Source organism: Globicephala melas, chromosome 8 (assembly GCF_963455315.2).
Source record: "Globicephala melas chromosome 8, mGloMel1.2, whole genome shotgun sequence".
Classification (NCBI taxonomy): Eukaryota; Metazoa; Chordata; class Mammalia; order Artiodactyla; family Delphinidae; genus Globicephala; species Globicephala melas.
Genome location: NC_083321.1, coordinates 84,260,024 through 84,404,202, shown reverse-complemented (window position 1 = coordinate 84,404,202; position 144,179 = coordinate 84,260,024). Strand labels below are relative to the sequence as shown.

The 144,179-nt window shown below is 39.4% G+C and overlaps 2 protein-coding genes across 8 annotated transcripts in view; one reads left to right on the top strand and one right to left on the bottom strand.

The window, feature by feature from the left end:
• Nucleotides 1-12,110, bottom strand: part of DDX10 (DEAD-box helicase 10) — a 296,493-nt gene extending 284,383 nt beyond the window's left edge. Inside the window, exons 1-4 of one of the 2 annotated variants that reach the window (XM_060304012.2) lie at nt 11,784-12,110; nt 3,887-3,947; nt 1,529-1,659; nt 308-466 (exon numbers count right to left, since the gene is read on the bottom strand). In XM_060304012.2, coding sequence (XP_060159995.1) covers nt 308-466; nt 1,529-1,659; nt 3,887-3,947; nt 11,784-11,969 — 537 coding nt within the window. In that variant the 5' untranslated portion in view covers nt 11,970-12,110. The remainder of the gene's footprint in view (nt 1-307; nt 467-1,528; nt 1,660-3,886; nt 3,948-11,783) is intronic. The other variant, XM_030836487.3, reaches the window with a different exon arrangement.
• A 25,270-nt stretch (nt 12,111-37,380) lies between these two features.
• Nucleotides 37,381-143,782, top strand: LOC115841977 (protein O-glucosyltransferase 3). 6 transcript variants are annotated; one of them, XM_060304009.1, is made up of 12 exons: nt 37,381-37,652; nt 84,554-84,714; nt 86,558-86,720; nt 93,875-93,920; nt 102,180-102,315; nt 129,479-129,676; nt 131,910-132,196; nt 134,612-134,828; nt 136,236-136,432; nt 137,711-137,905; nt 140,006-140,110; nt 141,710-143,782. In XM_060304009.1, exons 1-12 carry the CDS (start codon nt 37,534-37,536, stop codon nt 141,833-141,835), a joined length of 1,950 nt encoding a protein of 649 aa, XP_060159992.1. In that variant the 5' UTR covers nt 37,381-37,533; the 3' UTR covers nt 141,836-143,782. The 6 variants fall into 6 exon arrangements, with proteins under 6 accessions (XP_060159992.1, XP_030692193.2, XP_030692245.2 ...); XM_030836447.2 differs by lacking the exons at nt 37,381-37,652; nt 84,554-84,714; nt 86,558-86,720; nt 93,875-93,920; nt 102,180-102,315 and adding an exon at nt 123,919-124,186; XM_060304010.1 differs by lacking the exons at nt 37,381-37,652; nt 84,554-84,714; nt 86,558-86,720; nt 93,875-93,920; nt 102,180-102,315 and adding an exon at nt 124,425-124,476.
• The last annotated feature ends 397 nt before the right edge of the window (nt 143,783-144,179 follow it).

Below are 144,179 nucleotides of genomic sequence, written 5' to 3'. Positions count from 1 at the left end.
GTCTACATACTGAAATGTACCTTTTCCAATGAATATTAACAAATAGATTTACAGGCTAATTAGAATTAATTAGTCTCAGAGAATCTGATCAATCCAGATACCCTGACAAAGCAGACTTTCTGGACCTGCAAAACTGACAAACATATTCTGGATGATAGTGACCACACCAGGATGCTGCCACCTCCTGTCTAAGGGGCCAGCCTCTGTTTAGATGATATCTCTACCTCTTCCCGGTCAACTGCCACAGTGCTCCAACATAAATAAGTTATAGAAGGAAAGAAAGAAGGACAAGGACAAAAAGACAAACCTTTCCGCCAATGATGAGGCCAGCTGAAAAGTCATGATTCTTCCCTACTTTTCGGAGAACCTCAAAGGTCTGATAGGCCAGTTCTCTTGTAGGTGATATAATCAGAGCCCCCAGCCCATCTGCTGAGGTCCACTGCAGACGATACAAGCCTTCCAGCACCTCAAAAAAGAACAAATTCACGTTCAATAAGTCCTTTAGAGAGGCAACTTTTTGACTCCTGAGTTAACCTTGCCCCCCCAAATCAAAGGCACCTTCCAAGCAGAAAGTATACCTGTCATGAGTCTTAATCAGAAAGAAGAAACTGTTTGCTTTGTTTTTTCTTTTTCTTCTATGCACCAGAAGCATCCTCCCCCAATCATAGAGGAAAAGAAGCCCCATGGCAGTGCAGATGCTACCAGAGACATGCCATGAGGAGATGACAATCAGTGAAAGGTCTGTATAGCCCACAGTCCATTAAAACAGATTTCAGAAAAATATTTGTCACAATTTTCTGAACAGAAACCACATTAAAATAAACTCTGTGTAACTGCCGTAGTTATACAGTGACTGAATTTTCTAGTTGTAGAAAGATGTTGTTATAAAAAATAGAATTTAAGAGAAAAATGTTTTTTTAACACTTGGAACAAAAAATCAAATGTGATTTTTCTGAGCTGATTATTTAGCAGGAATTAAAAATTACGAGACCAACTGCATAACAGATATAAGTGAATTCCTAAGAGGCTCTATTGTTCTACTGCTATAAAAGATAGATATCAATGTCCTGGAAAATTCTCAATGAATGACCCAATTTCCTTAAAGTGAGCAATTTTAGCTTTATCCTAAACAGGTGGCAAGTATAAATGCGATTGGCAGGTTTGAAAGGGTGAGTACAGAAACAGCCTTCCCTGCCATGCCACCGGGCTCATTGCAGAGAAGAACCATTCTGACCTGCCACCCTGGAACCTGCCACCCCCACATCCTTCAGGAATTCAGGCTTGTCGGCACACGATAATTCATTCATTCAGTAAGTTATTGAGTGCCCATCCTGTGCAAGGTGCTGTGCTAGGACATGGGGGATACAGTAGAGAACAAGACAGATGTGGCACCAGTCTGATAAAGCTTGCATTCTAGCCAGGGAAACCCAACATGAAAGAACTCTTCACGTAGTTATTTCTATCTAGGCACAGAATGTTTTAAAATCATATAACAAAGGATCTGACCCAACATGAAAAAACTACTTACTGGAACAAGGAAAGCCAAAGTCTTGCCAGATCCAGTTTTGGCAGCTCCAAGGACATCTTTACCTCGCAATGCCAACCCAATGGTCTGCTTCTGTATCTCAGTTACCAAACGGTACTGCGCTTCTTGCAAACCTGCCAGTATGGACAGGAAGAAAATGACACTTTAGAGCATCCCTGTAGAACAGTACTATGGGCTGAATTGGGCACCCCCTCAATCGCAGAATTCATATGTTGAACCCCTAATCCCCAGTACTTAGAATGTGACTGTATTCAGACACAGGTGATTAAAGAGGTGATTAAGTTAAAATGAGTCCATTAGGGTGGGCCCAAATCCAATCTGACTGATGTCTTTATAAGAAGGGAAAATTTGGACACAAAAACCACTAGGGTGAGTACACAGAGGGACAACTACTTTGAGAGGCAGCAGAGGGCAACCATCTGTAAGCCAAGGAGAGAGGCCTGGAACATATCCTTCCATCATGGCCCTCAGAGGAAACCACCCCTGCCAGCACCTTGATCTTAGACTTCTGACCTCCAGAACAATGAGAAAATAAATTTCTGTTGTTTAAGCCACCTAGTCTGTGTTATTTTGTTCTGGTGGCACTAGCAAATCAATACAAAAGGTGACACATTTTTGTTTATTCTCTTGCTTATTTTAAACATCTTAATTATTCAGAGGCCCTGGCACCTTGGTTTTTTACTACTGTTTTTTAACCAGTCCGGAAAGAATGAGAATGACAAATTGGTAAAACTTAAATAAATTAATAATGTTTCTTGTTATAGGTTTTCATGATATCAAAATAAGATTTTTTTAAATTTTATTTTATTTTTTTATATAGCATGATTTTTTTTGTTTTAGTTTTTGTTTTGCAGTTCACGGGCCTCTCACTGTTGTGGCCTCTCCCATTGTGGAGCACAGGCTCCGGACACGCAGGCTCAGCGGCCATGGTTCACGGGCCCAGCCACTCCACGGCACGTGGGATCCTCCTGGACCGGGGCACGAACCTGTGTCCCCTGCATCCGCAGGCAGACCCTCAACCACTGCGCCACCAGAGAAGCCCGCATGTTCTTATTAGTTATCTATGTGATACATATTAGTGTATATATGTCAATCCCAATCTCCCAATTCATCCCACCACTACCACCACCACCACCCCCCGCTTTCCCCCGCTTGGTGTCCATACGTTTGTTCTCTACATCTGTGTCTCTATTTCTGCCTTGCAAACTGGTTTGTCTGTACCATTTTTCTAGGTTCCACATATATGTGTTAATATATGATATTTGTTTTTCTCTTTCTGACTTACTTCACTCTGTATGACAGTCTCTAGGTCCATCCATGTCTCTACCAATGACCCACTTTCTTTCCTTTTTATGGCTGAGTAATATACCATTGTATATATGAACCACATCTTTATCCGTTCGTCTGTCAATGGGCATTCAGGTTGTTTCCATGACCTGGCTATTGTAAACAGTGCTGCAGTGAACACTGGGGTGCATGTGTCTTTTTTTTTTTTTTTTTTTTGCGGTAAGTGGGCCTCTCACTGTTGTGGCCTCTCCCGTTGCGGAGCACAGGCTCCGGACACGCAGGCTCAGCGGCCATGGCTCACGGGCCTAGCCGCTCCACAGCATGTGGGATCTTCCTGGACCGGGGCATGAACCCGTGTCCCCTGCATCGGCAGGCAGACTCTCAACCACTGCGCCACCAGGGAAGCCCCTGCATGTGTCTTTTTGAATTATGGTTTTCTCTGGGTATGTGCCCAGTAGTGGTACTGCTAGGTCATATGGTAATTCCATTTTTAGTTTCTTAGAGAACCTCCATACTGTTCTCTATAGTGGCTGTATCAATTTACATTCCACCAACAGTGAAAGAGGGTTCCCTTTTCTCCACACCCTCTCACATTTGTTGTTTGTAGATTTTCTGATGATGCCCATTCTAACCGGTGTGAAGTGATACCTCACTGTAGTTTTGATTTGCATTTCTCTAATAATTAGTGATGTTGAGCAGCTTTTCATGTGCCCCTTGGCCATCTGTATGTCTTCTTTGGAGAAATGTCTATTTAGGTTTTCTGCCCATATTTTGACTGGGTTGTTTGTTTTTTTAATATTGAGCTGCCTGAGCTGTTTATATATTTTGGAGATTAATCCTTTGTCCGTTGATTCATTTTCAGATATTTTCTCCCATTCTGAGGGTTGTCTTTTCGTCTTGTTTATAGTTTCCTTTGCTGTGCAAAACCTTTTAAATTTCATTAAGTCCAACAAAATAAGACTTTTTTCAGGTTAAACTTTCTCTAAACATTTTTCCATTTAAAAAAACCATCAAGAAATCCAACAATATGTCCCAAGATCACCATGAACCTACCTTTCAGTGTTTTTTTGGACAAGGGGAAATCTGAAAATCTTGTAATTTCATTTACATTTATCTGAAAAGTAAAAGGGGACTATGTGAGATAAGGCAAAATAACATACTGCATAATTCATTTATTTTACAACAAAACTAATTTTTGTCTACATTGTGCTGCCTAGCGCATCCTTGGTACTGCGGTATTGAATTCAATCATCACTTCTAAGTAAAAACTATCATTCCTTCTGAAAAGAAATATGCCTTGAAGAAGCTATCATCAAAAATATAACTCTGTAACCATTTCAACTGGTTAAAAAAAAACTTCATTCACTCAACACACACACACACACACACACACACACACCTATCTTCAATATCTTCGAACACCTCTAAAATGTTAACAATACAATAAGTCATCATCACATCAATTTTAGGAAGAAAATTTCCCTTCATCCCATCCTTCAAAGAATATCAGTCTAGGAAGTCAAGGGCAAAATGACTATAAACCACAGACCATGATGAGAAAACTTCTCTTTACATACTTTGGAGACTAACTTGAAGTTAGGTGCAGAAATATATCTTGCTAGCACAAACCTTTCAAACGCAACCTGACAACTACTCATTTGGGGGTATACTGGAGGAGGGGTATTATTTAACAATAACCAGGGAAAGTGTCTCTGTCATGATCTGAAGTCACAAAAAGTAACATTTTGCCCTTTAACTTTACATTACCTAAATGTTCATCACTGATGTTCTTCATTAGCATAAACCCAATTTTCTGAATTTCATTTCGGATGCTCAGGAGAATTATTTTATCATAGATGCTGAAAGTAGGAACTACTCAGATCTGGGAATGTGCTGCCAAATTATTCATGATTCACAAAAGGGGAAAGCTGCATTTGTAAGGTTCATTTATTAAAATTACACTCCAGGCAGTAAAGGGATGACAGCTTGTATTTCATTTTAGTCTATAGATTCTTAATGTAGTCCAGACAGGGTTATTCTCTGGCCTCAAATGATGAAAACATAATTATTAAAACATTGCCTTAATCCCTACAACTCATTCCAGATAACACTGGAGAGGAGGCAGAATCAGTGTACGAACAGTAGAAGGAGAAAATTTTATTCAAATAATATCCTGTCCTATCAAGGAACCTAAATTAGGAGGTAAGTAATCTCCCAAACCAGACAATAAAATCAGATGCGGTCCACCCTGCACTTGTGGTATTATCAGCTAAAAATCTGTTTTCACAGCAAGTAGAATGCTTACAGGAGCTAGACGGGCAACACACTCTTTAATCCCCATCATAGATACAGCCCACAGGCAAAGGTGGGCTACTCAGACAAAGGACTGCATATCTTTCTAAAGTCTATCAACCTCCTAAAGGGAAAGTCTGGAAGAAACAAACTATTCCAGTACTCTACCAACCATTACAACATAAAACTGCACACCATACGCTTAGAAAGAGGTCACCAAAGAAACAAAAAGGACATTTTTTACTCCACTGATGTCTAGAACAAGGGTCAGCAGACTATGGCCCACAAGCCCAATCTTTTCTTCCCTGTTTTTGTAAATACAGTTTTACTGGAGCACAACTACAACCATTCATTTACATACTGTCTATGTAGTTGTGCCAGAGACCATCTGGCCCACAAAACTTAATATTCACTATCTTAATATTCACAGAAAAATTCTGCCAACCATGTTCTAGAAGACTGTCAATTATAGTCCAAGGAACACTAGGAAGCCACAGCAGAAGATGGCTATGGTTCCTACAAAAAAAATAAAACTCTCTTTCCCCTTCCCTTCATCCTTTTCTTTTCTTAGAAAAAAAATCACTCTTAGAAAAATCATAACATCTCTATCAATCAAAACCTCTAAAAATCTGTATCATCATTCTTCTGAAATCAAAGAACAGATCTTTCAGTGACGGTACTTATTAAGAACGTCCCAGCATTGGTGGAAAAGTTAGAGGGGGCAGAGGAAAGGAGAACAGGGTGGATATTACTTAACCACTCTCTTATACTTCTTCCAACTGTCTTTTTTTCACAAATGTGAATGATGCTTTTACATCCCGAAGCAGGGAGGAAAAAGTATTTAAAACTTCCTAGAATGCTCCACCTATTGCAATCAAGAGAAGAAAAGCAATCTACTTCAAATTATACCAGACCAAATTCTGATTAAGGAAAAAACAAAATCAGATTAGAAAGCAGAGTTCCTATATAGCATAGCTGATTACAATAAAAAATCTAAATGAATCCTAGGTGAGGAGAGCTTGAGTCATTCAGCAAGTGAAAACCATTACTAAACAAATAGTTCAACATTTCTCCATAAGCTTCAATCCCCAGCTCTCCATCAGCCCCTCTAGAACACACACCCTACACAGTGGCCTTAGAAATAAGCCACCCAGAGTTCCCACTTCGGGAAGAGAGCTGACTGATAAATGCCAGCTGTCACCGCTCTAGAGCCACCACTGAAAAAGCCATGCCTGCCTGGCCTGCACCCAGTCAATGACCAAGCACAGCAGCAGTGCCCATTCCCACAGGACAGGGGATTCCTCTATGCGCAACTTTGGTTTGAGGACATCCTGTCAGCTTTCTGAAAACAGTGCTGCAGCCTACGCGCCTCCTACCCCCTCCTCCTGTCCTCTTTCCTTTCCCTCCCTATTCCTGTTCCCTCTCCTTTACCTTTACAGACACTTTCCCCCAATAAATTCCAATTCACTTAACCCCATCTTGGCATCTGCCTCTCAGAGGACCCAAGATCTAGACTATACCAACAGTCTAGCCTCCAGACCCTTTACAGTTTGGATATATTCTCTAATTGTCCCCTGAAACTCACCATTGCTTCTAGATAAAGCTTTTAAAGACAGCCTCTATATAAGTTTCCTACTGTTGCTGTAACAAATTACCAAGAACAGTGGCTTAAACCAATATAAATTTATTACTTACAATTCTGGAAGTCAGAAGTCCAAAACCAGTCTTACTCAACTAAAATCAAGGAGTTGGCAGGGCTGCATTCTTTTGGGTAACTTTAGGAGAGAATCCATTTCCTTGCTTTTTCCAGCTTCTAGAGGCTGCCCACATTCCTTGGCTTATGGCCCCCTCCCATCTTCAAAGCCAGCCAGCATGGACAGTCAAGTCTCTCACTTCACAGTGCTCTGACACTGACTCTTCTGCCTCTCTCCTCCACACTTAAGGGCCATTGGATGATTACACTGAGTCCACTTGGATAATCCAGATCAACCAACATATTTTAAAGTCAGCTGATTAGCAACCTGAATTACCCCTTGCCATGTAACTTATTCACAGGTCTGAGGATTAGGATGCTGACGTCTTTAGGAGGTCATTATTCTACCTACTACAGCCTCCAAAGCCATTCAGTCTACTTTCAATCCTCTTCTTCAACCTCATCTGAAGCCAATTTTGGAACACATATCACACTCCAAGGAGTATGTCCCCCTCAAAGAACACCATGTATTTTCACATCTTTTTGTATCTCCTCCTGTTGCTCCCTCCACCTACAATGTCCTTGCCAATCCTTTCCACCTGGAGAACACATCATTCAAGAACTGGCTCCACTCATGGCTACCACAAACTGCTGTACAGTTCATGTCCTACCCAAAGGCATCTGGTAAGGCTGAGGTGTGGGTGCTGAAATCCAGCCCACTTTCAGCTCCACCAGCCAGGCCTGAGGCTGCAACCACCAGGAAGAAGGGTAGCGTGCCCAGAGGAAAAACCTTTCTCTAAGTCATCTGGCCAGAAAGGGCTCTGCACATAATAACTCAACCTTTTTCCCCGATTACACCATCCTTTAACTCCAGAGCACTGCACATACTTACTAGCATTACATCTGTCAAAATGTATCAACCCCATCCCACCTCCCTTGAGATACAGACAGGTATTTTTTTTCCACCTACTTTTACCTAAGCCTCAACAACAACCTGTCAAAATGTTCCAAAATGTCTCTGAATCAAATTGTTCAGTATTTCACCAGTGAGGCTACTGAGCACCACCTGTGTACTGTCCACTGTAATAAAACTTCTATGCACAAATTCTACCATCTGAGAGCCATATGGTAGGGTCTGCCCCTTTTTACATACAATCTTCTCTGGTTGTATTCTAGTATTGCTAGCCATGGCAACTGATTCCATGCTGCATTTATTTCTTAAGAAAATATTTCTAAAACTTAAAAAAAAAAAAACAGAACAATACTTAGCAGGAAAAAAAATGTTTCTTCAACTTAGTGAAAAGATTGGGATTTAAACATTTGTGCAACACAGTAAAGCATGGTGGTCTGGAGCCCTGGCATCAGACCTATACCCGCTGGATTAGAACTTTTCCCCTTACTATCAATAGCATTTTCACTTCCTGTTTAATGTAGTGCAAATTATTTAGCCTTGCTGTGTCTTAAAGTTTCCTCACTTATATAATGGGGACTATCTCATAGGGTTGTTTGTTTTGAGAATATGGCAAATCAACATGTATAAAAACTGATAAATGTTAATAATTATTATTAAAACAAGAGACCAAAAAGAACGGACCCACGTTACCGAGCAGAATAAAGCCACCTGGAAAAGGTCAGTGTGCACCAAACATCTAAACACTAAAGGTCTTCTCAAGGACAAGCACTGTGGGACCCATCTTTGGGGAGAGCAAAGCAGGTATATCATCAATGACCTAGTGGTAGAGTTGACAAAGAAGTTAAAGCCAGTCATCACAGCCTGCTGATGACTGCTATAATAAAGGCATATACAAAATGCTACGGACACACAGCAGCCCTAACCCTACCTGGGGAGGTCAGGAAGAGAAGCTGGAGGTAAATCTTGGAGGATGAGTAGGTGTCCCTAGGGTTGGGGAAATGGGACTGCTCACTGCAAGCAGTGGAAACATCAAGTACCAGGACAAGAAGCATCAAGGAGCATGGCCAATTCACAAAAGTGCAGGTTGTTCTTTCATGTGTGCCTACCACATACCACTTGGTTTATATACATCACCTCATCTTAGCCTTACAACACTCTGGGTGGTTAATAATCTCTGTTGAATAAAGAAACTGAGACACAGGGACATAAAGAAATTCGGCGAGTCAACACCTGAACTGAGTGAGATTTAAACCAGGTCTGCCTGACCACAAATAACTTACTCTTTCACTGGACTAGAACACGCTGACACATTGAAGTGTTTGACCACTTTCCTGAAAATAACTGTGAGCCAAGGAAGGGTTTTAATCAGGAGTAAAACAATTGGATCTCATCTTGGAAATAAACATTCTAGCAAATATGGAAGATAGATTAGAAGGCAGTAAGGCCTAAGGGACAAATCCCACCACCTGTTTTAGTAACTGAAGTTTTGCTATGCCCATTTAAGTATTTCCATGGCAAGCTTTTGTGTTACAATGGCAGAGTTGAGTAGTTCCACCCTTACAACCTGCAAAGCTAAAACCATTTACTGTCCTGTCCTTTACAGGAAAAGTCTGCTGACCCATGTTACAAGCAATAGCTACTGTAGTAACCCAGGCAAGAGATGATGGAGCCTGAACTAAGGCATGGCACTGGCGATGGAGAAGCATTTGAGAAATTTAAGAAGCAGAGTTAATCACCACTGTGACTAACTGAATGTAAGAGTGGTAAGATGGAGGCCTCTAGGATTACTCCTAGGTTTCTAGCTCATCAGTCTGCTTAAGTGGTGGGGCTAGGATGGGGTAGCCTAAATAATGGTCCCCAAATATGCCCATATCCTAATCTCCGGAACTGTGGATATTATCTTACATGACGAAAGAGACTTTGCACAGTAACTAACGATCTTGAGATGGGGAGATTATCCTCAATTATTTGAGTAAACCCTAAATGTGATCAAAAGTACCCTTACAAAAAAAGGATACAGGTAGATTTGACATAGAACAGGAGAAGGCAGTGTGTCCATGGAGGCAGAGACTGGAGTAATGCAGCCACAGGCCAATGAATACATCCACCAGAAGCTAGAAGCAGCAAGAAACAGAATTTCCCCTAGAGCCTCTAGAGGGAGTGTGTCCCCACTGACACCTTGATTTCAGCCCAGTGAAACTGATTTCAGACTTCTGGCTTCCAGAACTGTAAGAGAATAAATTCCTGTTGTTTTTAGACAACAAATTTGTGGTAATTTGCCATGGTGGCAATACGGAAATAATACACAGGATTGTGAATTTAGAAGAAAAAGATAATGAACTCAGTTTTAGATCTGCAGCATTTAAGGTATCCTATGACACAAATAAAGACATCCAGCACAGTCAGAAAAAAAAAAAAAGGATATGAACTCAGAAGAGCTCTGGGTAGAATGCAAGAAGGAAGAGTCACAAGAATAAACCTTGGGATTACACAAGAGAAGAGAACAGAGTGAGAAGAAGCAAGGGATGAGGCTCTCCTCCTGAAGTAATTCCAGTCAGATGAAGAAGGGCCCAAAATGCAATCTGACAGTAATTTACCTTACAGTGGCTTCTTGAGGTGCTGTGTATACAGCAGCAGTAATAATGTAACAGGTTATATATGGAATATTTATGCGTCAGGCATTGTGCAGAATACTTTACATGCATTCTTACTAACTGCCCATTAACTTATAAGGTAGATATTATTATGCCTTTTAAAGACAAGAGAAGCAAAGTAACTTGCCCAAAGTCACTCATCGGGCAACCAAAAGCCAGAATCAAATCATCATCTTAACTTAAAAGCCCAAAACAAACTCTAAGCTCCATCTAACCTTACTTTTGATCTAATAGTTGTTTAAAGAAAAGCTATACCAGCATGACACATGATGACTTTAATTCCAGATATATTCCATATGTTAAATCCCCGATTACACTGCACTAGAAGGGGGCAATCACTGAAAGGCTACGTGAGGTGGGTGAAGGCCAACAGACGTGGAATTTAGGAGGAAGGAAAAGAAGGGGTAGTGGCAGCCCCAAGAAGCGTGAGCTGGGAAGAGATCTAGAAGTCAAAATGATAACTACAGAGGCTTCCCTGGTGGCGCAGTGGTTGAGAGTCCGCCTGCCGATGCAGGGGACACGGGTTCGTGCCCCGGTCCGGGAAGATCCAACATGCCGCGGAGCGGCTAGGCCCGTGAGCCATGGCTGCTGAGCCTGCGCGTCCGGAGCCTGTGCTCCGCAATGGGACAGGCCTCAACAGTGAGAGGCCCGCATAACGCAAAAAATAAAAAAAAAAAGAAAAAAGAAAATGATAACTACAGGATAACTACTACATTCATCTGGGAACATCAGCTACATTGTGGGATGGCAGGTACCAGAAACAGACCATGAGTCCAGCTTTTCTATAGCAATTATTGGATGGGGACATGAAACAAGTAGAAAAAATAAGCATAGGAAGGATGGTGATGAGAGATGCAAGACTAGCATAACGATTAAAAAGCAAAGGCTTTGGAATCATAAAGACATGAGTCTAGGTTCCAGACAAGTTTCTTACCCTCTTGGAGCCTCAATGTTCTCATCTGTAAAATGGAAATAAGACCCAATGCCTCAGATCAAGTCAAATAATTAATGGGAAGCACATGGTGAGTGGCTTAAAATGTGTCATTATTTACCATTACTGTTGTTAGTATTATGAATATTTCTAATACCTATTATAGCAATTAATCTCCCTATGCTTAAGTACCACTGCATTTCCATCATTTTATCAAGACAAGTGTGGTGAGCAGAAGAGCGGCCTGGACGGTCAGGAGGCCTGGGTTGTGGCACCCAGCAGCCCACCTGTGGCCTCAACAGGGCCCCGGGTGGCACCTCTCACCCCACTCCCTTCTCCGGAACTAACGGCTTGCTCCCCAGGCAGGGTACCAGTGACAGGTCGGCCCCCTCGTCTGTGCAGCCCAGCGCGGCAGGGACATGTAGCCCCGCAGCCGGCCCGCGCCCCCTCCCCGGCGCCGGCCTCACCTTCTCAAAGTTCTGCATGAGGCGGCTGATAACCTCGCGCTCGACCTGCCACTCGGGCTTCTTCAGCTGCTTCCTCAACTGTTTTTTTCGGCTCTGCTCGTGGCTGTGTTTCTTCTTCCAACGATTGAAGCTCCGCACCGGGTCGGGCCGAGCTCCTGGACCCTGAGAGGCGGAAGTTTTACCCATCGCGGCGGTGGCGACAGCACACACGGTGCCCAAACACGAGATCAGGCCAGGAGGACGTACGGCACTAAGACGACGAGGAACCAGCGTGGGGAAAGAGGACGACTACGCATACGCGAAACCACAAGCCCGCCCCCGGGCTTTCGAAACGTGGGCATGCGCGGTGTTCACAGCTAGAAAAAAGTGGGCGGTGATTGGCGACTCGGAATCCACAGAGCGGAGCGGAGCAGGCTCGGGGGAAACGGAAACCGGGCAATCTGAGGAAGAGGGCGGGGCTGAGTGGTTCCTAAAGCACGCCGGCGCTTTAAATACACGCATGCGTGCTAGTTGCTGTTACTATGGTGAGGTCGTACAACTTAATACTTAAAGGCCGTAACTTTGCTCTGGGTTTTCCTCCGCGAACCGGGCGCTAACACCACTGCGCGCCCCTCCACCCCCCGCCACACACACACACAGACACACACCGCCCCACCCCCCGCCACACACACATATACACACACCCATCTGTGAATTATAATTGTGATCCTCGTTTTGCATGTTTCAGCCCAGGGAGCCGAATGGTTTGCCCCAAAATCAAACAGCTAGTTAACAACTTCTGATTTCTGTCCACTGCAGGGTAACTCCGTAGGAATAAAAATGAATATTCTGTATTCTTCTTATGTCCTTCTGTGTTTTCCCCTTTTTCTAGCCCGTCAGACTGTAGCTGCAGCAGTAGGGAACTGGAGCAGGGTCAAATTGAATTGCCTTAAAAGGCTATCATGAAGACAAAATAAGTAAAAATAAAGAATTAAAAGAAAAGTTATTTGCAAGTTGGCCATTTAAGTGAATTGGCTTTCAGTGAATTGGTTTTTCTGGTACATTTACCTAGCGCACAAATATACACTAGAGAGGGGTGAGGGCAGAGTTGTGGCAAGGAAAACAGGGAAATTAAGTTCAAAGTTCCCATGTAGAGTATTTGGACCCTCAAATTCCCCTTCCAACCCCACAAAGCCAGATGAATGCCCAAACCACAAGCCCATTCCCTAAACAGAGGATGGAGGGTGAGGGAGCGGGGGAGCAGGTGAACTGGAAAATCTCCACACTCAAGAATCACTAGATGTGGTAGAGAGTAAAGCTCAATATGGAGAGGTTATATAAAAGAATATATACATCCACTAAAAGTTAAAAATAGAACTACCACAAGATCTAGCAATTCTACTTCTGGATATACACACTAAAGAATTGAAAGCACGGTCTGGAAGAGACCTGCATTCCCATGTTCATAGCAGCATTATTCACAATAGCCAAAAGGTGGAAGCAAGCCAAGTGTCCATCCACAAATGGTAGATAAACAAAATGCGGTATATGCATACAATGGAATATTATTCATCCTTAAGAAGGAAGGAAATTCTGACAATGCTACAACGTAGACGAACCTTGAAGACATGAGGCTAAATGAGATAAGACAGTCACAAAAAGACAAATACCATCTGATTCCACTTATATAAGGTACCTAAAGTAGTCAGATTTATAGAGATGGAAAGTAAAACGGTGGTTGCCAGGGGCTGGGGGGAGGGGAAATGGGGAATTGCTGTTTAGAGGGTAGAGAGTTTCAGTTTTGTAAGATGAAAAGAGTTCTGGAGGTTGGTTGCACAAGGATGTGAATATACTTAATGCCACTGAACTATACACTTTAAACTGGTTTAAATGGCAAATTTTTTGTGTACTTTACCACAATTTTTAAAATTATTTTAATTTTTAAGGGTATATACAGAACAATGAGGTTCTCAACTCTAATTCTCACTTTTCTCCTAAATCTGAAGCAGCCAAACATATACATGCCTCAGGCAAAAAACTGGACCGTTTGTCTCTAAGGAAGCCAACTGGCATAAGAGAAAGACCTGGATATGATGGCATTTAGGCAGCGACCAAATAAATGGCAAGTCACTGACCTCCCCCGGCTCTTCAGTGAAACCTACCAATTAATAAGGCCTTCCAAACACTTGTTTCTGATCAGCCTTACTCATATATGAAATAATAAGCAAAGACCACCAAACATTTGAGGAAATCCTTTAACTAAAAAGTTGGAAGCTAAAACTAACAAATGAATGCAAAGAGCAAAATAAATCTTCAAAAATTAATATTTTTAGAAAGGTTAAGACATGGTATCCATGTGTAAGAACAGAAACTATTCAGAAAATTAAATAGAACTCAATGGAAATTATTTTGTTCATTATATATGTCAAATTTTTGACATAAAATAAGAAAATTCAAAGCTTAATCACAATAAAAAACTCAATATCACATTCCAAAGTCACTAATGGATTTAATGATTTGTAATAACAATAATTCACATCCTGATTGGATAAAATAACATTTTTATGATGGTTTCAATGCTTATTTACTCCAATAACCTGTTTTCTGTAGAAATGACCCTGAGACAGATGTTCAGTGACATTGAGGACATTAAATAGTTGTTAACACATTTTAATTTTCAGACTACATCCTCCACTACCAGCCAATATTCAAAAAGCTCCTGGGAATTCCCTGGTGGTCCAGTGGTTAAGACCCTGCGCTCCCAATGCAGGGGGCCCAAGTTCAATCCCTGGTCAGGGGACTAGATCCCGCATACTGCAACTAAAGATCCCACATGCCGCAAAGAAGATCTCGCACGCAGCAACAAAGTTCCCGCGTGCCACAACGAAGACCCGGCGCAGCCAATAAATAAATAAATACTTTAAAAAAAAAAAAAAGGCCCCAAAGGGCTAAAAAGTATATGGAGATATGCCTGGTAACTACTACTACAAATACAGGCAAAACTTCAGTGGGGGCAGGGGCTTTATTAAAATTTAGGGGGAGAAGGATGTAATATCAGTTCCTCATATATTATAACCCACTTAATATTATTCATCATTAGTCTTTAATTTTTACATAGTTATGGTTGTTCATCATCAAAATTCTTCAAATTACATATGTCTCTAAAATTTGAAAAGACCATTATGTGCTTTCTGTACTTTAAAACTGTTTTTTAAAGATTATCTTATCTGCAAAAGCATAGAAGCAATGATACCCAGTAGTGATGAGCCCAACTGCCGCCCAGATCTTGGTCTGTAAATACCCTTTTTTCCAATCAAATGAACCACAGCTCTTTGGAGAAATAACTAATTCTGGGGATGGGGCAGGAAAAGTACAGGATGAGCCTAGAATGTCTTGAGGTGCCAACAAATTTTTAAAAAGAGTTCAAAGAATGATGGGAATAGAGGGCACAGTTCTATTTATTGACCTAGGTGCTAGTCATAAGAATGTTGGCCTCGTAATGCTTCATAAGTTCTATACTTGTTTTATATCGTTTTCTATAGGTATGTTATATTTTCAATAAAAATGTTTTAAAATATAAAATGTCCACACCAAAAGAGGCATACAAAAATAGTGCTGAGAAAATACATTTAAACATAGGTATTTTCAAAAGTATATCTTTGGCTAGCATTCTAACCTTTATCCAGAAAATTTAGCTTTAAAAATATCAATAATTTATAAAAGAGCATTGTTTATTGCCTCTAATTGAGTTTTAGTGACAGGATGACCTCAACTGGACTTTCACATCATTTATTTTTATAATGATTTCAAAATTAATATTTTAATACCTTTCCATGTTTCAATGAACTAAAAGGTAGATGTATAGTTCTTAGATGATATGAAAATTTCAAATGTATAAAAAAAGATTTTTGCTGTGTTTTTCACCATTAAGTTTGAAGAACGTACAACAGGGATATGGAATTCTCTAGAATTACTTTTTGAGAAACTTCCTGTCAAAATCCATTTGGTTTTTCATTTACAAAATTGTGACACTATCATATCTGTGACTTCCAAGCTATGAATAATAGTAGTAGTAGTATATTAATAATAATATCATTATTACTGCTGAAATTATTATTTGAACCAAATTTTTTTCCAATATCAACCTATGAACCAGAAGTTATGTTTTTTTTCTTAAGGATAGATCATTTTCAATTTGCCGTAACATCTTCACCTCAAAACTATAGCATTTCAGGGCTTCCCTGGTGGCGCAGTGGTTGAGAGAACGCATACCGATGCAGGGGGCACGGGTTCACGGGTTCACGGGTTCACGGGTTCGTGCCCCTGTCCGGGAAGGTCCCACATGCTGCGGAGTGGCTGATCCATGGCCGCTGAGCCTGTGCGTCCGGAGCCTGTGCTCCACAACGGGAGAGGCCACAGCAGTAAGAGGCCCGCGTACCGCAAAAAAGAAAAATGTAGCATTTCAAACTTTAGTCAGGTAACAGTATTTTTTTTCACGGTCACAATTTCTACACTGCTGTCAGAAGCTTTTTTGGCATTTACTTTGAATTCAGCCTTCAGGGAAGCTTTACTTTGGCCAACATGCTCTCATCATGGAGAGAATCATCACAAATCACAAAGATCTCTTCCCTTGACATGATTTTGGTTTCTGTTCTGTGTTTACAAGTAGCCCACTAGATATGTAGATCTGATAATTCTCCAGTTGTGTCATTTGCTGAGCAAAATCTATGTTCATATACAGAAAGAGTGGATTTTAGAAATCCACAAATCTAACAGTAATTGTTATCTCTTTTACATGGGTTCTATGAAGGTTATAACTAAAACAATTGAGCAATATTTAGCATATCTTGCCTTATTCAAATAATCTCATGTAATGAGTCTGCTATTGTGTTAATTATCTGGTTTTATATTTTACCCTCTAAGTATAGTCTCTATTCCACAGCACCAACAGTTGCATATATACTTTTCAAATCCAATTTCAATTTTGAATATTTAACATTTTGCTGATGTGCTTTTTCATTCTCTTTATCATTTCTAGGAACATGTGATAAATGCGAGTCTTTGCATCCATTTGCATTTTTTTTCATTCTTTGATAACTTTTGATAAAAACATTCCTTCAAGGTAAAATAAACAGAATCTAGTAAGTTTTCACTCTTTGAAAGAGTTTGTATTTTTTACAAAGTTTCCAAAACTTCCACGTGTGCTGTTTTTTATTTTTTAATTTTAGATTTCTTGCTTGTCACAGATAATTTCCAAGAAGAATGACCTATTCTTTAATATTCAAATTATATGGCCATGTACCTGAATTGGAAGAAAATACATGGGTACAAATGTATATTTAATTTTTTCTCTTCCAGTTTTTATTTCAATTCATGTGTCTTGATTGACATGGAGGTAAGTAAATTCCCACCCTTCTCTCAGTTCCACAGTCTATGAAAATACTATTTTTTCCAGTACTGTATCCCCCCTATATTTTCTCAATTAACCAAATAATATTATTTCACTTTCCTCTATAATAGCTTCCTCTTTTTGTTTTCTGGTTCTATTAATATTTAAAATTATGTTTCTGATATCTAGTAAGAAATTATATGAGCTTTGTATTTTATCTAAAAATTTGTAAAAATTTAAAACAATATATACCCAAAAAAGCTGCTAAATTTCAACACTGATTATTTTTGCCTAATGACATTTTATAAGAACAAGGAAGCGGGGCTTCCCTGGTGGCACAGTGGTTGAGAGTCTGCCTGCCCATGCAGGAGACACGGGTTCATGCCCTGGTCCGGGAAGATCCCACATGCCGCCGAGCGGCTGGGCCCATGAGCCATGGCCACTAAGCCTGTGCGTCCGGAGCCTGTGCTCCGCAACGGGAGAAGCCACAACAGTGAGAGGCCCGCGTACCACACACACAAAAAAAAGAACAAGGAAGCATGTACCCTTGTATAATCACCTAATGCTTACCTAGGAATTACTAAATTATTGTTATATAACATGTACTTTTGGGATCTTATTTTGACTGCAGAATAAGAGGATCACCCCATTTTCTTAAACAAATCTGATAGTTTTAACAAATAACAAAGGTTGGCAAGGATGTGGGGAAAAGGGAGCCCTTGTACAGCGTTGGTGAGAATGTAAATTGGTGCAGCTGGAAAACATTATGGAGGTTTCTCAAAAAACTAAAAATAGAACTACCATATGACCCAGCAATTCCACTTCTGGGTATACATCTGAAAAAAAAAAAAAAAACACTAATTCAAAAAGATACATGCACCCCAATGTTCATAGCAGCATTATTTACAATTGCCAAGATATGGCAGCAACCTAAGTGTACATCAACAGATGAATGGATAAAGAAGATGTGGCATATATGTACACACACACACAATGGAATACTACTCAGCCATAAAAAGAATGAAATTTTGCCATTTGCAGCAAGATGGATGGACTTGGAGGACATTATGCTAAGTGAAATAAGTCAGACAGAGAAAGACAAATACTGTATGATATAACTTATATGTGGTAACTAAAAAGCACCACAAACCAGTGAATGTAACAAAAAAGAAGCAGACTCACAGATACAGAGAACAAACTAGTGGTTACCAGTGGTGAGAAGGAAGGAGGGAGGGGCAATAAGGGAGAGACAGGCAATTAAGAGGTACGAACTATCAATATTAGGTATAAAATAAACTATAAATACAACATAGGGAATATAGCCAACATTATATAATAACTGTAAATGGAATATAACCGTTAAAAATTGTGACTCATTATATTGTATACCTATAATTTATATAACATTGTACATGAATTATACTTCAATTGAAAAACCCTGATAGGTTTACTATGTTATGTTTTAGAGTTAACTGCTACCGGTCAATTTTTTCCCAGGCACAGAAAGGATCTCTTCAATATTAGTTCTTTGTTTAAGTTTTTCTGCTCCCTATAATGTAACTGCCTCTTACATTGGTACTGAAATTAAATATATTTAAGTTCAAGAGAGTCCCATAGCTGCTGAATAACTTGGCCTAAGAAGCTAAAAGATGATTCATCTAAGTCCTCTTGTCATGTAAAAAGGCAAATAATTTATGGTAAATCAATTCAATTGTATGTCAACTTATTTATTGAAAAGGAAATTAATAACCCTACAACAAAGTATATGCTTATTCAAATAAAGAAATCCCTCTTTGTCTCTTTATGCCTTATAAATATCATCAGTCTGAAGTCATTCTTAGGACACAATACCTCTATGGAATTTTAGAGGTTGCAGCTTAGGTTGGTTCCATCTTCTTTAACTCACATCCTCTAAAACCTGGCACGGCCAACATGCAGCCACTTTAATCCCAGAGAACCAGAGTGTATGTAACATCTCTGAAATTTTCAACAGCAAAAATATATTTGCCTAATTGGCTAGAACACATAAACTAGAAGGCCAAGAGGTTCTGGCCACAGCTGTCGTGTTTCTAACCTCTGCCAGGAGTCATGAATCAATTACTTTGTCTCTGCACACATTTGTTCATTCATTTATCTAATTTTTGTGGGTGCCTACAGTGTACTGGATGGACATTGTTAAGCCTCAAGAATACAAAATGAATAAGAAATTGTCCTTGCCTCAAGGAGTTTATAACCTAGTATGATAATCTCTGAAATTAGCTTGCTGAGAATCACAAAGGGAGTTTTTTTAGAAAATAGTGCTTCCTCAGTTTTACCCAAAAATATTCTGATTCTGCAAGTATGAAATGGAAACTAGGCAATCTGATGTGATCAGCCAGATCAACTGGTCTGCACATTGTTTTTTGGGAACCTCTGGTCTAATAGATTATAATTAATCATAATACTTGAAGCTGATTATAATTAATTATATAATTTGAATCAGTTCAGTTTAATGCCACTAAAATTACACAATAATAAAACTATGAAAGATTAACATATGAAAAGGAAATAGAAATGAATAAATTCTCCATATGCCCTTGAATCACATTTGAACCATAGATAATACGAACAAGCCTAACAAAACCATCTCCACTCATGGAAGTTATCAGTAAAAATTACTGTAGCTCTCACCATAAAGATTCTGATAAAGAGGTCTACTAGTAAAAATATTTGAAAACTCATGCCCTAATCATTTGTCTGAGATAAACTAAACCTCTGCCACTTTTCTCACTTAGTAAGGAATTGAACTTACAGTTAGTTCTTTTTAGTTGGTCATGGCCAGCAGATGGCAGCTCAGGATCACGTACTCTCTTTCCCTTGGGATTAGACCAAATTCAATCTGAGTTTTTATAGCCACCAAGCAGTTGGTTTTCCTTTCAGTTTATCTGCCTTGTAACAATCAGCTTTTAGAACATGGCCTACAATTAGTACTCCTCAAATTCTCTGGAATACTTATGAATTCTTTCTTCCATCACATTACTTTCAATTAAAAGTAACTGCCAGGCTTTCCTGGCGGCGCAGTGGTTGAGAGTCCGCCTGTCGATGCAGGGGACACAGGTTCGTGCCTCGGTCCGGGAGGATCCCACATGCCGCGGAGCGGCTGAGCCCATGAAGTATGGTCGCTGAGCCTGTGCGTCCGGAGCCTGTGCTCCGCAACGGGAGAGGCCACAACAGTGAGAAGCCCGCGTACCGCAAAAAAAAAAAGTAAAGATCTGAGAAAAATGCCCTTGTGGCCACGGTGCGGGGAAGACTACTTATTATGAAATATTCCCAAAGCCTTCTCCATGATAAAGGACTACCCTCCAGGAGAAACAACTTTACCAGAACTTTGTCCCAGATTCATGAGGGAAGGACATTCCTCTCACTCCAGCCCTTCCAGTCTTCCTGTCTTACCTAAAGTGAGGGAAGGACTATCTAAGAATAAATACTTGTGAAAATCACAGGCAAGAGACATAGACCCAATAAAAGATTGACACTGAATTGGAAAATTATAGACCCTCCCCCTCCCCTACACCTTACCACCACTCCAGCAAGGCTCCAATGTAATAGTAGTGGGTTATAACTGAAAAAAACTGCAATACACAGGCTCTCTCTAAGGAGAAGAACTTAGGGAAGCCCAAGGTCAATAGAAAATACAAAACCAAGAACACTAGAGGAATCTGAAGCCTCTGGCACCTATAGCTACAGCAAACATTAAACAAAGTTCAACTCCTAGACAGATTACCATAAACTCTCACACACCTCAATTCCTATTACCTAATACAATGTACCAGGCTTCTGACAAAAAATTGAAAAGATACACCAATATACAAGAAAAAAGTCCAAAGAGGCAAAGCAAGCATCAGAACCAAACTTAGATATGAAGCAGACATTGGAAGTATTAGAAAAGGAATTTAAAATAACTATGGCTTCCTTGACTTCATAGGTTTTTACCTTTCTTGCTTCTGCTAAGCCAGTTAACACTGGTCTGTTTGCTTTCCAGCCTCCAAAATTTTTTGCCCAGTTTTTGTTTCTGGACTTTTTTTGTCCTTGTGGATTTTTGGCTATGTTAAATAGTATTTTAGGAGATAGTAAAGGTAAAGGAGTGTATTCAATCCACTCTCTAATAAAACTATATTGCTGAATATTTTAAATATAATGAGCTGTATCATTTTTATGAAGACAATATGTTTTATGAAGAAAAAGTTATTTAGTTGAAAAGAAAAAATATTCCTTTACATCTTCCTGTAATCCTCTCAGAGTTAAGGTCAAGTTTCTCAGCATGTCATGGGAGACCCCTTCTGAACTGGTCCTCTCTCTACACACCCTCACCTATGACCTCAGCAGGACCACTGGAGGAGAAACCATGGGCCAGGATCTTTCAGGTTACCCATGAGATAGATGAGAATTCACTTTACCAATGCTATTGCTGCCCCTAATTTCTCTGTGCCTGTCTTCTTTTTTGTAAGATAAGAACCATGCATGACATTTATCTCATTGAATATGTTTTATCAGATCAGGCCAGGAAATCTATGCTACATTGTGAAAAGTAGCCTTTTTAGAAAGAGGTTTCTATAGAAACACTAAAGTATTGTCAACTGGGTAGCTTACCTTAAGTCTTACCTAGACGACAGCATTTCCAGTTCTTTATACTGACATAAGTGTTTCACCACTCACTCATTGTGGATTAAGTTGAATTGCCGGTTCCCCACCCACTGTGTCAAAACAAAAGCAACTTAAAAGGAGAAGGCAAGGGACAGAGCATAGATTTTGAAACTGCAGAATCTTAAATGTCATTTAAGTTTCGATCTTTATCCTTTCCTGCTTAATGGAAGCGGAGATTCAGAAGGTGAGGTTCTTCTTCTCAAACATTTCAAATGAATCTAAAAGAACCAGTCAAATGAGAGCTGCTCAATTCTTAAAGGGTAAAAGTTGCTATTTAGCCATAGAACAACTTCACTGCTGTTTGAACATTTGTACTTATAATGTTACTGAACAGGAAGGACATGGAAACTGAGCTCTCCGTGGATTTATATGACAATGTAAACCCTGCACCCAGAAAGCATGCTAGATGCAGTGTGTCGATTCTTGAGGTGTGTCTTTCACAATAATCTCAATTACACCATGAAAATTATCTATAATACCCAAGACCCACCTCAAATGAAAAACTTTCTGATGAGACAATGAACATACATTGGCTTGTTTGCTTGGGACAAGCCTATAAACACAATGAAAATGAGCCTGCTACTAGGAAAAAGTTAGAACACCCATGAGTTAAGAAGGCAAATGTTATCAAGCAGATCTTTCAAGCTGGTGGTCTTGAACCCTTGGGAACCTTGAACACAGGTCTTTAAAATTTCGTGTTTTCATTTCAATGATAGTCTAAAAAAATTAATATAAGCACTATAAGGCTAAGATTTTTAAAATATTAAGCAGGTTATATTTTTCTTTTCCTAATTAATCATGTTCCCCAGTACCCTACTATCTATCATGCATGCTAAGCCAGATGGAAGCCCCAGGGAAGAAGGTACAAACTAGAAGAAAATTCCATAAATGGGGAGGATATGATAAAAGGCAAAGTAATCCTACTTCAAAATTAGGAAGGGAAGCAGAAGCCCTCTGAAAAGGGAAGGAGATGGAAGAAATGGGGCAAGAGGTCAGAAACTATTGTGTCCTCATTTATCTCCCAAACCTCACTCCTCCTTGTTCCTTTCTTCTCCATTCAAATTGCTTCTTCCTGGAGTAAATCCTTTAGGAGCTCTTTTAGCAAGGATCTGTGAGTGGTAAGTTTTCTCACTTTTGTCTTAAAATATATTTATTTTACCTTATTTTAGCCTTCCAACTGAATGATAATTTAGCTGGGTATAGAATTCTAAGTTGACAGATTTGAAACTTCTATTCGATTAACTCTGAACTTGTTCAGTTCTGTTGGAGTCTACTGTCATTTTAACTAATGTTCACTTTTAGTGTAATTTTTTTTTAAATCCCTGGTTGTTTTAATATTTTCTTTTATTTAAGTGTTCTGTAATTCTTTGTCCTGAGCATTCATGTCTTTCATTAATTCAAGAAAATTCTCAGTCATTATCTTTTGAAACACTGCCTCCCTTTCACTGTCCAGTCTCTCCTTGGAAATTCCTATTAGATAGACATTGGACATCTCCCTTTTTCTTCCATGTCTCTTAAACTCTCTTTCATGTTTTCCATTTCTTAAATAAACCCTTTGAGATTCACATACTGTATACGTTTCCTGAGATCTATAACTTAGGTCATGAATTCTCTATTTAGGGAATAAAGGTTTCAAGTTACAACTATATTTTTCAATTTTTATTTTTAAAAGTTCTGTTTTTTAAAGCTTGCCTTTTATAGTATATCATTTTCCTATGCTTTCTATTTTTTCTTATCTCTTAAACTATTTTAAACATTTGTATTTTGTAGTGCTGTAAGCTGAAGTTTGGGGGAGGGACGTTTTGAGAATGTATCAATCTGCTGTTTATTGAATCTGATAACTTTCACACATGGTGAATTGTTTCCTCCTTTGTTTTGTAATTTTAAAAATGTGAGTTTATCTTCAGTGGGAATTTTTTTCAGTGAAGACTTGGATTTGGAAGTACTCTCCAAAGTAGCTTATTTGTTTATTTGATTTTTGTTTTTTCCAGGCTGCTGAGTGGTACCACCAATGGGGACAAGTTTTTACATTAACTTTTTCATTTCAGGAGTGGGGGCAGGGCAGTTTTTCCTGGACCATGCTGGAAGTTCCAAACCTATACATGGAGAAAACTTGGGATTTTTGATTTGTTGTTTTGTTTTGTTTTTCATACCTAAAGACCTAAGCATTGACAAATTCCCTTTGAATCTCCCTGAGACAGTGGGGAGAGTTTTTCTAATCCTTCTTTCACAGAGATACATCCCTTTCAGTGTCCCTGCATAGGTTTAAAATCCATGTCCCTAAATAATAGCATTAATTTCTATGTGTGAAAATTACCTCTGCTCACCAGGGCCACTATATGGTGAGCTATGTGTTCAAAGTAGAACTCATGTTTAACTCTTTTACCAAAGTCAAACTCCTTTTTTTGGAGAGATAGTTCAAAATTAAAAGACATTTCATAGAAAAGTCAATCCATCGAGACTTTCATTTGTTTGTAGAAAGCAATGTGATGCAAGGGAGTTATGAACTACTTTGATTGTTATAGGCCAATGAGAGAAAAAAAAACACAAGAAGCATATATAATACATGAATGATGTGTTCAATCCAAGTGGAGCCTTCATGTATAAATTAGGGAAAGTTTTACAAGTGGTACAAATAAAGACAAGTGGTGGAATAATTGAACTGAGTCATCACACAGCAAGTGCTATAAAGGGCATGTCGTCATAAAAGAGCACTGTGTTATACAGATTCCATCTTTGTACACAGACGCTTTCAAGAGCTCATGACCATTATGTGTAGTGGTAAACATGCAAAGAAAAGTTTCTTTTTTTTCCTTGAATTTTATTTTATTAATTTTTTCACACAGCAGGTTTTATTAGTTATCCATTTTATACATATTAGTGTATATATGTCAATCCCAATCTCCCAATTCTTACACCACCACCACCCCCCTGGCCCCTTTCCCCCTTGGTGTCCATATGTTTGTTCTCTAGATCTGTGTCTCAATTTCTGCCCTGCAAACCGGTTCATCTGGACAATTTTTCTAGGTTCCACATATACGCGTTAATACATGATATTTGTTTTTCTCTTTCTGACTTACTTCACTCTGTATGACAGTCTCTACATCTATCCACATTTCTACAAATGACCCAATTTCGTTCCTTTTTATGGCGAAGTAATATTCCATTGTATATGTGTACCACATCTCCTTTATCCATTCGTCTGTCGATGGGCATTTAGGTTGCTTCCATGACTTGGCTCTTGTAAATAGTGCTGCAATGAACTTTGGAGTACATGACTCTTTTTGAATTATGGTTTCCTCTGGGTATATGCCCAGTAGTGGGATTGCTGGGTCATATGGTAATTCTACTTTTAGTTTTTTTAAGGAACATCCAAACTGTTCTCCATAGTGGTTGTATCAATTTACATTCCCACCAACAGTGCAAGAGGGTTCCCTTTTCTCCACACCCTCTCCAGCATTTGTTGTTTGTAGATTTTCTGATGATGCCCATTCTGACTGGGCTGAGGTGATACCTCATTGTAGTTTTGATTTGCATTTCTCTAATGATTAGTGATGTTGAGCAGCTTTTCACGTGCTTCTTGGCCATCTGTATGTCTTTGGAGAAATGTCTATTTAGGTCTTCTGCCCATTTTTGGATTGGGTTGTTTGTTTTTTTAATATTGAGCTGCATGAACTGGTTATATATTTTGCAGATTAATCCCTTGTCCGTTGATTCGTTTGCAAATGTTTTCTCCTATTCTGAGGGTTGTCTTTTCGTCTTGTTTGTAGTTTCCTTTCCCTTGCAAAAGCTTTTAAGTTTCATTAAGTCCCATTTGCTTATTTTTGTTTTTATTTCCATTACTCTAGGAGGTGGATCAAAAAAGATCTTGCTGTGATTTATGTCAAAGAGTGTTCTTCCAAGAGTTTTATAGTGTTGGTTTTACATATAGGTCTCTAATCGATTTTGAGTTTATTTTTGTGTATGCTGTTAGGGAGTGTTCTAATTTCATTCTTTTACATGTAGCTGTCCAGTTTTCCCAGCACCTTATTGAAGAGACTGTCTTTTCTCCATTGTATATCCTTGCCTCCTTTGTCATAGATTAGTTGACCATAGATGTGTGGGTTTATCTCTGGGCTTTCTGTCCTGTTCCATTGATCTATATTTCTGTTTTTGTGCCAGTACCATTTGTCTTGATTACTGTGGCTTTTCAGTATAGTCTGAAATCAGGGAGTCTGATACCTCCAACTCCATTTTTTGCCCACAAGACTGCTTTGGCTATTTGGGGTCTTTTCTGTCTCCATACAAATTTTAAGATTTTTTGTTCTAGTTCTGTAAAAAAATGACATTGGTAATTTGATAAGGATTGCATTGAATCTGTAGATTGCTTTGGGTAGTAGAGTCATTTTCACATTATTGATTCTTCCAATCTAAGTACATGGTATATCTCTAAATCTGTTTGTATCATCTTTAATTTCTTTCATCAGTGTCTTACAGTTTTCTGCATACAAGTCTTTTGTCTCCCTAGGTAGGTTTCTTCCTAGGTAAATTATTCTTTTTGTTGCCATGGTAAATGGGAGTGTTTCCTTAATTTCTCTTTCAGATTTTTCATCATTAGTATACAGGAATGCAAGAGACTTCTGTGTATTAATTTTGTATCCTGCAACTTTACCAAATTCACTGATTAGCTCTAGTAGTTTTCTGGTGGCATCTTTAGGATTCTCTATGTATAGTATCATGTCATCTGCCAACAGTGACAGTTTTACTTCGTCTTTTCCAATTTGTATTCCTTTTATTTTTTTTTCTTCTCTGATTGCCGTGGCTAGGACTTTCAAAACTATTTTGAATAATAGTGTTGAGAGTGGACATCCTTGTCTTCTCCTGATCTTTGAGGAAATGCTATAAGTTTTTCACCATTGAGAATGATGTTTGCAGTGGGTTTGTCATATATGGCTTTTATTATGTTGAGGTAGTTTCCCTCTATGTCCACTTTCTGGAGAGTTTTTATCATAAATGGGTGTTGAATTTTGTCAAAAGCTTTTTCTGCATCTATTGATATGATCATATGATTATGCTTCTTCAATTTGTTAATATGGTGTATCACATTGATTGATTTGCATATATTGAAGAATCCTTGCGTTCCTGGGATAAATCGCACTTGATCATGGTGTATGATTCTTTTAATGTGTTGTCGGATTCTGTTTGCTAGTATTTTGTTGAGGATTTTTGCATCTATATTCATCAGTGATATTGGTCTGTAATTTTCATTTTTTGTAGCATATTTGTCTGGTTTTGGTATCAGGGTGATGGTGGCCTCATACAATGAGTTTGGGAGTGTTCCTTCCTCTGCAATTTTTTGGAAGAGTTTCAGAAGGATGGGTGTTAGCTCTTCTCTAAATGCTTGTTAGAATTCACCTGTGAAGCCATATGGTCCTGGACTTTTGTTTGTTGGAAGATTTTTAATCACAGTTTCAACTTCATTACTTGTTATTGGTCTGTTCATATGTTCTATTTCTTCCTGGTTCAGTCTTAGAAGGTTATACTTTTCAAAGAATTTGTCCATTTATTTCCAGGTTGTCCATTTTATTGGCATAGAGTTGCTTGTAGTCTCTTAGGATGCTTTGTATTTCTGTGGTTTCTGTTGTAACTTCTCCGTTTTCATTTCTAATTTAATTGATTTGAGTCTTCTCCCTCTTTTTCTAGATGAGTCTGGCTAATGGTTTATCAATTTTGTTTATCTTCTCAAAGAACCACTTTTTAAATTGATCTTTGCTATTGTTTTCTTTGTTTCTATTTCATTTATTTCGCTCTGACCTTGATAAATTCTTTCCTTCTACTAACTTTGGGTTTTGTTTGTTCTTCTTTCTCTAGATCCTTTAAGTGTAAGGTTAAATTGTTTATTTGAGAATTTTCTTGTTTCATGAGGTAGGCTTGTACTGCTATAAACTTCCCTCTTAGGACTGCTTTTGCTGCATCCCATAGGTTTTGGATCATCGTGTTTTTGTTGTAATTTGTCTCTGGTTATTTTTTGATTTCCTCTTTGATTTCCTCAGTGATCTCTTGGTTATTTAGTAACGTATTGTTTAGCCTCCATGTGTTTGTGATTTTTACAGTTTTTTCCCCTGTAATTCATTTCTAATCTCATAGTGTTGTGGTCAGAAAAGATGCTTGATATGATTTCAATTTTCTCTAAATTTACTCAGGCTTGATTTGTGACCCAAGATGTGATCTATCCTGGAAAATATTCCCTGTGCACTTGAGAAGAAAGTGTAATCTGCTGTTTTTGGATGGAATGTCCTATAAATATCAATTAAATCTATCTGGTCTATTGTGTCATTTAAAGCTTGTGTTTCCTTATTAATTTTCTGTTTGGATGATCTGTCCATTGGCGTAAGTGAGGTGTTAAAGTCCCCCACTATTATTGTGTTACTGTCGATTTCCTCTTTTATAGCTGTTAGCAGTTGCCTTATGTTTTGTGATTCTCCTGTGTTGGGTGCATATATATCTACAATTGTTATATCTTCTTCTTGGATCAATCCCTTGATCATTATGTAGTGTCCTTCCTTGTGTCTTGTAACATTCTTTATTTTAAACTCTATTTTATCTGGTATGAGTATTGCTGCTCAAGCTTTCTTTTGATTTCATCTGCATGGAATATCTTTTTCCATCCCCTCACTTTCAGTCTGTATGTGTCCCTAGGTCTGAAGTGGTCTCTTGTAGACAGCATATATATGGGTCTTGTTTTTGTATCCATTCAGTGAGCCTGTGTCTTTTGGTTGGAGCATTTTATCCACTTACATTTAAGGTAATTATCGATATATATATGTTCCTATGACTATTTTCTTAATTGTTATGGGTTTGTTTTTGTAGGTCCTTTTCTTCTCTTGTGTTTTTCACTTAGAGAAGTTCCTTTAGCATTTGTTGTAAAGCTGGCTTGGTGGTGCTGAATTCGCTTAGCTTTTGCTTGTCTGTAAAGCTTTTGATTTCTCCATGGAATCTGAATGAAGTCCTTGTTGGGTAGAGTAATCTTGGTTGTAGGTTCTTCCTTTTCATCACTTTAAATATAGCATGCCACTCCCTTCTGGCTTGTAGAGTTTCTGCTGAGAAATCAGCTGTTCACCTTATGAGAGATCCCTTGTATGTTATTTGTCATTTTTCCCTTGTTGCTTTCAATAATTTTTTTTTGTCTTTAATTTTTGTTAGTTTGATTACTATGTGTCTCAGCGTGTTTCTCCTTGGGTTTATCCTGCCTGGGACTCTCTGCACTTCCTGGACTCGGGTGGCTATTTCCTTTCCCATGTTAGGAACGTTTTCAACTATAACCTCTTCAAATATTTCCTCGGGTCTTTTCTCTCTCTCTTCTCCTTCTGGGATCCCTATAATGTGAATGTTGTTGCATTTAATGTTTTCCCAAGGTCTCTTAGGCTGTCTTCATTTCTTTTCATTCTTTTTTCTTTTTTCTGTTCCGTAGCAGTGAATTTCACCATTCTGTCTTCCAGGTCACTTATCTGTTCTCTGCCTCAGTTATTTTGCTATTGATTCATTCTAGTGTATTTTTCATTTCAGTTATTGTATTGTTCATCTTTGTTTGTTTGTTCTTTAATCCTTCTAGGTGTTTGTTCTTTAATTCTTCTAGGTCTTTGTTAAACATTTCTTGCATCTTCTCAATCTTTGCCTCCATTCTTTTTCTAAGGTCCTGGATCATCTTCACTATCATTATTCTGAATTCTTTTTCTGGAAGGATTCCTATCTCCACTTCATTTAGTTGTTTCTCTTGGGTTTTATTTTGTTCCTTCATCTGGTACATATCCCTCTGCCTTTTCATCTTGTCTATCTTTCTGTGAATGTGTTTTTTGGTCCACAGCCTGTAGGATTGTATTTCTTCTTGCTTCTGCTTCCTGCCCTCTGGTGGATGAGGCTATCTAAGAGGCTTGTTCGAGTTTCCTGATGGGAGGGACAGGTGGTGGGTAGAGGTGGGTATTGCTCTGGTGGGCAGATCTCAGTAAAACTTTAATATGCTTGTCTGCTGAGGGGTGGGGCTGGGTTCCTTCCCTGTTGGTTGTTTGGCCTGAAGCGACCCAACACTGGAGTCTACCCGGCTCTTTGGTGGGGATAACAGTGGACTCTCGGAGGACTCACGCCAAGGAATACTTCTCAGAACTTCTGCTGACAGTGTCCTTGTCCTCACAGTGAGCCACAGCTCCCCAACCCTGCCTCTGCAGGAGACCCTTGCAAACTCATTCTATGAGGCCACCATCACCCTGATACCAAAACCAGACAAAGATGCTACAAAAAATGAAAATTACAGGCCAATATCACTGACGAATATAGTTGCAAAAATCCTCAACAAAATACTAGCAAAAGGAATCCAACAGCACATTAAAAGGATCATACACCATCACCAATTGGGATTTACCCCAGTGATGCAAGGATTCTGCAATATACGCAAATCAATCACTCTGGTACACCCTATTAACAAATTGAAGAAGAACCATATGATCATCTCAATAGATGCAGTAAAAACTTTTGACAAATTTCAACACCCATTTATGCTTAAAAACTCTCCAGAAAGTGGACATAGAGGGAACCTACCTCAACATAACAAAGGCCATATATGACAAACCCACAGCAAAAATCATTCTCAATGGTGAAAAACTTATAGCATTTCCTCAAAGATCAGGAGAAGAAAGGATGTCCACTCTCACCACTATTATTCAACATAGTTTGGGAAGTCCTAGTCACGGCAATCAGAGAAGAAAAAGAAATAAAAGGAATACAAATTAGAAAAGACGAAGTAAAACTGTCACTGTTGGCAGATGACATGATACTATACATAGAGAATCCTAAAGATGCCACCAGAAAACTACTAGAGCTAATCAGTGAATTTGGTAAAGTTGCAGGATACAAAATTAATACACAGAAGTCTCTTGCATTCCTGTATACTAATGATGAAAAATCTGAAAGAGAAATTAAGGAAACACTCTCATTTAGCATGGCAACAAAAAGAATAATTTACCTAGGAAGAAACCTACCTAGGGAGACAAAAGACTTGTATGCAGAAAACTGTAAGACACTGATGAAAGAAATTAAAGATGATGCAAACAGATTTAGAGATATACCATGTACTTAGATTGGAAGAATCAATAATGTGAAAATGACTATACTACCCAAAGTAATGTACAGATTCAATGCAACCCCTGTCAAATAACCAATGTCATTTTTTTACAGAACTAAAACAAAAAATCTTAAAATTTGTATGGAGACAGAAAAGACCCCAAATAGCCAAAGCAGTCTTGTGGGGAAAAAACGGAGCTGGAGGTATCAGACTCCCTGATTTCAGACTATACTGCAAAGCCACAGTAATCAAGACAAATGGTACTGGCACAAAAACAGAAATATAGATCAATGGAACAGGACAGAAAGCCCAGAGATAAACCCACACATCTATGGTCAACTAATCTATGACAAAGGAAGCAAGGATATACAATGGAGAAAAGACAGTCTCTTCAATAAGGTGCTGGGAAAACTGGACAGCTACATGTAAAAGAATGAAATTAGAACACTCCCTAACCGCATACACAAAAATAAACTCAAAATGTTTTAGACACCTAAATGTAAGACCAGACACTATAAAACTCTTAGAAGAAAACCTAGGAAGAACACTCTTTGACATAAATCACAGCAAGATCTTTTTTGATCCACTTCCTAGAGTAATGGAAATAAAAACAAAAATAAGCAAATGGGACTTAATGAAACTTAAAAGCTTTTGCAAAGCAAAGGAAACTACAAATAAGATGAAAAGACAACCCTCAGAATGGGATAAAATATTTACAAACAAATCAACGGACAAAGAATTAATCTGAAAAATATATAAACAGCTCAGGCAGCTCAATATTATAAAAACAAACTACCCAATCCAAAAATGGGCCGAGGACCTAAATAGACATTTCTCCAAAGAAGACATACAGATGGCCAAGAAGCACATGAAAAGCTGCTCAACATCACTAATTATTAGAGAAATGCAAATCAAAACTACAATGAGGTATCACCTCAGCCCAGTCTGAATGGGCATCATCAGAAAATCTACAAACAACAAATGCTGGAGAGGGTGTGGAGAAAAGGGAACCTTCCTGCACTGTTGGTGGGAATGTAAATTGATACAGCTACTATGGAAAGAGTATGGAGGTTCTCTAAAAAACTAAAAATGGAATTACCATATGACCCAGCAATCCCACAACTGGGCATGTACCCAGAGAGAACCATAATTCAAAAAGACACATACACCCCAATGTTCATTGCAGCACTGTTTACTATAGCCAGGTTATGGAAGCAAGTTAATGCCCATCGACAGACAAATGGATAAAGAAAATGTGGTACACTTATAGAATGGAATATTACTCAGCCATAAAAAGGAATGGAACTGGCCCATTTTAGAGATGTGGACGGCTCTACAGACTGTCATACAGAGTGAAGTAAGTCAGAAAGAGAAAAACAAATATCGTATATTAACACATATCTGTGGAACCTAGTAAAATGGTAGAGACGAACCAGTTTGCAGGGCAGAAATTGAGATACAGATGTAGAGAACAAATGTATGGACACCAAGGGGGGAAAGCGGCGGGGGTGGGGGTGGGGTGGTGTGATGAATTGGGAGATTGGGAATGACATATATACACTAATACGTATAAAGTGGATAACTAATAAGAGCCTGCTGTATAAAAAAATAAATAAAATTCCCCCAAAAAAGAATTAGTTCCAGGTGCTATGGTAAAGGTCTGCATGGGTAGAGTGAGGCTTGAGAGAGTGTGTCATCAGGCAGGGATGAATCACATGGAGAGGGTAAGGAAAGTGTTCATCTGCAAAGTGAGCTGAACCTTTAGAATGAAACTCTTGTCTTTAAAAGGTTTAATATCAACAAGTTTACAATCTCATTAGAGAGTCCAAATTTAAAATACATGAAAAAATAGTGAATAATTTGGCATTAAGTTGTGTGGAACTGATTAATAGATCTAAAAGCTTTTGGAGAAGTAGTGTAGGTAAGTTGGAGTAGGTGCATAGGGAAGGTATAAAGGAAGTAAAGTTGAGCCAAGCCTTAAAATGAGCAGGATATAGATAAGTACTGTGGAGTAGATGGGTGAGCACAAGGCAGGGAAAGAGTCTAAGCAGACAGAGACCATAATGAAACCAACTGACTGGGGCAGGTTTGGAGGGATAACACGGTCAAATCAAGATGGGGCTTTAGAAGTAGGCAGTTTGGGGATTGACGTAGAAGGTGATGTCCTTTCTCACATATTCCTGATCCTAGAGGAGTGGGATAGGGAGGGTGGGAGGGAGACGCAAGAGGGAGGGTATATGGGGATATATGTATACGTATAGCTGACTCACTTTGTTATACAGCAGCAACTAACACAACAATGTAAAGCAATTACACTCTAATAAAGATGTTAATAAAAAAGATCATTGCTCTCTATCCAACTGCTACCATTAAAAACCAAACTGATGAGTATCTCTCTAGCTGGGAGACTGGGCAGGAGGTTGTCAGGTTTACCAAATACTAAGGATGAAAATGGCTGCTTGGAGCTGGCTGAAGGAGCCTGTAAAACAACCTGTTGAGAATTATTTTTACTTTAAAAACACTAAGTTTATAGCCCCACAGAAAGTGCCTCTGTGGTTTCCAGGGCAACCCCAATGCCTTATAAATTTCTCAGTATAAAACTTCAATATAAAAATTTCTCAATCATATTCCCCTTTGTGCCATAACCCAGGGCTGAAACATGCCTGGGTGCTGATGTCCCGGGTGGTCATTCAAGGTTCTGAACACAGCCTCTACTTCTATCTCCCCTTTGCTCTGGCCATCTTATCTAGTCTCAGGATTTTGGCAATCATCTTTAAGCAGATGACTTCCTAATCTACTTCTCCATCCATGTGTCAAGAATTTCTGGTCCCACATTTTTCACTTTTGCTCAGTACCTCTATGTGGATAAATTGCAGGTACCTCAAACTCTTTATGTCTAAAACTGAACTCCTAATCTTTTTACAAGCCCTATGCTTCTCCTATAATCAAAAAGACTACACTCCTTTCAGACACTTCTCTTGAAACCTTGCATAATCTTTGTGCCTCTTTCTTTCTTAACTCTCATATCTAATGAGTTACCAAGTCCAGCCAATATCTTTGGACTCCAAGCCTCGTTTCTATTCCCAATTCCACTGCTTTAGTTCTGGTCCTCCTTCCCCTTTCTCCTGCATCAGCTTTCCAACCCAACAGTGCCCCTTGCTACCACCCTCACTCTACTCTTTCTTACCTACTGCTGCCAGAATCGTCATCCCAATATTCAGCTTCAACTTTATCATTGTCATCCTTAAAGCCTGTGTTGACTCCTTACACAGTGGAGTCCACATTCTTACACAGTGGAGTCCACATTCTTCAGCATGGCATTCATAGTCAGGGCTCAGCCTTATTTACTCTTTCCATGTCCTATGCCCTACCTCAGTGGTTTTTCAACCTTTTTAATTATTGTCCCCCAAGGTGTCTTTTAAGGGTTTTATTTTTTTCTTAATCGTCCCTCTCATGAAATTTTAATGCCATAGGTATACTGTCTGTTTATACACTGGGTGTATATCTGTACTTTCCATTTAAAAAGTAAGATGTTTTTACCCTCCAAGAACCAATTTTTGCTCCACCAGGGGCAATATTGCCCCTATTTAGAATTCATACTCTAGCCAAAACACATCTTTTACCAATCCCTGAATATGCCCCTCTATTTCCTAGCTTCCAAGTTTTAACTCACTTTGGCCATTAGCCAGAGGAGTAGAGGAATTATGAGAAGATTCCTAGAGTGTACTTCTGCTACTCAGTGCACTGTTTCCCTTGCCTAGAATAGACTCACACATCTCCTCCCACTACCCTCCATTTCTTCCTATTGAAATATGACTCTTCATGTTGCAACCCAAGTACCATTTCCTCCCCTGAAGCACTCAGCTGGAACTAACTTCTTCCTTCTGTGCTCTAATAGAACTTACTTTATACATCCATTATGTTCTTCTTTGTTATGTAGTCATTTTTCTATTTGTGTTATCTCCTTCACTGTATTATAAACTTCCTAAAGACAAGGACTATCTTCTTCACAGTGTATAGTGCTTTCATATAGTAGGCACCATTACATGTTATTTGAAATCAATTCACTGCTACACCAGGAACAAAATAAGAGCCTACCTGTGCACACATTTAAAAAGTTCCATATGTATGCTGAATAAATGAACACACTAAAGAGTAGAAAAAATGGACATCATAAACAAGACACATTCCTAAACCATCATTAACACAGAGATTATTTATAAAGAAGTTCTGTGTGTTGTACAACATTGGTGAACTGAATTAATTCCTGTTTCATAGAAATAACAGATGCCCACAGAAGTTAGTTAAAGCCTACCTGCCTAGACATGTCTTAAATAAGTATGATCAAGGTGAGTAGAGGATCCAAAGGCCAAAACATAATAGCCATTTTTGACAAATGTTTTTGTTGCAGATAGAAAATCTTTATTGTGCTTATTCACTATGAAAAGAGATGATACATGTGGAAGCACATTTTAACTCTTAGTAACCATCACCACTACATACTATGTGACCACATTAAGGCTATGGGACAATAAAGTTGATCTGATGAAGCTATTTTTGTGTGCAAAGTGAAGCCAAAAGAAGCAAAATGTTTTCTGAAAAAGGCTGGATAATTTTTTTTTCAATCCTATCAATCTTTAATGCATTTAAGTGCTGAGGAATCATTCAGTGGAAATGGACAGAGTTCTGTTATAACAGTTTTACTCAATTTTTTTTTTGGATGACCACAACAAAAGCAACAATGATTGCAATTACCAAACACAAAACACACTCATACTATGTCATAATATTGACATTCAATCCAGTAATCCTCCACTGTAACAGCTCCTTTACTTTGCAGTGAAAATTGATTTGTATATTTTTTGCCTCTGAGTCCTTGTGGGATTTTTTTTTTAATTCAAACAGAAAGTCACAAAAATTATAATCATCTTCATCAGTTCACTCAGTCCCATGTAATTAATTTTTTTTATCTTGATCTTTGGTTAGCACTTTATGAATTCATCAGTTTTCTATTAGAGTTCTGAAAATGCTTATTCATTCAGTTCAGCAGTATAGTCAGTTACCAGAAACCTGTCTTTTCCATGAATTCCTTGAGGATAGAAACCCTTTTATAGGAACATTTTTGCAAAAGCATCAGAGTATACCCAGAACTGTCTGTAAATGACAAAAGACTTTAAAATGACCATGGTTAAAGATTTGATGAAAGTTCATAATAATGCAATTGACAAGAAAATTTAGTTATTTCTGAGTTATACATTTTAAAGTACGGATAATTTTTTAAATGTATATTTATAAATATATTTAGAAATTTCCATCATATCTTGGAATAGTACTTTCTAGGGAAAGCTATTTCTGTGGTTTCATAAGATTACATTCTACCTTAGAGGATTAGGTGTTTTAAAGTGGCACTTTTTTTTTAAAATTTATTTATTTTATTTATTTATTTTTGGCTGTGTTGGGTCTTCGTTGCTGGGCACGGGCTTTCTCTAGTTGCAGCGAGCGGGGTCTACTCTCCATTGTGGTGCACAGGCTTCTCATTGTGGTGGCTTCTCTTGTTGTGGAGCACGGGCTCTAGGCACGCGGGCTTCCGTAGTTGTGGCACGTGGGCTAAGTAGCTGTGGCTCGCGGGATCTAGAGCTCAGGCTCAGTAGTTGTGGCGCACGGGCTTAGTTGCTCCGCGGCATGTGGGATCTTCCCGGACCAGGGCTCGAACTCGCGTCCCCTGCATTGGCAGGCGGACTCCCAACCACTGCACCACCAAGGAAGCCCCTAAAGTGGCACTTTTATTATTTCCCTGAAACAATTTATTAAGAAGATTATCAAATCTTATAGAAAACTACAAACAGGTGCTTTTTACCATCCTTTGGTCATGTCTTCTGTTAAAATACCATAAACGGCTTTGTGTTTGTTTGATTTTTCTAAAGTCCGAGAATGCCTTCTGTGGACAATGAATTGGGGGTATCTGAGGGATGGGAGACTCGACAAATAATTTATTTCCAAGGATACACTAAATTCAGCCTTGGGGCCTGGTCCGCCTACAGCCAGCTGTATAGTAAATTCAATCCTTCCGGGTCTTTCTAATAGGCTAACCCTTTTGCCAGTTCCAAAGCTCCTAAGCGCAATTCTATTTCCTATAAGCTCTTCTTTGGAAAGGAGGATTAGTCGTGAAACTGTCTCCCTTTCACTCCTGCTAGTCAAGTTCAAGTTTTGTGGGCAAACAACAGCCAAAATAAATACGCTAGAGCCAATACTGAAGCCTCTGCCTCACGAGCAAAATTACGTAGGATCGTCAACAAGTCTGATAGCGGGTGGGGTAGGGAAGGGAGGAGCGTGGAAGGGGCCGCCCCTTTGGAATGGGATTGGTTCCCTCTCTCCCTTCAGCCGTTCATTTTGCATCTCGGTTGGATAGGCTGAGAGAAATATGTCATTGAGAGCCCTGTAGGTGTGGGCTGTTCCCTAGGTTTGTGGTTTTAGATTTTCAAACGGGAGGACTTATCATTGGCTATAGGATCAAGTTCCTGAAACTGGTCTTCTATAGCTTGAAAAATGTCATTGTAACAGGAAGCGCCAAGAGCTTAAGTGTTAATTCACACACAGTAGAGGATATGACGAAAGTTCCTCAGGGGTTTGATTTCAGTTTCCTAAATGAAGAAGAAGCCAGGAAGATCCTTCAGGTGCTGGAAAGAAATGAGGAGCTACAGAGGGCAGAGAAGGACAGGATCAGGTACCAAGCTAATTCCTTTTTCCCCTGGGTCTGGGCCACAGTGGGGGGCGTCCGCGGCGTCCCCCGAGCCCGGCGTGAGTGGAGGAAGGGGTCGAGCTTTTGTGGGGCACCTGTCCGAAGCTCGGGGACGCTCAGCGTTCGTCCGGAGCGCGCGGCCCGGCAGGGGGAAATCTGCAGTGAGTCTCTCTTGAGAACGTTGGGAGGCGCTGCTGGTGCAGACACGGCCTTCCGGGCAGGCTGGACTGCGAGCTCAGGTCCCGCAGCGTAGGGCGCGCCCCTGCCCTCGTCGCGCGGGAGCGTGCCTTGGCGCGTTTCTTCTCAGAGTGGATCCTGCGCTGCGGCTACGGCCCCAGACCGGGACACGTGGGCGGCAATCGCCGCAGGGGGTCCAGGCTGGGTGGCGGATCTCTCAGGTGTCTCCTAGGCTGCCACGTGGCGCGGGCCAGGTGGGCCCATGAAACGGGGTGGGGAGCGCAGTCTTGCCCGCGCGTATCCACGTGCTTAAAGAGGCCTCCGGGTCGTCCACTCTCGCCCAACACACTCTTCCTCTGCCCCAGAGAAACCTCCCTCTCCATCCGACGCGGGCCGTCAGCGAGGCCCGGGGGAGCTGGCACCTCACTGGAGGCCAAGTGTTTCCCACCCCAAGGGCTGGAGTTCGAGGAACTTGCCAAATTGTGTGGAGTGAACCCAGCTGGGACTGGGCCGCGTGGGGTGTCTAGAATGGTTCGATCCCCTTGTGTGTGGCGCTTGGGGAAGAAGTTGCTGCGGAATTTCCCCCTTGACCTTACTGTACAGTGTTGGAGGTGAGGGATTAGTTACCAGGAAATGAAATCCAGAGATCATTGCCTGAGATGTAAAGTAACCAGTTTTTCTGCTGGGGAAGTGTGGGATAAGTCTTGGAATGAATTAAAGACTTTCTCACCAATCCTGGAATAAACCCACCCAAGGCCTCCAGTGGACTGTGGAAGAAAATTTAGGGCATCACTCTCAGACCAGAAAGTGTGGCACTGATGGAATTTAGAAAGCCATTTTGTTTGTGAACAACTTCTTGGTGATCTAGGTTCTATGTTTCCACTTCCTTCCAGGCATCCTACTTACCCCTCACCCCCCAAACCCCCAGGGAAAAAACCTCCAAAGATACTCTTCACATAGGGAAACCCTAGCTGGTTTTGTAGAAGCGATTAAAACACACTGGGCCCAAAACCCTGTCTTCTCTCCCCACCCCCTACCCCCCAGATATGACTCTTGTGGGGAGAAGTGAATATTTGAAGTTTGAGGATGTGTATTTCACGCCATCATACTCTGCCTTTAGAAAAATAGGCTCCATAATTTCTTCAAACTATGAAGAAATATGCCCTCGTGAGCACAGTATGTCCACACCCACATACACCCAGGAGCATGTGCCCACACGTATGCACGTGCAGTGTACACAGGCACACCCAATGTTGGGAAGCAGAGCATTAGAACTGCATGCTTGCCTTGTTGTGTTTTCTCTATAGCAGCTCGGTGCCTGTGGCAGCTGACTTTAGGGGGAACTACACTTAGATGGCAAAGGCCATTGGGCTAGGCCTTAGAAGGAAGGCTAAAACACATTTTCTGATTTCATGGCACTCATATCCTAACTGGAGCATCAGCAAAAAAAGCCATAATGCTAAGACAAAAATCAATACTGTTATGATAGGAATATTGGCATTATCAGAGAGGAAATTTAAAATAATTAAGATTATTTACTCAGGCACAACATTTTTTTCTGCTTTGTTTTTTAAAAAATCTGTTTAATAAAGGTCTGAAGCAGAGAAAAAAAATCAATACTGTTAACTATTAAACAAACTTTGAAAAATAATTACCCCAGCAATTTTTTAAATGTCACCACTAAAGTATACAAATAATTTAAGGAAAGCAGACACTTGAGCCAAATGCTCAAGGCAATTATTTCTAGTACTTTATTTTCCCCTGGTTGATTCCTGTGTCTCACTATCAAATACCTGTCCCTGGATAGCAGTCTCCATGGGATTGCTCTGCTCACCAGCTCACATGCATTGGTTTTAGAAGCAGATACTGGCATGCAGAAAAGTCCTGAGATGACATGCCAACTTAGCTCTTCTGTTCATTTTTGATCATCGTATTTTCCTAATCAAGTCAAGACACGTGACTTATAAATCAAGAGTATTATTTGAGAAAAAATACAACAGTGCTAAGAGACTCTCAGAGGTCTTTTTACTATACTGAGAAACAGTCTTCAGATCTCTTAATTAGGACAAAAAGGGAAGGCACTGGCCTCCCTGGTGGCGCAGTGGTTGAGAGTCCACCTGCTGATGCAGGGGACACGGGTTCGTGCCCCGGTCCGGGAAGATCCCACATGCCGCGGAGCAGCTAGGCCGCTGAGCCTGAGCCTCTGGAGCCTGTGCTCCGCAGCGGGAGAGGCCACAAGAGTGAGAGGCCCGTGTACCAAAAAAAAAAAAAAAAAAAAAAGGGAAGGGACTAAATGCAGAAGCTTGGAAGTTTTGCTGGTTAGGGCCTATCTGTGATAGGCTTGAGCTGTCTACAAGACAACTAAGAAGAAGTATCCTACAGTTAGAAATATAGAACTACAGTATCATGCAAGGCCAGAGGTGTCCAGAGGTGGATGTTAATGGCACAGAACTAGTTGAGTTCACCATGCAGGAGACCATAGCCCCACCTGTAGAAATGAGCTTCCCCCGATCTTCCTTCATCAGTACCAGAACTCTTTGGCCCCAGCTTACTGGGAAAGTATTCACATTAAATATTATAATGTTTCCAATATATGAAGAGTTTATTCAGATTTTTAAGAAAAACACCAAGATTCAAACTGATGAATAAGCAAAGATAGAAAGAAATCATTCACACTAGAAGATATCAAAACAGTAAACAAAACATATGGGAAAATGTTCACCCTAACAGTAAAAATAAAAAATAAAAAAGAAAAAATCAAAGTAACCTCAAGATATCATACTGCACCTTTAAAAATAACTAAAAAGACTTGGTGAGGGTTGAAGTGAAATGGATAGATTCTGTATATTGTTAGTGGTATTGTAAGTTGAATATCATCCTTTTGGTGAACAGTACTGCAACACCTGTGAAGATATGACTTGCCCTTGACCCAGTTATCCAATTCTTGAATGTTACTCATTAGTCGGAGATTGAGGTGGAGAAAATGACCACACCAACATTTATTAAGTGCTGCCTTTTTAAGTAATAATAGTAATTACTGTGATAATAATAATTGCTAACATTTATTGGTCCCTTACTGTATACTAGGCACTGTATTAAACATGTTGTATATTTTTAATTAATCCTCTCAATAACCTCGTTAGGTACACACTTTAATTTCCATTCCACAGAGAAGGAAACAGCTTAAAAATGTTGAGTATCTTGTTCAAGTTAAGCAGCAGAGCTAGAATTCAAATCCAGATCCATCTCAAAATTATTTTACCCATCAGCATTGACTAATCCTCACAACCATCCCTTGGGGTGAGTATTATTAATGACTTTGTACAGAAGAGAAACTGAAATTTAGCAAGGTTAAGGAACTTGCCCAAGGTCACACAGCTCGTAAGTGGCAGAACTAGAATTTGAACCCAAATCTATCTGGCTCTAAAAACCTGTATTCTTTCCACTATACCATATTTTTCCCTGAGGAAACAATTTAGTAGAGGAAAAACAAGACATATACTCTCAGATATTGCAGTGTTACCTATAATAGCAAAATAGTGGAAAATTTCAAATCTAAGTAAAAGTCCAGTCATTACAAAGGACAATTATGAAGACATCATTATGTCCCATCCAATATGATATTTTAGTTCTATATTTCTGACTACCTTGGTTTTGTAGACACCTCAAGCTTGTCATGGATGCAGCTGTGGAAAAATGTGTACAAGGCACTGTTCTGTGAAAAAGCAGAACACAAAATAGTGCTTATGTTATTATTTCAGTTTCTTCTGGACATCTGGGCATGTGCATAGCAACTAGAAGAAAATAGCAAAAATCTGTGCTTCTCCTTTCCGTGAATCTCTAGGGCCTGCTGCAGCTCTTGGCCCATGGTGAACAGTCAGTAAATGTTTGCTGAAAGACATGGGCTTGCCCTGACAGCTGGGGGCTGGGCTCTCCTGCCCTCAAACCCAACACTGCCAAGATGGGATATCAGACCTGGGGGTAAGGATGCTTGGTAGTCTGGGCAGGAATGCCGGACACATGCTTCCTCCTAAGGCTCTGGGAAGGCAGATGAGGGGAAAGATGTAGGATTTCATGGCTAAGAGGAGAGGGAGACCTGGGTCACAAAGGTTTCTGTCTGTATAGGCCCCCTATAAATACTTGATGAAGGAATTAATGGTCTGCACTGGCTGGAGTCAGAGGCTTCTGCTGTCCCAACTTCTCTTCCCATTTCTCAGTCTCTGTTTGTTTCACCTTCTTCTCATCCCTCAATACCCTCTGCCCAGTTACATGGGATTTCTCCCTCCTTTAACCCTGTAATGGACTATAATCACTCTGTTACATTTATCCTCTTCTGTCCTGTCAGTCTGGGATCTGAGCTACAGAAATTCTCTGAGAGCCAGTTAAAGAAATGGAAATACTTAAATTATAATCTGTCAGTTACGCTTCTTTTTGGATTGTGGAACAGATTTTGCCTGGAAGTATTCACTTGGTCGTGACTTTTTAAGCCATGTACAGTCTGTGGTTTTAGCTACAGTGAAGAAAAATGGCTGAGAGTTTGAATCACGATTGGCGGGTGAAAAATTTCCCCTTACTACTTCTATCACATCTTGGAGGAAATATATATGTGTGTGTGTATACATATATATACACAAATACTATAGATGATAGATAGATAGATAGATAGATAGATGGAATAAAATCTGAAAAGCATCTTACTTTTTACAAGTCTTTGAAAAACACAACTACCTACCTATAACCCCCACCACCCCCATCTCATAAGTGTGACTGAAATAGAAAGTACCAAGAGATTATATCAACTAGTCAAGCTCACAGAAGAGATATCAATAAATCAAAAATGTTTATTTTTCCTATTGCAGAAAACTTATAAAGTATAAGATGTTACAGCACCAGGTGTACTTAAGTTGAAAAATGGCATGTCTAGATTTAGACTATCTTTGCTCAGTGGCAAGATTGCAGCCCAGGAGAGTTTTCTAGAACTTAGCTGTTTCGATTGATTTACACTAGTGTACTTGAGCTGTGCCTCAGTCCTGAGGGGGACTGTGCATATCAAAGTAGTGAAGTGATCTGTAGCTGGTGGAAACTGCAACATCCTGCGGAGATTAAAAACAAGATACACAAGTCTCCTGTCTCTCATAGGCTTTCTGCCTGCCCTCTCCTCTTCCAGCTGGTGAAATTTGCCTCTGGCTAGGATAGACTTTCAAGAAACTTTGGATGCTTATTTATTGGGCATCTACTCTGTGCCAGACACTGTGTTGGCCCTGAGGATACAGCAAAGAAATTCTGCCCCAAATGGCTTTAGTCTATGAAAGTTTTTGGTTGGTGGTTAAGTCCTCTAAGATGAAGACTTCGTACAACTGTAGCTTGCCCTCATGGAGCCCTGCGTGGCTGGGGAAGGGACTGTGAGAACTGCCTGGAGGTCACAAGAGTGCCCTATAGGCTGGAGTGTTCTGATAATATAACAAGGAATGGGATCAATATCATGGATCTCTGAGGCGTCTGCACTTTTCAGTAACATCCAATTTAGTTAATTCCTTTAAACTGAGGGGAGAGCTTTCTCTCAGACAAATTCTCCCGGCTATTTACTCCTTGGATTGGTCTCCAAGGAGACCAAAAACAGATCAGCACATACACAGTGAGTCAGTACAGCCTTGGCACCTGGGAAGGGAATCATCATCAAAGGAGAACCAGCATTGGTGTCCCAGAAAGGGAGGCACTTAATCTTTACTTTGAACATGGACATTCTTTACTTCTGGTCACTGTGCCCTTTTCTTTAATAATTAAAGCAGATGTACAATGTATGAACACACAGGCTGTTTTAGTTAGCACAAAATTCAAGTTTACTCATGTATAAGCCAGAATGACTTCCCTGTACCTCAATATGTGAAATTTTCTTTTATTGCTGTTTTTTTTTTTTAAAAAAGCGTATATGTATTTTGTAAGGATATACTGTAAACTATTAAGATGGTTATCTCTTGGATGTGATATTTAAAGGAACTCTAACCATTTTACTATTATTTTATTCCTTAAAATTATCACGGATTATTTTTTAATGATTATTTCTTTTGATAATAAAGAAATGCAAAATAACTCTTTTTCCTTCATAAATATAACTTTTAAAATATTTGTCTTAAAAATATCTGAATATTTTTCTGCCCTTTTCTTTATAATGTTTTATACATTTTGTAATGTTAATGTATTTATGGGTAAGTTGGTTTCTCTGCATCAATCTCAAGTTCTTTGTGGTCAAGGATTATCTTAGGGATGGAGAGCCTCACACACCTAGTAGGTACTCAGTTCCTAATTAACTGGACTTTAACTTACTTCTGTGAGGGAGTACAAAGTGAGGGAAGGATAGATCTGGGGAAACCATATGAAGGACAAAGAAGGTCAGATTAAGGTTAATCAGAAAATATTCTTCTTCCTGTTTGCACATTTGGGTTTTAAAACTGAGAACGAGTTGGCTAAGAGCCTTGCTAAAGCAATTCAGGTCCGTTTTTCTGCAGTTAGTTACTGCACAGGCCATAATATTGAGGGTCTAGGTTCACTTCACTCTCCTGCTCAGGAATATTTCCTTATTGGCGTTGCCAATAGCCCTAATTAAAGGCTGTACTCAAAATATCAACTTGGCATACCACAGGAGCCAGCTTCCTCATTCCTCTGTGTGTTAGACTTTCTAATGATGAAAGAGGAAATCAGGGGCTACAGTGACCACCAAACTCCCCACTTCCCAAAGAAAAGTTGTGGTGTTTTATATTTATATCAAGTTTGCCTTTGTTTCAATTTTAAAACAATGCATTTAATGGTAGTTGAAGGAGGGAAGGGTCTGATCTGGTGTGGGGAGAGAGTAATCTGGCAACCACTGCTCTGTTCTTCAGATCTGCTGAAAAGATCTGTCCTCCAGGTATCAAGAAGGGCCATGCTCCCTCTGAAGGCACTTGGGAAGAATCTGTTCCAGGCCTCTCCTAACTTCTGGTAGTTCCTGGGGTGGTGGCAGTGTAACTCCAGTCTTCACATGGCATTCTCCCTGTGTGCATGTCTGCCTCTGCTGTCCAAATTTTGCCCTTTCCATAAGGACACCAATCATACTGAACTAGAGCCCACCCTAATGACCTCATTTTATCTTGATTACCTTTGTAAAGACCCTATCCCCAAAAAAGGTCATGTTCTGAGGTACGAGGGGTTAGGACTCCAACATATCTTTTTTGGAGGACACAATTTAATACATAACAGTAAGGCTGGTTCAATGTTTTTAAATAAATTACTGTAAACCACTATATCAACAGTCTAAAGAAGAAAAACACATGATCATATCAGTTGATGCAGAAAAAGCCAAGATAAAACCTCTTGGCAAGGAAGAAATAGAACCTAATAAAAGGTATCTACAAAAAACTTACAGCTAACATCATATCTAATGGTGAAAGACTGCTTTTCCTTTAAGATTGAGAACAAGACAAGGATGTACAATCAATCCTTCCGTTCCTATTTAACATCATACTTGAGGTCCTAGCAAGGCAAAGAAATGAAAGGTATACATATCAGAAAGGAAGAAATAAAACTATCACTATTTGCAGATGACATGATTGTCTACAAAGAAAATCTCCCCAAAAACCTATCAAAAAAATCCTAGAACTAATAAGTGAATTTAGCAAGGTGGTAGAATACAAGATTAATACACAAAAATCTACTGTGTTTCCATATAATAACAATGAACAGTTAAAAATCTAATTTTTAAAAAATTTTATGAAAAAACAAAGGAACTGAGTAGACAAAACAATTTTGAAAAAAAGAAGAAAATTGAAAGAATCACACTACTTGATTTTAAGACTTACTATGACATCACAGTAATCAAGCTATCATAGTAGTTGTGAAGGGAAAAACATATAGTTTGATGGAACAGAATGTAGTCCAGAAATAGACCCCCAAAATATAGCCAATTGATTTTTTTACAAAGGTATGAAAGCAGTTCAATGAAGGATAGTCTTTTCAACAAAACGTGTTGGGATATTTGGGCACAAGGCTAGAAACATTTTCATCACCCCAAAATTAAACATTAAATAGTTACTCTTCGAAAGACAGATACCATATTATATCACTTATATGTGGAATGTAAAATTTGACACAAATGAACTTATCTACGAAACAGAAACAGACTCACAGACATAGAGAACAGACTTGTGGTTGGTTGCCAAGAGGGAGGGGGTGGGGGAGGGATGGATTGGGAGTTTGATATTAGCAGATGCAAACTATTATATATAGAATGGATAAACAAGGTCCTACTGTATAGCACAGGCAACTATATTCAATATCCTGTGATAAACCATAATGAAAAAATATGAAAAAGAATATATATGTGTGTGTATGTATATATATATATATAACTGAATCACTTTGCTGTACAGCAGAAATTAACCCAACACTGTAAATCTACTCTACTTCAATAAAATAAATTTTTTTAAAAGTTACTCATCATTCCTGCCTCCCTCCAATGCTGGCAACCACCAATCAGCTTTCTGTCTATATGTATCTACCTATTCTGAATATTTCATATAAATGGAACCTTTCACATAATACATAACCTTTTGTGTCTGCTTTACTTAGCATAATGTTTTGAGGTTTATCTACTTTGTAGCATGTGTCTGTACTTCATTCTTTTTTATGACTGAATGATATTGCATTGTATGTACATACCACAATTTGTTTATCCATTCTTCATAAACATTTGGGTTGTTTCCACCTTTTGGCTATTGTGAATAGTGTTGCTATGAATATTTATCTACAAGGGTTTTGAGTACCTGTTCCCAGTTCTTTGGGGTATATACCCAAGAGTGGAATTACTGTGACATTTGGTAATTCTGGGTTTCACTTTCTAGGAATCATCAAAACTGTTTTCATCCACACTCACTTTCATATAATTGTGACTGTACTGTGTATATTTTTGTTTGTGTAATATCTGACATAAAAATAACCCCTTCAAATTAAAGACTCTTAGTCAACATTATTTTTTGTGGCTGCATACTATTCTGCTATATGCATTTTATAATTTAATTAATCATTCCAGTATTTTAGGTTCTTCAGTTTTCTCTTATTCTTTTTGTTTCTCATTGCTATTGTTAACGAGTCCAAGCTCATACTGCTTGCTGCACCACAGGCCAATAAATTGAGAGACAAGTTGTTGGGGCAAGGAATAGTGACTTTATTTGGAAAGCCAGCAGACCAGGAAGAGGTGGACTAGTGTCCCAAAGAACCATCTCACCCAAGTTAGAATTCAGCCTTCTTTTATACTAAAAGGGGAGGGGATGTGGCTGGTTGTTGCAAACTTCTTGGTGCCAGAATTCTTTGTTCTTGCAACTGTCCATTTAGGTCTGGTCACGATGTTCTTGAGAATGGGCTATCCTGTATATTTCAGGCTCTAGGCAACATTCTTGTACAAAAGGTTCAGAACCAGCATGACTAAGCACTGGCAACAGAGCACACAGGTTAGAGCTAAAGGAATAGATTCAATATGGAGTCAGGTTTGTTCTTCTCTGTTACACTATGTTAAATAACACCAGGACAAACATTTGTGCTTACATCCTTAATTCAATTTAAACTGTGTCCCTAAGGTAAATTCCACAATGTAGAATCATTATTTTATAATATAAATACTTGCTAAATTCATGATACCTGTTACCAACTTGCTCTTCAAAAATGTTCTACCGAACACTGACTTGACTTGCAGCGGAAAGCCTCCTATTTTACCATAACCTTCCCAGCCCTGGATCGTATTATTATTATTATTATGTTTAATCTTTGCTAATTTTGTAGGCTAAAATATTCTTATAATAGATTTATCAATAATTTCTGACACTGTGGTTATAATAAATTTGAACTTTTTTCATATGTTTACTATTTATTTACATTTCATGATTTATGAATTCTCTCTTTATACCTTTGCCCATTTATATTTCAGAATTTATATTCAGAATGCTTGTTGTCACAAATAACAGATCTAATCATGGCTTTAATGACTTGGGAATAAAGTTTTCTGACATAAACAAGATATCTAGAAGTAGGCGACTGCTAGCTGGTTTAGTGGTTTAGGATGTCAGGTTGGTGTCTTTGCAATGAAAAATGGCTGCAACTGCTCCAAACATTACATCCATGTTCAAGGCAGGGAGAGAGGGGATAGGGTGGAGCCAACTGCATCTGTCCCCTTTATTATGAAAGTAAAAGCTTTGCCAAATGCTATCCCAGCACACTTCCCCTTATGTCTCATTGACCAGAACCAGGTCATAAAGCCACCCTTTGCTGCAAGGGAATTGAGAAATCAAGTAATAGGATTTAAATGTTAGGCTTAAATCATTCGTGATCCATCCCCTGGGGCTGCACACTTTGCTGCCCACAGCAAAACCAAAAAGGAGGGGAACTAGGGGGAACGGATTCTAGAAGGCAAAGAGCACTATCTGACACAGAGTCTCAGTGTGTTTTGGGTTTTTTATTGCTTTATATATTTCTCTATACATTAAGGAAATTGACTTTTATCCTACTTATTACAAATATATTTCCCAGATTTCAGTTTGCACTTAACTGCTATTTATCTGAGAAAAGGCTTTTTTTTTTCCTATTTATATAATGTACTAAGTTTAAATTTTTTTGTTTGTTTTTTAGATTAAAAAGTTCTTCCATTTAGAAATTAGATCGACATTTACCTCTAGTTTTTAAAATCTTTTTGAAAATTTAACTTTTTAATTGATCAGATATGTATTTTACCTATAAGGTAGGTTAATTATATAAATTGATTTTTTTCCCAAATAACTAGAAAATTGTCCTGGTACCACTTATTTCCATCTACTTCTAGGGCCCATGGTTATTCCTTTTAGAGAAAGGACTATGGGACAAAAAAACAATATCAACAACAGCAAAGAATTGATGAGGCAAATGCTGCAACATCAGCTTTCATGAAACCTAAGAAGGAAATTGCAGGGAAAAGGCTTTAGTACTGAGAAGTGTGATTGTTTGTTATACGTTTATCAGTGCACATAGTTAATGGATCGTGTTTCAGTTTCCTTCCTCTTTCCATTTTCTATGACAGATAGCAAACCTAATTGAGAGTAGACCTCAATTATCTCATCCTGAGATATCCATCAAGTGACCTGGTTGTCATTTAGATCTGGTTCTTTTCCTAGTCAAACAAATACCTTATTAGGGGGGTATAAGTTTTTAACTTACAACAAAATTAATTTGCTTTAAAAGGATAAGTGATTAACAGGATTACTAGACAAACAAGCAAACAAAATTAAAATCACATATGTTTTGAGTTTAATGTTTACCATTCACAGGGGAACAGGTAAAACTCTTCAGGAGATCATTGCTTATCACTCAGGGTCACACCAGGAAAACAGAAACTACTGGGTATTTAAAACAGAGTGTAGTGCCGTGAATTGGTTAGTTACATGGTGATAAAAAAAGGGAGAGAAACCAATCAGGGGACAGTGAGGCTGACCAGAGATTGGCAGCTGCAGGGAGCCTGGAGGCAGTGGTGCACTGATAACTGGTACTCCTAGAGAAAAAGCCTTGATTTGTAGCATTGGCTAATTTCAAGCTAGAAACAGTTGAACAAACAGCTTGTAAAATTCCTGAATATTTACAATCTGCTCTTGTAAACCAGTACAAGCCAGCTGTAGCACACCACTGGTTAGAGAGGAAAAGGGAGCAGGTGGTGTTAGCCAAGCCCTACAGGCTAGGGTCCCCCATGAGAAACTGGGACCATGGCAGGCCTGTCTGGGGATTTGGAGACGTGGGAGAGACAGTCACTGCCAGAAGTTCTGCATGAGGCAGAGAGAGGGAAGAGGAGAAATACCCTGACTTTTCCCTTCCAGCCCTCCAGTCTTTTGCCAGTGTCTGGCTGAAGCCAGCTGGAAGCATCTAACTGGTAGTGAGAGCCTGGGAAATGCAGCTTACAGGGGTCATCTCCCAGCAGCACAGAGCAGAGCGGGGAAGGGACAGTTTCTTGTCCTCTTTTCCCTTCCATCCTTGTTGTTTTCTTCTGTCGTCCTTTAGATTCTACTTTTTCTCACTGCCCAGTCTTACATTGCTAAGGCTTTGCTTCCCTGCCAGAAAATTGTCTTGAGTTTTCTTTCCAGTTATCCTATACTTATTGTTCCTGCTCACTCTGCTCTTTTACAGTTTCTGTCTCTTGCTTCAGCACCTTTTGGGAGTGGCCCTATTCTGCTCTTGCTTCTCTGTGCTGCTGCTTCTCCCCACCTTTCTGGATATTCTTCCTATGCCATGGTCAGCCTCCAACATGCTCAGGTTAGTCAGGGTCTTTGGGTGGAGAGGAAGAGTCTCACTCAGGACACTTTAGATGGAGAGGGCTTTGCAGAAAGGTTACCTGTGGACTGAATCTGGAATTTGAAAGACTTGGGAAACCAAGACAACTCTAGGGACCAGCTACTCTGCTTGCCTGGCACAGCCCACACTGTTCTTCTCCTAGGATGCCTTTGATTCCCTCACTTCATGCTGCGGCATATTTCAACTGGCTGACTCTTTATACATTCTCTGGTCTGATTCTGGTGCTCATGGCCATTATGCCAGGTCACCTGATGCCTCTCTAGCCAGCCTGTGAATGGGCTGCCCTAGGATAAGGCATCCAATCTGTAGCACCTCCTAGGGAAAACTTATTGCTGGATATTCTAAGTGGGGGCCGTAGACCATCCAGTTCAGCTCAAGATGATATAATATTGACTTGGCAGGCACTGAGATTCACCTGTCCAGGAGGGGGTTGCACTTGGGTTCTTTGTACTCACACTGTCTCTCCTTTCTGTATGCCTACCTGTGCACTAAGATACATTTGATGTGTCTGCTTGGCTTCTGTGATGACAAGTCTTGGACTGCAGGCTCTGCAAAGACAGAGATTCTCAACCCTGGTTGAAATGACAACTACCTGAGGAACTCTCAAAATGCCCGATTCCATGCCCCACCCTGACACTCCAGCCAAATTGGTCTGTGATCAGGTTGGGCATGGGTGTTTTTTTAAAGCTCCCAGATGACCTAATATGCAGTAAGGGATCCCATCTTGGTTGCCTGGACATTGGATTGTGACTTCGCCTGTCATATCTTTCCTATAGGCCACTCCTTTACATGAGTTGAGGGACTGTTGATTTCTCAGGAAACCCTGTGGTTTGGGAAGGGAAAGCCTAGAGTGCTAGTGAAGGACAGTCTGAGAGGAATATGCCTGACACAAATGTAGAAAGCCTTGTTTCTAGTACTTTCCCACTTCAGAATTTCTTGGCAGGATCAAAAAAACCTTCTGCCCCTGGAGCTGTGTAGTCTGACAACTGTAAAAATTGCTTTTCACTTTTTGTTGCTTTTATTTTGTTTTACTGCCCTCTTAGTGTGGTTACACATAAACACAAATGCTGTAATATCCAGGAGCTTATTACATCCTGGCTGTGAACTCGCTTCCTTGAACCAAATTCTAGTCATAGGTTCTTCACATTGGCTGTTGAGTGGTTATGTTCAACGTGAGGAAACAGGACATAGCTAAAGAAGGACAACATGGAAGCCCAAAGAGTTTCTGAAAGGGTAAAGCAGCCTGGTTTCACTACAAGTTGGTCAAAAGAAAGAGAAAGGAATTAGATGTCTTTCTTTGATGATTCTGTGATTATTCAGGAATATGTGATTGGTGACTTTTTAAATATATGCAGTACTTTAAAGCTTACCATGTTCACTGGATCCTCTCAAATATCCTTTAAAGTAGAAACAGCAGATATTATTTTCTTATTTTCCCAGATGAGATATTATTATCCTTATTTTTCTCTTTTCTCAAAATGCCTCAAGACCATAGTAACGCCCAAGGGTGGATGTGAGACTAGAACACAGGACTCTGGGCCCTGTGGCACTTGTGCAGCATGTCCTGTTGCTGTACGGGTGAACCGATCCAGACACTAAGCGATGGAGGTGTGTGGAAATGTGTGGATTCAAAGGGAAGTTAATACCTGAGCTTTAAGGGAGTTAAATAACAGTTGAGAGAATGTGTGAATTGTGATCATAGATTGCTATGATGTGTGTGGGTCAGCTTGGGACCCCTGTGATCTCCGTCAGCCTCACCCCTACAGCCACACCAGATAAACTCACAGTCTAGGTGAGACTCAAGTGCTGTCCATGTGACACAGCTTCACAACAAGATCCCCTTTTTCTGAGGCCGACCACTTGCTGTTCTGCAGCCCCTCAGTGAGCTTCCCTGAGGTGCTGCTGTGATACAGGCAGGAGTGACCATGGGGCCAAGGAGTGGTGCAGATAGAATCCTCAAAGGCTCCCGGGGAGCCTGAGGAAAGTCCTAGGGGTCTTAAATAAATCCCCTAAAAAGGCAGCATTCTGATTTAAAATGCATCAGAGCCCAGATGGCAACAAAGGTTTTTCTTTTCTTTTCTTTTTTTTTTACATCTTTATTGGAGTATAATTGCTTTACAATGGTGTGTTAGTTTCTGCTTTATAACAAATTGAATCAGTTATACATATACATATGTTCCTATATCTCTTCCCTCTTGCGTCTCCCTCGCTCCCACCTTCCCTATCCCACCCCTCCAGGCGGTCACAAAGCACCGAGCTGATCTCCCTGTGCTGTGCGGCTGCTTCCCACTAGCTATCTACCTTACATTTGGTAGTGTATATATGTCCATGCCTCTCTCTCGCTTTGTCACAGCTTACCCTTCCCCCTCCCCATGTCCTCAAGTCCATTCTCTAGTAGGTCTGTGTCCTTATTCCTGTCTTACCCCTAGGTTCTTCATGACATTTTTTTTTCTTAACTTCCATATATATGTGCTAGCATACAGTATTTATCTTTCTCTTTCTGACTTACTTCACTCTGTATGACAGACTCTAGGTCTATCCACCTCACTACAAATAGCTCAGTTTCGTTTCTTTTTATGGCTGACTAATATTCCATTATATATATATGTGCCACATCTTCTTTATCCATTCATCCGATGATGGACACTTAGGTTGTTTCCATCTCCGGGCTATTGTAAATAGAGCTGCAATGAACATTTTGGTACATGACTCTTTTTGAATTATGGTTTTCTCAGGGTATATGCCCAGTAGTGGGATTGCTGGGTCATATGGTAGTTCTATTTGTAGTTTTGTAAGGAACCTCCATACTGTTCTCCATAGTGGCTGTACCAATTCACATTCCCACCAGCAGTGCAAGAGTGTTCCCTTTTCTCCACACCTTCTCCAGCATTTATTGTTTCTAGATTTTTTGATGATGGCCATTCTAACTGGTGTGAGATGATATCTCATTGTAGTTTTGATTTGCATTTCTCTAATGATTAATGATGTTGAGCATTCTTTCATGTGTTTGTTGGCAGTCTGTATATCTTCTTTGGAGAAATGTCTATTTAGGTCCTCTGCCCCTTTTTAGATTGGGTTGTTTGTTTTCTTGTTATTGAGCTGCATGAGCTGCTTCTAAATTTTGGAGATTAATCCTTTGTCGGTTGCTTCATTTGCAAATATTTTCTCCCATTCTGAGGTTCTCTTTTGGTCTTGTTTATGTTTTCCTTTGCTGTGCAAAAGCTTTGAAGTTTCATTAGGTCCCATTTGTTTATTTTTGTTTTTATTTCCATTTCTCTAGGAGGTGGGTCAAAAAGGAGCTTGCTGTGATTTATGTATGTCATAGAGTGTTCTGCCTGTGTTTTCCTCTAAGAGTTTGATAGTTTCTGGCCTTACATTTAGGTCTTTAATCCATTTTGAGCTTATTTTTGTGTATGGTGTTAGGGAGTGATCTAATCTCATACTTTTACATGTACCTGTCCAGTTTTCCCAGCACCACTTATTGAAGAGGCTGTTCTTTCTCCACTGTACATTCCTGCCTCCCTTATCAAAGATAAGGTGACCATATGTGCGTGGGTTTATCTCTGGGTTTTCTATCCTGTTCCATTGATCTATTTTTCTGTTATTGTGCCAGTACTATACTGTCTTGATTACTGTAGCTTTGTAGTATAGTCTGAAGCCAGGGAGCCTGATTCCTCCAGCTCCGTTTTTCGTTCTCAAGATTGCTTTGGCTATTCGGGGTCTTTTGTGTTTCCATGCAAATTGTGAAATTTTTTGCTCTAGTTCTGTGAAAAATGCCAGTGGTAGTTTGATAGGGATCACATTGAATCTGTAGATTGCTTTGGGTAGTAGAGTCATTTTCACAATGTTGATTCTTCCAATCCAAGAATATGGTATATCTCTCCATCTATTTGTATCATTTTTAATTTCTTTCATCAGTGTCTTATAATTTTCTGCATACAGGTCTTTTATCTGCTAAGGTAGGTTTATTCCTAGATATTTTATTCTTTTTGTTGCAGTGGTAAATAGGAGTGTTTTCTTGATTTCACTTTCATAATTTTCATCATTAGTGTATAGGAATGCCAGAGATTTCTATGCATTAATTTTGTATCCTGCTACTTTACCAAATTCATTGATTAACTCTAGTAGTTTTCTGGTAGCATCTTTAGGATTCTCTATGTATAGTATCATGTCATCTGCAAACAGTGACAGCTTTACTTCTTCTTTTCCAATTTGGATTCCTTTTATTTCCTTTTCTTCTCTGATTGCTGTGGCTAAAACTTCCAAAACTATGTTGAATAAGAGTGGTGAGAGTGGGCAACCTTGTCTTCTTCCTGATCTTAGTGGGAATGGTTTCAGTTTTTCACCATTGAGGATGATGTTGGCTGTGGGTTTGTCATATATGACCTTTATTATGTTGAGGAAAGTTCCTTCTATGCCTACTTTCTGCAGGGTTTTTATCATAAATGGGTGTTGAATTTTGTTGAAAGCTTTCTCTGCATCTATTCAGATGATCATATGGTTTTTCTCCTTCAATTTGTTGATATCGTTTATCATGTTGATTGATTTGCGTATATTAAAGAATCCTTGCATTCCTGGAATAAACCCCACTTGATCATGGTGTATGATCCTTTTCATGTGCTGTTGGATTCTGTTTGCTAGTATTTTGTTGAGGATTTTTGCATCTATGTTCATCAGTGATATTGGTCTGTAGTTTTATTTCTTTGTGACATCCTTCTCTGGTTTTGGTATCAAGGTGATGGTGGCCTCGTAGAATGAGTTTGGGAGTGTTCCTCCCTCTGCTATATTTTGGAAGAGTTTGAGACGGAGAGGTGTTAGCTCTTCTCTAAACGTTTGATAGAATTCGCCTGTGAAACCATCTGGTCCTGGGCTTTTGTTTGTTGGAAGATTCTTCATCACAGTTTCAATTTCAGTGCTTGTGATTGGTATGTTGATTTTTTTCTATTTCTTCCTGATTCAGTCTTGGCACGTTGTGCATTTCTAAGAATTTTTCCATTTATTCCAGGTTGTCCATTTTATTGGCATAGAGTTGCTTGTAGTAATCTCTCATGATCTTTTGTATTTCTGCAGTGTCAGTTGTTACTTCTCCTTTTTCATATCTAATTCTATTGATTTGAGTCTCCTCCCTTTTTTTCTTGATGAGTCTGGCTAATGGTTTATCAATTTTGTTTATCTTCTCAAAGAACCAGCTTTTAGTTTTATGGATCTTTGCTATCATTTCCTTCATTTCTTTTTCATTTATTTCTGATCTGATTTTTATGATTTCTTTCCTTCTGCTAAATTTGGGGGTTTTTGTTCTTCTTTCTCTAATTGGTTTAGGTGCAAGGTTAGGTTGTTTATTCGAGATGTTTCCTGTTCCTTAAGGTAGGATTGTATTGCTATAAACTTCCCGCTTAGAACTGTTTTTGCCGCATCCCATAGGTTTTGGGCCGTCTTGTCTCCACTGTCATTTGTTTCTAGGTATTTTTTAATTTCCTCTTTGATTTCTTCAGTGATCACTTCGTTATTAAGTAGGGTCTTGTTTAGCCTCCATGTGTTTGTGTTTTTTACAGATCTTTTCCTGTAATTGATATCTAGTCTCATAGCATTGTGGTCGGAAAAGATACTTGATACAATTTCATTTCTTAAATTTACCAAGGCTTGACTTGTGACCCAAGTTATGATCTATCCTGGGGAATGTTCCACGAGCACTTGAGAAAAATGTGTCTTCTGTTGTTTTTAGATGGAATGTCCTCTAAATATCAATTAAGTCCATTTTGTTTAATGTATCATTTAAAGTTTGTGTATCCTTATTTATTTTCATTTTGGATGATCTGTCCATTGTTGAAAGTGGGGTGCTAAAGTCCCCTACTATGAATGTGTTACTGTCGATTTCCCCTTTACTGGCTGTTAGTATTTGCCTTATGTATTGAGGTGCTCCTATGTTGGGTGCATAAATATTTACAATTGTTATATCTTCTTCTTGGATCGATCCCTTGATCATTATGTAGTGTCATTCTTTGTCTCTTCTAATAGTCTTTATTTTAAAGTCTATTTTGTCTGATATGAGAATTGCTACTCCAGCTTTCTTTTGGTTTCCATTTGCATGGAATATCTTTTTCCATCCCCTCACTTTCAGTCTGTATGTGTCTCTAGGTCTGAAGTGGGTCTCTTGTAGACAGCATATATATGGATCTTGTTTTTGTATCCATTCAGCCAGTCTGTGTCTTTTGGTTGGAGCATTTAATTCATTTACATTTAAGGTAGTTATCGATATGTACGTTCCTATTCCCATTTTCTTAATTGTTTTGGGTTTGTTATTATAGGTCTTTTCCTTCGCTTGTGTTTCTTGCCTAGAGAAGATCCTTTAGCATTTGTTGTAAAGCTGGTTTGGTGGTGCTGACGTCTCTCAGCTTTTGCTTGTCTGTAAAGCTTTTAATTTCTCCATCAAATCTGAATGAGATCCTTGCTGGGTAGAGTAATCTTGGTTGCAGGTTTTTCTCCTTCATCACTTTAAATATGTCCTGCCGTTTCCTTCTGCCTTGCAGATTTTCTGCTGAAAGATCAGCTGTTAACCTTATGGGGATTCCCTTGTGTGTTATTTGTTGTTTTTCCCTTCCTGCTTTTAATATGTTTTATTTAATTTTTGACAGCTTGATTAATATGTGTCTTGGTGTATTTCCTGTATGGGGCTCTCTGTGCTCCCTGGACTTGATTAACTATTTCCTTTCCCATATTAGGGATGTTTTCAACTATAATCTTTTCAAATATTTTCACAGTCCCTTTCTTTTTCTCTTCTTCTTCTGGAACCCCTATAATTCGAATGTTGGTGCATTTAATGTTGTCTCACAGGTCTCTGAGACTGTCCTCAGTTCTTTTCATTCTTTTTTCTTTGTTCTGCTCTGCAGTAGTTATTTCCACTATTTTATCTTCCAGGTCACTTATCCGTTCTTCTGCCTCAGTTATTCTGCTATTGTTCCCATCTAGAGTATTTTTAATTTCATTTATTGTGTTGTTCATTGTTGTTTGTTTCATCTTTAGTTCTTCTAGGTCCTTGTTAAATATTTCTTGCATTTTCTCTATTCTATTTCCAAGATTTTGGATATCTTTACTATCAGTATTCTGAATTCTTTTTCGGGTAGACTGCCTATTTCCTCTTCATTTGTTAGGTCTGGTGGGTTTTTGTCTTGCTCCTTCATCTGCTGTGTGTTTTTCTGTCTTCTCATTTTGCTTATCTTACTGTGTTTGGGGTCTCCTTTTTGCAGGCTGCAGGTTCGTAGTTCCCGTTGTTTTTGGTGTCTGTCCCCAGTGGCTAAGTTTGGTTCAGTGGGTTGTGTAGGCTTCCTGGTGAAGGGGACTAGTGCCTGTGTTCTGGTGGATGATGCTGGATCTTGTCTTTCTGGTGGGCAGGTCCACGTCTGCTGGTGTGTTTTGGGGTGTCTGTGGACTTAATATGATTTTAGGCAGCCTCTCTTCTAATGGGTGGGGTTGTGTTCCTGTCTTGCTAGTTGTTTGGCATAGTGTGTCCAGCACTGTAGCTTGCTGGTTGTTGAGTGAAGCTGGGTACTGGTGTTGAGATGGAGATCTCTGGGAGATTTTCGCCGTTTGATATTATGTGGAGCTGGGAGGTCTCTTGTGGACCAATGTCCTGAAGTTGGCTCTCCCACCTCAGAGGCACAGCACTGAGTCCTGGCTGCAGCACCAAGAGCCTTTCATCCACACGGTTCAGAATAAAAGGGAGAAAAAGTAGAAAGATAGAATTAGTAGAAGTAGAAAGAAAGAAAGAAAGAAAGAAAGAAAGAAAGAAAGAAAGAAAGAAAGAAAGAAAAAGGAAGAAAGAAGGGAGGGAGGGAGGAAGGAAGGAGGGAAGGAGGGAAGGAAGGAAAAAAAGAAAGAAGATAAAGTAAAATAAAATAAAGTAAGATAAAATATAATAAGGTTATTAAACTAAAAAATAGTTATTAAGAAAAAAATTAACAACCAAAAAAAAAGCGGACGGCTGGAACCCTAGGACAAATGGTGGAAGCAAAGCTATACAGACAAAATCTCACACAGAAGCATACACATACACACTCACAAAAAGAGGAAATGGGGAAAAAATCATAAATCTTGCTTGCAAAGTCCACCTCCTCAATTTGGGATGATTCGTTGTCTAAAGGAGGGAAGGAAGGAAGGAAAGAAAGAAGATAAAGTAAAATAAAATAAAGTTATTAAAATAAATAATTATTAAGAAAAAAATTTAAAAAAAAAAACGGACAGATAGAACCCTAGGACAAACGGTGAAAGCAAAGCTATACAGACAAAATCTCACACAGAATCATACACATACATACTCACAAAAAGAGGAAAAGGGAAAGAAAGAATCCATCTTACTCCCAAAGTCCACCTCCTCAATTTGGGATGATTCGTTGTCTATTCATGTATTCCACAGATGCAGCGTACATCAAGTTGATTGTGGAGCTTTAATCCGCTGCTTCTGAGGCTGCTGGGAGAGATTTCTCTTTCTCTTCTTTGTTCTCACAGCTCCCAGGGGCTCAGCTTTGGATTTGGCCCCGCCTCTGCGTGTAGGTCGCTGGAGGGGGTCTGTTCTTTGCTCAGACAGGACAGGGTTAAAGGAGCAGCTGCTTCAGGGACTCTGGGTCACTCAGGCCGGGGGGAGGGAGGGGTGCAGCAGAGGCCGCCGTGACATTGCACCAGCCTGAGGCGCGCCGTGCGTTCTTCCGGGGAAGCTGTCCTTGGATCCCGGGACCCTGGCAGTGGCGGGCTGCACAGGCTCCCCAGAAGGGAGGTGTGGAGAGTGACCTGTGCTCGCACATAGGCTTCTTGGTGGCGGCAGCAGCAGCCTTAGCGTCTCATGCCCGTCTCTGGGGTCCGCGCTTTTAGCCGTGGCTCGCGCACGTCTCTGGAGCTCCTTTAAGCAGCACGCGCGCAGCAGGAAACAAAGAGGGAAGAAAAAGTCTCTTGCCTCTTCGGCAGCTCCAGACTTTTCCCCGGACTCCCTCCCGGCTAGCCGAGCTTCACTAACCCCCTGCAGGCTGTGTTCACACCGCCAACCCCAGTCCTCTCCCTGCGCTCCAACCGAAGCACAAGCCTCACTTCCCAGCCCCGCCCGCCCCGGCGGGTGAGCAGTCAAGTCTCTCGGGCTGGTGAGTGCCGGTCGGCAGCGATCCTCTGTGCGGGAACCTCTCCGCTTTGCCCTCCGCACCCCTGTTGCTGTGGTCTCCTCCGCGGCTTCGAAGCTTCCCCCTCCGCCACCCACAGTCTCTGCCCGCGAAGGGGCTTCCTAGTGTGTGGAAACCTTTCCTCCTTCACAGCTCCCTCCCACTGGTGCGGGTCCCGTCCCTATTCTTTTGTCTCTGTTTATTCTTTTTTCATTTGCCCTACCCAGGTACGTGGGCACTTTCTTGCCTTTTGGGAGGTCTGAGGTCTTCTGCCAGCGTTCAGTAGCTGTTCTGTAGGAGTTGTTCCACGTGTAGATGTATTTCTGGTGTATCTGTGGGGAAGAAGGTGATCTCCACGTCTTACTCTTCCGCCATCTTCCCCTCGTCCCCCTCTTTTCATTATTAAGTGTTTAAACTGCAGAACCTTTTTGTGGCCTATTTTTAAAATATCTATCATGTATTTTATGTGTGGTCCTCTTCCTTTCTTCCAGATGCCATAAAGTAGATAAGCATGACTTTTGGATCATGCACACTTGAGGGCAGGTGTGAGTTGCTGAATCTCTGTGTTTGTACTTGAGCCTACACTTTGCAGTCCCCTTCAGGATCACCGAAGGCCAGAGGAGAACTCTGTCTGCTGAAAGTTGTCCCCGAAGTAGCTGGTGTTGGGTACTTCACTCCTCAGAGTAGAAAAATCACTGGGGCTTGCTGAGGGGACTGCTAACAATGGCCTTCCCTCTAGGGGAGTATGTCAGGAGGGTCTGGCCATCCCTCCACCTGGCCTGCTTGCTAGTGCCTCTTCTTCCTCAAGGACATCAGTTTCTTCCCTATTCTCAGCAACCCCCAACCTCACACCCCACCAAACATTCTTAGTTGTAGGTTAGGCTATAGCACCGCCTCCACCAAAGACAACAGGAAAGGCCAGTAAAGTAGGTCATGTCTGTCCACAGCTGTTTAATTACTTTGTCGCTGTCATCCAGGCAAAACTTTAAAAGGTTTATGAGTAACATATTCCCTCCAGGGTAGTTGTCTCCACCTTCAAAGTCACATGCACCACCCCTCACCTAGCTCTGCCTCACACCTCGTACGCCCAGTTCCCCTGAGCTCTGGCTCCAGCTGCTTCCCCAGCTTTTTTCACTTCCTCCATGTGTCAGCATGTAACCACTTGTTCCGGGCCTCCCAGATCCTTAAGCAGAGTTCAAGGGGAACAAAATGATATGTAAATGTGATTTTTTTTATTATAAACAATCTTCATGTGTCTAAAAGCCAACTAAGTGTTGTAAGTGTCACAGTTTCCAAACAGTGCTGCAAAATAATTACAGTTTTATCATCAAAGTGATTAAAATGTTTTTCTCTTCTTAGCTCATCTGAGCTTCATCTCTGAGGTACTATAGGCACTCCTAGGTGGCAACTCCTAAAGATGGAAGATTCTACACCTCCAGGGGCCTGGGTCTCTTCGGGAGGTAAGCCAGGTCCTCACTACTCCTTTGGCTTCCTTCCTGGGAGGTAGGTCATCATCAGGAGTTTTTTTTATTGTAGGTCAATCAACCGTCAAAGTTACGTGTTGGGGGTAGCATTGCAATTTCACCTCTTTCTCTTGGACCTGCCAGATATGACAAGCTTCTCCATTTGCAGCATTAAGGCAACTGTCTTGGGAACCTGTCACTGCCTCAGGACCCTCCTCACATCACCTCACAGCATCAGGGGTCAGAGTCGGGTACCTCTGTGTTCCTCTTGAGCATGAAAGCCCCATAGGGTAGATTTTTTTCCCAGTATATTGACTCAACAACACTTCTGTTAGGTATCAAACACTCATTTATTCACAGATGAGATCCTACCATGATCTTAGTACCAGAGATACTAAAATGCTCTCCACAATCTCTCAGTGTAGTGAAGGAGATGGATTTGAAAACAGTATATTCACTATAATGTGGCAGGTGATAAGGTAGTTGCACACAGGGACACAGAGATCATTTAACCCCATGTGTGGTCTCAGGGAAGACTTGCAGGAGGAGATAAGTCACAAAGATGTGAAAGACCCTGATGGAGTTGCAGCACCATTAGCAGTGGCTAGCACTGGAATACAGAGTGAGAGCCAATGACCTGCAAGAGACGGCTTGGTACAAACTGGGGGTGAGGAGGTGCCATTGAAATGCTTAGCAACAGAGTGACAGTGTCACATGTGCCTCTTAGGTAGATGGCTCTGTATGAAGGGTGAAGCCCAGATTAGAAGACAGATATGTTTAGGGGCCTTGACTAGGGATAAAGAGAAGGGGAAAGGTTCAAGAAATATTTGCACAGTTAAATTAGCAGGACTTAGTGGCTGATTGGCTGGAGGAGGAGGGGGAAGGAGTGTTCATATGAACTTAGGTTTCTGGCTTTGATGAGTTTTTGGTATTTGACCTACTGTTTACACTGAAACTGGTAGATGCAAGTGGACTCTACACTTTGTGAGTCCCGGGTGAGGTAATATATATGAATATTAAAGGACATCAATTCCTCCATCCATCAACTTCTAAACATTTAAAAATTACGTTATCTCTTGATGAATGTTATCTCTTAGCAGTTAAGTTCGTTTTAGGCCTGACACTGGGATTGGGGGTGAAGGGAGGAGTAAGCAGATTTCAAAGCAGAATTCTGACTAGGGAGATTGAAGCTTGTTCCCCAGCTCCAGGCGGCCTGGTAAAGGACATCTGGGGAGAAGCGGAAAGCAGCCACCTGACAGGAGAGGAGGGGACTGATTGGCCCACAGGAACCGCCTGCCAGAGGAAACTGCAGCGGGTTTCATTTCCTCCCTTTCAGCTCTGGACTTCTATCAGGAGCTTTATCTCTCTCCTATTATAAGCAAAAATAATTAAGACCAACTGATCATTAAAACACCTTTTCCCCCCTTCCAAAGAAAAAGCAAGACATTTCATTTCAAGTGGCTGTTTCCCTCTGAAGTGGCAGTGCAGCAGTACCCTTCTCTTCATTCCGGGCTCAGCAGAAGTGTATTTCACCTTCAGCAAGTGGGAGAATCCCCTCTTCTGTGTGCCCTGCCCACCAGCCTAGGGCATTGGGGATCTTGTCCAGAAGCTTGTCCAGAGTCACTGAAGAGAGAGGCAAAGCCATCATTCTACCTTGTGCTACTCAGCACCCATCAGGTAAGATGCTGTGCACCAGGATGAAGCCCCCGGCAAACCACTGGCCCTGGTATTTCAGAATTTGCCTGAATATGTTGAACGCATACCTCTAGGTTCAAAGCAGCAAGGCTGAGAATGGTATCTTCAGTAGGAACGATGATAAAGGAAAAAGGTACACCTTTCCAAGTTTAACATGATGGTAGAGTACTTAAATCCCAACATGTTTGGAGATCAAGATTAGTGATATTTTCATCTTTATTAAAATAAGAAATCATTGACAAATATTTTGAGGACCTACTATTTTTTTTATGGGCTATGCAAACTTCTTTGGTATATGCAAACTTCCATGGTAAATACAAAGTGCAGAACCGAAGAAATTTATAATCTATTTGGGTGGACAATTGAAAATTTAAATAATATTATAAGGTTACACATGACTAAGTACCTAATGGGTAGTACAGACAGTAGGATATTGGAATGAGAGTAAGATGGATGGTAGCTGAAATTATTAGGAAAGACTTCATAAAGAAACTGGCCTTGAAGGGTGGTTGGTTGTAGATAAGTGGAAGGTGGATAAGGGGAGAATGACTTCCAAGTATGGCTTGTTAACACTTCCATCGAATCAAGTTTATATAACACACTTATTGAATTTTAATTTCTAGTTAGAATATGTAAATCTTCAATTCAGGAAGGCTATTCATGTCAATACTGGGAACTAAAGTCCTAAGGAAAAGAGCTAGTGTTTATTTATTGTAGGAAAACTGCTGGCTTGCTGGAGCATTCCATCAACTGAATTGTTTCCCTCATCCTCCCCAGAGATCTATTCACCCTCGGTAACTTCTGCTAAATGTTCACTAATTTTTAGCAATCTTTCACATAGAGAATGAGATTTAGGCTAGCTGTTTATATTTTTTTCTGCAAATGATAAATAGCAGAGCAGCACAAAATCATTTTGATAAATAGAAATTCACTGTGTCTTAAAGTGTTATGTTGCACTTTTCTCCATATCTCAGGCTTTCAGTTGAATCTGCTGAGTCAGGGAGCAGTCACCAGCTGTGTGAGTGATAGGCATGAGGCCACAAAAAGAAATCTTTGGCTTCCCCTCCAAGCCCTGTTCTTTACATAAGAGCATAGGAGCCTCCAGAAGACTTGCATGATCTTAGTGTTGAAATTTCTGTGTATATTTCTGTGTACCAAAGAATTGAGAGAATTTCAGAGTTTCTGGGATTCTTATTTATAACCCAATGACCAGGACAGTATTGAAAATATTAATGGATAATGGTTGACCTCCACGAGTAAATTTGGACGATTTCCCTTGATGCAAGGCCAGCAAATACAAACTTCCTATGACCATTTAAAATAAAACAAGAACAAAATGAAGTTCTTCACTCTCCTACTTCGCTTCCTTTGCTCAGATTACTCTCTGCCAATGATGGCCTGCATGCATCCCCCCTCTGTGCACGCATGCGCGCGCGCGCGCGCGCACACACACACACACACACACACACACACACACCCTGTACCTAGTTTCCAAACCATTCCACCATTCACTGGGGATAAGCATCACTAGTGAGGAACAATGGTGGATTCAGACTCTGAGCTAACAAGGCTTATCTCCCTGTCTTTAAGACCCATCTTCAGGAATGTTTTCCCAGCCCGTAGCCAGAATTAATCTTAAAGCAGGAGTCTCGGTTTTCTTTTCTTTCTTTTTTTTTTTTTTTCAACAGGAAAGCCTGTTTTTATTTTTACTGGAGGCTCAGGTGGCACATGACAGTTCATAAAATGGCTTCAGAGGTAGGGGGTAGTGGGGAAACAAAAATTAAACTGGGATGGGAAAGAAAAACAACCAGGAGGAGATAAGAGCTGGCTGTTTCCTTCTCAGCCTGATTTAGCGGAGGGAGTTAGTGCCTCTGAACAATAAGAATGGATCCCTTCCTTTAATCCTTGGTAAGGGAGAGAAAAAAAGCAAAAGGCTGTTGCTTTGGCCCTCCTGAGTCTCAAGGAAAAAGGGGAAAAGCCGGTGTTTTGATGTCATGAATTGTGGGAAAGGGGGAAGGGAGGTGCTGGGTAGGATACAGGTCAGTTGGAAAAACTGGCAGATACCAGATGGTGGCTCTGGGTGTCCTTTGAGTTGGAATCACTCCAGTATGGTGGTTGGAGGGTCCCCACTGTTGATGGGGGCTGAGGTCTCCGGGGCTGTGGGCTGCCTGGGTCCAAGGGGCTGCTGCCGTCTCTGCTGGATGTAGGGGCAGTTTTGTGGGCGCTGGGGCTCAGGCCGGGAACAGTCAGTGGGGCCTTGGCTGGGCTTGGTAAGAGTCTCGTTCTTCTATTATGTGATTGATATAGTAAGAAATATATATAGTTTAGGTATTCATCCGAGGTTCCTGGCACAGAACGTCTAAAGCCCTTAATATATCCTGAGTGGGAGGGGTAAGAGGAGTATCTTTTGTTATTCATTATAAGCCCCTTTCAACCACCTGAGTTTACATTAATGCGGTGACTCTTGGAGGATGGGGGCTGGTTGCCAGAGGAACCAATCATGTGATTAGAGGGCTGGAAATTTTAGCCACCCCCTAACTTCACCCCCGCCTTAATCACCAATGGCTGGTTATTTAATTAGTTATGCCTACATAATGAAGCCTCCATAAAAACAATAAACAACAAAGTTCAGAGAGCTTTTGAGTTGGTGAACAAGAATGCCTCTACGTGCCAAGAGGGTGGCATATCCTAAACTCCATGGGGACAGAAGCTCCTGTGCTCAGGACCCTTCTGGATCTTGTCATACATATCTCTTCATCTAGCTATTTATTTGTATCCTTTAAAATATCCTTTGTAATAAATTGGTAATAGTAAGTAAACTATTTACCTGCGTTCTGTGAACGGTTCTAATAAGTTGTCAACCCTGAAGAGGGGGTCATGGAAACCCCCAATTTACAGCCCGTCAGTCGAAGTCCTAGAAGTCTGGACTTGAGGTTGGTGTCTGAAGTGGAGTTAGTTTTGTGGGACTCAGCCCTTAACCTGCGGGGTCTGCACTAACTCAGAAGTGTTGTGAATAGAGAATCTGTTTTTCTTTTAAAGGTCTATCATGTCCTGTGTTATATCACAGCTATTTTGTACGTATCTTTTCCTACTGTTAGATCTTAAATTTCCTAGTGCTTTCAAGTCATTCTTACAAATTTAAATTCTCATTATAGTTTAATTGAATCTTTTTTTTTTTTCACTCAAAGAACATTTTTCAAACCTTTAGTTGTGTCAGCCCTGAGTTAATCATGGGACCAAAAACTGTTTAAGGAAGGGCATTGCAAACCAAAGAGAAACTTGGAAAAAGGCCCAGAGAGCATGCAAAGAGTTTGGAATGGTTGGTACATAGGGTTTAAATGAGAGGGTAATGGGAAACAAGTCCAGACAGGTAAGTGTGGGGTCTGGTCATGAAGTTTTACATATGAGGAAAATGAGACACATAGATGTTATTTGATCAGCCACAGTAAAAAAGGGATTAGAACCCATCTGATTGTTCCCACCATCCAGGCCCAGCAACTTTACATAAGCTCAGACAGTGATGTTATGCAACCATGCCAGTCTGAGGCAACTGGGTGGGAAAAGATGAAGATAATGCAGAGAGCATCTGTGACAATCGTGTCTGTGTGGTCGGGCCACACGATGCCTCTCTTTGTACTTCCATAGAGGCAAGAGCAATAGGAGGCAAACAACCAAGAAAACTAGGTGCTCTGAAGACAACATCTAGCACTGCTCTGTGGCAAGTCGTAGTGGCCAACATGAGCCCCCACTTAGTAACCCACAGACTGGTCTGTGAGCTACACTTCGAAGCAAATACCAAGAATTGCCAGCTCTGCCATTCTTTTGGCCTTTGCCTTGAGATTCAAAGAACTAATATTTTCAGTGATACCTGAGTTACAATAATAAGCAAAGGTGTTGAGCAGGTAAGTCATTAAAAAAATGACACATAGCCTATAAACATATGAAATAATGTTCAACCTCTCCAGTAATAAAAGAAAATTTTTTATGAAAAAATTATTTTTCTCTTATTAGATATCAGATTATCAAGATTAATAATAACAATAATAACTACTGTTGGCAAGGATATGGGAAAATTGGCACACATGTAGAATCTGCTGGTTGGAGAAAAATTTGATGTAAGCTTTCCACAGAGCAATTTGTCAAGGTATTTCATCAGTCATTAAAACATGGTCATTCTTTCTGGCAATTCTACTTCAAGTCCGAAGAAGCTAATTAGAGAGGTGTGCAATGCTAGGCTGGAACTATGTTCATTTCAACATTATGGCTGTGAAAAATGAGAAATGACTCATGTATCTAATGTTAGGGGAGTAGGTACATATCCTATGGCACAAAGACACAATGGTAAAAGGATATTGATGTAGTGCAGCATTCTTAATATAATGCTAAGTGGGAAATGTTGGCTGCAAAACAGTATTTATAGTTTAAAAACATTTTGAAAAATGTATACATGTATAACTGGCATGTTGAGAAATCAGGACTCATGGGATATAATCAGAAAGCACCTTTAGTTTTGCCTTTAAATGCCACTGGATAAAAACATGGGCTGTCCCATGACTTTTCTGCTCACTCTCAGGTAGTAAACATCCTTTGGGCACTTGAAGACACAAAACCACTGTCTCAATTCAATACAATAATTAGATTGTCCAGTCCCTGATTAATTCCAGTGTTATTCAGAGCAGCAGCCATTTCCCCTCACACAGCCACAGCTTGCGGCAGTGAGAAGCCTTTAACAGTAAGGAGGGGTTTGAGCCTACCTTTTCCCTGTCAGCCTCTACTCTCCATCCCCTCGAAGGTAGTTCTTGACCATTCCAGAGTTGAAGTGGAGGATGGAGGGGAGGAGAGGTACATGTTTGGGTGGGGGTGGGGGTATATGTTAGGAAGCTCTTTCTTGACTGGGGTGGCTTCACGGTCTCTGAGGCCAGGCAGATGTTTAAATATGCCTCTTGTGTGCTCAGGTGGGGTTTTCAGGCTCTGTTTTGCAGCTCTCTTGATACCATGATGTGCCCTCCCCTGCTCTCTGCCAACCCCTCCATGTCCCTAGGAATCTTGTGATTCGCTCACAGCCTTTCTATTAAGGTTTCTTCGCCTCTTGAGCCAGCTATCGTGGACATGAACTAAGAGAACCTCAGCCCCCCCTCAGCCTCTTCTGTGGCCCATGTCTTGTCCATGAGAAATGCGTAGAACTGTTCATGCATGAGAAACTCTGGAAGTGAGGACTGACTGCCAGCTGAACAATCTCCCTTCAGTCTCCCCTTACTTCCCTCGCTCTAGGCTGGCTGGCCCCAGTTTCTCAAACTTATGCTTCTTAGGCAGGAGTTAGACACCAGTTGTCCTTTCCCCAAAACTCTAAAGGACATATATTAAGCTCTTTCAGTGGTACTGTTGAAGCCCCTCTGTAAAAAAAGACTCTGTGTCTCTGCTCTTCTGAACAAATGTGGGTAAGGGGACTTGTTACCCTACCATGAGATCCACCCTCTTAACAGATTTTTCAGTGCACAGGACAGTATTGTTATCTACAGGCACAGTGTTGTACAGCAGATCTCTAGAATTTATTCATTCATGAATAAATGAAACTTTATACCTGTTAATTAGCAACTCCTCATTTCCCCCTCCCCCAACCTCTGGCAACCATCAATATATTCTTTGCTTTTATGAGTTTGACTATTTTAGAAACCTCATATAAGTGGAATCATGTATTATTTGTCCTTCTGTGATTGGCTTCTTTCATTTGTCATAATGTCCTCAAGGTTCATCCATGTTGCATATTGCAGGATTGCCTTCTTTTTTACAGCTGAATAATATTCTATTATATGTATATACCACATTTTCTTTTACCAGTTCATCTACTGATGGGCATTTAGATTGTTTCTACATCTTGGCCATTATTCATAATGGTGCAGTGAACAAGGGAGTGCTAATATCTTTTCTAGACGCTGATTTCAATTACTTAGGATAAATACCCAGAAATGGGATTGCTATATCATATGGTAATTCTATTTTTAATTTTTTGAGGAACCTCCATGCTGTTTTCCATAATAACTGCACCATTTTGGATTCCCATCAACAGTGCACAAGGGTTCCAATTTCTCTACATCCTTGCCAACACTTGTTGTCTATTATTATTATTATTATTATTATTATTACTACTACAATGGCCATCCCAACAGGTGTGAGGCGATATCTCATTGTGGTTTTAATTTGCATTTGCCTGATGATTGCTGACATTGAGCATCTTTTTATATCTATAGGTCATTTGTATGCCTTCTTTGGAGAAATGTCTATTCAAGTGCTTAGCCCATCTTTAAATTAGGTTATTAGGGTTTTTCCTATTGAGTTGTAGGAGTTCCTCGTATATCTTAGAAATTAACCTTTTATCAGAAATATAGTTTGCACATATTTTCTCCTATTCCATAGTTAGCTGTTACACCCTACTGGTTGTTTCCTTTGCTGTGCAGAAGCTTTTTAGTTTGATATAGTCCCTCTTGTCTACTTTTGCTTTTGTTGCCTATGCTTTTGATGTCATATCCATGAAATCACATCACACGTCCTGATGTCAAAATATATTACAAAGCTACAGTAACTAAAACAGTATGATACTGGTGTAAAGATAGATATATAGACCAATGGAACAGAACAGAGAGCCCAGAAATAAATCCATACATATATGTCAACTGATCTTTTTTTTTTAATATTTATTTATGTATTTATTTTGGCTGCACCAGGCTCCAGGTTGCGGCATGTGGGCTTCTTAGTTGCAGCATGCAGACTCCTTAGTTGTGGCACGCGGACTCCTTAGTTGCAGCATGCATGCGGCATTTAGTTCCCCAACCAGGGATCGAACCTGGGCCACCTGCACTGGGAGCATGGAGTCTTACGCACTGGACCACCAGGGAAGTCCTAATGTCAACTGATCTTTGACAAGGGTGCCAAGAATACACGAAGTACAAAGGATAACCTGTTCAACAAATGATGTTGGGAAACCTGGATATCCACATACAAAAGAATGATATTGGACCCTTGCCTTACCGCATACACAAATATCAACTCAAAAGGCTTACACATAAGACTGGAAACTGTAAAAGAAGAAGAAAACATAGGATAAAGTCTTTGACTTTCTTTCTTTTTTTTTTTTTTGGTTTGTTTTTATAAATCCTACCAAACAAATTCTCCTACTGGTCTTTTCACAATTCAATTGAGTATGTGGAATCACTTGCTTTCATGCCTCAGCTAAAACTGAGACAGGCTGGGTCTCAGTATAACATCCTGTTACCCCTGCTTTAAAATGCTCTGTGGACATAGGCACACACAGCAGTATCTCTGGTTGTGGGGATTATGAGTGACTTTTTTTTTCAAGCTTTTCTGCAATTTTCAAGTCTTCTGTACTGAGTGTAACTTCACTTTAGTAATTAGAAAAACAATGAACTTAAAAATTGTACAATAGCAATCAAAGTCAGTTTTGTTGACATTAGAAATTTCCTGTCCCAACCCTGAAGAATTCCCTTGTAAAAAGATTTCTACATGTAGCTATGGCTGGCTGTTTTCATTATGCCCTTTCAGATGACAAGGAACACGCTCTAGTTTACCTCAAGTGATGGGTGGCACTCTATTGTAAGTCTGCAGTGGGGAATTAAGGAAACAACGGCCTCAGCTTGCACAACCAGTCCTTGGGAACAAGAACAGTGATCACAACATAGCAACATTCTGGTGCCAATCAACCAGGCTGGTAATCTACCAGACTTGTGGCTCAACTACTTTGCTCTGCTTTTCCCTGTTCACTTCCATGGCCATGGTTGATTTTCTTCTTGCAACTTTCCTTTCTGCTTCAGGGCTTCTGCCTATTCCAGACTCTGTTGCCTCATGGCTTCTACTTCTGGTACTGCTTAATGCCTTCTCAATGTCTCTCTCAGCCACTGTGTCACTTTAGTGTGTCTTACTTGTCATAATGATTTCAAGACATCTCAAGAGGAAGGATATGAATAAGTTGTTAATTACTCTCCAAAATAGAGCACATCAGTTAGGCAGCATTCTTTTTTTTTTTTTTGAATATTATTTTATTTTTTGTTTTATTTTTTTTTATACAGCAGTTTCTTATTAGTTATCTATTTTATACATATTAGTGTATATATGTCAATCCCAATCTCCCAATTCATCCCACCACCACTGTCCCCACCCACCCCTTGGTGTCCATACGTTTGTTCTCTACATCTGTGTCTCTATTTCTGCCTTGCAAACCAGTTCATCTGTACCATTTTTCTAGATTCCACATATATGCGTTAATATACGATATTTGTTTTTCTCTTTCTGACTTACTTCACTCTGTATGACAGTCTCTAGGTCCATCCACATCTCCACAAATGACCCAATTTCGTTCCTTTTTATGGCTGAGTAATATTCCATTGTATATATGTGCCACATCTTCTTTACCCATTCATCTGTCAATGGCATTTAGGTTGCTTCCATGACCTGACTATTGTAAATAGTGCTGCAATGAACATTGGGGTGTATGTGTCTTTTTGAATTATGGTTTTCTCTGGGTATGTACCCAGTAGTGGGATTGCTGGGTCATATGGTAATCCTACTTTTAGTTTTTTAAGGAACCTCCATACTGTTCTCCATGGTGGCTGTATCAATTTACATTCCCACCAACAGTGCAAGGGGGTTCCCTTTTCTCCATACCCTCTCCAACATTTGTTGTTTGTAGATTTTCTGATGGTGTCCATTCTAACTGGTGTGAGGTGATACCTCATTGTAGTCTTGGTTTACATTTCTCTAATAATTAGTGATGTTGAGTAGGCAGCATTCTTGCTCATGTTTAGCTTTTGGGTCAATCGTGAATCCCTGGTTCAGTTGATTAGGGTCAGGAATGTGAAAAATTTTGGATCACATAACCCAAAGCATAGCAACTACCCATGACAATTTTGCTAGTGAAATAGGCTCCCAACGTATCATGGACTGCCCGTATGCTAGAAAAGCGGTCCATGTCTTTCAGACAGACCTACCACCATGCTTAATTCATTACCTCTATGGTTTAATTGAGTCCTATTTTTGGATATCAGTAAAGGGGCCAGAATTTACAAAACAAAACAAGATGGAGAGAATCAGATATCCAGATTTATTTTTCTATGCTATACATTACTTCATCACATCCTACCTGAAAGAAAACAAATTTTTGCAAACAAATCCAAAGTGATTCAGAACCAAATAATGACTTTTAAAATTTAATGTCATTGTTAATAAAGAATAGACCACACCCATCTACAATACCAAGTAAACAGTTCTTTTCATTTCCACTTTTCTTCTGTAAAATACACCGGGCATTACTACTTCATTACAACTGACATTTCTTCTCATTTTTGAGAAATTGTTGACTGTTTACAGATTAAGTACAATTCCGTACCTCTTCTTGATGCACTGAGACATATTCATGTAAAGTACATAATAGCTTCTGATGTTACATTATCATTTTTATTGTGTAACAAAGCTTCATTTAGGACTTTTTTCCAAAGAGCCATTGAGATTTTATGATAAAGCATTTAATACATTATAAAGAATGATCACAATTTTTTTTTGTTATTGAGAAAGAAAAATTAGGTACTAGAATCTGAAAGTTAAAATGATAGTAATAATGCATAACAACAGTATTGCCAGTAAAATATCTTTTATATGTGTTAAGTTTCCATAAGTAAGTTACATAATTTGGAGTAGAGACAAGCATTTGTACTGCTGGCATTACTTCATTTCACCCCAGGTACTGATTTTGTTATAGAATTATTCTAGGAGTGCTTAAGAGTATGTTTGGGTAAATAAATGTAACTACATCTAGAGACAAAACTTAATAAGCTCTTCTGGATGAGATAATACCATAGATGAGATAAGCAGTTTGGAATAACTGATCAGAAGAGTAATAATTATCATTAATACCATTTAGCAGAGGGATTCAAGGGGAAATGTTCAAAGCAAGCCCTTTGGGATATGATTCTGCAGTAATTTCTGATGAGGTGGAATGTTGGCTTGTCAGGTCAGCAAGAAGCCCTTTAAAAAAAACCCAAGCTGATCATTGTGAGGCAAGTTTGCTAGAGAGCACTTGGAAAAGCAGCAGCCCTTTGGATAAGGATTACTTCAAGGGTTAACTCCTTTTGAAAATGTATTGCAAATTGTAATCCAAACCAGTGAGCTTTAATTGATGTCCACGTCAAACTTTCTTTGAATCGTGAAGTGGGTAATGGTTTGCAAGCCATGGACTTTCTGAACCTCCATTATCCCTGATGGGAACCCAGAGGTTCCCATGGTGGTGGCATTTAGGAAACCTCAAGCATTTTCTCAGAGTTCTGTGTCCCAAAGCAAAGACTAAATAGCCATTTGAGAACTATCTTTCTTTCCCCCTCGGCTTACATATTTGGTCAGTGTGTAGGTAGGGGTGTGGCGGAGGGAGTCTCATATTACAACATTAAGTTCCTTAAAGTTAAAGCTACTTCCAAAATGTTGGATTTGAGTTGATTTTCTAACATCTTTAAGTTTTCATGATACAGAGAATGAATTAGTTAAGTACGATAATTGTGGGTATTGAGACAGTGAAGGCACTTTCTGCCTTCACTGCCTGGACCTGGAATGAAACTATGGGGGCATCACTTTCTTTCAACCTTGTAGAATTGCCTAGGCTCCTCTGAGAACGTTTCTCTTTCTGTATTTTTTTCCTGTCAGGACACATTATAAGAATTAACATTAAATTGCCTGAATATGTGAAAAAAAAAAAAACATGCTCTGCATTCTTATTCATGAAAATGAAAGGATGCACCAGATTTGCACGAGAACAGTTGTCTTGCTACCTAACTCTATATAACTAACAGTGTAGAGAGTGTGGTCAAAATTTTGGATGTAGTTGTCTTTGAGAAGAAGCCATGAATAATATAATAAACAAAGCCAAGATGTTGAGGTAATATACTTTATCTATTGATCAAAACTTATTGGCTCTAACCTGCCTTGCAGTTGTCCTAGTAATATAACAGCCTTACCAGAGGCATTCATATCCAATTCTGTAGCTCTGAGCAGCTTCCCTAACATTCAACTTGAATTAACTAACCCTTGCCTTACAAGTTTCAGTGGAAGATGTCTAACCATCTGTGTAAAGAGAATAAGTGAGAAGCAAAGGCTAAAAACTCTAGTTTTTAATTTTCTTGTATTCCTTTGTTGGGTTATTCAACAAATATTTAGTCACTGTTTGCTGTATGTTCAGAATGTCTGGCACTCTGCTTAAGGAGATGGCAATCCAGTGATGAGACACCCAGTGTGAAAAAAGTTCAGAGACAAGTGAGCATTGAATAATTCAGGCTCTGGAAAACAATCTGGAAATAACTGTACTCACTCAACACATGTTATCATGCTGGGTAGTGGGATCTGAGGCTAGGTAGAAGCCTAACTCTTTCACTTACCACTGTATAACCACAGGCAAGATTTTTCACACTTCATGGTTTCAACTCCTTTTACTGTAAAATGAATATAATAATACCTACCTCGCTGGGCACCCATAGTGATTAAATGAGATAGTGCATGTGGAAGCACCTAACAGAGTGGCTGTCGCACAACACATGCTTAACATTTAATTCCAGGTACACATCCCTCTGCAGGGAATGATGTGCTGTGACAGGGTGCAAGGTTCCCATAACATTCAGCAGCATCATGAAGGTCCTAGATATAACATGAAATATTGTCTTCATCTTCCATAAAGTTATTGTCAGTTTGACAATAAATTCTCTTCTAGTTGTTTTATTTTAATCATGTGATGGATCCAGAGTGAAGAAGCAGAAAGAAAGAGTGAAGGGAGTGAAAGGGCAATTGACATATGAGTACAATATGAATAATTGGGACTCTTCAGGCTGAAATACAGAGGCCCAAGGGAGACAGAGTTGGAATCTTATGAACTCTCAGACAGAGCTAAATATGGATTTGTTCACCATGTCTTGAAATATTAGGGTATACCCCTTGAAATATTAGCAAAAGCAATCTTAGCATGATAAAATGCAGGAAACCACCCTTGAGAACATCTAGTTCAAATCCTTCATATTATAGATGAAGAAATTCTGGTCCATAGAGAAGAGTTTCCCAAATTCTTACTCATTTGTTCATCAAGGGCTTACTGATCCCCTACTCTATATCAGACATCATTCCAGAAGACAGTGTAGGCAAGGTCTTTGCTCTTATGGATTATATTTTAATCAATAAAAAAGTAAATAAATGAAGAAGATGATGTGATGATAAATGAGATAAAGACAAGTAAACCAATTAATTTGATAGAAAGTGACTGTAGTTTTGGAGGGTCATGGAAGACCTTTCTAAGGATGTGACGTTTTAGCTAAGGCATAAATGATACAAAGGAATGGCCGTGAGACAAATAGGGAAGAGCATTCCAGGTGGAGAAAACAGCAAGTGCAAAGCCCAGTGGAACCAGCTTGGCTTGCTGGAGGAACAGAAAGAAGGCCAAGTGCTGAGTGGTGAGGAGAAGAGTATGAGAAAAGTGACAGATAAGGTAGAGAGCCAGATTCTGTACAGACTTGAAGACCAATGGAGTTTGGACTTCTAAGCATGATTGGAAGCTCCTGGAGAGATTTAAGCAGGGGAATGGAATGCATAATGTAACTAACTTTTTAAAAATGTCACTCTGGCTGCTGTGTGGAGCCTGGATGGAAGGGAGGTCAGAGTGGAAGTAGGCAGAGAAGTAGGGAGTTCTGGTGTTTGTCCAGGTGAGAGATGGTGGTGGCTTGGGCCATGGAGGTGGCCATGGAAATACTGCTACTAGCTAGACTACAAATTCCAGGAAGGCTTGGAGCTGTCTCTTTTGTGCACTTTTATATTCCAAGCTTCCAGAACAGTGCCTGGAACGTAATACCTACTCAAAAAATATTAGTTGAATAAATGAGTGAATAGTTACTTTCTGAAGTTAGACTTGAATCAGGTTTAAGATAAGTAAAAGTGTAAGTTCTTCTCAGTTCATGTATGTTTGCCTTAATAGAGTTTAAAACAGTAAATGTTCTTTAGACCTTCTACTAAAATCAGTGCAATGTTCTTAGCAAATCATGGCCCAAACCCTGGCATCAGCCAGTGCATTCAGTGAAGTGTGAGGTCCAGTCCAGTGACGTCAATAAGTCTTACCCAGCGCCCCCCCAACCCCCAGCCCCCCACCGCTGTCTTGAGCATGGCATTTAGGCTGTGTTTGTGGAATCTGCAATGCAAGGTTTGGTTTTCTCACACTCCTGCTATTAATTTAAGTGCAACTTGGAGATCCAAGAGGGGTAGGTGGCCCATGATAAGTAATTGATGCTTTTGAGTTTCTCTACAGGAAAAGGAAAAGCCTAAGGGTAATTCTCTTTACTGCCTGCTATCTACCTCTGTTGAGGAAGGTGATACACAAATTCCATTCCCCACTCTCCATCCATCCACCCCTTTACTGCCTGTTCTGTCATTTTGCAGATCGCACTCACTTAGTATTTCATTTGTGCCAGAACAGGTATATGGGCCTTACATGTATTAACTCACTTAATCCTCACAAAAACCCCATGAGGTATTGTTATTACGCTTATCCCTACTTTACAGATGAGAAAACAGAGACACAGAGAGGTTTAAATCACACAGTTAATAAAGATCAGGGACAGCATTCAAACCAGTCAGTCTGACATTAATTTACCCTCTCGGTATTTTAATTTCCTCATTGGTAGAATGAAATAAAAGTATCTACCTCACAGAGTTCTTGTAAAGATTAAATTAATTAATATAAGTAATCATGCCTGGTCTAGAATTAGCATCATATAAATCTTAGTTATGACTAGCTTTCCAGTATTATTCCTATGGAGAAATTACGTTTCACATACATGATTTTTTGTATGTGCAGGGTCACCTCTCTCACTTATGTCAAATACTGACTGAGTTGCTTCACAGCGATGAATGTAGAACTCATTCATTACCCCAGAAGTTGAGCAAATATGTATTGATTGATCCTGGGTCAGAGACCGTGCTAGGCCCTGGGGCACGAAGAGAAATGAGACACAATACCTGTCCTCAAGGAGCTGACAGAGAGTGAAACCAACAGGAGCATGACAAGCAATTCAATACAGTTTGGCAAATATAGAGGTGACAATGGATGTTTTCCCAGGTGGTTTGGGTAAAAGGTATAAATAGATTAAGAAAGAAATAAGACAAACCTAAGAAGACAGAAAGCCCTGAGGCCAGATGAGGGGCTGGCACTTAAACTCTTAGTTTGGCCTTGGTGTGTACAGCTCGTCTTTTCTGTGGCACCTTCCTTAGAGTGATTAATCAGTAAGAAATGACTCTCTGTGATCTGAACCAGTACAGGAAGTATACATCCTTCATGTTACTTAGATTATTTTTTCCTTTTGTTGTGACTTTGTGTCACATGAGAATAAGCATTCAAGAAGATTGCACAGGTCAATTTTTTTTATATATATATTTATTTTTGGCTGTGTTGGGTCTTCGTTTCTGTGCGAGGGCTTTCTCTAGTTGTGGCAAGCGGGGACCACTCTTCATCACCGGTGCGCAGGCCTCTCACTATCGCGGCCTCTCTTGTTGCGGAGCACAGGCTCTAGACGCGCAGGCTCAATAGTTGCGGCCCACAGGCTTAGTTGCTCCGCGGCATGTGGGATCTTCCCGGACCAGGGCTCGAACCCGTGTTCCCTGCATTGGCAGGCAGATTCTCAACCACTGCGCCACCAGGGAAGCCCAGGTCAATTTTTTAAATATAGAAAAGGTTGTCTTTTATTTTAGGTTGGTTCAATGACAGCCATTCAGGGAGATTAAATGGGCTTTATTATCTAGCTTGGCTTGAATGCTGGTGCCATTATTTCCTGCCACTCTTTGTTTTTGTTGTCTCCTGCTTGCATCACTTTTCCTTATCTGAGCTTCCCTTCCTCTAGACTTCCTTCTATGTTTTAACTTTTCTATGATCAAAAGAACACATTTTTTCAATACACCTGCTTGCTTTTTTCTAATCTCTGCCCTTTCTGAGTCTTGGCTATGGGCTGAGCCAAAAAATAGCCTCTGATATCGGGGCCATGGCTGTCAAAAAACAATTCTTTTCAGCAAACAGGGAGAGGAGAGGCCAGGACCTGGATTGTAAAGCTGCTGTTACAACCACTGAACAAGGGCTTTTGCATTCTTTACTTTTCCTCTTCCTGGCTGAGAACTCATAGTAGTTGTCCTAAAGCTTTCCCTAGATCATGAGTGATAAGAAATCTGGACCTGGAAGTATCACCTTTCTGGAGCAGGAAAACAAAAGGGCAACACTTTCCCAAGATGGTGAGTTTCCTTGGGGTTTCAGGGTTTGAAAGGTCCTTGCTTGGACAGACTGATCCTGTGTCTGCTATGACACTAACTCAGTGTTTATGCTGCGACTTGGACACAGTTCCCACCCCGTGCACTCATTTGTGCTTTTCTGTGTGTTGTGGTTGCTGGGCAATATAAAACAAAAATGTGTTTGAATTCCTGTGTGGGAAGCAAACTTTAATGCTGCTTTGATCTCCTACAATTCAAATGACAAATCCACTTTTACAGGATTCGGTGTAATTGAACAATTCGTTCTAGGATTTACTGATGACTGAACCTGTGAGACTAGGATAGGGTGAGGGATTTGGGGAATATTTGGGAAGCGGTCCTCTAAGGCAAGAGCAGATGGTTGATAGAGATAAGGATGCTTAGCTGCCTGGAAGGCAGAATAAGGTGTAATAAGATGGGTCATGTACCCGGAAGGTCAGCGAAGCAAACTGATAAGTGTATAGAAACCAAGGAAATAAGAAAAGTGGAGAAAAAAATGTGAATTGAGGAGATGAAAGGAAGGTGAGAACAGCCAAAAGTGGAATTGATGCCCTTGGCAAGAGGAGATGATAAGGGAACAATTTTGAGAAATTTGAGATTTTTCTGACAAGAAAATAGAAGCTGTAATTCCTATTTTCTGGTCTGGGGAATTTGTTTGCTTTCAACATTTGTCTGACTGTTCTCAATCACATTTGAATACTCATTGTCACCTTTTTAATTGGGAAAAATCACTTTGAGCTGATATCAATTGCATTGTTTATTAATGGGGTTAATAGTACCCAGAGACAGTGAGATAGGTCATGAGGCCATGGACTTGCAAATGAGGCATGAGTACCCATCCCAGTTCTCCAGCTCCAGCCTGCTGGCCTCTGTAAATGAGGACAGCAATACCTGTGCAGCATTGTGAGGATTATGACTGCAGAATCCTGGGAGAGGGTGGGTGCTCAATATATAGCATCTTCCCTTATTATCTGTTATTGCTATTATTTCATCTGAAGACAGGGAGATTGACCTGATTATGCTTTAAACCCCTTTTCAGTTTTTATAAGATTTCTCAATGATTTAATTCTGATGTGAGAATGATGAGTCTTTTGACCATACATTTTGTTTATTTATTTATTTTTGGCTGTGTTGGGTCTTCGTTGCTGCATGTGGGCTTTCTCTCTAGTTGCAGCGAGCAGGGGCTACTCTTCGTTGTGGTGCACAGGCTTCTCATTGCAGTGGCTTCTCTTGTTGCGGAGCACGGGCTCTAGGCGCGCGGGCTTCAGTAGTTGTGGCATGCAGGCTCAGTAGCTCTGGATCGCAGGCTCTAGAGTGCAGGCTCAGTAGTTGTGGCACACAGGCTTAGTTGCTCCACGGCATGTGGGATCTTCCCAGACCAGGGATCAAACCCATGTCCCCTGCATTGGCAGGTGGATTCTTTAATCACTGCACCACCAGGGAAGTCCTGACCATACATTTTGGTCAGGACTTCTCATCATTTCCTGAGAAGATTTACTGAGAAGATATCTTCCAGATAATCTCATCTGTGTCCATTTTTAAAAATTGTGCATAACAAACCATCCCAAAGCCTAAAGGCTTAAAATGACTTCAGTTTATTAGCTCACAATTCTAAGGGACAGCCGTTTGTTCTGGGCTCAGCTGGGTGGTTCTCCTAGTCTTGCCTGGGATCACTCCCTTGGCTCCAGTCGTCTGGCAGCTGGATGGCATCTGGATGGTCTAAGAAAGCTTCACTCACATCTCTGGCAATTGGTGATAGCACTCTGCTGGGTCCTCCTCTGCACATGAACACATCCTCCAGGAGGCTAGCCCCCGCTTCTTCAGACCAGAGAATCAAGATTCCAAGAGGGAGAGGGCAGAAGCTGCAAGGCTTCTTGAGGCCTAGGCTCAGAAGCCTCACAATTTCACTTTATCATTTTCAATTGGTCTAAGCAAGCACAAGGCCAGCCCAGATTCAAGGGGGCAGAGGAGGGACAAAGTCACTCCACGAAGGAGTATACCTTCTGCCATGAAAGGAACCATGGACGCCTGCTTTGTAAACAACCTACCGTGCCTTTAACTCTCTTTCACAGGTGACAAAGGCAAGAGAGTTAAATATTTGGCCAAGATCACCAGCTAGAACCTGACCCTCATTCAGTGCTCTTTCTACTATTTGATGGCAGCTCAAGAACAGGCCAGAGTTTGGTTCTCAGGGAGCAGACAAGTGGGGCAAAAGACTGGAAGATAAAGAGACAACTGTGTATCATTTACTGAGCACATTCTCAATGGTTAGTACATAATTAGTCATCAAAATAGAGATGAGGACAGAGACCTGCTCAGAAAAAGGTGGACAAAGAAAAGTGAGTAGCAAAGGTCGGCAAGGGCACAGTGGGGGAGTACAAGGAAGATGGGGAGATGGGTTCATTACTCAAGGATGGAAAACAAAGGAAAAGAAATTTAACATAGAAGGAGGAACCTCAGAGGACAGACTCATTCAGCAGGTGCTAGAATGGAAAAAGACAGCACACAGCAGACTAAGATTCCTGTGAATGAAGAAAGAGCATTTTGACTTGGAGCAGAGGGCTGGGACTACGGCCCAGCAAGAAAAGACCTGATTTAGTTTAGTCAAGTTAATCAGCCTAGGGGGTAGAACAAATTACATGTATAGACAGCAGTCCCTTGTGATATGTTGAGTCAAGCTGCACTAATGAAGCAAATAATCTGTGTACTGGTGATTTATCTATATGTATGTTGTATGTCCTTTGTAACCTTGAGGTTATTCTCTTGGGTATAAAGTGGCCCGTGTGCTCTAAATGACTGGCTGAATATATAACAAACCAAAATAGATGAGGAAGAGCCCTGTACAGGCTGGCCATGAACTTGGTTCAACTCCATTTGCAAGCAACTGTTACCTCTCTCAGACTAAGGCTAGCTGAAACTTAAAATATTGTCTTTTTAAGTTTCATACATGAAGATACCCCTGCTTTGTGTTCAGGTTTTTTTTTTCTTTTTTGCTAATGTTGAGCTAATTTGATGTTTTATTTTTTAAGTAAATAAATGACTCTAAACCACTGGTTTTACAGTTGGTGTGCTCCTTTTAGTACAAGAAGCTCAGTCAACCATTGCAAGTGTACAGACTGTATTTTATAGTGCACAGGGCTTGTGGGAATATAAAGCTTAAGGCGGTAAATTACTGATGCCTAGAGTAATACCTAGAGTAGACTTTTATGTCATTCATAGTTTCCCTTCCTGGGTTATCCTTACTTCAAGGGCCAGAACTATTTATGTTTACTTATTTAGTAACACGTAAACACAATGCCAGTTTTTACTACCTTACCCTTGAATCTTCTCACTCTTGGCTGTACATGTTCACCCACTTCCCTGACAACCTTGGAATACTTCTGCTTTAAAAGCCACTGGATTTCTTCAAAATCTTGCCCTTTCATGTATCTACATATAACCACTATATGGTTTTATATATAGTGACAGTAGTTAATAACACTGTATTGAATATTTCAAAGTTGCTAAGAGAATAGAGATCTTAAAAGTCCTCATCACAAGAAAAAAGTTTGTAACTATATGTGGTGACAGATGTTAACTAGACATCTGTTGTGGTGATCATTTCACAGTATATACAAATATTGAATCATTATGTTGTACCCCTGAAACTAATGTTGTAAAATAAAGTTTTTAAAATTAAATAATAATGTCAATTATACCTCAATAAATTTGAGATACATCCTTCAGGCCGTATGTCATCTTCTTAGGGAAATATTTGCTTCTGCCTCATATAAGCAGGGCCCCTTGTTATATGCTCTCATAACACCTGTTTAATTTTTTATTGTTTGTCCCCACTCCTACCCCAACAGAATGTAAATTCCATGAGGGCAAGGACTTGACTTGTTCACCGCTCTTTGCCCAGAGTTCAAACATGTGTTGAATGAAGAAATCATACTTACCACTCTTTGTTATCTTATATTTGTATAATTATTGGACTCATATCTGTCTCTCTCATTAGGCGGTAAGCTCTCTAGGATAGTAGCTATATCAGCTCTGCTTGCCATTGTATCCCTGCATCTTCTCTGCAGGAGGCTTTCCACAAATATATATTTAATACATTTTATTACAACCATGTGAAACGTGCAGAGGAAAAGATCACATCAAAAGGGCAATACCGATTGCATTAGGATTGTGAAAATATGACTGATATTTTTCTCTATCTACAAGAAACATTATAATGTAAAATGATAATATAAATAAAAACTCACATTAAAAAGAAACATATATTGTACTTATCGAATAAACATAATTTTACAAAAATTAAAAGTGGAATTGATACCTGTAATTACTGTATTCTAAGAGACCGGGTGTTTGATTTTTTTCCCTAGTGTGTCTAAATGGGTGCATCATTTTCACATAGATATAAGCACAGATAAAATGTTGTACTTTGTTTTTTCTGCTTCATGTTATGTCACATGCTACATTGCCTGAGTAATTATTTTTAGCAACTGCATAATGTTCAGTTAAATTAATGTACTTTGCGGGGGGTGGGGAGTGGGAGGGTATTTCTTTAAGATACATGTCCTGGAGTAGAATTCACACTGTCTGAGTATTCACATAGAGGTACAGATTTCTGACGTCATTGGCCAAATGTTAACAAGAAACAGTCAGTGATGGATTTGAGTGCAAGTGTGGAATGAGTGCTTGAGATGAAATTAAATGAAGTGTGATTATTTTAAAAGAGACTCAATGTTATATGGGGGCTTTAGAAAAAAATAATAAAGTTACGTTTATTAGAGAGTTCCTAAGTCGGGTAGCTTGACTGTCCTCTGAAATGAGAAGGATGTGTTGAGAAGGGGGCAGGGATGCTGCTGAATGTTGGGGTCTGATAATTTGGAAGGGTTTTTGAGGAACTAGAGGTCATGTACAAATGTGGGACATTAGGGAATTTCCTGGACATCCAGTGGTTAGGGCTCAGCACTTTCACTGCCTGGGGCCCAGGTTCGATCCCTGGTTGGGAAACTAAGATCCTGCAAACTGTGAGGTGTGGCCAAAAAAAAAAAAAATATATATATATATATATATGTATGTATGTATGTGTGTGTGTATATATATATATATATGACATTAATAAATGAGGTAGTAACAAGTTGGAGGCAGCCAGTACTGGTTAGAAGCTGGTACTTGTGGTCTCTTAGTCTGTTAGTAAGAATAGTAGCAATAGAGACAGGAGTGACCAGGTGTCAGAGGGATGGCAATGGCAAAATGGGAGGCACCAATGCAAATTATGCGGATTAGACATGATGACTGTTGCGTAATGCTTTTCAAAATGCAAGTCTGGGCAGGATGGCCTCTGGCTTCCCTCTTGATTATTTTATAAAATGACAGTATCATAGCCCCAAGCAGGAGCCTGACTTGCAACCATCACAGTTCATTGCCTTTAACCCCAAATTAGCCATTCTGCAGCTGTCTTGCTCACCACTTTCTTAGGAATACAAACTCTCTAACACTTGTACTTCACAGAGGACCCTGGATAAAAGGCAACTGCGGAGTCACATGAACTTCTTTCCAAAACAGCAGAACTGGGGCTTCCCTGGTGGCGCAATGGCTAAGAGTCCCCCTGCCGATGCAGGGGACACGGGTTCGTGCCCCGGTCCGGGAAGATCCCACATGCCGTGGAGCGGCTGGGCCCGTGAGCCATGGCCGCTGAGCCTGCATGTCCAGAGCCTGTGCTCCGCAACGGGAGAGACCACAACAGTGAGAGGCCCGCGTACCGCAAAATAAATAAATAAATAACAGCAGAACTTCTCGAGCTTGGGGCCCAACAACAAGCCTGGCTTTTTCATCAGAGGTTTGTCAAACTGACCACTTGATGAAATTTGTCATTATGTTCTTCAGACTCCCCTTTCTGCTTTATTTGCCTCAGTCCAGGGCAGTCTCCCTCTGGATTGAATATTCTCTCATTTCCAAACAGTTCTAGGGTCCTCCTGAAATGAAGCAAATGATCTGCTTTAAAAAAAAAAAAAAATCACAACTCATGATTTAACTAAGGACTTAGAGCAGCATTTTCATTTGAAAGAAGACTAAGCAGGTAAGGGCAGGGGAGAAGGAAAAATAAATAATGGCAGAATTTCAGTTCTGGCACTCTGGAAGTGTGCATCAGACACATCTGTGCTTTGGATGACCTTTCCTATCCATCTCAAATCGCACTGCCCTTACTACTGAGCATTAGCCATGTCCTCATTCATGGGCTTTTGTGTCTGTGTGTTTAAAGAATTCCATTATCTAAGACCATTACATTCAACAATTTCTTTTCTGCATGTAAGCTTTTCTCTTTGACCACTGAATGGGCAAGTAAGGACACTATCTGTTATATTCACCATTGAATCCCCATTGCCTACATTGCTCAATAAACATCTAATCATTACCGAATGAATGAATGCGTAATCAGAACTGGAATATTCTAGTTTCCCCATGTCATTAAAATATCTATCATTCAGTTGCATTATTAGGTCAGGTTTGCACAATGCTCAACCCACATTGTCCTCAGCAACTTGATTATTTCAACTACTAGCAGACACTTTTAGATTGTCATCGAATTTATATGATTACAGCCAAAATACATCCATGGTGGTGAAGAGGAAACTCCGACTAGAGCCAATTTTTTCCCTGGACTTATAGTTTATGCAACGCCTCCACTAGGTAAAGTTTGACCCACCACGAGTTCGCACTTCATGCAAAGAAATTTAAAGCATGCATTGATATTTTTGTTTTATTTCAGCAAACTCCAGAAGACAAAGAGGGATATCAGATGGCTTCAAGGAGTAACTGGTGAATGGTTTGAAGAAGTTCAAAGGAAAAAGTTTTGCAATGAAACAGATGTTAGCCAAATGTTAAAACAACCAGTTACATACAGACTGAGAAAGGGGATGGCAGAAAATGGTGAGATCTTAGGACACCTCATTGTAGATAAAGGCTCAGTGGGATCTCCAATTTAACCAATCATGTTCAGGATTATTTTTAAATCATAAGGGGCAAAATTCACAATAAAAAGAGTGAACTGAAAATGGACTGTACTGTCTTGAGGGTATGTTTAGAGTCAGGCAAGATAGCACAATGGTTAAGAACACAGGCATCAGTATCAAAAAGGGCCTGGATTCAAATCTCCACTCTGTCTGTCTCTGTATTCTCTATTCTATCAGAATTCATGTGACTCTGTTCAAATTACTTATTCTTATTCTCTATAAGCCTCAATTCTCTCATCTTTAAATGGGTATGATAATACCTACTTCACAGGGTGGTTGTGAGAATTAAATAAAATAATACATATAAAGTACTGAACTCTAACACAGTAAGCATGTAAATAAATGGGATGATGATGCACAAGGAGGGGGAGACAGAGGAAGGGAGGGAAAGGAGAACAGGACAGGAGGGGGGTTAGGAGGGGGAAGGTGGTAGAGAAACTGCCACCCTTCTGGTACTTTGGTAACTTAAACCCCAAAAATGAGCTCAAACAAATGCCTTCCTTGGACATTCTAACTTTGTGACTACCAGCATGTCTCTCACCTTCACCAATCACTTATTTTTTAGTCTGTAAATGAGGATAATAAAAACTGCTTTCTCAGGACTGTTTGAGAATAACAAAGTGCATTTAGAAATTTTAAGTAGTAAAACAGTGTAAAGTATAGAGTCACATTGACTGCTTTTGTTATATGTTACTAACATTAGTAACATTGAGAAATATGTAACAATATATCTAAACTTATATATTGGAAATATTTTGCAACTCCCATAAAAAAGAAATTTATCTAAAAAGTTCACAATTCAGATTTTTAGATTAACCCCATATATACCATGATGAATTTCCCCTTACCTTGAATTCCTCATTTAAAAATTCAGCATGTCCAAAAGTATTACAGTATGATGGAACTGGTATATGTTGAGCATGGCTTAGAATTTTTAATACTCATATATAATATCATATTATCTATACATATATATTATACATATTTATATTACATGCATACCCACATATAAACCGTATATGTAGCAAATACATATGCACAGAGATTTTAATGGGAATAAGGAGCACTCTAAAGGGCTTAATTTCCTTTTCCTTTACTTTCTTTGATATGAAAAGTCACATAGTCTATCACTGTGTTTTTTTTTTTAATTTTTTTTAATTTTTATTTATTTATTTATTTATTTTTGCGGTTCGCGGGCCTCTCACTGTTGTGGCCTCTCCCGTTGCGGAGCACAGGCTCCGGACGCGCAGGCTCAGCGGCCATGGCTCACGGGCCCAGCCGCTCCGCGGCATGTGGGATCCTCCCAGACCGGGGCACGAACCCGTGTCCCCTGCATCGGCAGGCAGACTCTCAACCACTGTGCCACCAGGGAGGCCCTATCACTATGTTTTTAAAGCACCAAAATAAAAATTTCTGAAGGATGGGGTAGTTAAGACCAGCACAAGAACCGGATGAGGTCCCTAACACACTACCTTTGGCCTTGGATTGCCATGGGGAAAGCGCATTGAGAAAGTGTCCCAGCTGGTATGAGAGGAAGGATGTCCTGCGGAGCTGCAGGCCCCAGCACCTACTGAAAGATGCCCCACTCTTAGTGAGGCTCCTCCGCTCAGCAGAACCAAGAGGCACAGGGCCCCACCTAGTCCCAAGGTCTTCATGTGGGGATGCCTGCGTTCCTAGACTGCATGGGTGGGGGTGTTAGTTCTCCAAGAGTATTTACCTGGAAATATTAATCATGCAAAATTTTTACAATTTTCTTTTAGATCCTATGGAATTACAAACATCAAGATCTAAAAATATACCTAATCAAAGAAACCCAACATCCGTTCCTTCTCAGCTGAGCTTCAGATCATCATTTGCTTCTCTATTCTCATTCAGAAAATCCAGAAAGGAGACTTTAAAGCTTCAACCACTGGGAGAGAAAGGGTGAGTTAAACTCAGCTCCTGTGACAGTTCATTAGTTATCTGATACCAGAGCCCACCAGCCTGTTTTGTGTTCAGAATGTTTAATGTTCTTAGAATTTAATTTCAGATAGTAACAAAGGAAACAGGGCTGAGCCCTCAAAGGGACAAAGTTCTTATGAAACTTTGGGCTCATCTGAAATCTAACTTCTAACCAACTGCACAGGGCTCAGGAGGTGGACATAGTGAATGATGGATTAAATGTTGAGAAATAATTATTGGCAGTTTCTCCACTGCTCCAAGAGCCTGGTCTTTGCCCTGGTCAAGTAGTTACATTTAAATTGAAACTACTCCTTACTTGGGGAGTATGTGTGTCAGGAGAATTGCAGTTTAAAGAGTAAATGAGCATAAATGAGATGAGCAAAGAGTAGAGAAAAACTGAATTATGAAATGGAGAAAAAATATATTACCATCATTAAGAATATTGAGGACAGCCATTCCTCTGTAGTTGCTTGGAATTTAAACTTAAGGTGAAGGAGGGGAAGCTCTGAGAGCAGTGGAGGTATTGTTCCAGATGGTTCCCAGTTGAGAACTGTGTAAATCAGTTCATCTTGACTCATTACGTTGTTGGATTGTTTTGTGAAAAACAAGCAAGGCTTTGCTTACATGCAATTTGCTGACTGCTAAATATTTTCAGCATGTCTTCCTGGTTGAAAAGCTTCCCACCCTCTTAAGGTGTTGGCTTGGCACATGATGTGTTCCATGTATGCCTTTAAGAGTGCATTGCAGCTCTAAATAAAAGGTGTTGGAGGTCACTCTTGCTGAAAAACAACAGGCAGCAAGCAGCTTGGTGAAGCATGCAATGAGGCTCCTGACTCGTAGAGGAGCTCTTGGGGGAATGGAAGGGTTTTGCTTCCAGCTTTCACTTGAGGCTGTTTTTGTCTTTGATGAAATAGTGAAGAGCTGAACAAAATGTAGATTTATGTGATCGTTTCCACCAGAGTCACTTACGAGGAAGTACTCTTCAAATAGTGAGTTGCTTTTCTTTGTAAAAAATGTTTTAAACTCTAGTAATTCTCTCATTTGGGAATTAAAAATTGAGGAGTATTTCCTTTATAGGAAATATTATTTTTAAGGAGAAAAGAAATATTCCTAATGTGTAGTGTGGCTGAGACTTATGATGTAATTTGTGTTTTAGGTAATTTTCTTCAAGGCAGAGTTTTATTGTAGCTGAACAATCTAACATTAGTAAACTAGGAAAAGTTGAGGAAACTGTTAACTCTATTGACAAGTTATTTCCAAGCTCATATTATAAGTTGCTGCCAAAGTGGATCAAAGAAGATGAAAGTTCTATAATCTTCATTTTGGGTATCATGTATTTTAGTTATAGACCAAATTGAAAAAAACGAAACTCTTGCAAAATTCTGTTTAGCGATTGTTCTTCTTAAATATCACAATGACTTGTAGCTGTCTTTTAGCCAAACACAGGATACAAAAATGAAACAAATTTTATCCTTTAAGCATGTGTGTGTGTTACAGTTTTCAGAATTTGCCATCTTTAAATACATTTTATGTTCAAACCGTAAGTGGGAATAATTGTGCTGGTGCAGAATGTAATGAAGGCACTGTTTTATGTTCCTAATAGGTTTCAGAAGATAAAACATGAAAATATGCCCTTTTTATTTTTAAATATGAATGTGACCTAAATATCTGGATCTAAATCCTGAATGTGTATGTGTGTGCTGGGGGAAGGGTGTTTTTAAGGGAGCATAGTACTATGGTAGGACTATAAATTGTGTGTCATACATTCGGAGGGGCCCTTTATTCTTAAGTAGAGTTTTTTTCCTTAGGCAGTTCTGATTTTTTTCAAAATACAGAATCAAGCTTCAGCATACAGACTCTGGTTCAGGAGCTCCTCCTTGCCTATAAGCGCAGTGGGAGGAACTGACAAAGAGCCCCAGAGGGCCCCAGAGGGGAGCACAGTCATCCTGTGCGAGGCAGGTTTCTACTTGCTGAAGCCATCAAGACTCGACTTTGTCACACACTGTCTTCTGGAGAACAAGTCAGCAAAGCAGTTTAAGAGGATCTTCTGCAAATCACAGAGAGAAAGCCAACCCCTAGAAAGCCATGGGAACATAGTGACTTTATTAATTAATGAAAAGGCAAAAAGTTTTGCTATTTCTGATTCAAATATGACTACTGAAGTTTCCCCTCCCAAATTTATGTACTTCCCAAATTATCCCCTTATTATTTTAATCCTATTTGTAAATGATTGAACTGTACTCTCTATGACTCTACCACAACCCAGGAACAAAGAAAATTTTCCATTAATGTTTTAATTAATTTATTGCTAGCCAAAAATTCAAGAAAACATACATATACAATTGTACCTTGGTATCTGCGGGGGATTGGTTCTGGGAACCTCCTGCGGATACCAAAACCCACAGGTGCTCAAGTATCTTATACAAAATGTACAGTTAGCCCTCCATAGCCACAAATTCAGCCAACCAGGGTTCCATCTGTGGTTAGTTGAATCCGCAGAACCTGTGGACACTGAGGGCTGACTGGATTGTGTATCTTTCTCCTAATATTTCCCTGTAAGTTATGTTTCCTTGTGTCTTGTTTTGGGGTATTTATTGCCTGAGATATGGAGCTCAGTCCCTGCCACAGAATTTCAGTAACTCCATCACCTCCACATAGTTCAGCAAGTACCTAATAGTGTATATCATGGGCTTGTAAATGCAGCCTTCCTGGCTGCCCAGCAATATCTGCAGTTACTTTTTCTTATTCCAGACCCCGAGTTATTCCATTGATGTACGCCTCACTGTGAATAGGTGATGTGCCACCCTCTGTTCCATGCACCAACACACTCCACAATGAAGTCGTCCCTGCAAAGGGGCCCCTTCATGTCTACACACATTCTTAAAGCTATGAAGCCATGTGCCACCAGTTCATGATGGTGATTTTAGAGATGTTGATTGTTTTCCCCTCTACACTTTCCTTTGTTGTAGTCCCAAGGACTAGGGCAAAGTGGAAGTACAAGAGAACTAGTTCATAAGACTCATGAGTAACATGTACAGTTAAATTTAAGTTGGCTTCTTTCCTTTGAGGACCATCACAGTGTATAGCATACAGTAAGCACTCACCACACAGCTGTGATTATAGCGTGACAACTGCTCTCCTGGAGTGAGAGTATGCCTGCCCACTACCCTGTTCCTTTCAGATGATTTTTTACCTGAGGATGCAGAGTTTTTGGTGGGTGCCCAAATTTACCTGATCTATCATAGGATGTACACAGCCTAGGCACTCCAGTTTACATAAGCAAAAGATCAAATGCTATTTTGGAAAGTTTAAAAGGCAGATTATTGTTTTCCCTGGATTCTGTTTTCTCTCTGTCTATCTGTCTCTCTCACTCTTCCTTTTTCTCTCTTTCCAAATGTCCTACTATGCTGCCTTCCTTTTTCCTGCTAAGTGACTAGGCTTCAGTTGGAGGACACAGGCATGTAAGACACCTAGATCAAAGGAGAGATCAGAGTAAGCAAAATCCTTCTCTGGAAATTCTCCTTCAGTGATCCCAAGTGTGGTGTCCACAGATAAACAGTAGGATTGTGGTGACAGGAGGGAGAAGCATGACAAAGGGAGTGGTTCCCAGATGATCTGGTTGATCATTATTAGAATTTCATCAGCATTTTAAAATAACGACAGATAACCAGGCCCTTAGCCTTGAGATTCTGATTCAGGTCTGAAGTGGAACACTTTATTTATTTTTAATTCCCTAGGATATTTGGATGCTCATCCAGGTTTAGGAGCCATGGTTACAGAGCTTTCTACCCTCATTATGGCAAGGGCCATCAGAATTCCTGGCATGGTACTAATAGCTGAGGTGATAGCTTCTCTTTCATTTGTTTATCAAAGTCCTACTCTGGATCGGATACTGTGTTTAGTGCTGGAGGTAAAATCGTGAAAATAAGGCAAAGTCCCCACCTGGAGGACTTTAGAATCTAGTAGGGAACACCAGATGACTGCATATGGTTGGGCAGAACTCTAGGAAGTGCTGATCACATCACAATCATCATGGATTTATTCGTATATTCATTATGGCAGTTTCCTGGCAAATGACAGTAAGGATCTTGAGGAAGGGATGCTCTTTAGAAAACACACAGGGGTGACCTCTGAGTGACAGCCTGGATGACAGCCGAGTACACTGATGATTATGGTATCATATGGTGAGTGCTGTGGTGGATGCATGGTATTCCTGCCATGAGAACATTATAGGAGAAGCAGTTAATTCAGACTGGAGGATACAGAAGCATTCCTGGAAAAAGAGAGCCAATTTCTGAAGGACACATAGGACTGAGCTAGGCAATTAAGAGTTAGGAGGTTGCGCTGGGCAGAAAGAATGATACAGCAAAGATGCAGAGACTGGAAAAAAGTAAGAACTCATCTAGGTCATTGAGGTTCAGTGACCAAGTATAAGGTGAGACTGATAAGAGGTGGGGTGGGATCAGCTGGCAAAGGCCAGAACATAGGAACCTTATACATGCAATGCTAAGGAGCTTGGACTTGATCCTGTAGACAGCAGGGAGCCCTTAATCACTTTTTCTCCTTATTATATATATTATATATGTATATGCATTCCTTTATATATATATATATATATATATATATATATATATATATATATATAAACAGATGAAATCACCCCCCACCCACTGACCTGGACAAACACTAATTATTTTGGTGTATTTCATGCGTGTGTGCATATTGTATATATATTTTTTCATTAAATAGAGAAGTGACATAATGAGATTTTCATTTTAGAAAAATCACTTTAGCACAGTGGTTCTCAAGCAGGGGAAATTTTGCACCCCGAAAGCCACTTGACAATGTCTAAAGACATTTCTGGTTTTCATAACTGAAGGGTGGGTGCTATTGGCATCTAGTGGGTAGGGGTCAGAGATGTTGCTAAACATCATATAACGCATGTGACAAACCACTACACAGAAGAAATGCCAGTAGTACCAAGGCTGAGAAACTGCTCTACCTATAGCTGGTGAAGTGGGAATATATGTGAGAGATCTTTAAGGTATGGCTCAGTAGGACTTGTAAGCAAATGCAGGTGAGATAGCTTTCAATCTCTTGAAATCACCCAGTCCAGAGGACTTTAACCAGCATAGCTTTTGTGATTACACTGTTGTTTTTATTCACTCTACAAGCGGAAGCATACTTATGTTTCTTCAGTGGAAGAAACATAAATTAACTTGAAGGTGGGCCTGGAAGTGACCATGGAGACTCTGGGCCTCCAAGCCTCCTGAGTCCTATACCCTGCCTGCAACCTAAATCCACACGGCCTTGCACACTGTCAGGGAACATGCATCCTCCCACTCACAGCACACCCTCCCACTCGGTGACACTCTGTCCCAATTGTGCCACCTGCTACCCTCAGAAACTGATTGTTGCCCCTGCTCCCTTCACTCCAAATCAGACCAGGGGCCTGACTGAGCTGATGAGAGTGTTGAGCTGCGCAGCGACACCATGAAGCCGGCAGCTCCACAGGGCTCCGGAAAGAATCTTCACAATCTGGACAGTTTGGCTCCGGGCAAATTGAATTACTTGCCAGTTCCCGGCCTCCCTTACTCTCTTACACCTCAGGCTTGTGCTCCTGCTGTTCTTTTCCTCTCATACCTGTTCAACCACCACCTTCTCTCCCTGTTGCCTTCCCATTTATCTCGGCAAGTGCTCACCGGCCCCTCTGCATTTTCAGCATATTATACTTAAGCCTCTGTATTGTCTGTATTGTCCTTTTCACATTGTGGCTTGCACTTTGGCTCTTTATGTATCTAATCTTTCCTATCATAAAGCGTCTCAGAGAACAGGGTCTCTATCTCAGGCATATTTATTTCCTCCAAAGCACTCAAAATAGTGCGTAGCATGTAGAAGGCTTGCAGGCTCAATAAAGCTGTATGAAAAGGAAGCATATGAATAAAAACAGTATTTTAACTTCTAAATATTATTAGTGTAGAGCTGGTATTTCAAAATAATATGAAAAAAATCCATATTAATTTTAATTTCTGTTTAAATTTTGAGCTAAACTATAAAATACATGTTGGTATCTTTTAAATATAAAATTGCTTGGCTTCCCAGGTTTTATGCTCAACTTTCAAGAACCATGAAGCAACTAGGAGTTTGAATGAAGGAAAACTGCATCTTGCCACTTTCAATTGATCTGACCTAGAGTCTCAGTTTGTTTAATTCTTGATTCCATTTTGCTGTTCTCTTAGCGAAGGAGAGGACTTGATTTCATACAAGAGCTCTGAGTCACTATGGTCTATTAACTCTTAAGCTGCAATTCAGGCAGCATACCCTGGCATAGGATTATAGATTTAAAAAAATCAAAATTTATCTCAATTTTGGACCTATGTCTTTAAAATTTTTCACCTTCTACTGAATTTTAGAGGAGCAACATAAATAGTAAAAGCATAATTGTTCTCCTTCAAGATGATTTCATAATAAATAAGACATATGTATAAAAATAAGCATCGTGAAGTCATCTTTATAAGGTTTGCTTTTCAAAAAATTCCCTTAAGAATTGTTGAGTCTGGTTCTGACTTACTCTCTCTTTAAAATAAAAATGTACAGAAGCAGAAAATCTGTTTCCCATTTACAAGAAAATTCTGTGTGCCATACTGATCAAGAATGAGAGCTCTAGATTCAGTCAGCCTGTGGCCGGCTCTGAACTCAGCCACTATGTACCTTGTACAGTGTCTTCTAACTTCTCTAATCTGTAAAATGAGAGTTGTCATAGTATCCACCTGACAAGAGTGATGTATTTAAATGAGATAACATGCCTATAGAGCATGAGAATACTGCCTGATACACAGTAAACACTCAACAAATATAACTGTTTTTGTAATTGTCTTCATGCTATGTTCAAGTACAAATCCACTATTATGTAATTTTTCTTGGCTACCTGAGTGACAAAGATGTAAAACATTGATCCTAAGCAAGAATAGGAAAATGTTTCTGAAAGATTTTTCAACAGTACACTAAGAAATGTCTCCCTACTAAGCATCAGAAATATATCTTCTCAAGATATCAAGATATAATAGCAAACATGCTATTGATTTTCCAAAAGTTAGGCACTTCTTCAAAGAAGTTATTTCAAATTCTTTTCACAGATGTGACGACCACATACCTCCTGTGTCTGTGAGGGGAACTGCTTTGGTAAGTAACCGAAGAACTAAAGGTTATGCTGAAGAACTCAGAATTAATGTAATTCCTGATTGGCTACCTACTTAAATAGAATTCTCATTGGCACAGTTTGAAATTTCCTTGAGAAGCTTAGATTTCTCCTACAGAGTTCAAAGTTTCCCAGCTGTGATCTGTTTCCAGTTGGCTGTGGTACTAAAATACTCAAACAGCAGGCTCTGCCAGGAGGAGTGAAGCCATTGTGTGTCCACAGAGACTAGCGTTAGTATCTCTGATATTTTACCACGTGTCAGTCCTGTACAGCCCTAAAATGTTGGACAGAGGAAGAATTTATTTGGGGATAGCAGAGGAATCGCAATTTGGGGCATGCAAACTGTAGCAAGCTGCAGGCAAGTCTGCTGAGGATTTGGGGTAGGCTGTATTTGGGCAGGGAATGTAAAGAGGGGAGAGTTCCGTTTGAGTCTGTCAAAATCAATGGAGACCAGCTTTGAAAATTTCCAAATAAACTTCAAACCAGTGTGGGTCTGTGCTAGACCTATTCTGGGCAAGATCATCATTTGTATTCAAAGAGGAAGCCACTGATAGGTGAGATGCATTTGGACAGAACAGGTTCACATGAGGGGGCTGACCCAACAGGACCTCCACTTAAAGGGCTTAAATTTAAATTTATCTCTGTGTTCACATGCTTATAAGATTGAGAAGCTTTAAGTTTTCTGTTTCTTACTTTTTTGCTGTCATGACTTTTGATCTACACACACTTGTGTCTTCGTGTGTAACTCATATGGTTTGGAGATGAAAGAAAGACGGAGTTTTGGAAGGTACCTAAGAGTGCAGGAGGAAGGTAGAGGCATTTCTCAATTGATGGCCCTTAGTACTAATATCTACCTTTCTCTTCTTTTTTCAAAAAGCATGAGATAGAATTCTGGTGAGGAGTGCATATAAACAGAGGTTCTTTACCTCACAAACAAAAGTGAGCCTCCTTTCTTCTTCAGAGTAATGCTACTTTCTCTCCTTTATATGCTTGAGCCCCAACCATGACGCCAGCAGCAACAACAGCTACATTCTGATGGAGAACTTGCTATCATTCAGGTACTTGACATGGGTCACTTCATTTGATCCCCAGAGGTAATCTATGAAGTAGGTACTATTATTATTCCCATTTAAAGATGAAGAAACTAAGGTTCAGAGAATTTAAAGATCATGCTCAAGGTCACACTGAAAAATGGTATATTCAGGATTGAAACACCCGGGTCTCTGTTAACTTGGTAGCCAGAAGTCAAAAATGCCTACAGCTTCAACAGCCCCAAAGCCCTGTTTGTTTATGAGCCCCAGTTGCTCGCTACATGCAGACTCTCCTTTAACTGAGCAGTAGACTGAACTGGCACACATGCAGTTTTGTTCTCTAAAAGGACAGAGCCCTACTTCAGGATGCTTCTGTACTCTTGCTTTTCCTCGGAGAAGTGCTCAGAGCTAACCTTCCTTTCCCATTTAAGAGCCATGGGGTCTGAAACAAATGAGGAACATAAAAAGAAATGCGAGCACCTAGAAGTTATAAAACAGGGAGCTAATCTGGAGTTCTTGGGATTTGAAAGTCCAGTCTGAGGATTAGTAGATATCCTTCTTTGGCACTCTTAATTGCTGCTTGCCTTAAACCATTTTTCTGCTCAGAGCATGTCAATCTAAAAAAGTAAGAACTGGGAATATAAATGAAACTCAAGCCGATGATTGCAGCTCCCAGTTAATAACTATTATAAAAAGTAGGAGAGAGAAAATAATGAAACGATTGTTGAAGACAAGAGTTTTGTATAACATGTAGATCTCCATTATTTATCCATGAAAGTCCTATCCCCTTAACCTGCAGAGAGCTGGAATTTGGCCTTTGATGCCACAGGGATTCTTGCCAAGATTTAAGATAATGAACTTCCTCTCACTTGGTTGGTAGCCTAGCAGGAATTGTACAAGGGGGATTCCAACATTTTGTAGGAGGTTGTACTACATTCTTGGATGACCTTCCATTCAAAGAGAAGGAAGCTGGGACTTCCCTGGGGTCCAGTGGTTAAGACCCCGTGCTCCCAATGCAGGGGGCCCGGGTTTGATCCCTGGTCAGGGAACTACATCCCATATGCATGTGCAACTAAGAGTTTGCATGCCACAACTAAGAGCCTGCATGCCACAACTAAAAGATCCTACATACCGCCATTAAGACCCAGCTGAGCCAAATAAATAAATAAATATTTTTTTAAAAAGAGAGAGAAGGAAGCTGCTATTTATACATATACATCAGGGACTTCCCTGGTGGCGCAGTGGTTAGGAATCTGCCTGCTATTGCAGGAGACATGGATTTGATCCCTGGTCCACGAAGATCCCACATGCTGCGGAGCAACTAAGCCCGTGCGCCATAACTATTGAGCCTGTGCTCTAGAGCCCGCATGCCACAACTACCGAAGCCCGCGCGCCTAGAGCACCGTGCTCTGCAACAAAGAGAAGCCACCACAATGAGAAACCCGTGCACCACAACGAAGAGTAGCCCCCACTCGCCGCAACTAGAGGAAGCCCGCGCACAGCAACGAAGACTCAATGCAGCCAAAAATAAATAAATAAATAAACATTTACATCAGCTTAAAAGAAGCAAAGGGTTTCAGAAAACAGAATTTTTAGAGCTAGAATGTGTGAAAGAATTTCAGTCTAAAATGGAAGCAGGGCTTCCCTGGTGGCACAGTGGTTGAGAGTCCGCCTGCCAATGCAGGCGACACGGGTTTGTGCCGCGGTCCGGGAAGATCCCACGTGCCGCGGAGCGGCTAGGCCCGTGAGCCATGGCCGCTGAGCCTGCGCGTCCGGAACCTGTGCTCCGCAACGGCAGAGGCCACAACAGTGAGAGGCCCGTGTACCGCAAAAAAAATTAAAATAAAAATAATAAATAAAATGGAACCAGAGGATACATTGCATAAAATGGAAAATCTGACACATGTTCCCTGAGGAAGACAAAACTTAAGGACCGAGAAACTGATTTCCCATAAATGCCTGATTTACAGAAAACTGATAATAATATTGGAATTTTCTTAAATGACAGGGAATTGGTCAGGGATTGCCTCCTATCAACCTTGCAAAGTTTTGCTTATGGTTTCCAGAGGCATGAACAAAAATGATCCGGGTCAGGTTGGCCTCACAAAATAAGCTAACTGAGCTTTGTTTGTATGACTGGACTGGTTTTGTCTGCTCAGGAAATTTTCAAAGCTGGTCTCCATTTGTGTGGTTTTTTTAAACATCTTTATTGGAGTATAATTGCTTTACAATGGTGTGTTAGTTTCTGCTTTATAACAAAGTGAATCAGCTATACATACATATATTTCCCCATATCTCCTCCCTGTTGCGTCTCCCTCCCACCCTCCCTATCCCTCCCTCAGGTGGTCGCAAAGCTCCGAGCTGATCTCCCTGTGCTATGCGGCTGCTTCCCACTAGCTATCTATTTTCCATTTGGTAGTGTATATAAGTCTGTTTTAACAGACTCGAATTGAACTTTCCCCTCTTTACATTCCCTGCCCAAATACAGCCTATCTCAAACCCTCAGCAGACTTGCCTGCAGCTCGCTACAGCTTGTGTGTCCCAAATTGCAAGTCCTCTGCTATTGCTAAATAAACTCATCTCTCGATCTTGCCTCAGTTTACCCTTTTATTTAGGTTGACAAGAGAAACTTAGAGATCTTCTAGCTCAGAGTTTCTCTCTACTTCAACACTTCTGACATCTTGGGCTGAATAATTCTTTGCTGTGGGGCCTCTCCTGTGAACTGTAGGATGTTTAGTGGCATCCTACTAGATGCCAGTATTTCTCCTCCACTAAACTGTGACAATCAAAACTATCTCCAGAAATTGCCAAATGTTCCATGAGGAGCAAATTGACCTCAGCTGAGAACCATCTCCTTAAAGGCGAGGAATCCAAAATCAAAGTAGCCGCCATCTCCGAGAATAGACAAACTGTATGGCCTTGGCCACTTGGTCACTCCTTATTTCTGAACAAATTCAGCCTGGGTCTGTTCTTAGCTGATATGCCAGCTCTGTACCCCTAGAAACATACCTCCAATGTGGCATAACCAGACTAGGCTGGTGTGAGCTCCCTGAGACTGGGACCATACCTGCTCACCTGTGTATCCCCACTTCCTGGCACAACGTGAGTACTCAGAAACTGAAAGAAGAAATGAATGTGTGGTTTTAAGCCACAAGATGCAATGCTGGATTTGACCTTTGCAGGAAAACAGATGCAGAATAAATTCAAGAACACCTTGAAAAATTAACTTGTTGACTTTATCAAGGCATTTGATAACATCCATGAGCTCCAGCTTCAGTTCCAACAGCTGTTCTACAGGTTTGGCTGCCCTAGAAGTTCTCAGATAGTCTGAGGTTACTCTATGACAGAGGTTTGTTTGACTCATCATGTCAGAATTGCAGATGTTATCAGTAGAGTGAATTGGGGTTGGAAAAATGGCCTTATTTTGCTCAGCATATTCTGTGTACCATGTTTAAGAATGTAACTGAGACCCTAAAGCCAGCATTTTGAGACTCTGGCCTCTAATCCTGTAGGACACTTTTCTAACTCATTACACTACGAGTACCTGCAGGAGTCCTCCAGGAAATTCTCTGTAACCACAGAAGACTAGTAATGGCTAACGATGAGGAATTACTAAGTGCTAAGCACCATTCTAAAGTGTTTTACAACTATTAATTCATTTAATCCTCGCAGCACCACTATCAGATGAGGAGTGTTGTTGTTGCGTTTTTGTCTTTTTTTTCATTATTCCAAGAAAGAAACTAAGGTACAGAACAGAAACGTTAAGCAACTTGCCCAAAGTTGTACAGCTTTTAAGAGAGAGAACCAGAATTTGGACTTGTTTAGTATTCATGTGCTTAACCATTATGCTTTGCTACCTCAGACATGCTATATTGAGTCAATATTGTAAATATTCAGTGTCTCAATTTCTGTAATAATCTTCACTAAAAATCCTATATATGTAATTTTCTACCTTGGTATATTGAAAATCAATCCATAACTGTGTGCATGGAGGGTATGGAATGTTTAAAGCAAGGTTCCTGTCTTCAGAGAGTTTACCACCTAATTGAAGAAATGTACATTAGTAAAATAAAAATACAAAGCAATGTAGTGGAGAAAATAGGATTAGAGATCAGACCATATGAGTGTCAGTAGCCAGTGTCACCTTTTATTATTCCTGTGACTTGAGTAAGGTACTTAACTGAGACTCAGTTTTTTCATCTGCAAAGTGGGAATGAAAATCCCTACCTATTTCACAAGTTTGTTCTAAGGATCAAATGAGAGAAGATATTTTTAAAGTATATTGAAAACTGAATAAATGAGTAATTTTGTTCAAATATAAAATAGTATCAAAAGAGTGTACAAAAATGTATTGGAGAAGTTCAGAAGTGGGAAATATTATTGTGGGAAGCATCGTCTTTGAATTCAGTTCAGTAAATATGAGTCAATCTCTTATATGCTGATGCTATGCAAGGTGCTCAGGATACAAAGTAGAATACTTTGCTTTCTTAGTTATTTTAGAATTTGGTCCACTTCCAGGGTTTTATTCATGTGTCTGTGAATCCCTGGTTTCCTAGATCAGAGTGGGGATTAGAATGTGTGAGAGGGTAGGGGAGGAAGTGTAGAAGTCGAGTGATAAAGTAAAAGTGGAGAGAATGTAAACAACTTTGATATGAAATAAAATGTATAATACCAGAGGTGCATAAAAAATACTGTGGTAATTAACTATTCCTGCAAGAATTGGAGAAGGACTAACAGAGAGGTTGATATAGGAACTGGACTCCGAAGGATGAGCTGACATTTTCCAGAAGAAGAGGAGAAAGGGCAAAGATCAGGAGCAGAGACACAGAGTCCTCAGAAGTGCACAGCATTTTAAAGGACTGTGTGTAGGGAGCTTGGAGCATGGGGATTAAAGCTAGTTGGGGAAAAAAGGCTTAAATCAAAAATTGGAAAAGGATTTTGACACTATTTTGCTGCACGGAGGTGTTTGGGCCTCATCCTCTAGGCCAGGTATGGGAAATAGGCTTCATCTGTTATGATGACGTTATGGCACAGAATATTCTTTGGAGGAAGATTCGGAGTCCAAGATTGACACCTGACTGAGGATCTGTGTGTGCTCTGAGCCGCAGAAGGATTTACCTCTCTTAGCCATATAATATCTCCATGTGTTGGAAACATCCTTAATATGTTAGGTGAATAGGGGTGGCCTTGAAGCAGAAGATCTGTGCAGAAATATAACCAAAGGATGTTATATTCATGGTCTCTTGGTAGAAACCCTTCCCGCCTAGAGAGGTTCTTCTCTTCACCTGAGTGTTCAGTTCATGTACTTTGCATTTCATTATAAATTCATTATAAAGGAATGTGATCCAGGAGGCCAAAAAGAATGTACTCTGGTCTACATAGAGGAAATCTGAAGTTTATTTGAATGTTAAAATGGTTGGGAGACAATGATGCTTACTATTCTCTTAAATGTATCTACTCTGCACCAACTACCAAAACTGCAGGTTTGGGAAGAATGGGCTTATAAGGTTCATGGCTAATTGTTATTAGCACAAATAAAGACTTGGAGAGACAGTAGGTAGGACACAAAAGAGAACACCTCGATGCACTGTAGAGAGAAAAGTGTAACTGTAACTGATCTGATCTTTCAAATGATTAGTTTCTAGTTTTATTACCTCCAATTGGTATATCCCTATAGTTATATCGTGCTTCTAATATTTGTTTACTTCTGAATTTAACATAAGTGTGTTAAATTATATCCAATAACCAATAAATTATCATTGGATTATTTTTCTTATTACTAAATCTCCTCTGTATGTATTCAATTACAGCTTACCCATAGAACTGAAAATGACAAGTCAATGAAATTTGGGCAGGGCTTCTGTAAGAAATAACTGACCTAGATCTTGAGAAAGAAAACAAACAGGTATAAAAATACTAGATTATGACGAATGCAAGGATTAAGAGAACCTAGGCTTTAGAATTGGACACACCTGTGTTGAGGAAATTAAAAAGCTGGAGCTTTAGAAATATTAGAGATTTGGCCTTAAGCATTCAAGATGAGATTAAATGTGATAGTGAACATCAAATAAAAGAGAAAAATTGGGGAAGAGAAGGATTCAAGCGGCAAGGACTGGGTAGAAAGTGAACTGAAAATAAAGCAATTGGAATGGGAAGAGGCCTTGTGCAGGGATGCAGGCAGGATGAGTTAAAGTGGAGTCATGAGTGGCAGACCCAGTTTGCCAGAGGAAATGCAAATGGAGTTTTGGCAAAAGGAAGTGGAGGTGTGGGAGTGGATAATTCCCCAAGGTTATAAAGACAAATTAAAACTTAAAAGTAGAGCAGTGATGGATTTAATGAAATCAAGATATAATTTGCTAGTAAAGAACTCTACATCATTCTCCTAAATCCTATAAAACTAGCAAAGGTTTAAAAAAAAATTATAAGGTCATGCTTTTCAGTGCCTTTTTTTCAGAATGATTAATCAGTTCCTTATGTGTATCTGGGAGGTTCTACCATGCTACATGATTTCCGTGGATAGAAATACTTTTTTTTCCTAAATCCATCAAGTTTACAAATCTTAAGATCCACCGCAAGTTTCAGCTAACCGCCCCTTGAGAGAAAATAGGTACAGTGTTAAGAAATCTAAAATTACAGCCACTGGGGCCAGAGAGACAACATTCCCCACTCAAGAGAGGTCAATTTTTTTCCTATTTTCCAGGAACCTCCTTAAGATTTTTGTAGTGCTATGTAAATTTGTAGGAATCTTTTGCAGGGAGAGGCTCATACTGAAAGGAATTAATGTAGGTATGGAGAAGTTTGTGATCAGTTGCAAATTGCAAAAGCAACAAAACATTACAACTAGAGAAATAAATGTTAGGAAAATTTATTTGCTGTCCTTAGACTAGGACTTTTTTTTTTTTTTTTTTTTTTTTTTTTTTTTTTTTTGCGGCACGCGGGCCTCTCACTGCTGTGGCATCTCCTGCTGCGGAGCACAGGCTCCGGACGCGCAGGCTCAGCGGCCACGGCTCACGGGCCCAGCCGCTCCGCGGCACGTGGGGTCCTCCCGGGCCGGGGCACGAACCCGTGTCCCCTGCATCGGCAGGTGGACTCTCAACCACTGCGCCACCAGGGAAGCCCTAGACTAGGACTTTTAAGCTTGGGACATTTTCGTGGGAACATGTTGGCTGGGGAAGTCCAGAAATAATATTACATTTTCTATTTTAAAATTAGCAGGCAAAAATATACAATTCACCTCTGGAAAATCAACCCATTGGCAGTGCATTTGTCCCCAAGCCAGCAGGCATGAGGGAGGGAAGTAGCATGCCTCCGTGGGATGCTTCACTGCTAGAGGATGAGTTTTTCCAAGGTAAGTCTATGCATTGAATTGCTTTGGAATTCCCAGTACTAAAGGAAAGCAAATAATAATTACAGTCTGTATTAAAGTGCTCAAAATGTATCAAACCCTGTACCTCATTTCTGAAGTCCCTCTTGTTTACCTTACCTGAAGAAGATGTGGTTACATGCTATTAACACAAATATTAAAGAATCATTTTCTTAAATTAATTTATTAATTAATTTATTTTTTGCTGTGTTGGGTCTTTGTTGCTCTGTGCAGGCTTTCTCTAGTTGTGGTGAGCGGGGGCTACTCTTCGTTGCGGTGCGCGGGCTTCTCATCGCGGTGGCTTCTCTTGTTGCGGAGAATGGGCTCTTAGGCGTGCGGGCTTCAGTAGTTGTAGCACATGGGCTCAGTAGTTGTGGTTCGCGGGCTCTAGAACACAGGCTCAGTAGTTGTAGCGCACAGACTTAGTTGCTCCGCGGCATGTGGGATCTTCTCAGACCAGAGCTCGAACCCATGTCCCCTGCATTGGCGGGTGGATTCGTAACCACTGCGCCACCAGGGAAGTCCCTAAAGAATCTTATATTTAAATATAATCTAAGCAAATATTCTTGGATCAAGGCCTGATAAATCTATGGAATGGTAATAATGTTTAATATTTAAACCCAGGTAAAAAGGAAAAGATATGTCTTTAGGAAATATATCTATAAAGTTTACTGTCCTTAATAGACTTTTATTGTTCCTGATTAGGACCTAAATGCACTGTGATGAAATCTGATCGTTGTTAAACAATTAACCTTGTACAATAGATAACAATAAAGACTAAAACAGGTTCCAAAAGTACTATATACACATGGACCTTATTATACAAGTATAGCTCACCTTGACATAGTTTATTCTATATAAAATAAGCCTAGCCATTTGAAAAGTGAAGTCTGAAATCATTCACTAGCTTCACCTTGAGGAACTAAATTCAATTTCCAAGGGCAATGATGTCACCTCAGCCCTATAGTTAGGACAGGTGGTGTGATCATTGAGAGACATCCAGCTGGTTGGTTAACTCCTTTCAGTAAGATGGTTACTGGCAGAGAACTTGCTTCAGAGAAAAGAGACCCAGAGGAAAACTTCTGTTCCGAAACAAAGGTTTTGCTAGTAGAGGAGAGCTACTTTTTATGAAATGAAAAAAAAAAAAAATGACTTGACCTCTCTGAAAATAAAAAGGAGAAGCAGAACAGGAATTTTTTTGACCTCAAGAGTAGTGAGTCAAATAGCAGTATTAATTTCGGAATCAAAGTAACTTTGAATAATTTAAAGTCCCATGATACTGATGTTAAGAGTGGTTATCTCTGGGAAGAAGGACTCCAGGTGATTTTACCTCTTTTGTTATATTTTCCTGTATTTACCATATATTGCTTTTGTAGTCAGCAAAAGACTTTATTTAAGGAGGAAGAAAAAACTATGAACAGCTTGAAAGGGAAAACAGAAATCAAAGAGATTTCATTATAATTTGCTTTAAAGACAGATTTATGTAGTTTTCTTTTCTTTTTGCCCTGCCTTATATTTTGGCATTGCTTGATTATTTTATTTGTGGATGTAGGAAATAAATTATTTCAGGGACAGGAGGAAAATAATTTTTTTCACTAAAACATTGACGAATGTTTTCCCTGAAGAATTCCTTAGTTACAGATCTTTCATGCTCAAGACTAGTTCTTTTGCTGGCTATGCGAACTTAATAGCACCAACTTACAAATAAAAGAGAGTAGAGAAAATTCAGAGCAGATATCAAAAACCCCTTCAGCACCTGTCCTAACATAATTGGTATATTATAAGTACGTCTCACTTACATTCACTCAGATACCGATATACCTCACTTTCCCTGTCATTGAAGAGTTAAAATTACAATTTTTTTTTTTTTTTTTTTTTTTTTTTTTGCTGTATGTGGCCTCTCCCGTTGCGGAGCACAGGCTCCGGACGCACAGGCTCAGCGGCCATGGCTCACGGGCCTAGCCGCTCCGCGGCATGTGGGATCTTCCCGGACCGGGGCACGAACCCGTGTCCCCTGCATCGGCAGGCGGACTCTCAACCACTGTGCCACCAGGGAAACCCCTAAAATTACAATTTTTAATGACAAATAATTTTAATTAACCAAAGAAAGTGCACCATTTTATGTAACTCAGAAGGATAGATTTCTGTAAACCAAAAAGTTCTTCAGCAATTTAAATAATCCCATAACTTATTTCTCATGTCAGATTTTATTTTTTTAATGAACATTTCTTAAAAAAATACACAATCTACTCATATTTATTGTAACATGAATATGATAAAATATATCTGTTACCATCCAAATAGGTATGTTAATAAATTGGATGCTAAACTTTTGGCAGTAATGTGCAACTAAGTACAACTAAGAACTCACATGTTATTTACAGACTTTCATATCTTTTACAATCCCCTGAGGTAAACATAATTGGAAACATTATAGCTACCTAGTGACACAAAAGATTCACTAGAAACCATGATTAAAATTTACTGTTAGGGGGGAAAATGTGCTTTTATGTTCTTAAGACATTTTGGAAGGTCAACTTTGAAAATGTGTGATTTGAAAAAGTGTGAAAATGAAAAAGAAACTTCCATTACAGGCTTGTAAAAGTCAAACTATCTTAAAGACATAATCAAAGTTAATGTCATAACATTTATGGTGATATGATCTAAAAATTATAAGGGATTATGTTTCTTCAAGCGGAGCCTTCAACAACTCAAAATATTATTAGACTGTAAAATCTTATGCAAAAAAATGACGTATATTCTCCTTTTAGTTTTAGATGATTTGGATGGAAAACTGGCTCAGGAACAGTCTCCAAGCTCATTGGATGCCAGAACACCTCTCAACTATGGATCAAGAACACAGTTCAGTCGTTTTTACTCCAGTGGGAATAAACACCGTAATATCACAGCAAGGCACAAAAATTGCTGTAATGAAACTTCTAATATGTCTATCTATGACATCCTAAGACCAGGAACCCCTAAGGAAGGTTTTAAAACCTTTTCTCCTAGAACAAGGACAATCTGTGATATGTACAAGACAAGGGAACCCAGAGTCTTAAAAGAAGATTATGTGCAAAAGAATATTTTTGGTAGTATTTCTCTGTATTTTGACAGCAGACAACAATCAGCCTCACCAGCTACAGGGTATTTCACAGCAAGAAGCTTACCTTTTTCAGCCACAACTCAGATCAAGACTGGGTTTATACCACCAAGCCACCAACAGAGCCCAAAGAGAACTCCTTTATCATCTATCATATGGAATAGATCAGATTCCTCTAGTGATAGGCAGAACGAGGAAGAGTTCCTGAGGGCACCATCACCAATGGAAATTGACCTTGCTGACCAGTATATGTATCCCAGGTGTTTTCAGGAGGATAGGAGATATGAATTTTACCATCCACAGAGTGTTCACCGAAGTGCCCCCATGAATAATGCAATGAGTGCTGACCCATTTGAGAACTCAGAGAATATGCTGTTCTACCATGAAGATAACCCATTTACTGGGTCTTTCCTTAGCAATACCTTTGGATGGAGCAGGGAACAGAGATTTAGACCAAGTCCTTTTGGGGGCCAACAGGAAAAACATTCTTCCTGGTCTGACTTTCATCAAAGCAGGAAACCATTCACTTCTTCTGACAGAGACTTTGAAATGATCTCCATTGAAGCAAATAGTGCATTTTTAGCTGGTCATTGTCATAGTGTTCCTTCTCAACACTGGGGGTCATTTTCTCCTAGGTACAGGACAAATATTTCCAGAAACCAAGAGAAGCCACATCCCTCACAGTTTGATTCTCAAGCATCCACACTGGAGAGCATGGAGGTGTCACAAGTTAAAAGGAACCAGTCTACTTATTTTAGTGCACCAAATGTTTGCCCCATGCCTGGTTCAAGCTATCACATCAAATCTGATGGGTTAGAATGTCAACAGGACAGTTCTCCTATGGAACTACATATAAACAAAGAACCTTACTCATTTGAAATTGCTCAAACTCTAGCATCCTCATTCAAAACTACCTTCCCACAGATTCCTGATGACAGAGGGAATCCTCAGAGTCCCAACTTTCAGAATCCCACAGTCACTTTGCAGAAAATTAAGCCTGCTTCTCTTCCAATCAGAAACTATACAGAAGTCACTGGGACCAACAGTGATTCAGTTGATTCTCCACCTCTGACTGAAAACCAACCCAATATCTTGGTCACGGAAGTGAATAATGAGAAAGACTTGAATGGATCTGTTTTGGAAAAAGACAAACAACTAAACAAGATAGACCAGACAACCATGACAGGTGAAATACCCCAACTTGTTTCACAGACAGTAATTTCTAACCCTTTACCTGATTTTCAAAATTTCCTCTCTCAGGACTCAGCCAAGAGCAACAGATTTGTTTTTAATGCATCTACGACGATAAGTTCAAAAAGTTTGCCTGGAGAGATTTCCAGGAGAGATATCTCCAAAATTCATAAAGCCAATGAACTAAAAAAAGATAAGAGTTATACTGGGAACAGAAAACTTGGCTCAGCAACTTCCCTTCCTTTCATTCAGGAAAGCAAAACAACATCACCTTCTCTCAGCCCAAATCAAGGTTTTCACCAGGAATTAACAGTAAGAAATAAAGATATTTCAAACATTATTAAAAATAACCACGGGAGTCCTGAATGTACTGATAATCAAAATGCACAGTCTTCAGAAAAGCCTGCTGTTTTAGATACCAAGGAAGAACAATGTACCACAACTTATTCTACCAACTGTAGCAAGTCACCTGCCGACCACAATGTGCCATGTGATTCTTTAGATCTGTCATCAGGTACACTACCAGATTCCTTACCATCAAATGATTCTTGCCTTGATGCTCTGGTGATTCCTTCTACTGCAGGGTTCTCCTGGAAATGTCCTTCAAGCAAAGATCTGTCTCTGGGAGAAAGAGAAGAAAAAGACAATGATTGCAAGAACCAAAATAGTCAATTTTCCCTAAGCTTCTCAGAAAACCAAAAGAGTAATGTTAATTGTATGCCTGTACATAATGAAGTGGTTGATGTTGTCAAATGCCATTCACATCCTCCTTTCAGGGATGGAAAGGGAAAAGGAAAAATAAGACGACGTATATCCTATACCGAAAAATTAAGCAAAACGGAAAGTAGATCAATACCCACAAGTGACAGCAGTAACCTCATTGAGGGAACTGAAAGCAATTCCAAGCCTCCTGAGCTTCACACAATTTATTGTACCTTACCAAGAAAATCAGCCAGTTTTCTCATCAATAACAGGAAGTCTGAAAGTAAGAAAATGCCTTCTTCGTTTAGGAATGAGCAACTTGCATTCCAAATCAAAACTGATGTGGAAGATCCAGTAGGGAAGTACACATCAAACAAATTCAGTCCCAGTTCTTGTGAGTCAGAGAGCAAATATTCCGGAGTAGTTTCAGACTCAGTCTCAATACCACCTGAAGCCACAGAGGAGATGACAAATATGACAAACATTGGATCTGCTTCTGTTAGAAAAGGACCACTTCAAGTCCTCATCAAGAGGGCTGTGTCATGTCCCTCAGGGGTGCCATATGCCTCAACTGGAAGAGATGAAAGAAAAGAAGGTTTAGTCTCAGATACAGATGCTTCTATTACAACACTAAAGCCTTGGGAGAGACTCATTAACCCTCTGGGAAGTGACTCATCTGTTCGGGAGTGTTCTTTAAGCAAAAGACACCACCAGAAGGAATACTTTCAGGAATGCACTGAAAAGAATGGTAGAATTTCTGCCTCCAGGACAGGTATATTTTCCCATCCAAATGAACACCCTTTACCTTTTTCTGCAGATTTGTCAGGCAAAGAAAGTGGGAAAACATTACATAAATTTAAGACTACTAGCATGTTTTCTGTTTCTGGTGATGAAGATAATGTGAAATGTCTTGAGGTGATTTCAATATACTATACTCTACCAAGGAAACACAGAAAAAAGTTCTGTAACCTTCTTCAAAAGTATACACAAAATATCGATTCACTTACAGAATCAACTAAAGTGGGGACTGAAATATCTCCTAATGCTTTAGAAAAAGACAAACTAAATTGTTCTACACACGAGCAGTCAGGAACACCTTCCTCTAAAGATCTAAAGATGCAGGTCAGCTCTGCTCAGGAGAACAGCCATCTTTCTTACACCACTGAAAATATGACTGGTTTACAATTACCAAGTTTTAGGTCCTCAGAGCCTACATTACAGGAAATTGCTTCTATTGAAGCAGATGTTTCTCTTCATAAAGGAGAACCTAAATCTAGAGAGGTTTCCCCACACAACTTAGCTAAAACACCTTTATGTGATTCACAAAGCAAGAAAGAGAAAGGGGGAAAATTGCGAAGTGAAACCCTGTATACTTCACTAATGCTTCAGGGAAAAAAAGTTACAAGAGAGAAATCTGAAAATTGTCAGCAATCCATTAAATCAGGTAACAGTGATTTTTCTAACCTCCCAGCCCATTCAGAAGAGAATGTTGAAAATTCACAAATTATTAGAAGTTCTGGGGAGTGTACAAGTAGTGCTATAACCATTACAGCTACTGGAAGTCTTCAGAAAGATATAACAGGTATAGCTATAGATGATAGCTCCAATGGATTGCAGCCTGGGGAAGTAAGAGGGGGAATTAGAAAAGATTTCCCAAAAAACCCTGATAAACCACTTTCTGACTCAGAAAGCCAAGCCTTTGCTCTTACTCCAGCCTTGCATAAACTACAGCTTGATGAGAAGACTTGTTCAAGTGAACAAGATTTAGACAGTTTACAGTCTGAACCCAGAGAACTACCTCAAAGAAGTCAGGAGGTAAATATGACAGAGAGCAAGGCTAAAGATGAAATGCAGGAGTTGGCATGGAATCAACCTTCACTTCTTGAAGGAAGTAATAAAAGTAAAAAAAGCTTGGATGACCTAGAAAAAGGGGAAAACAGATCTTCAGTTAAACACAGATTGGCAGTTATGTCCAAAGCAAGCAGAAAATTTCCAGCTGAAGATTTATACCCCAGAAGACATGTAACTACTATCTTTCCTCAAAGTGGGAACAATTCTGGCTTTAGCACCTTATCCCCTGGCACACCAGAGTGCAACCCACACTCCCCTGTGCCTACGTTAAAGTCCACAGAATCCACAGATGAAAGCAGGTTAAGTAATGATGGAGTAAATGTGGAGAAATCCGAGGACCCTCTCCAGGTTACTGCAATAACCAACAGAGAAACTTCTACACACTTAAGCAATCAGAAGTCTAACAATATTTCACAGCCACATCAAAATGAGTTTAAAAAAATCTCAGAATCACAACTAAAGTATGAGAATTCTAAGGATGTAACAGTAGCTCAGATTTTGGAAGGAGAGTCAGAAGCCCTGGCCCAACCCTCATTGATCAGCCTCAGGGAAGCAGATTTCCCTGACCATCAGAGGGGGCTGAACCCTCCTTTTCAATTGGAGCCTGCAGAGAAATCTACAGTAAGCATGCCACTGGCCAGTTTTCAGCAACAACAAAGGAGTGCTTCATCTCTGGAGTGGGAACCTGAGCCACACCCCTATCATTCAAAGAGTTTAAAAAGCATCAATGTGCACGGTGCTCTACTACGAAAAAGTCATCCTCCAAAATTCAGAGAGCGTCATTTTTCTGAAAGTACTTCTATTGACAATGCCCTGAGTCAACTGACCCTTGGGAATGAATTCTCTAACAACAGTGGGTACAGTCGAAGATTCAAATCTTTTTCTGAACTACCCTCCTGTGATGAAAATGAAAGTTGGGCTTTGTACAACAGCGGGCCAAAAATGGGTCCTAGGTCTGCAACATCTATATCCAGACCTATTGACTATGGGATATTTGGGAAAGAACAACAACTGGCTTTCTTGGAGAATGTAAAGAGGTCACTCACACAAGGAAGATTATGGAAACCAAGTTTTCTTAAGAACCCTGGCTTCCTGAAAGATGATGTAGTTAACCCTCCTAACCCAACAGAGTCATCAAGTTCTAATTCTCCTAGTAATCAGATGCCAAAAGATGGCTTATCTCTAAGTGCACCACTTAATATCTATGAAGATGATCCAGTAGACTCAGATTGTGACACAGACACAACCACGGATGACGAATACTACCTGGATGAAAATGACAAAGAGTCAGAACTGTGAAGCTTTTTCTATAAAATGTATAACCTTTTCACCAAAAGTTTGTAATGTAGGGCTTCCCTGGTGGCTCAGTGGTTGAGAGTCCGCCTGCCGATGCAGGGGACACGGGTTCGTGCCCCGGTCCGGGAAGATCCCACATGCCGCGGAGTGGCTGGGCCTGTGAGCCATGGCCGCTGAGCCTGCGCGTCCAGAGCCTGTGCTCCGCGACGGGAGAGGCCACAACAGTGAGAGGCCCGCGAACTGCAAAAAAAAAAAAAAAAAAAAAAAAAAGTTTGTAATGTAAATAAAGTGCAAATATGTATGTCTACGGAAAGGACAGACATTAGAAAAAAAAAATATCTAGTCTGGGCAGTTCCTGCTCTGAAACAATCCAAATTCTCTTTTTTTCCCCCTCCACACCCTATATATAGACTTCCTGAATTCTAGAGCAATGAATTCTTGTTTAGAGGGATTCTCTGCTGTTTTCTTCCCCTGTATATATCCTTGGCCTTCTGCCACTCAGCCCAAACTTAATCTCTAATTCACTGTCCAGTTTTGGTTTTCTGCTCTATTTTCCCCCTAACTTTCTTATACCTTTCATGGTGATTTACAACTTTAATATCCCAGCACAACAGCAAAACTCTGTCTTGCCTCTTCCATACCTTATATTCATGGCATTTAATAAAATATAGGGTGATAACAATGGAGTAAGTATTATTATCCTGTCTGACTCATCAACATTTAGGAGGTTTAGAGTTTGGGTTTTTTGGGGTTTTTTTCTTTTGAGCAAAGATAAGGCCATATCTATAAGGACATCCTGTTTTATCCATAGCGGAGCCAGGGAAACACATATTTGAAGTGCTTGAGATAGTAGGTGAAGAGGTAAATCCCTAGTAAGCCAAAGAACATTAGTACTTCTAGGAATTCCTTTGAAATAGTTTCTAGGATGGTATAGAAGGTGGCTTTGCCACAGAATTTCTGCTTAGGAAGGGAACATAACTGAGGGGTAGAGATAAGCAGACATCCCTTCATGAGACTGACATCCTTACTGCAGCTCTCTCTGCAACTGTTCCTTTTTTCTTCCATTTCTCCAGAACCATCCATTTAAATTTTTTCTTTATTTGCAGGATAGAACACTTTTTTCCATGTGAGACATTTTAGTTGCAAATGGTAGCCTTGGTCAAGTCCCTAAAGTACTACCAAGTCAGATCTGACACCTTGGGGTTCACAGGCTTCTTTGCCAGATCATTTACCAGACCCTTGGAAATTAGAAGGCAGAACTTCTAAGGGCTCGTCACTATGATTCCTTCAATAATTTATCTAGACTAAATAACTTGTCACACCCACTGATAACTTGGCTTTCCTAACTCTTTATTTGCCATGCGGAATTTTTGGGGTTTTCTCTCCTCCTAATCAGCATAAAGACCAATAAACAGGTGGCAGTGAAGCTAATCTGCTAGAACTACAGAAATCATGCCATCCTGGATCTTAGTACTGTGAGGGTCAGCATGAATGGATTTCATCTTGTTTGGTTTATATTTGCTTCCTGGCCTCATTTTAGTTTCCATTTTTCTCACCTAGTTTGTTTCATCCATATAAATTAAGGATAATGATAGGTGTTGGGGAAGTATGCAGAAATTTGGAACTGATAGAAATGCAAGAAAGGACTATATTATTATTATCCTCCTAACCATTGCCTTGCCTAGAAGCAAAATGCCAGAGCTAGTTTGCATTGTTCCCATGAAACTCAAAACTAAGGAAAATGAGGTAATTACATGAAAGCTATTTCTTCAATCTATAAATTGTCTTAAACTTCAAGCTCTGGCCAATCCTGACCTCAAAGAGACTGACAGTAGAATTCTAAATCAACTGTTCTAAACGTTTCCATTTAAATTTGTATGGTGAAGAATAAATAACAGTTTATTCTTTGTTTCATGTATGTTTGTAAATTCTACCTTCCTTTTTCTATTTATCTGATAATTTAAATAAAATTCATAAACCATGACCTATGTTTTCTATTTAATTTTAAAATATTCGAAGTTAATATTTTAATATTAAGATTCTTGGTTTTTTAAATGATCATTTACCAATCTATTTCAGTAAATATTCTGAGTCTACATGTATGTTACAAAAGGTGAGATGAAGTTAGCTTATTTTTCACTGAATTTAGCCTATATCAACAATTAGGTAAATTAAAGTCAGGCTAAACAACTACTTTGGGACCCTGCTTCTCTGTACTAGAATCTACCATCTGAATTCAAAGGTCATTGATGGCCAATGCTCATTGCACTATTTGTAATATTTGCTTGTTGGTCTGGCTCAAAAGTCAAGCAAACAGAAAAATTCATGAAAATAGCACCTTCTATAATTTTATACCTTTATAAAACACTTCATTAAAGAAGTATAGCAAATGTCTATGTATTTTAACATACAAACTGCTGCTTTTTAATATTCATTTTTGGTATAGCTATAATAATTTATAGTAGTCATTTTTATACTCATAACTCGTTTTCTAAAATATATAATCATCATTAAAGTAAATAGTCGCATAAATGGAGTAAATAATGAAGAAATCAATATTAATAAGTACCTGGTAAATTATTAACTTGTTTAAATGATAGACTTCTATAGCCATAAATTTTACATGTAAAGTCCATTTAAAATAGGGCTTAGGGGCTTCCCTGGTGGCGCAGTGGTTAAGAGTCCGCCTGCCGATGCAGGGGAAGTGGGTTCGTGCCCCGGTCTGGGAGGATCCCACATGCCGCGGAGCGGCTGGGCCCGTGAGCCATGGCCGCTGAGTCTGCGCGTCCGGAGCCTGTGCTCCGCAACGAGAGAGGCCACAACGGTGAGAGGCCCGCGTAACGCAAAAATAAATAAATAAATAAAATTAAAAATAAAATAATAAAATAAAATAGGACTTAATGAGATTATTTTAATTTTTAGAGACTTCCCTCTAAATAATTTACTCCCTTATATTGTAAATACATCGCTGTTAATAAAACTCCAACTGCTGCTAACAAGGTTTTGGCTGATGATAGGCTAATAAAATCTGCTTTGTGTAGGAGGTACATGTGTGCCTGTACTTGAGGTGGTGAAAGAAAGTCCACTTACGTTATGGTAAAGCTAGGTGTCAAACTGGAATATCCACATGTCCATAAAAGTAATATACTCCATTGAATACCAGAGGGTTAAAGAGGCCTTTTTGCTAAGAGTTTATTGTTAATAATAGTAATAATGCTTCAGAATAACCCATTTAAATGTACAGTGTAGATATGTAAATATTTTACTTTGAGTCTCTTTGTGACTGGCACTTCTGTGTTTCTGAAACATGTAATAAGCCTTAAGCACTTTTGTTTAAAATGTTGTCAAATAATCCTTTTATGTACTTGTTCTCAAACCTGTTCCCTAGATATGAAATGTGTTACAAGACAAGGTACAAATTTGAAACAATGCCTGTGTTGAAATAAATGATTTAAATAGATGCATTATTTGACTTGGTTTTTATTCCCATCCTCAAATGATTATTTTTAAGTGTGAAAGTTTCAGGAAGAATACAAAAAAGAAAACGGGGGGTGGAGTGTGGTGGACGAAAGTATTCAAATAAATCTTACTGGTGGCTGTTGAATAAGATCAGCCATATGAGTGGTTTTAGAAAACAATGACTCCTTCTCTCTTCTCCTTCCATTTGTACCAAAAAGCAACCAACCATAAGTGGAGATCAATGTACTTGGCTGCAAAAGAGAGGAGGAATGAGGAGGGTCTGGCATTTCTCTCTGAGAGTTCTCACACTTATAAAGGAAGAGGAAGCCCCGTGGAGTTGGGCCATCTACTGCCCAGTAGCACTTATGAAAGATAAGCAGACCTTTCCAGTTGAAATGTAAGACATGCAATGTTAATTCCTGCTAAACAAATTAGTAGATTTGTACTAATCTTTTATCTTTTCTAGAAGAGGAACCCAAAGCCATCTCTCTACCAAGGACAGGAGAGTGTCATCATCTTGAATATGAGCAGTATTTTATTCAAAATATTTTTACTGTCCTTTATTAAAATTTAAAATACATTAGATCAGCTAGGATTTTTAGTTGTAGACAATATAATCCTCTCTAGGTGGTTCAAATAGAAAAGGATTTATTAAAGCATATATACTTTGCTCAGAAACACATTGGTAGGGCTCAGGGGATAAACATTACGCTGAAATTCTAGGTCCAATTCCTAAAACCATGCCATAGATTATTGGACTGCCATGGGAGCTTCTGTCCTTGTTATGACCAGGAAGATGCAGAATCAGGATGCTGGCTGAATCATATTTATTTGCCCCAGAAACCACTCCAATAGAAATAAAAAGCACTAATATGCATAGAGTTACACATAATCATTTGTATTGCTACAATGTATTTTGTGGCAAAAACCAGAAACAAAGTGAATACCTAATAAGAAGTGACAATATATTATGAACACCCACATATGTAATATGATGAAACCATTAAAAAAAAATAAGGTATAACTATACAAGTTGACTTAGAAGAATTTGCGTGAGGTACTATTGACTGAGAAATACAAAATCTCATTTTTGTAAAGCATTAACCAAGAAACCTGCATATGCATGTGTATGTTATGGAGGGCTACATACTAGGCTATTAATGTTGGTTGTTTTGTGGCCAGACTGGGGGGGTGAGGTGGGGATGTATGTTCAAGAACAGCAGAAAAGAGAGAGAAGAGGTAGCCAAGACCCCTCCAAAAAAGAAACTATAAATATATACACACATGGGTATACATAGGTATCTATGTGTGTGTGTAATTATGATTGTATTTATGCACTTAGAATATTTTATCAGTGGGTATACAGATAAAAAATGAGAGACAATTTTTTAAAAAGATTTACTATCCAGGAGAATATTTAATAAGTTATTTTCTTTTAGAAAATTAATATTTGTAATACAGTCTGTGAAAAATTGTGGGGTTTTTTTTTCAGTTGTATTGAGATATAATTGAGATACAGCACTGTATAAGTTTAAAGTGTACAGCATAATGACATGACTTACCTATATTGCCAAATGATTGTCACAATAAGTTTAATTAACATTCATCATCTCATACAGATACAAAAAGAACGGGGGTAGAAGAAGAAGAAAATTGTGTTTTTCCTTGTGTTGAGAACTTTTAGGAAACATTGTGTTTTAATAAAATAAATGCTAGCACTAATTTTCCCTCTGAGCCCATGCTTTCTATCCCATCTATCCTTTCCAGATTATGCTGTCATTGCAGTCTAGAGTAAACTCAGAAGTACTTCTAGAAATGCTTTGGAGGTATGCAGTGGTTGTTGATATGATTGTCTTCTCAGTAGACACTTCTTTCTTTTCTTTGGCAATTCCATTCTCCAACTGACACCCCATCACCACCACCACCACCACCACCACCACATCTTCACTGTGGAAGAATCAATGTTCTTACAAGACCCTAAGAGTCTGAGCACAATTGATTGGTTCAGGAATGAGTGCCTGATTCAGACTGAACCAATAAGTAGTGTGTTTTAGGAGGAAATACACCTGTATTCTGATTCTAAATGCAAGTTAATATTTAAACCAGTTGTCTCATAATCTAAAATCCACCCTTGGAACTGTAATGTATGGAAAGGCAGCCACTGAGTTTATATCCCCAGCACCTTGCAGAATGCATGACAAAAAGTGGGTGCTGAATAAATATTACTGAAATAATCAAAAATAAATTTTTATGAATTTTTATGAGATCTAAGCTTGTCTAAGCCCAAGTAAGGTTTTTATTAATAACATTGAAAATTAGACAATTCTCTAATGTTAAAAGATGAATTTATTATAATGACACAGGGATATCCCAGAAACCAAGGGCAAAGATGCTGCTTATGAACTGTACCAAGCCTCTATAGTGCACTGTATAGAAAACCCAGAGAGTTTTCTATATTTCACCTCCATTTTCAGTTTAAAAGGCAAAAAACATGACGTTTACGTTGCCTCTGTTTAAGAGAATAGTTACAAATTGAAATCTCTTAACCCTGATTTTAAACTCCCAAGGAAAAGATTCCGACTGGTTCAGTATGAGGCAGGTCCTAAACTATGGACCAATCAACTATGGCCATGGGTTAAGGTCATGTTTCGCAAAGCCTCACTGTTAACTCTGGATTGTGTAGTATATTAAAAAAAAAAAAAAAAAAAAAAGAGGAACAGTTTCTAGAAAATGATGAACTGAGTGAATAATCAATAGCTGTGAATTTTACATAGCTTTAATGTGAAGACTCCAGGGGCCAGTGCAATTCATAAAAGCATACATATTGAACGTTGACCTTCCAGAGTCACACACAGACTGTAATTCTAGGTGTCTGAGATTGGAACTCAATATATAGATGAATGTGAAAGGGAACAGAAAACTTCTTGAAGTGTGTCATTTATTTCAACTTTTGTGCATGACTTTTCTCCTGCCTGGAATGCCCTTCTCCCCCTCTTCCTGCAGCAAATTTTTATTTGACCTTCATGAGTCAGCATAGATGTCATCTCTTTCAGAAAGCATCTCAGTTCTCCCAAGTTTGGGTTAACTGGGCCTCATCTGATGTACTTATGTTGGTAGAGGCAATCTGCCATGGGCCCTGGACATATCTGAACATTTTTGCTGGGAATGCCAAGAATGTAAGTTCTTGACTATTCTTTACCCATAGTGTAAAGGTACAGGATGTGTTTGCAGCAAGCATCCTAGAGGGATGAGAAAACATCTCCCCACTGACAAAGAACAGACTTAATTCCCCTTACTCTAAAAATGGTAAGCCCCTGAATTTAGAGTGTATCTCTTGTAATGCAACTCACTTCAGGCATCCAGGACAGGTCTTTTGCATTGTCCCCACAGGACTTTTGTTGGGGGGGAGGTGGGTGGAGAGAGTGTATTCGTTTGCTAGGGCCACCATAACAAAATTCCACAGACTGATTGGCTTAAATGGCAAGATTTATTTTCTCACAGTTCTGGAGGTTAGAAGTCCAAGATCAAATTTGATTTCTCCTGACTCCTCTCTCCTTGGATTGCAGATGGCTACCTTCTCACTGCATCCTCACATGGTCTGTCTCCTGTAACCAAGAACTCCTGGTGTCTCTCTGTGTGCCCAAATTTCCTCTTCTTACTAGGACACCAGTTAGATTGGATTAGGGCCCACCCTAATGACTTGCTTTTGACTTAATCATCTCTTTAAAGGTACTGTCTCCAAATACAGTGATGTTCTGAGGTACTAGTGTTAACACCTCTACATATGAATTATCGAGGAACTCATTTCAGCATATAACAAGAGACATGGGGATCCAACACAAACCAAAACAAGCTCTGGTTACTGCTTTTACAATGAATAATATTGTTCTTTGTCTCTGACCCAGGAGTCTTGTGTCTTTTGACAGCATCCATGAAACAGTAACAGACTAACTTATTAGCTTGTAAATAGGGTAAAATCTCAGACACTATACAGTTCTTGACACCCATGTTTTAGCACCTATAACACTATTTACATTTCCTCTTTGTCTTTCTTCTCCACTAAACCATAGGAGCTGTGAAGTTAAAGTATAATGTGTAAAACATAGTAGGCATGGAATAAATGTTTGTTGAGTGAATGATATTTGATTTATTATAAAGAATCTAGTCAAGGCATTGGTTGATTTGAAGAGATATACTTTTTAAGATATGGATTAGGATGAGAAAGAAAACAGGTTGCTATAGACTCAGTACAGCTAAACAAGTGTTCAGATACAATTATATGGCTTCCTTGATCTGTTCTCAAAAATAGTGTTACCACGTGTTATCTAATTTATTAGGCCATATTTTTTAACATCTTTATTGGAGGATAATTGCTTTACAATGGTTTTTCTGCTTTATAAAAAAGTGAATCAGGTATACATATACATATATCCCCATATCTCCTCCCTCTTGCACCTCCCTCCCACCCTCCTTATCCCAGCTCTGTAGGTGGTCACAAAGCACCAAGATGATCTACCTGTGCTATGCGGCTGTTTCCCACTAGCTATCTATTTTACATTTGGTAACGTATATATGCCCATTCCACTCTCTCACTTCGTCCCAGCTTACCCTTCCCCCTCTCCATGTCCTCAAGTCCATTCTCAACGTCTGCGTCTTTATTCCTGTCCTGCCGCCAGTTCTTCAGAACCATTTTTTTTTTTTAGATTCCATATATATGTGTTAGCATACGGTATTTGTTTTTCTCTTTCTGACTTACTTCACTCTGTATGACAGACTCTAGGTCCATCCACCTCACTACAAATAACTCAATTTCGTTTCTATTTATGGCTGAGTAATATTCCATTGTATATATGTGCCACATCTTCTTTATCCATTCATCTGTTGATGGACACTTAGGTGGCTTCCATACCTGGCTATTGTAAATAGAACTGCAATGAATATTGTGGTACATGGCTCTTTTTGAATTATTATTTTTTCAGGGTATATGCCCAGCGGTGGGATTGCTGGGTCATATGGTACTTCTATTTTTCGTTTTTTAAGGAACCTCTATACTGTTCTCCATAGTGGTTGTTTCAACTTACATTCCCACCAACAGTGCAAGAGGGTTCCCTTTTCTCCACACCCTCTCTAGCATTTATTTTTTGTAGATTTTTTGATGATGGCCATTCTGACTGGTGTGAGGTGATACCTCATTGTGGTTTTGATTTGCATTTCTCTAATGATTTGTGATATTGAGCATCCTTTCATGTGTTTGTTGCCAATCTGTATATCTTCTTTGGAGAAATATCTATTTAGGTCTTCTTCCCATTTTTGGATTGGGTTGCTTGTTTTTTTGATATCGAGCTGCATGAGCTGCTTGCAAATTTTGGAGATTAATCCTTTGTCAGTTGCTTCATTTGCACATATTTTCTCCCATTCTGAGGGTTGTCTTTTCATTTGTTTATGGTTTCCTTTGGTGTGCAAAAGCTTTTAAGTTTCATTAGGTCCCATTTGTTTATTTTTGGTTTTATTTCCATTACTCTAGGAGGTGGGTCAAAAAGGATCTTGCTGTGATTTATGTCAAAGAGTGTTCTTCCTATGTTTTCCTCTAAGAGTTTTATAGTGTCCGGTCTTACATTTAGGTGTCTAATCCATTTAGAGTTTATTTTTGTGTATAGTGTTAGGGAGTGTTCTAATTTCATCATTTTACATGTAGCTGTCTAGTTTTCCCAGCACCACTTATTGAAGAGGCTGTCTTTTCTCCATTGTATATTCTTCCCTCCTTTATCAAAAATAAGGTGACATATGTGCATGGGTTTATCTCTGGGTTTTCTATCCTGTTCCATTGATCTATATTTCTGTTTTTGTGCCAGTAGCATACTGTCTTGATTACTGTAGCTTTGTAGTACAGGTTGAAGTCAGGAGCCTGATTCCTCCAGCTCCATTTTTCTTTCTTAATATTGCTTTGGCTACTCAGGGTCTTTTGTGTTTCCACACAAATTGTGAAATGTTTTGTTCTAGTTCTGTGAAAAATGCCATTGGTAGTTTGATAGGGATTGCATTGAATCTGTAGATTGCTTTGGGTAGTATAGTCATTTTCATAATGTTGATTCTTCCAATCCAAGAACATGGTATATCTCTCCATCTGTATCATCTTTAATTTCTTTCACCAGTGTCTTATAGTTTTCTGCATACAGGTCTTTTGTCTCCTTAGGTAGGTTTATTGCTGGGTATTTTACTCTTTTTGTTGCAATGGTAAATGGGAGTGTTTCCTTAATTTCTCTTTCAGATTTTTCATCATTAGTATATAGGAATGTAAGAGATTTCTGTGCATTAATTTTGTATCCTGCAACTTTACCAAATTCATTGATTAGCCGCAGTAGTTTTCTGGGAGCATCTTTAGGATTCTCTTTGTATAGTATCATGTCATCTGCAAACAGTGACATCTTTACCTCTTTTCTGATTTGGATTCCTTATATTTCTTCTTCTTCTCTGATTGCTGTGGCTAAAACTTCCAAAACTATGTTGAATAATAGTGGTGAGAGTGGACAACCTTGTCTTTTTCCTGATCTTAGAGGAAACGGTTTCAGTTTTTCACCATTGAGAACAATGTTGGCTGTAGGTTTGTCATATATGGCCTTTATTATGTTGAGGTAGGTTCCCTCTATGCCTACTTTCTGGAGGATTTTTATCATAAATCGGTACTGCATTTAGTCAAAAGCTTTTTCTGCATCTATTGAGATGATCATATGGTTTTTCTCCTTCAATTTGTTAATATGGCGTATCACATTGATTGATTTGCGTATATTGAAGAATCCTTGCATTCCTGGGATAAATCCCATTCGATCGTGTTGTATGATCCTTTTAATGTACTGTTGCATTCTGTTTGCTAATATTTTGTTGAGGATTTTTGCATCTATGTTCATCAGTGATATTGGCCTGTAGTTTTCTTTACTTGTGACATTTTTGTCTGGTTTTGGTATCAGGGTGATGGTGGTCTTGTAGAATGAGTTTGGGAGTGTTCCTCCCTCTGCTATATTTTGGAAGAGTGTGAGAAGGATAGGTGTTAGCTCTTCTCTAAATATTTGACAGAATTCCCCTGTGAAGCCATCTGGTCCTGGGTTTTTGTTGGAAGATTTTTAATCACAGTCTCAATTTCAGTGCTTGTGATTGGTCTGTTTATATTTTCTATTTCTTCCTGCTTCAGTCTCAGAATGTTGTGCTTTTCTAAGAATTTGTCCATTTCTTCCAGGTTGTCTATTTTATTGGCATATAGTTGCTTGTAGTAATCTCTCATGATACTTTGTATTTCTACAGTGTCAGCTGTTACTTCTCCTTTTTCATTTCTAATTCTATTGATTTGAGTCTCCTCCCTTTTTTTCTTGATGAGTCTGGCTGATGGTTTATCAATTTTTTTTTTTATCCTCTCAAAGAAACAGCTTTTAGTTTTATTGAAATTTGCTATTGTTTCCTTCATTTCTTTTTCATTCATTTCTGCTCTGATCTTTATGATTTCTTTCCTTCTGCTAACTTTGGGGTTTTTTGTTCTTCTTTCTCTAATTGCTTTGGGTGTAAGTTTAGGTTGTTTATTTGAGATGTCTCTTGTTTCTTAAGGTAGGATTGTATTGCTATAAACTTCCTTCTTAGAACTGCTTTTGCTGCAACCCATAGGTTTTGGTCATCGTGTTTTCATTGTCATTTGTTTCTAGGTATTTTCTGATTTCCTCTTTGATTTCTTCAGTGATCTCTTGGCTATTTAGTACTGTATTGTTTAGCCTCCATGTGTTTGTATTTTTTACAGATTTTTTCCTGTAATTGATATCTAGTCTCATAGCGTTGTGGTCAGAAAAGATACTTGATACGATTTCAATTTTCTCTAATTTACCAAGGCTTGATTTGTGACCCAAGATATGATCTATCCTGGAGAATGTTCCATGAGCACTTGAGAAGAAACTGTATTCTGTTGTTTTTGGATGGAATGTTATTAGGCCATATTCTACTATCATCCAGTACCAGCTAAACCTCAGATTATTTCTCTGAATAAAAAATTTAATATTTATTTTGAAAGAATGCAAACACAATTGTGTTCCAAACAACCTTTTAAGCGATAAAAGCGATGTTGTGTTCCAAACAACCTTTTAAGCGATAGCTAGAGCAGAGCAAATTTTTCAATTTAAAGTATGCAGACACTCCCAGAAAATAAAATTTAGCAGTGAAAGTAATGCCAAGTAATGCTACACTTTAGCCCTGCAATTTATCAGTGCTTTACTATTGGTTTCTGAAAATTTTTCCGAAGTACAAAGAACACTATCTACAAACTCTGCTCAGCATTATTAAAATAGGTCAAGAGAAGTGGGGAAAATATGGTAAAGATTTTGCCCTGGTAAACCTTGGTCATAGCGGGAATGCTGAGCAGCCCAAGGGCCTGATTTTGGTGACTCTGGATTAAGAAACTATCGGGAGGATGCAGTCTCTGTTCCAGAGACTTCCCTGGTGGCGCAGTGGTTAAGAACCCACTGCCGGGCTTCCCTGGTGGCGCAGTGGTTGGGAGTCCGCCTGCCGATGCAGGGGACACGGGTTCGTGCCCCGGTCCGGGAAGATCCCACATGCCGCAGAGCGGCTGGGCCCGTGAGCCATGGCCGCTGAGCCTGCACGTCCAGAGCCTGTGCTCCGCAACGGGAGAGGCCACAACAGTGAGAGGCCCGCGTACCAGAAAAAAAAAAAAAACGAATCCACTGCCAATGTAGGGGACAAGGGTTCGATCCCTGGTCTGGGAAGATCCCACATGCCATGGAGCAGCTAAGCCTGTGCACCACAACTACTGAGCCTGGGCTCTAGAGCCCGGCAGCAACAACTACTGAGCCTGTGTGCTGCAACTACTGAAGCCTGCGTGCCTGGAGCCCATGCTCCACAACAAGAGAAGTCACTACAATGAGAAGCCCGCACACTGCAACGAAGAGTAGCCCCCGCTCGCCACAACTAGAGAAAGCCTACGTGCAGCAATGAAGACCCAACGCAGCCATAAATAAATTTTTAAAAAAGAAAGAAATCCTGTGTCCATACTGGTACGTGAATTTTCCCTGGCTCACCCAGCCTGCGAAGAACTTTTATTTCCTTTGAATAGATTAAAACCATAAACAGATAAAAGAAGGAAAAATAATTAACTAATATAGATAAGATGGTTCGAAAAGAGAGGCAGACAGTGGCTTCCCGCTAATAGGGCCCTTGCCAGTCTCTTCCCAGATCCAACTTTCAGCATCTGAGGAGTAATCAAGACCAATCATTCCTCATCAATTACAGGAGACAGCAGCTTCTGACTTTGAGGTGACGCTCACCCACCAGCCTCAACCGTGACTTCTGCTACTCCAGTGCCCAGCTCCTGGCTCCTGGCTTGAGGCTTGGCCCAAACTCAGTGGATGCTCAGCAAACACTTGTTGAAAGAAGGGAAGTTAGGGTTAGGGGATTAGGGAGAATGGAGAGAGTCACAGTCCAGTGAGGGAGACTGCTGAGCAGAAAACAAACAGGAGCTAGGTAATAAAATTTGGTGCTGATGTGAACAAAAGGGCTGGGAGATTTGGCCTTGTAGGGGATCAGGGGAGTGATATTTGCTCAGCGTCTCGTAAACCCAGTGAAATTCCTTGTTTGAAGGCATTTCCCTAAACTCTTCAAAGCTGTTCGCCGCTGGGCCTTTTCTCTGGTCCCCTAGCAATCACCATTGTGTTTGCGTCCTTCAAAAGACGGTTTCCACTAAACAGGTGCCAAACTCCAGCAACCAGAGGTGGGGGCCGGGTGCAGCCTCAAGCACCCTGGTCTCAGTGTCCGCCTCTCGACCCTGGTCCTCAACCCTGCGCGGCTGGGGGTGGGGGAGTGGGGGAAGTGACGAGTCCATCGCGGACCCCCGGCAGCGCCTGACGCAGTCGCCTGTGGCGCGCCCTCGCGTTCCGGCCGGAAGGGGGCCGGAGGCGGGACGGCGGGCGGCGGCGCACAGCCCGCCCCGGGGTGGGCCCAGCTCTGGCCCGCCGCGCTCCCGTCCCCTCCCCGCCGCAGCCGAGCTGGACCGCAGCGGCCTGGAGACCATGCGCCGCCTCCCGCTGGTTCCGCTGCTACCGCTGCAGCTCGCCCTGCTCGCGGCCGCGGGGGCCCCCGAGGCTCCGGTCAGCGCGCCGCAGAGCCTGGTGTGGGGGCCCGGGCTGCGGGCGGGCGTCGTTTTGCCCGTCCGCTATTTCTACCTGCAGGCCGTCAACTCGGAGGGCCAAAACCTCACTCGCTCGCCCCCAGGTAGCGTTCGGCCGCGGGCCTCCCTCGCTCAGCTGCCCGCTCCCCTCCGTCCCCGCCGCGCGTCCCCGCCGCGACCGCGCCTCTCGGGAATCCGCCCGCCACCTGCGTGGCGTCCTTCCCCCGAGTCCGGTCACTTCCTCTTCTCTCCCCGTTCCCTGGACCCGAAGGCGGGAGGCAGTTGCAACAAGAGTCTGCTGAATGAATAAATGAACTCCGAGGGCCCTTCCTTAGTTAACGTGCAAGGACTGACATTCCGAATGGATGGCGCCCAGGGTGTTAATGAATGCAGTGTGAGTCTCAAGTTGGAGATGGTCTTTCCACCCCTGACTAGTTGTCTGATCTGTCACAGCTTGCAGGGAGTGCCTTCACGTGTTGAGTCATCAAGCCCAAGAATCGGATGGGGTTACACTGCTTAGGCCTAATGGGTTTGAAACAGCTCCCTCCTACACAAAGGAAATATCAGAGCAGTAGGCAGAAAGGAGGCAGTTTTGCAGACTAGGTTATTTTCTTAGAGTTTTGAGTTCTTGAAAGCAGATTGCAGGAATTAGCGAAACTCAGAACGCATTAGGTTTTACCTCTACCGAGGGTGGATATCGTCCTGAATCCCTTCTGCGCAATCATCCTCCCACGTTCTCTTTAATATCTTACCTTTGCAACGTCTTACAACTTGTCCCGCTAGTTTCAAGTTGTTGCCAGTCAGGATTTGATAATTTATGTCTAAATTATGTCTTGCTAACTGGCACCCTGTTTTATCAACAAAGAGACAATCAGAATACCCAGTGCCCCTTCCGCTGCCGGTGGAAAACTGAGTACTTTTTTTTTTCAGTTTTAGAAAGACTCTCCTTGGCCCTAAGGATCAGAAAAAAAGATTCTTAAACCCAGATTCAGTCTTTCACCATGAGGTGTATTTTCTTCTTTATAGTTTTCTTTGTTTTCTAAAATTAATTTTATAATGTTATAAATGGGGGAGGACTTTAGAAAGAAGATGGAAAACTAAGGAAAAAATTAATTTATACATGAAAAAGGAAAGTTACATGATCCAAAAGGAAATACTGTTAATCTTACTTTTAATGAAAGAACTATAAATTCAAATAAAATTCCATTTTTTTAATCTAAAAATAATGGCAAAAAAATTTTAAGTGGTAATACTCAAAGCTGCTAATGAGATACTCTCAGACAATGACCTACATCCTCCGCTGGTGGGAGCACAATTGGTCAAATGGTTCTGGAAAGTAATTTTCCCAACATATGAAGAGTCTTAAACATTTACAAATCTAATGTGCAAAAATGAGTTTCAACAGTTAGAAAATGTAATTTTTAAAAAATATATCATTTATGAAAAATGTCCATGCCCTTTTGAAACTGATAGGTGTTGTTTCAGGGGGCTCCAAGGAGGCCGGTCCTTTATGTCTCAACACAGAAAGAATTCAGCAAAGGCAAAGTGATAGATAAGAAGTGATTAATTAGAATAGAACACTTGTGAGGCTTACAAGTGGGCAGGCAAGTTGCTCTCCCCTGAGTGCTTAATGGGTTACAGTTTTATAATCAAAGGAAGACAGGGGACGGGGAGAAGACCTTCTTTGTCTCTCTTGGGTAGATGTCACATTTCCATAAATGATTGTTTTTTTGTGTGTGCACAGAGCATGTGCTGGGGGTCATTAACTTGATGACACCACTAGGCAGGTTGTAGGCCTTATTCTCCACTATTGTTTTATTGTTTTTAGGGCATCAGGCAAAAAGCATGTTTTGGGGGTCATTAACTTACTGAGCTCACTGGACAGGATGTAGGTCTCATGCTACTATTGTTTTATTGTTTTGGGGCATGTCTCGTGCTTCTGTTGCATGATTTTGTAGCTAATCAAGTTAGCTTGATTTTGTTGTTAAGCAAGCCAATCTGGCTTTGATGCTAAGCAACTTGTTCTGCTTTATGAGTCAAGCAAGCCCACATTGTTTCAGGATTTTCCCATTACTTTCTTGAGTGATCATTAATCTTACTGTGGTCTCCCAAAGCCCCCTAAATTTCCCTCTCTATCTACAATTCCCTAATGGGGTTTCTATGCTAACTATTTGACTATCCTACTCAATCCCTTGTGACCTTGAATGAGGAAAAAAACCAATTTATATCTTTATTTTCACTAATGTCTGACTTAGATTATTTCCTTCTATTATGAATGTAGGCAGAACCTGTTGCCACTGTTATATTCCCAGCATCTAACATAATACCCGGCAAAGTTGCTCAGTAACTATTGTAGAAGAAAAGAAAGAAGGGGTGGAGAGAGGGTGGTTGGAGTATGTCAGGATGGCAGGATACAAGTACTCATTTTCTCCTCAGTCATCCTCTACCTTCATCAGTAATGATATCTTCATAAACTTATCTTACCTCCTAGTTGTGTAGCACTTCAGTGTTTTGAACTGTGCCGTGTTTAATTTGCTCTCCTTAAGCATCCTGTGAGGTAGGAAGGGTAGATACTATTCTCTTCACTTTTTCTATAAGAAACCAGGTTAGTGAAAATAAATGTCTTTCCTGTGGTCCTACAGTGGATAAGGATCAGAGTCAAAACCAGATACCCAACCCTTTCAATATCTAGTTCAATGGTCTTTCCCTTTTATCAAATCACTGGTAATATGATCACTGTGAACCAGTTTTCACTAAGATCCTATAGAGTATGCATGGTAAGCAGGCAGCCAGACATTTGGGAGGATTTCCATTTAGCCTCAAGGTGTAACAAGTTGGCCTTCAGGGACTCTGTTCCCTTGGCCAGATGGAGTCAACACTTTTGTTGCAGCTGTAGAGAGCCTTAATAAAATTCCTAAACAACAAGGGAGGTGCTGACTCCATTGTACCAGGAATGTCAGAGGTTATTTCTCCAACTATGAATTTTGGGAACCTGTATGTTAACATTACACAATGTGACAAGTTGGATTCAGAATGGGCTTTGAAAGAAGAAAGATTCAAGCTGTGTGCAAATTTTGGCTCTGCTACTCATAGGTATGAGACCTTGGGCAAGGTATATACTTAAATTCTTCAAGGGAGCCTTGGCTTCCTGATCTGTAAAATGGGGTGGCAAATACCTTCCTCACAAGTTCTTGGAGGAAATAAATAAGAAAATGCATATGAAAATTTCAAGCTCAGGGACTGGCCCAGTCCCCCTGGCTAAGTAAGTGAATTTTTTAAAAATGTGTTCTTTCCATATCAAAAGTCTGCAAAATTTCTGATTCTAATGATGTAAGGCTTTGATACTGCCAACCTCCTTTTGTCTCCTTTAGTCACTGCATTCTCATTCAATTAGCTATCTTTCCTAAACAAGTGTGGATCTGTGGAATAGAAAAGCTCAAGCTGAGCTTGATTCTGTTCCATTATATTAGCCCCCAGGGCAAATGAGAATTCACGTACCTTCTATCTGAAGCAATTTGAAATGGCATTCTTCTCATTTTCTCTTTTATGATGTTGGAATTGCTTATTTCTATTTTAGTGTGATCAATTTAAAAATAATAAAGTGTTTTGGAGATAGTTTTCTTTTGTAAATCCAGCTCCTTCCAAAATATCACATAGTCATTAATATGCTTGTCTTATATCTGTTTTATTTAAAAATCATAAACTTATGGAGAATAGCACTATTTGATAGGAGATAAGAAGACTTTTCTGTCCTGTTTCCAGTCTGGGGAGAGAATGGTGGCTTTTTAGTCTCCAGGCTCTGCCTTCCTGATTTTCAGTCTACCATACCACATTGCCTTTCTGAAACTTAAGCGGGAAATAACGTAAAGCAATAACTTACATGTTTCATTAAGCATTTCAGGTAATTGGCCAACATTTATAATAATTTCACATTAAGTTATTACTCTTTTTTTAATAAATCCCTTACATTTATCTGTTATAGTTCATTTTTTTTAGCAGATGTCTTTCATAATTTTATCACACTTCTTTCAAGAATCCTAAAATGCATGTGTTTGGTACTTAATTATGTAGTAGCAATATGTCAGATACTACATTACTATTACTAAATTGAAGAGACTGAGAAACATTTTTTTCTGACCCACAAGAAAAAATGATACCCTTGAAGATCAAAAAAAGTAGAAACATCACTCACTAGATTTAGAAACTAAGAATAGGAGGAACAAACTTTTTTCTTTAGTAATTTCAAAAATATGTTAAATATGCTTAATACAATAAAATTAAAAAATAAAGCAACTATATTCCGATAAAAATTAATTTTAAAAAACAAAAAATATGCTTAATATTTGAATATTATGAAATATGATAGTGTGAGATGAAAGACTGTTTGATCACAAATTATTGTGTACCAGGACTGTGTATTTCAGAGGATTCACCCCTTTTTTTTTAACAATTCCTTTGATAGGTGATTAACTGTGGTTAAGACATTAACTGATCTTTATTCTTAAAGCTCCTGAGGATCACATCTGTACTGAGTGCAGGTATGTCCACTGTACTCTCTGAAGAAAGAAGTCCCAACATTTATTCCTGCAACAATATTGTTTCAAAGCCTGAAAAGTCAGCTAATATACTGCAAAAAGAGAAGGGAAAGTTTGCTAAGTAGGTATTGTCTATCCTGGAAAAGAAAACCCACAGAACTCTGGGTTTGAAAAGGTTGTTAGATCATCCTAGTAGATCATCCTAGTATAACTGTTTCATTTCAACTTGAGGAAACAAATTTAGAGAAGTAAACTCTAGTATTTACAAAGGTATGTGAGTTTGTGTGTACGTATGAGTGTGTTGCATTTGTGCAGAGTCTAGTAACTAGCTATAATCTCTCTCTACTTAAGGAAATGGGCTTGGAAGTATAGCTTGAAATTTGGGTTAATAAAAAGGAAATTTCTTCAGAATTGAGGTTTATTAGGTATTAAAATGGTTTACAAAGAAAGCTTGTGCATACTTTATAAGGAGTAAGTTAGATTGCCTTAGAGCTATGTCATCCTAAAAGTTTATGGATTTTTAACTACCTGGGCTTTTAAACCTACACAAAGGAGAAAAGATCAAATAGGCAAAAAATTAATCTCTTCCTTGTTTTTTTAAGAATTATTTTATTCAATGATTTTGTTCACTCAATCAATCTTATTGAATGACTAAGGAATCAAATGTTGAATCAGATCCTTGGTTTTGAGACATAAATCAAACGTAGTTCCTGGCCTCAAGGATCTTCCAAACTAAAATAATTTTGTTTACCATTGATAGTACTGAAAAAATAACTTCTGCATAAGGACACTTACCCAATAATTAGTAAAACAAAATAATCATGAAATAGTAGAATTACTTATATATTTTTTTTCTTTCAGGCCAAACACTATTCAAAGTAGTAATCAAATCTCTCTCACCTAAAGAGTTAGTTCGGATTCACATCCCTAAACCTTTGGACAGGAATGATGGGACATTTTTGATGCGATATAGGATGTATGAAACTGTCAGTGAAGGGCTGAAGATAGAGGTCCTTTATGGTGATGAACATGTCGCTCAGTCTCCTTATATTTTGAAAGGTAAGTAATTATTACATAAACCAGAGCCAGCCTTATGAGTAGACTCCATGGCTTTCAGAATGCGTTATGATGACCTTAAAGTATGTGCAACAGGGTAAACATTATATATGTATCTTCTGGAGCTCAATTTAACTAGATATTTTAAGGGAGAGAAAAACTAAGTAATTTAAAGCAATTTAAATGACAAGCAAAAAAATCTTGTGTGTTTACCGGGGTAGTTACCATTTTTAGTACTCTTCATTCTTTTGCATACATACATATTTTCATCTAGTACCATTTGCCTTCTACCTGAAGGATTCCCATTAGCTTTTCTTTTAATGTGAGAACGCTGATGATTAGTTCTTCTAGCTTTTGGATATCTGAAAAAGTCTTTATTTTGCCTTTATTTTTGAAAGACAGATGTCTTTCAAAAATTATAGGTTGACAGTTTTTTTTTTCTTTTAGTACTTGAAATATACTGTTCCACTGTCTTCTCAATTGCATTATTTCCCATGATAAATCTTCCATCATCTATATCTTTGATCCTCTGCTAAAGGTTTTCTCTTTATCAGTTTTTTTTGAGCAATTTGATTATTATGTGCTTTGGTGTAGGTTTCTTCATGTTTCTTGTGCTTAGGGTTTGTGGATCTTTGGGTTTATAGCTTTCATTAAATCCAGAAAAAATTTGGCCATTATTTCTTCAAATATTTTTTCTGTTCTACCCCAGCTCCCCTCCAAGAATTCTAATTTCCCATACATTAAACTTGAAATTATCCCATGATTCAATTATGCTCTTTTCATTTAAAAATATGTTTTTTCTCCATTTCGTTTTGTATAGTTTCTATTGTTATATCTTTAAGTTCACTAATCTTTTCTTCTATAACGCCCAATTTGTCATTAATTCCATCCAGTGTATTCTTCATTGCTTGATGCTTTCTCATCTTCTTGAGCTTTTCTCTAGGATGCAGTTAAGTTATTTGGAATTAGTTTGATGCTTCAAATTTTCTTTTACAATTTATTAGGCATGCCTAGAGCCATGTTTAGTCTAGGGCTAATTATTCCTTACTACTCAGGCAATACATCTCTGCATACTCTATCCAACCTCTGTGAATTAGAATGCTTTCCAGTCTGGCTTGTATGAATAGGCACTATTCCCAGCCCTGTATGAACAATGGGTATTGTTGCCTCTAATCCTTATGGATGGTCCTTTCTCTGCCTTGGATAGTTTCCTCAAACATATATATTGGTCAGTATGCCTTAAATATTTGAAGGGAACCTGTACAGATCTCTGGAGTCCTCTCTGTGCAGTGAGTATGTCCTACAACTTTTAGCTGCCTTGATCTCACTGGACTTTCAGCTCTTGTCTCCTCAGCTCAGTGAGACTGCTGGGGTCTACCTGGATTCCTCCTCGTTCCACAACCTAGAAACTCCCTTAGGCAGTAAGCTTTAGGAACTGTAGGGTTTACCTCATTTGTTTCTCATCTCTCAAACTCATTGTCCATTGCCTGATGTCCAATGTCTTAAAAAAAATGTTATTTCATATATTTTATCTGTTTTTTGGTAGTTTCAGGTAGGAGGGTAAATTGGTCCCTATTACTTGTCTGAAGTAGAAATTCTCATGAAAATTGAATAACTTTAAAAAATTATTTTTATATTAAAATAAATATGGATATATTTTGAAATAATATATAAATTCTGCATAAATTCTTTTTTAAATGAGTCTTCAGAATAGTTTTATACTTATGTCTGGCCACTTTAAAATTACACTGCAAGATGCCCTTAGGTTTCATATTTCCTCTTTGAGATGTGCTGATGGAGGTAGTTTTAGGGACTCAGAGGAAGAGACCTCATCTTGTCTTAAAAAATCACCACCCCTACTACATTATCATGCCTGAAAAGTAATACATTCTCTTTTTCCTTGTTAAAAGGTAAGTTGTTTTATGCTCATCAGCCATTTATAACTCATTAGAAATAAATTTTTCAATAAATTGACTGAGAGTAGGTTATATTGGGAGAGAGCATATGCTATACTAGTTTATCTAGGGTGGGATGAAAGGGGGATAGAAGGTGAGAGCACAAGACTCTGACATTACTACTTTTACCACTGATTTGTTTAGGGCAGATTATCCCTGTCTGGATAATCTTACAATTTACCAAGAAGTCATCCCATGCTCACAGCAGGGGCAGAAACAACTTCCTGTGTTGCAGTGCATGTTAATGAAACTTGGCATTGTATGTGTTTTGCTTTCCTTAGGACCAGTGTACCATGAGTACTGTGAGTGTCCAGAAGAGGATCCTCAGGCCTGGCAGAAAACTCTGTCTTGTCCAGCCAAGGAGCCACAGATTGCAAAAGATTTTTCTTCTTTTCCCAGCATCAATCTCCAGCAGATGCTAAACGAAGTTCCAAAAAGGTTTGGGGATGAGAGGGGTGCTATTGTTCATTACACGATTCTCAGTAACCTAATCTACCGGAGATCTTTAGGGAAATACACAGACTTCAAAATGTTCTCAGATGAGATTTTGCTGTCACTGGCAAGAAAGGTATGAGAATGAATTCACTGATTCTAAAAATAGTTTAATTATTTATTTGTAACCTTTAATTCTTAGAATAATAATGGTAAAGAATGGAAATGGATTCCAGGCTTGAAAATGTGCATCTGTCTGCCACCTGAGTACTCATAAGTTCTTCACCTTTATGGATATCTCTTTCCTTTAATATTTAAGTTAAATGGCTTGAGCCCCCATCCCAGGTAAGTAGGCCATATAGTGCTCTCCCAAGGTTTCTGTGAACTCCCAGACATTTACAGCTGCAAGGTGACTTCTTCAAGTTCCCCAATCCTGCTGAATACTCCTTCCATTCAGATTTCACTTTCTTCTTGTCACCTCAGAATAAGTTGAACTGAGGACACATTTTCCTTGTTTTATCCTAAGTGCATACATTTTCCTTGTTTTATCCTAAGTGCATTGCACACTTCATTGAATGTTGGGGTAACTGAGAGAGGTTATTTTGTGCCAATGCAGAGTAAGCAAAACAAAACAAAAATCCTAACATTTAAAAATAGACATCCCTGTGTTAATCAGACTCTCAGTCATCCTTGCCTCTGGGAATTTCTCACTGGCTGTCCTTGATTTTCAAGTCTTGGCTTCTTACTAAATATGACTGGGGCTTCTGTCTTTCAAAAGACTTCTCCACATCCCCAGCAACTCCTCCCCCAATCCCTCTATTCAGCCCCTCTTTCCACATTTGCCAAATTCCTATAAATTCCTCTTAAGCAGAGCAATTCAAACCGCCTTTTGTTCTTTCTTGTTCCTGATTATGCAGAGTAAAAGATGAGGATGGGCATTTTTTACCTTTTTCACCCAGAAAGACCATCAAGGTAGTTTTCTAAATCAAAAGCCAGCTTTCCTGATGTGAGTTATACAATTTCCCAAGCACATGGAATGTAGGGCTGCAATCAATTCTTATTTTAAATAGCAGTTGCCTCCTATCTCCCCATCAGCCCACCGTATGAGCATATTATGGGCATCTGATCCTAAAGGCGGTTCTTTCTTCCTGGGCTACCATCAAACCACTCTGCCCTGTATTTCTGTATCTTGTACTCATGTGGTTTTTAACTAGGAATGATTTTGCCCCTTAGAGGAATTTGGCAATGCCTAGGGACATTTTTGGTTATCGCAACTGGGGAGTTGCTACTAGCATCTGGTGGGTAGAGGCCAGGGATTCTGCTAATCATTCTACAATGCACAGGACAGCCCCCACAGGAAAGAATTATCCACACCAAAATATCAATAGTGCCAAGATTGAGAAATCCTGCTCTACAGTGAGAACTTCTGATGTGGAGCTTACTAATGAGCTACTAAATGATAACAGGGAAGCACTAAGGTGAATAGTCATATCCCTTTGCCCTTCCCTTTTGTTCCAGGTTCTTTGCCCAGTGACTGAAAGGAGACTTACGATAAGTGAGACTCACCTCTGGTCTTTGAACAGCTCACTCTAGTGGAACTTGTTTTTGTTATTCAGAAGTGAGGATGGGATATAAATACAAACAAGTAATTGTACCACAACACGATAGGCCCATAAGAAAAGTAGGTACCCAGGGTTAAAATGTCTGAGGAAGGCGAGTCATAGAAGAGGTAACATTAGCTCTGAGTGTGAAGGATGAGACAGGAGACTGCCAAGTGGATAAGTAGGAGAAGGGCATTCTAGGTGAAGAGAATTACGTATTAAAGTGGGTGGCATTTTCAGAGAGTAACTAAAGTTTTCTGGTATACGGGCAGATGGAAGATGGATTCAGAGCTAAGCTGGAGTAAGAGAGTGGGGCCTGAATTCCAGCCGGAGAGTTTAGACCTTGTCCTATAGGCTTAAATTTCTGTTAAGCTTGATAGTAACATTAATTTGTGTTTTAGAAATTTGGACAGTAATGTGGAGAGCAGATTAGAGTGGGGAGAGGCTAGAATCACAACATCTAGTAAGGGACAACTATTGCAACAATCTAGGTAAGAGATGATAAAGGCCTAAACTAAGGCATTGACCATGGAGATAGAAATGGATAGCAGATTCCAGAAACAAACATAGATGTTATAAAAAGGCTTGATAGTGAAGGAAAACAAGGGCTTGGGTCTAACTTTGTAGATTCTCACTTAAGCAGCTGGCAGAAAAGGTGCTTGAAGCCACTCATTCACACCTTTCTACACAGTTTCCATATCTATAATACACAACAGTTTTAAATGTCACCTCTGAACAGAGGTAGCTAACTCCTGCTCAAGTGAATTGTCATGTACAATCCTCACCCTTGATTTTCTGATACTACTGATGACTGAGAGGCATCCTTCTCTCTTCTACTATTTTCAAATTTCAGTTTTATCAGAAATATTTTAAAAGCCAAAGAACTGAAGCATTTAGTACCAAAGACTGAGGTCTTCCCAGCACTGATAAGCATTCTTTTGTTTATTTAGGTCCTTCTCCCAGATTTAGAATTTTATGTTAATCTTGGAGATTGGCCTTTGGAGCATCGAAAAGTCAATGAAACCCCTGGCCCTTTACCTATCATTTCATGGTGTGGCTCTCTGGATTCACGAGATGTTATCCTTCCAACATATGACATCACCCACTCCACACTTGAAGCTATGAGGGGTGTTACAAATGATCTTCTCTCTATTCAAGGAAATACAGGTAAAAGTCATTCTCTAAGAAAAAGCTTAGAAGTAAGAAAGGTGAAAGGAATGTTCAATCAGAGAGAGTATGTGAATATATTTAAATAACCATTGTTCTTATTTTCTAGCCAGGAAAAAAGAAAAACAGCACTCTAAACTCTAAAGTGGTTTTTGTTTAGGATTCTTCTAATCCAGAAATTAAAGATATGTGGATTAGGCTAGTAATGTCCAGAACCTAGTGTAACTGAGTCTCCTTTGAGTTGGTCACTTGTAAATACCATTTGAAAATACATATTTGGTAAAACTATCACTTAACTTAATTCTGACTCCAGTGCCTTTATATTGCTGGATGAAATGAGAGAGAATTCTGAAAAATATAAAATTATATTCATATGTAAGAGAATTGTGATAACAGTATAATTTGGATATTACAACCTCCAGCACCATAAGAAATTCTCCTCTTCCCTCTTTCTGCCTCTCTTGATCCTTTACAATCTGAATTCCTTTCCTCCTATTTGATGACCTTAGGTTTATGGTACTACACACCTTTTTACTAAACCGAACTCCCTGAGTAGAAAAAATCCCTGCCTTGTCTTAATAAGTCTCTATTTCTGTTTAGAGCAGTTTAGTGGACTTATTTAGTAGACAAGTCTAGAGACTCCTTGTAAACTCTCTAAAGGTAATGGGAAATGAAAACTGACCTACTTTTTATTTGATAACAGTAAATTCCTGAAAAGTATGCTAAAATAGTAAAGAGGTTGACCCCCTACAGTTTCTATGTTTTATGATTTATCCCTTAGAACACTGACAGGTGTTAACTAATGACTTCTTTTTAGAATAATAGAAAGAGAGCTAAATTAAGTCTTCCAGATTATTTCCCTCCCAGGAAAGAGAGGATATAAATATATATACATAGTTAAGTTATGCAAAACTTATTTGCATTTAACAACATATTAGAAAAATTCTGCACTGTATTCAAAAGTGATATGCTCAAAATTCTGAGCAACCTAAGAATTAAAGATGTGTGGATGTTACTTAATTCTCTACTTTGTTCTAGTCACTCTAAGAATAAAAGCCTAGCGCTTTTTTTTTTTTTTTGTGAAGCACAAAAGTTGGAAGAAGCTAATGCCTTGATGAGTGAGCCAAGTCACGGAATCTCTTTTTGCTTTGAACTTGATCCAGCATTATTTTGGATAATTCCTAATGTCATGCAATAGAAACTCCACTTTTTGAGTGACCTCTCACTAGTACACTAAAGGATAAAATTAGAGCATATTTTTCGAAAGTAACATTTACTTTAGATGTGTTGATGATAAAAGAGCTTTAGCATCTTAAATGAGAAAGGTAGATTAAAGATGATTATACTTACCATAATATAAAAATGTCAAATTCATAATTGTATTTTTTTATGGTCTCAAACCTCTAGGACCTTCCTGGATCAATAAAACAGAGAAAGCTTTCTTTAGAGGTAGAGATAGCCGAGAGGAGAGGCTCCAGTTGGTGCAGCTGTCCAAAGATAATCCACAGCTACTAGATGCAGGAATTACAGGATATTTCTTCTTCCAAGAAAAAGAAAAGGAGCTTGGAAAAGCTAAATTGATAGGTTTCTTTGACTTCTTTAAGGTATGCAATTAAGTCTTCCTGGATACATATGAAGTGATAAACTTGTATTAAAAGTCAACCAAATAGCTGGGGTTGGGCAGATTTCTCCCATCTTGTGACCCAACACACACTTTCTTATCAGGCATAGGGAATTATGAAACTCATGCAGTTTCTTTTTTGTTTGTTGTAGTTGTTAACTTTGTCTAACAAATAGCTCAGAACTGTATTTAATACTCAAAATACAGTACAAGGATTAACCTAGAGTTTTGGTATATTTCCCTGTTTTTCTCTTCTTTAATAAACTGGGAATATAAATGTCTTTTACATAAAATGATCTTGTAAATAAAAAGAGTATGAATTCTATGCTAGTAAAATAGGGTTCAAGTCCTGCCTCCGGTCCTGCCTCTGCCACGAACTGTGGGGCTTTCATCTCTTAGCACTTCTCGCCTCTAACATGTGTGAGCCTGCCTAGCTCCTTCAGAGCACCGTATAAGGCTCAAAGGAGGTAGAGGTGTGACAATGTGACAAAATCTGACTGGCTGGTAAAGTCCTTGGTACCAATTATTTAAGAAAAAAGTAATTACCGAATCTGTTAGTATATCCTGTTCCTCTGTGTGATATAATGAAGAGAGCATGGGATTTGGGCTCATAGAATAGAGGTTTATAAATATCTCTGAAACAAATTTTATCATTAATAAAAAAAAAAGAGAGGGAGATGATAACATCTGCTTCACATTATTATAATTGAATGAAAAGTGACTTTAAATGTAAATCAAAGTTTATTAATCCAACAAATATGTCCGTACTGTGTCACCAGCATCACACTAGTCCTTAGTCTTCTCCAGGCTTCTGTCTCCTGAACTCTAAAACCGAACTTTGAGACAATAATGCCTTCCTTTTTTATACTAACATGGGTATAAGGAACAAATGAAATAAATGAAAGTGTAAATTGTTATCAATATTAAGCTTTGCTAAATATAGAGCTTTGGAAATAGTTTTCTTACCTGGTTACAGAAATCTGAATTTCCCATTACATAGACATAGTTGAAATAGGTATTCCTATTTCCTAAAATTATTTATTATCTTTAAATGTGTTGTATTTCTTAAAATTGACCTGTTAAATGATACTTATGATTTTAATACAAAAAGAAGATGTGTGTTACAAAATAAAATATAAAACTTGTAAATACTAAAGTTGGGAAATAACTTCTTTATATTTAATGTTACAGTGTTGACAAGAAGCAGAAGTGAAACAAATGACTGTTAAAATTTTTGTTTATGTTTGTTTTAATCTTTTAGTACAAGTATCAAGTGAATGTGGACGGGACTGTGGCTGCTTATAGATATCCATACCTCATGCTTGGTGACAGTTTGGTTCTGAAGCAGGACTCACCATATTATGAACATTTTTATATGGCACTAAAGCCTTGGAAACATTATGTTCCAATTAAAAGAAATCTTAGTGATCTACTAGAGAAAGTTGAATGGGCCAAGGTATGCTTTCTGCCATTTTAGTTTCTTTAGGCAATCACAAATTCACCAGTATTAGTTACATGAGTTCCATCATAACACAATTTAATTTGACACAATTTAGTCAAAAGAAATGTTATTTTGTGAAATTTTTGTTCCCTTGAAATATCTGAAGAATCAACATCAGGACAATTTTGAATACCCTCTATCAGTATGTTTGAGGATTTTTAGAAGACTTGAAGTCCAGTGTTATATAGAATATAGATTTTTCTAAAGTATCCTTAGTCATGCACACATACCAAATGCAAATTACACACACCAAATGCAAATTAAAGATTAAAAAGACCAGGGTTAAAGTGCTTTATGCACAAGAAAACATTTAAAGCAATTATGGTACACTTTTGTTTTCCCCAGTTAGAAAAAAAGGCACAAGTTCTTTTTTTAATTAATTTTTATTGGAGTATAGTTGATTTACAATGTTATGTTAGTTTCTGCTGTACAGCAAAGTAAACCAGTTACATATATACACTCTTTTTTAGATTCTATTCCCATATATGTCATTACAGAGTATTGAGTAGAGTTCCCTATGCTATACAGTATGTTCTTATTAGTTATCTATTTTATGTCAATCCCAATCTCCCAATTTATCCCTCCCCTGACTCTTTCCCCCTTGGTAACTATAAGTTTGTTTTCTATATCTGTGACTCTATTTCTCTTTGGTAAATAGGTTCATTTGTACCATTTTTTTTAGATTCCACATGTAAGTGATATCATATATTTGTCTTTCTCTGACTTACTTCACTCAGTATGACAATCTCTAGGTCCATCCATGTCACTGCTAATGGCATTATTTTGTTCTTTTTTATGGCTGAGTGATATTCCATTGCATATATGTACCACATCTTCTTTATCCATTCCTCTCTCAATGGACATTTAGGTTGCTTCCATGTCCTGTCTATTGTAAATAGTGCTGCAATGAACATTGTGGTGAATGTATCTTTTCGAATTATGGTTTTCTCTGGATAACAAGTTCTTAATGAATCACAAGTTTCCCATAAAATAAGAACTCTTTTTTTAAAAAAGGAAAAGTATTTTAAAAGTTCTTGTGTTTTATTGTGAAATTATAAAATTTACCCTTCCACTGTAAGACTTTATTTTGTTTCTGAGAAGCAATGTGGCTATGGAAATAACTGGGTGCCCCTGAGGCAGAATATTTTTGTGACCCTTTATAAAGAGTCAGAATTGCTTGCAAATGGCTTTTCCTGTGGGCACCATGATAGAATATTAGCTATTTTCTAAAAGTATAATTAGGAATGCTGACTATTCCTGGTACTGAAGGAACAACCTATGGGTACTAATAACTGAATTTTTTATTACAACAATAATACAGTCTTTCATAGGTACCATTTTACAACAACTTTTTGGCTCAGACTACATATTTAAATGGAGCTTTTAAGAGATGTTATAAAAACTAATTCATTCTATTTTAGTTGTATTTTAATATCAGGCAGAGAGGGTTAGATTAGGGGAACAGATGATGAGCCCTAGACTTCCTGGGTAGCTAGGAAAGTACCAAGATAGTCACAATAGGGGCTGTATGTGGGTTGTTGCACTGGGTGAGGGGGGATCCAAACAGGTATGATTATTTCTATATAGCAGAGATTTCTAGGAAAGTACTTTGTCAATTTCCATAACCTAATTCTTAAGTTTTATATATATATATATATATATATATATATATATATATATATATATATATATATATATAAAAACTTTTTTTTTTTTTTTTTTGGCCGTACGCGGGCCTCTCACTGTTGTGGCCTCTCCCGTTGCGTAGCACAGGCTCCAAACGCGCAGGCTCAGCGGCCATGGCTCACGGGCCCAGCCGCTCCGCGGCATGTGGGATCTTCCCGGACCGGGGCACGAACCCGTGTCCCCTGCATCGGCAGGCGGACTCTCAACCATGGCGCCACCAGGGAAACCCTTAAGTTATATTTTTATGTTTCATCTCTCCCATGCTGTTCACATTCAACCCTACATCTTTCCTACCTCATATTCACAATTAGCTTTCTTTGTGAGTCACAGGAGTAATCTTCATTCATTGTTTCTTTTTAAACTTTTCAGGAAAATGATGAAGAAGCCAAGAAGATTGCAAAAGAAGGGCAGTTGACTGCTAGAGATCTGCTACAGCCCCACAGGCTTTACTGCTACTATTACAGAGTACTACAGGTCAGTTCAGAGGATCCATCTGCTTGGTTGAGTGTCCTCAGACCAAATGCATGGCCTGAATGCTTGCTTCCTGGAGGTGTTCAAGAGTCAGTCAGCCTGTGGAACTCTGGCTATGCTGAGGCGCCAGCCTATAGAAAGATAGTGCTAAGTCCCTTTGTGGCCTCCATATTTTTATCTCCATTCAGTATTATGAAAAACAATGCTTAGCGCCATTACAAATATAGATTAAAATCTCTGAACCTCAGAGAAAATCTTTCCTCATATGGAAAATAGGAGGGTTGGACTAGAGATCATTAACATCTCTTTCTGCTCAAAATATCTACCTCTTTGTTCTCCTTACTGCTTAAGAGCCACGCTTTTGCTATCAGTACAGGATGGAAAACAAATATTTAATTTGTTGTATAAAACAAACAAATGAAAAATACAGTTGACCCTTGAACAACATGGTTTTGAACTGTGCAGGTCCACTTACATGTGGATTTTTTTTTAGTAGTAAATACTACAGTACTACACAATCCAAGGTTGGTTGAACCCACGGATATGGAACCACGCATACTGAGGAATCACATATATGGAGGGCCAGCTATAAGTTATACACAGATTTTCAGCTGTGCCAAGGGTCAGTACTCCTAACCCCGACATTGTTTAAGGGTCAGCTTTATTTATAATCTAAAACCTTAGGGCTGAATTCTGAAGTACAGATATTTACTGTACTTCCAACAATTCAAGGATTGGTTCTTTGTATAATTAACTTGTGTTTTACTCAGTAAAATTTAGCCAGAAGAGAAAAATAAGAAATTATGTTTTTGTTGTTAACCTAAACTTATTTTTCTGTGAGGCAGAAAAAAAATAAATTTCCTCAGATGCCTGAGGCTACTACCCTCTCACAGAAAAATTAAAATGATTAATTACTCCATTTATTAGAAGCAGCCTTTTCCTTAAATGAGTTCTTTTCCCTCTGCTAGTCTGGCTGTAACTTTAATGATAGGAGTTTCTCCCTCTGAAATATTAATTAGGTTCATGTACACATGTCAGTATTTTGTTGGATTTGACCCAGGACCAGGAATGTACAGCTAAATGTACATGGAACCACTGAACTGAAAAATCCAATGTATAGGAATATTTCAGTCAGTGGCCAAAAAGGAGAGACATTTCACAGGCCTGTCGCCATTTACAAAGTGTGTGTGACTACAGGCCTAAAGCGAAGGATGTGTGAAACCACCAACTTTATTGTGAGATGCTTATCATCTTTGTTCACTGATTTGAATATTCAGCAAAGTTAATTATTCATTAACACATGGAGGATGAATTCGAGAGGTGCTGTATTTCAAGTAGGGACATCCCGTTACAAGAGGCTTCTTTCCTATACATAAAATAGTGGATGGGGCTCCTTGCTAAAATAATGGATGGGGCTCCTTACAGGCACTAGTGCCTGTAATAACTAGAGTTAAAAGGTAACTTTAGGACTGAGATAAACCAGACCTTTGGTTTTAGTCTGAAGATACATAGCCACTAGAAACAATAGCATGAGGGGAACGGGGAGGATTCAGTGGAATGAAGTTTGGACTAATCTTTCCATTGCCTTCAAACACATTCCAGAAATACGCTGAGCGCCAGACCAGCAAACCCGAAATACGTGATGGAATGGAACTTGTTCCTCAGCCGGATGACAGTGCATCTATCTGCCAGTGCCACAGGAAAAGGCCTTTAAGAGAAGAGCTTTAAGTCAGCCCATATTCACACTCCTGTATATGCCGGCAACATCTTTCATGGCAGCATTCAGATGGAATCTAAGCTGTGAAGACTGTGAAGACAGCCTGGAAGACTGTATGCAGGGGACTGCTTCTCTTGGTGGCTTCATATAATGTGGATGGATAGAGCAATATTAGAGCAAGTATTACCAAATATCTTAGGATATTAATATCTTTTGAGTAAACACTGCTATTATCAGCATCATAGTTTCTCTGAAAAGAAAACTTGGGGATCATAGTAGATAGAGAGGATTGCCAAAATATAAATAACTCTGTATGAAACTGTTTACATTGTATTTATTGGTTTGTTTCTATCCCTTGTTCACTTTCCCTCTTCCCTTTCCAATGATGAAGAAAAAATATTTTTGCAGGGCTTTTTTTACCCCCTCACTGCATAACTTCTCCTCCTACAAGCTGCTTTTGGCATTCAGTAATAGCAGGTTTCCTCTTGGAAGGTCTGATATGAATAATGAAGGAAGATGAGAATGACTCTGTTATTAAAGGTAGCTTGGAGACTATGAAGGGAGGTTATTTTAAAGCTCATTCATATCTTTTTAACTAAGTTTTACCAAGGGCTGAGACAAAATTAAGGAGAGGTAGTGCCTTAAGCTAGTTAATTCCCAGTCTATCTGAGTTGGACACCCATCAAGGACAACACAGTTATTAAAGTAGATGACAGCATCCTATCGGTATCTTCATTATCTATATATTGAATAGATAAATGATAACTGTAGTCAGATAGGGATCTTTAATTCTTTTTAATCTTTAAAAGGGATACTTGAAAAACCTCTGAAACAAGCTGCAGGAAGCCTGGTATCTTGGGATTCACTAATAAACTAATGACAAAAGCAAGCATCCATTCTTTACTGCACCCCTCCTCTATTTCACTGTGCTGTATTGCTAAGATAAAAACTTTGGAAATTTCCTTTGCCTTTTAGGACAGGGTGAAGTCTTAAGACCCAGAAATTCATTACACGTTCCTTGTAATACCACCAATATGAGATTCAATTCATTAAGAACACACTCCCAAAGCAAGAAATATCCACACTCCAATTTAAAAATATTTACTCTCCTAATTGAAATATTTACTTAACCTGGAAGACAATGTAACCACTTTAAAATAGTCATATCTATTCTTTACTGAACATTACTAGGGACACAGAATTTTTTTAACTAGACAAAAGCAAAAGCACATTTAGTAACAGTGTAATCAAAGCCAAGTATCCATGGAAAACACTAATACCCACCAGTTGTTCAAAAGCACAAGTGCACAAGTATAAAATAAAGGGCAAGCTGTACAGTGACCAGATCCTAAGGAGAAGAGGGGTGTGACGATATAAGTTAATATAATAACTACATTTGTCAAAATAAGCTATCAATATTTTGTTTTTATTAATAGAATGTTGGAAACACCTTAAATAGCCATCATGAGGGAGCTAGCTAAATATATAGCTATACATCAAGGAATACAGTACAACCATTAAAAGTAATGAACTAGCTCTAAATGCACTATCAATCATGAAAGATTTCCATGACAGTGTTCAGTGTAAAAAGCAAGTTACAGAACAACACATATAATGTGAAAACATTTATGTAAAAAAATATATCCATGTGATTGAAAGTTTAGAAGGATATTCACCAATATCTGAGGAAAATGGAGAGAAGGGAATTTTTACTTTTTGTCTTATACCTGTCTATGATATTTAAAATGTTTTTACTGTAAGTATGGATCAGATTGGAAAATAAAGAAAAATACAAACCTAGGAAAAGAAAATAAATGCACAAAAGATATACATAGGAAAATAAAATGGATATTTATATTTTCCATTATGCTATTTTTAAATCTACTATGTCTAGAATTTTATATCATGTGACATATTATTTACACATTTGAAATAAAGTAAATTTTCTAAATAAAATTTTGAAACAGATAAACTTGTTTTTTAAGAAAGAGGATTGAATCACCTATAGCTTTGGTATTTCTGTAACTGGGTTGGCCTAATTTTAATTCTATTATGTCTTCATGAATAAATGGATCAAAACTTCTACCACAAACACTAAATCCCTAGTGAGTAGAAATTGATATTAAAGGAAAAGATATTTGGGCTTGACACCATTATTTTCTGTTATTTCAGGTGCAAATACTGTTAAGTGCAGTGTCTTTGTCAGTTCACGCTACCATTATAACAAATATACCATAGACTGGGTGGCTTTGACAGCAAATATTTATTTCTCACAGTTCTGGAGGCTGGAAGTCCAAGATCAAAGTGCCAGCAGATCTGATGTCTGATGAGAGCCCACTTTCTGGTTTGTGGACT

What these genes read in the sequence shown, in the direction of transcription:
- LOC115841977 (XM_030836333.2), top strand. Translation starts at nt 37,534, where the DNA reads ATGACGAAAGTTCCTCAGGGGTTTGATTTCAGTTTCCTAAATGAAGAA. An exon ending in AAAGGGGATGGCAGAAAATG is followed by an intron (nt 84,715 to 86,557) that starts GTGAGATCTTAG and finishes ATTTTCTTTTAG; the next exon opens with ATCCTATGGAATTACAAACA. An exon ending in CTGTGAGGGGAACTGCTTTG is followed by an intron (nt 93,921 to 102,179) that starts GTAAGTAACCGA and finishes TTTTAAAATTAG; the next exon opens with CAGGCAAAAATATACAATTC.